The sequence below is a fragment of the Catharus ustulatus genome, chromosome 25 (assembly GCF_009819885.2).
Source record: "Catharus ustulatus isolate bCatUst1 chromosome 25, bCatUst1.pri.v2, whole genome shotgun sequence".
In the NCBI taxonomy this organism is placed as follows: Eukaryota; Metazoa; Chordata; class Aves; order Passeriformes; family Turdidae; genus Catharus; species Catharus ustulatus.
The window spans coordinates 1,672,658-1,811,580 of NC_046245.1; the positions used below are offsets into that span (position 1 = coordinate 1,672,658).

The window sequence follows — 138,923 nt, forward strand, 5'->3', positions numbered from 1 at the left end:
TGACAATGGATACATTTTGTTGCCCCAGTATGGATTTAACACTTCCAACACATCGACTCCTAATACTGTACAATACTGTACCAAAAGGGGGGGAAAAAAAACAAAAAAAAAAAGGCTGTACCTCCATATTGTACAGAGTTCTATGTACAAAGTACAACTTTACACAGTTTTATATATACACCATATATATATTGGTGTAGAAGACATGAAACAGTGGAAACTCATTTTAGCAAGAACATTCCATCCCACCATGAAACAACTGCTGCTGACAAGCCCAGGTTCAGACAGAAAAACTCAATTCCTGCACTTTGCAACCTGATTTTCCTGCCTGGGAAATCAGAGCTGGCTTTCAGCAATTGTCCTGTCTGAGCTACATCGAGCTGGGCTCTGGGAGAAGCTGCTCACAAGGATTGCTCCAGCAGTTTGGCACCCTCAGGTTTGGGTTGTTTTCACATCTCAAGAGTCCAATCCCTCAGGTTTGGGTTGTTCTTAATTTCTGATCAGTCCAAGCCCTGAAGTTTGGGTTGTTCTTCATCTCTGAGCAGTCCAGCCCTTGGCATTTGGTTTGTTTTCACATCTGATCAGTCCAATCCCTGAAGTCTGGGTCGTTCTTCACTTCTGATCAGTCCAAACCAAGAGTTTGGGTTGTTCTTCTCATCTGATCAGTCCAATCCCAGGATTTGGGTTGTTCTTCACATCTGAGCAGCCCAACCCTTGGGGTTTGGTTTGTTCTTCACTTCTGATCAGTCCAGCCCCAGGTTTTGGGTTGTTCTTCATTTCTGATCAGTGCAACACCTCAGATTTGGGTTGTTCTTCACATCTGAACAGTCCAATCCCTCAGGTCTGAGTTGTTTTCACATCTGAACAGTCCAATCCCTGAAGTTTGGGTTGTTCTTCACTTCTGATCAGTCCAATTCAAGGGTTTGGGTTGTTCTTCACTTCTGATCAGTCCAATCCAAGGGTTTGGGTTGTTCATTTATGATCAGTCCAGCCCCAGGGTTTGGGTTGTTCTTCACATCTGATCCGTCAAAACCATCAGATTTGGGTTGTTTTCACATCTGATCAATCCAATCCCTGAAGTTTGGGTTGTTCTTCACGTCTGCTCAGCCCAACCCCTCAGGTTTGGGTTGTTCTTCACTTCTAATCAGTTCAACCCTTGGGGTCTGGGTTGTTTTCACATCTGATCAGTCCAGCCCCTGGGTTTAGTTTGTTCTTCACTTCTGATCAGCCCAACACCTCAGATTTGGGTTGTTCTTCACATCTGAGCAGTCCAATCCCTGAAGTTTGAGTTTTCTTCACATCTCACAAGTCCAATCCCTCAGGTTTGGGTTGTTCTTCACTCCTGATCAGTCCAGCTCCTGGGTTTGGGTTGTTTTCATCTGATCAGTCCAATCCCTGAAGTTTGGGTTGTTTTCACATCTGATCAGCCCAACCCCTCAGGTTTGGGTCGTTCTTACATCTCACAAGTCCAACCCCAGGGTTTGGGCTGTTCTTCCATCTCAGGCTGGTGAAGTCCAGGAGCGAGGTTATTGCAGTGCCTCAGAAAGGACAAACCCACCTACAATTCCCACTGCAAACTGCTGAGTTCCACCCTGTGTGAAGCTTGGCAGATCAAGTATCAGCAGGGCAGGAGGCTGCCTGCCCTCTCCACCTTCACCTCCTTTTGGCCCATGGTTGAAAAACTTTCACCCCAAACGACGTTATAGAGGAAGCACAAAATTTAACAGGGAAAAAAAAATCCCAAAAAACCAACCAAACCCTTACATTTCCCAGGCCTTGAACTGCTGTTTTGGCATCTCTAGAGCCACCCAAATGGATGTTTGCTGCTAGAACCGAGCCTGGAACAGAATTCTGGTGGGCAGAGCTGCTTGTGCGCGACACAGCCGGGGCCACCCCAGCCCCGCAGGCACCAGGCACAGGGTCAAGTATTTCTGCTTTTATTTCTTATTTTCAAGTACCAGGTTGTCCCACGGACACAGAGACATCAGGGAGCCGATGTGGGAAGAGCTCCAAGCCCAAAGTTCAGTCCATGAGGTGCTTGGTGCTCCCCAGGGCTGGCCCTGGGGGAAGGATTCCCTCCTTTTGCATTCGTGGGGCGTCAGCCAAGGCCAGAAAAGCCCAAAAAAAAAGGGCTGGTTATTTTTGTGAAAGCTAAAAAATCTCAAAATAAATAAATCCCTGGCTTGTTAAACTCAGTTTTCTGTTCTGGACAGGCCACAAGTGATGGAAGTGCCCCAATGCTCCTGTTTTCCTGTGGTTTTAAAGCAGTTTTGAAGCAGTTTTTGAAGCAGTTTTTGAATCAGTTTTTGAACCAGTTTTTGAAGCAGTTCCTGCCCTGTGGCTCACAGGTGAGTGTTGTACTTTGGGCACATCCCTCTCCATCCAGGGCTTGGTCCTGCCAAGCACAGGTGCTCACCTGGCCACACCTGGGGGCACAGGGGCACCTCCATCCCTCCCCTCCCACCTCAAGTTTGAGCTCAGCCTCTCCTGGAACCCACCCAGCTGTGCCCAGGGGGATTTTTGGGGCCTGTTTCCATCCTTCCTGATCCCTCATCACCTCCTCAAGTGTCCCCTCCCCACCCAGGGAGGGTTCCAGTCTCCCCATCCACGTCCCCAGGGAGGATCTGAAGCACTGAGAACCAGACATGATGATTTTTCCACAAGAAAATCCCCAAACCTGCACCATGCTCCGCTGAATTTGAGGTTTTTGACACAGAGAAGAAGAGAAATAAGGCAGCAAACTCCACCTGCAGTGAACTTCTCCTGTCCCAGTATTGCTGGAGCTCTTCCAAGTGTCCCTTAACAAGTGCAAGGTGGGGAATTACAACAGATGGGATTTCTTGCCAAGCTGAAGTGTTTTTGATTCAGTAAATAAATTTATGAGAACTCGGTTATCTTAACCTACTTTTGTGCAAGAACAATCTTGCCTTAAAAAAGAGAAAAAAAAATTAAAAAGGAAAAAAAAAAATCAACAAAAACTCCCAAAACCCAACACATGAGGTATTCAGCACAGGAAACCCAAAGACTCCTTTTGAACAGGTATCAAAATACAGACATATACAACAACTTTTTTTTCTTTTTTTTTTTGTTCTGCTGTCACAGTGCACTCTAATTATTTACTCATTTTCATTGCAATAAAATACCCAGTAGAGATAAAGTGAGAGGGTTTGATCGTGTCCCACTGCTCGGACGTGAAGGACAAATTTACAATTCATAAACTTTGGAGGACCTCAGAGAGGCAGAAATTAAGCAATGGTTAAAGCAAACTGCTCCATTCCCAACTAGGGAAATAACCCAGCTTCAGAAACCATTCAGATTGATCACCTAAAACCGTGTTTCATTTTAAAAGTTTTTTTGTTTTTTTTTTTTTTTTGCTTTGGATTATTTCAATCCAACACCTGATGAACAAGGTTCATACAAAGCACTATGGAACAGACAGACATAATTCCAGTTATCAAACACTTCTTTTCTCCTTACATTTGACACAGACGTTACAGGAAAAGTCATGGAAAGAGGATTTCCGTGGAAGAGCTAAAATTCCTTCAGGATATGAAGTTGTGACATTGGTACCTCCCCAAGCCAACCACTGTGTCCACTCTGCTCCTGCAGGGAGGGAACATTTCCAGCTCCTCCTTCCTCCAGCAGAACACTCCTGCAAATCCTCGTGTGCTCAGGGTGAGGTGGACAAGCTGAAAATCTCCTTTTTTTCCCCATTATTTTGTGATTTCCTCGTTCCATCCCCCCAGTGAGAGGAAGAGGAAGGACGAGCTTCATCCTGTGCTATTGCTTGTGTCAATCACAGTGCACACCAGAATTCCAGTTGGGTTGCTCCATATCCTTGGCAGCAGGATTGTCCCAGAGCTGTGGATGCTAGAGAAGCACAGGAATAATTCAGATACAGACAGTTGCTGTTACAGTAACCTGAAGTCTTTTTTTTTTTTTTTTTTAATTTTTTTTTGTTTTGTTTCCATCTCATTCCACACTTCAGACCTTGAAGCTGGAAAAGAGCAGCTCCTCCAATGTGCTGTGCGTGGCTGAACACTTATTCTTAGGAATATTGAATGCTAGGCATTAAAAAATATAGAAAGAAAATAAGGCATTAAAATGAGGCAAAGTCAATTTACAGAGATCCTGCTCTTGACACAGATTAACTTCGGTCATTTGAGACCAACAACAACAACAAAAAAAAAACCCATAAAGAAAATAAATCAAAAAAACCCAAAATTTCTTACTAAAAAGGAACTGCCAGAAAGTTCTGCCTGAGCAAAAAAATCACAAGTTTAATGATTTTATTCATTTCTTTTTCTCCCCAAAAGAACAAGTGATTCCTTGGTGGTGGAAGTCCATCAGAACCTGAGAGCAGAGGTGGCTGGTGGCATCTCCTGGAGGGGCAGGGACAGTCACACTCGTACCTGGGGAGGAGTTCTCACCAAAACCTGCCCAGTGCTCCCCAGCTCCTGCATGGCCTTCCTTCAGGGCCCAGAGGAAGCTTTTTGGAAAGTCATTAATGGTGGAAAGTCATTAATTGTGGAAAGTCATTAATGGTGGAAAGTCATTAATTGTGGATTGATTGCTTCTGTAGAGGGGGGTTGTGCGTGTGGGAATGGACAGGGCTGCAGGGAGACCCTGCTCCGTTTTTCCAACATCCAAAAGGACATTTCAACATCCAAAAGGACATTCCAACATCCAAAAGGACATTCCAACATCCAAAAGGACATTTCAACATCCAAAAGGACATTTCAGCAACTCTTCTGTGTTTCTTCTTTTCTAAGTGCCAATTAAACTGATTTTGCAGTCACCAGGAACCCAAAGAATGAAAGGAAACTCATCTTGAACGGGTGAGAAAAATGATTTTTCTTCTCCTGTCCTGAATTCCTGATTGAATGGAAGCCTAAGAGGTGCAGCTTGTTTGAAATCCTGGAGAAGCTGAGCAACGAGGCGAGCTGAGGGTCAGCCAGTCTCCACTCCTAAGTGGCACAAGCCTTTTAATTATGGAATTAAATAAATGTGGGCACTGCAGAGAATTCCCAGGGGAGTACAAAAGAGTCCGTGGAGGCTGCTGGCTAGGGATAAATACAAATAATAGCAAAGAATTCATTCATTCACAGGTCAGGCCTGCAGGGAAGCCACTCAGAGGCCACTGTGCTGTCACACCCTGTCCCCAGCAGCGCTCCCTGCACTGCTCTATAAGAGCAGAGATCCCCAGGGCAGCTCCCAGAGGAGCACAGAGGGACAAGGCAGGGAGCTTGAGAACTCCTGAGAGAAGTTTTGGAGAAGTTTTTACAGTGCTTGGCGCTGGGATGGGGGTCAGGATCTGTCCTGAGCAATGGGCAAACCAGCAGAGTGTGTGTTGGGGATGGGCTCCCAGCAGAGGATGCTTGTTTTCAAAATTATTTCTTTTTTTTTTGTTTGTTTTTTTACATTCAGTCTCCCGAGAGCAAACACCACATCAGAGCCCAGGGGCTGAAAATGACACTGGAAACAAAAAAGCTGCTTTTAAATATGGGAGAGCCAAGGGGGAAAGCAGTGAGGATTGTCCATAAGCAACAACTGGGCTCTTTCTTGTGCTCCCAGAGCTCAGGAACGCGTTTGTTTACATTTGCACAGACACATCTTACGTAGAACTCCACAAAACCTACCAGTGTTCCAGGGTAAACTATTTTTTTCCATGACAACAAAAGCATGAGGCTGGATGGCCAAAGGCCCTGAGAGGGAGGAGTGGGGAGCAAACAAACAGAACCAGAGGATGTGATGGAAGTCGAGACAGACCCTAAACCACCGTGGCACCAGCGGGCGACGGAATAATAATAATTATAATAATAATAATGCACAAGAAATAGGCATGTCCAAGCTCCACGTAACCAGTGGCACCAAAACATGCAACAGACTAAAATCTATCCTATCGTTTCCCTGTGATAAATGAAACACAGAATACAGAAGTCACTACACCAGCATCCCAGAACAGGACACCACCAAATGTTCCTTCCAGCGGCCAAACACTCGAACGAGGCGTGGAAAGCAAAGTCCAGCTCATCCCTTGGTGCTTTCCTTCTCATCCCTTGGTGCTTTCCTGCTCATCCCTTGGTGTTTTCCTGCTCAGCTTCACAGTGGATCGTGGATTGTGGATGTGCCAAGCGTGGCAGGAGCTGTCCTGGGGACGTGGGACGAGGCTGCGGCCGCTCAGGAGCTCCCAGCAGCTCCCACCTTAAATAAAAAAAACCCCAAGGTCCTTAACAGAGTCCTCACGTGGAACAGCCGTGCCTGGAGAGCAGCATCACACAGTACAGGACTTGTCAGGGGGCTGCTGGGCTGCAGAGGAGGTGACCCCGGGGCTGGTGGCGCTGCTCTTGGGGAACACGGCCGGCTTGGGCCGCGTGGCCGGCGGCTTCACCTGCGGCGCCACCTTGACCGCCTTGACCGGCCTGAAGGTGCAGGGGATGTCCCCAGCAGTGCTGGCACTGCGCTGGAAGGGCGGCTCCGAGTCCTTGAGGAGCTGGGTGTGCAGGGGGCTGGAGGGCTCCGAGGTGGGGGCCACCACCGGGGATGTTTTGAGGGGCTCCAGCGTGTCCAGCACCACGTCGGGCGCATGCTTGACGCTGCTCTGCCGCTCCAGCTCCCGCAGCTCGTTCAGGGCTGAGTTCATGGTGGCTTCAATGTCCTGCAAGCACAGCAGAGGAGCCCGGTGAAGGAACAATCCAGACAAAAAACAGATTTTTTCAGCGTGTTTTTGGTTTTTAAACACACCAAGCTCAGGTCAAGGATCAAACCGTGCAGCATCCTGCAGCCAATAATCACTAAAATTTTCCAGCAATTGCTGGCGCTGCCTTGATGCTAATCTCACTGCTCCTGATGCTGCCCAGACTTCAAAGTAAACCCCCAAATTACAGCACTGAACAGAAACCAAAGCACTGGTGCCCATTGGTGCATTTATTTGGCACTGAGATTCAGGAGAGTAAATTCCTGAAGGGAGCACTGCTGGCTGATTCTGCCTGATGGGCCACACACTGAATGCTGAAATCCTCGTGGGCTCTTGCTGCCTCATTGGTTTTCCTGCTGAGCTGTTCCCAGAAATGTATTTCACAGGACTCAGAATTTTAGAAAACACAGAAGATGTCAGAAGCACGTGCAGAAACCTAAACTGGCACTTCTCCTTCCTCTTAAAAAGTATTACAGTTACTAAGAAATCAATCTAAAGAGAATTTCTGAGCTGAAAGCACAGGGTTTTTGTCTCAGGACCTGCTGGAGAGCCCGTGGTGCACAGAACTCCCTGGGGAGCAGGAGAGCTCAGCCTGGCTGTGACTCACACTTTTGGCTGCAGCTTTCCAGCTTCCTCAGAGCCTTTTCAGGGGGTGGGGAAGGTAAATCACTCAAGGAATGGTGGAAGAAAGCACAGGCAGAAATCTGACACCTCCCACTCTATCTTGAGGCCAGGCAGATTTTTGTTAAGAAGTTGGGGAAATATGTAAGATGGTTATTGGATGGTGTTTGAGCAGATACTACAGAGAAAAACACTGATTTAACACAGCTTGGGTTTTCCTCCCTCCTCTTTTTTATTTATTTTCCCCTCCTCTTTCCTTTTGTCCCCAGACTCTTCTCCAGTGAAACAATGGAGTGAAGGTTCTGGCAGGGAGAGGAGACAGAACAATTTCAGACAGAGCCTAATTGAAAAAACAAAGAATCTGATTTATATCAACCAAAGCCTGGGCAGGACAGGGAACCACGGAGACAACAGGAGCTGCACATTTCCACTGTGACAAATGGGCTCAAGGTGCTCAAAAATGGCAAAATACAAATTCCAGTAAAATCAGCCTGCTTTTATTTGGGCTGTGCTGTTCCATGTGCTTCCCATGCCACACCAAGACTGTGTTAAATCCACAATAAATACTTCATTTTTCTCATGTCTTGAGATTCTGATTGTTTAATTCTGTGCTGACAGCTTTGGAATCTGTGGCACTTTCTGAAATGGGGCTTTTTAGTGCTGAGATTAAATTCTGGGTAACAAAAGGGCCAAGTTTTTTCTGGAGGAAGGACCTGAGTGTTTATCTTCCCTCAGGAAAGCAGAGGATGAAAGGCCAGAGTGGGGCTGTGTCCTTAATTAAAATTAATTTTGCACTGAGACAACCACAGAATGCTTGGGGTTGGAAGGGACCTCTGGAGTCCAACCCACTGCCCAGGCAGGGTCACCTGGAGGTGACACAGGGACACATCCAGGCGAGTCTGGGGTGTTAAAAACCAGGTGGGGCAGTGATTATCTCTGTGGGTATCTCCTGTTAATGGGCCAGATGTTAAAAACCAGGTGGGGCAATGCTCTTTTCCTTTTCCACAACCCATCCTTAATGGGCCATTGAGTTCCAGTGCATGACTGATAAAATTCCATCATCCCACTGGGAGATGCTCCACCCAGGGGAGGAGCCAAGCCTTTCCTACCTAAATAAAAACTGAGATTTGGAACACCAAAGCTGCCTTTTCCCACCGGTTTCCAGAGGACAAGAGCTACCAGGATCACTCCCAGGATTTCTACAGGATCACTGCTTAAGAAAATCACTTTATCTGGGCTGATACCACCCCCCTAACCAGCAGGGTGTCAGGTTCTATTCTCATTCTGCCAGCGCTTTTTCTTTTGAACTGTTGCATGTACAGTAATTTCACCATTATACGCTGCACCATTTTGACTAAAATTTTGGTCCGAACCCAAAGTGCAGCTTATAATCAGGTGTGGTTTATATATGGACAGAGAATGAAAAGTTGCTGCTTTAGTTTGGAGGACAGGTGTCTGCTGAGAAAGGCAGGAGCTTCTCTTTGAAATGGAGAATGTAACCCCCCTCCCTCCAAATTATTATAATTTGGAAATCAAGGGGTTTTCAGGCAAAGATATGGGAATTAGGAATAACAGTTCTTTACTAGGGAAATTAAAATAGAAATACAGCACTACAAAGAACAAACCCCAAACCCTGACACAGTCAGAGTACAACCTGACACCCGTCAGGCAGGGTGTTGGCAGCAGTCCCATCCCGTGGTGGCTGCATCCTCCTGCAGTGACAGATGTGGCTCAGTTGGAGCAGTGCTCCTGTACAAGGTGCAGTTTCCCTCTGGAGCTCCAGTGGGGATGTGGAGAAATCCGGTTTTCCTCTGGAGTCCAGTGGAGAAAGGGGCTCCCTTAGTGCCCCAAAACCTCTGTTTTTATCTTGGTAAGAAATGTTGGGCTCTTCCCCCTGGCTGGAGCAACTCCCAATGGGATGCAGTAATTTTATCAGTGCCACAGTGGGACTCAATGGCCATGAGCAGAAAATGACTGGCTGGAGGAAGGATGGGTTGTGAAAAGATAAAGAACACTGCCCCAGCTGGTTTATAAACCATGGCCATGAACAGGAGATATCCCATGAGATAAAGAACACTGCCCCAGCTGGTTTATAAACCATGGCCATGAACAGGAGATATCCCATGAGATAAAGAACACTGCCCCAGCTGGTTTATAAACCATGGCCATGAACAGGAGATATCCCATGGAGATAAAGAACACTGCCCCAGCTGGTTTATAAACCATGGCCATGAACAGGAGATATCCCATGGAGATAAAGAACACTGCCCCAGCTGGTTTATAAACCATGGCCATGAACAGGAGATATCCCATGGGATAAAGAACAATGCCCCAGCTGGTTTCAATGGATGCCCATTAGCAGAATATCTCCCACAGAGATCAGGATCACTGCCCCACCCTCAACAGATGGTGATAGAACAGATACCTTTTATCACACTCTGTATTGTAACATGCAGCTTATAATCAGGTGCGGCTTATGTATGGACAAAAAAACAAAAAGTTGCTGAAACCCAGAAGTGCGGCTTATACTCAGTGCGGCTTATAATCGTGAAATTACTGTATTTTATTTTCCTCTTTCTTTTTTTTCCCTATTAAATTGTATTTCTGACTTCTCTCGCTGGTTTTAATTTCACACCCACCAGAGCCCCCCACACCCTGTGAGCCTCCTGAGGCTCCCCAGGAGCTGCTGCCCACCTGAGCAATGACCTCGGGGTCCACGGGCCGGTGGTTGTTGAAGCTCTTGGAGCGGCCGGCCGTGACAGCCTTGCGGATCTGCGGGCTGTCCATCCTGCTCTTGAGCGACGAGTGCCGGCTGATGGAATTGAGGCTGCCGTGGCCACTGATGGAGCATTTGTCTGGAACCTCCTTGGCAAGGCTTTGGCTCATAATGGGCTGAGATGAGGGCCTGGAACCGGCTATGGCTCCGGGGGAGGCTGGTTCTGCCAGGGAACTACCTAGGCCGTGGCTGTCACTTTGACGGAACGCTCTTCTGATGCTGCCTGACTCTGGTTTCTTTCTTTGCCTTCAGTCACAAAAGCAAAACAAGTCAATACAAGCAGGAACAGGGCTGGCATTTGAAGATATTCCCCCCAAAAAAACAACACACAGGACAATGGGAAGAGACACAGAGGTACCCAGATTACAAACAGACCCAGGGGGTTGAGGAGTGATTGCGGTACGGTGAAATAATTATAAATTATAAATCATTCCAGTTTCACGCTTCTAACAAGAAGGCTGAGTCCTGGCAGCTGTGCACATTCATAGCAAAACCAGAAAACTTGGGTGGAACGTGATTAACTTGGTCAAGAGGAGAAGAATTTATACTGGAACAAAAAAAAAACAAAAAAAAAAAGAAAAACCCTCCGTGCCATCGACAGGTTTTGATGATGTGTTTTTATTACATTCCAAGAGCAGAGCTACAATCTTTGACTGGAGGACACAGTATAAGTCTACTAAGCTCCTGGCCCAAGGCATCAAGTTATTATTTTCAGAGATCAGCAAGCAAAGACCCCCAGTTTGGGGTCAATGATCATTTCCAATGTTTGCTGGTGGTAAGAGATGGTTCTTTTTCATGGCTTTGGCAGGACCACAAGGCTTTATCTATGCAGGGCTACAGATAAACCAAAGGGATGATGTCAAATGGATGAACTGGTCCAAAGAATTTAGTTTCTACCCCAGCACCATGAGGTCTGACAGCACGATTCCACTCAAATCATGGCAAGGCCAATGCAGCAGAATACTTTATGCCATAGGTCTGAAGCTTGGCATCCATTATACAGGGAAGGATCCATTTATATATAGCACCAGCCCCATGAATAACTGCAAGAAAGTGTTAACTCCAGTAGGATTTTGGCATCCAAATAATAATTCAGTGGGTGGCACAACTGTCATTGCGAAACCATCTGATTTAATTTTGCTCAAGTCTGTTCACACATAGGTCAGAAGATTCATTCCTAAAGAAAAAACAACAAAATGAGTCTTATGCTACTTATTGCTAAATATCAGGTTCCCTAGTAAAGGGGGAAAAAACCCCAAAAACTGGAGTGGACATTCCCCAGGCTTCTGAAAACCACAAGACACAACTCTAGCAAGGCCAGCAGGAGGGGAAGCTCCAGCCCAGGGCTGTCACTACACAAATCTCTCCACAACTGGCAGAATGGCCACTCCAGAGGCTCAGACAGCAAATATCACAAAAGAAAGCCCAGAGCCCAAGCTGATGCAGATTAACTCAGCTTCCCAGATATCAGTGGAGCTCTGCTGAATCCCATCAGGAAGGCCATGAGCAGGGTCCAAACCTTTTAAAAGGATGCTTTTGTGCTAATGCCTTTATAGACTAGATTGTGTTAAATTAACTGAAGGTTTAGAACATCCCCTCCCATCAAACTGTCATTATCACATAATACCCTGCACACTGCAGAGGGGTGGGGGTTTTAACATGAAGGAAATAATCAGAAATACACGGGGGATAAGCCTGTCTAGAAAAATTATTTAACAGATCATGGAATTTAGTCTGCTACTAGCTTGATTTTCCAGCTTTTTATTATGTTGAGTGTTGGCTAAAGCAACAATTTCTGGTGGAGGAGGCAAGGTTAGAGCAACAGGGGGTTGTGCTGTTCCACTGCAAGCATATGGTTAGTAACCCGAGGTGAGCAGGGCTGCAGAAACAAAGGCAGTGCCAGATGGTGGGACTGCAGGTATGGCATTTATCACAAACTGGGACACAGCTTCCTGCAGGAACTGTCCCCCCACCCCAGCAAACAGGACGTGGTCGATGTGGGGGAGACGTGACAGATCACAGAACACGAGGAGGGATGGGGACAACGACACGAGAGCTCATCCCACACTGCCCTCCCTTCCTCTGCCTGCTCAGCACATCAAACAGGGCTGGGGGGAAAAAAAAAATAAAATATTTGGGATAACAGGACCAGATGGCACCTTGGAGACAGGGAAGAGAAGCCAGTGGGGTTTCAATGAGTGACAGAGAGGGGACAGCAAAATGTGAGTGAGTTAAAAGAGGGGCAAGCAGAGAGGAATGGGCAGTGCTGTTAATGAACCTTTCTCAGGGAAGGAAGCATTTCACTGCACTCATCACCAAGCTCTGGACAGGCAGGGAAAACAATGCAAGGCTGCTCTTACTTGTTGATGTTTGCAAGGTAAATATCTGCGACGTGGCCCCCGCTCGGGCAGCTGGCACCAGCTCTGGCTGTCACTTTTTCCTCCGGTGGCTCAGAATTTATTTCTATTTCTGACTTCGGGCTGGACCTTTCCGACATCCCATCCTCACTAGGAAGGAGGAGGGGAGGGTGTCACAAGCACAGCAGGAACAGCAGGATTTCCAGCACAGCACTGGGCAAATCTACACGGGGTGAGGGTCTGGGGAATCACCACAGCTCCTTCCATCACTGAATGGTTTGATGGAAGTGACTGAAATCACCTTGTTCCACCCCTCTGCCAGGGCAGGGACATCCCTGCTGTCCCAGGCTGCTCCAAGCCCCGTCCAGCCTGGCCTTGGACACTTCCAAGGACCCACAGGACACTCCCAGGGATCCACAGGACACTTCCAGAGATCCACTGGACAATTCCAGGGACCCACAGGATAATTCCAAGGACCCACAGGACACTCCCAGGGACCCACAGGACACTCCCAGGGATCTATAGGACACTTCCAGGGACCCACAGGACACTCCCAGGGATCTACAGGACATTTCCAAGGACCCACAGGACATTTGCAGGGATCTACAGGACACTTCCAGGGATCCCCAGGACATTTCTAGGGATCTACAGGACACTTCCAGGGACCCCCAGGACACTTCCAGGGAGCCACAGGACACTTCCAAGGACCCACAGGACATTTGCAGGGATCTACAGGACACTCCCAGGGACGCACAGGACACTTCCAAGGACCCCCAGGACACTCCCAGGGACCCACAGGACATTTCCAGGGACCCACAGCTTCTCAGTGCATTCTGTGCCATGGCTCCCCCACCCTCCCAGGGCACAATTCCTCCCCACACTAACATCACCCAGTCCAATCCTTCCCTCCTGCATCCCAATTCCCCCTTATGGAAAACCCCCCTCCTCCATCAACCACCACAACACCTCCTCCACCCCTCAGAGCTGTGTGCACAGCTGAACTCCCCCCTGTGTGAGGCCCCCCAGGTGCCCTGGGGGTGCAGGGGTGACCTACGTGTCCTGCACCACGATGTACTGGTGGGGGATGAGCCCGTCGATGCCGTTGTGCCGTCCCTCCCACCAGTCGTCCGAGGCTCGCTGGTACAGCAGCAGGGAGGCTCCTTTCTTGAAGGACAGCTCCCGTGCAGTCCTGCCCAGGTAGTCAAACTTGGCTATGGCCTCGATGGGCTCACACTCTAGGGGATGGAAAGGGACAAACAACAATTCACTGAACACCTGGTAACATGAGCAGAGCATGGAGAGGGCAAAGTGCTCCTTCTGCACACAGGGTGGGAAGCAGAACATTCACAGGGGATCCCTAAACTTAAGGATGTTGCACTTTCATCCTTTACCTCATGTGGGAACTCAAGACATCCCTCAGGCTTCCCTGAACAGCTCAAGACCCAGGGAGGGGGCTCAGGAACCTCACCAGCCCCTGTGCCTTGGATTTCTCTCCCTGGGAAAAATTACCACCTTTACATGAAGAATTACACTCTACTTATTTTTTGTGACTTGTAAGTTAGATTATTATAAGGTGAAAAAGTAAGTTTTCAGGATTATTTATAATAAGGGTCTGGGGTCAATATGGAGCAATCTGGACATGTTCTGTCCTTTCTCCTTCTTCCTGCACCCATCTTTTGGGTGATGTTGGCACTTTTAGATTGGTTTAGAGCAGAACCAGACTGTACAATGTAAGTGATAGGTATTGGAAGATAATTGTAAATAATGTTTATGTAGTTTATAGTATAAAAAGATAATCCCACCCAGGGTGGGCAGTGCCTGGGGCTGAGCTGGGAACGGACCTGGGCTGGGCAGGGAAAGAACTTTGAGATGAGATAAAATAAACAACTCTGGGAACAACAGGAGAGTCTCCTGACTCTTTCTGGTGCTGGGGCTGGGACACAGAGACTCTAAAACAACCCAGAGATTCTAAAACAACACAGAGACTCTAAAACAGCACAGGTGGGCTCAGGTTCAACAGAGAGTCCAGACCACAACCTCATCCCTACATGGAGGCACATTTGTATTTTTCAAGCCTTGAATCCCCTCACAGTAATTCAAGCCAACAATGATGGAAGTGGCAAGGGCAGAATTAGGGGTTGCATTAAAATCAAAAGGGTTTCATCAAAATCAAAAGGCTCACACTCCAGGAGACAGAAGGAAATAAGTCACAGTGCACTGAACACCTGGGCTCAGGTGAGCAGTCAGTTTACATGTGCCACAAACCAGAGAATGGGAGGACAAAGTGTTCTTAAGGCAGCAGAATTCAGAGGGGAACCCCAAAATTGAAGGATGTTGCATTTTCATCCTTTACCTCATCCCTACATGGAGGCACATTTGTATTTTCCAAGCCCTAACCCCCCTCAGAGCAATCCAAGCCAACGATGATGGAAGTGGCAAGGGCAGAATTAGGGGTTCATTAAAAATTAAGGGTTCCTTCCCTCTTAAGGCAGCAGAATTCTGAGGGGAACCCCAAAATTGAAGGATGTTGCCGTTTCATCCTTTACCTCACAGAGGGCACATTTGTATTTTCCAAGCCCTAACCCCCCTCAGAGCAATCCAAGCCAACAATGATGGAAGTGGCAAGGGCAGAATTAGGGGCTCATTAAAAGCAGAAGGGTTTCAGAGGTGGGAAGCAATCAGGAACATTCCAGACAAAAATCTGCCCGTGGTTCTGTTCCTTAAATCAGCTGAAGTGAAAGCCCTGGGCAGGCAGGGGAGGGAAACATCCTCTCATTCCCAGCTGCTCCAGAAATAAAGCAGCTATTCAGAAGGAAATTTCTGCTGCCTGTGAGGCTCACCTGACCCAGGGGAGCAGAACTGTGGCACGGTGGGAGGCCCTGCTATTCCTCCATGGAAGCAAAGGAAAACATCCTGCAGAGCTGGGCTTGCTGAGGACACAGAGCTGCTCCCTGGGCTGCTCTGTGCCCACCCCTGCAAAGCTCACAAGGAGCTCCAGCCATGCCCTGCCACTAATCCAGGCCCCTGCAGGGCTCTGGGATTATACACAGGCACAATAAGGGCATTTAAGACACTCAGGAAAATCAATGTGGAATTCCTGTGGATTATTTTTTAAGGCTCTGAAAAGAATCTGGAGTGTGAATGTGTATTAAGGCAGCTCCTGGTTGTGGGCAGGGATCAGGGGGATGGAGATGAGCTCAACCACACAGCCCCAGTGGGCTCCCTCTAATTACTTTAAAGGAGCTTTAATGCAGCCAAGCAATCCATGGAAATTGAGTTCTTTCCTGCAGAAAGAGATTTGTGGTTCCTCTCCCCTGATCAAAGAGAGATCTGCTTCTCCACACAGAGATCTCTGCACCACAGGAAGCTTCCACACAGCAAGAGAAAAATAAAATGGGCTGGAAAGCCAAAGGTGAGGCACAGATTTTGCAGTTTTTCCTTGGGACAGGGTGTGCTCTGAACTGGAGCTGCCTGCAGGCTGCAAGGTGGCACCAGGGCTTGAGAAAATGATGCTGTAAATGCATCTGGAGCTGCTCAGCCAGGCTGAGGGGGCACAGCAGAAAAATCTCCCCCAAAATTACCCAGTACTGAGTGACCAAGGGCAGTCAGCAACAGGATCTGAGATCCACCCCACCAACCCCCCCATCACAAACCTGAGAGCTCAGAGCTCTCTCAGAGCCCCCATTCCAGACTCACACAAATCCCATTTATCACTCTGGGGTTTAGAAAGGAGGGAAAAGCCTGGCCTGTGCTGGCAGCTTGTGGCTCTCTGGGTTTGGCTCCTGCCAGCCTGTCCCAACAGCACCAAACCCCAACAATTCTGGTTTTGGTGTCCCCCTGCAGTGGGGCAGGGGATGGAGTGTGGCTTGGTGAATTCCATCTGCTTCATTAACAAGTGTTTATTGTTCCAGATGAGCCTGGCACTCAGGTTTCTTATGTTTCCAATTTGCTTCTTAGGACTCTGGCTTTTCTCCAGAGGACTGATTTTAGACTTTAATTTCCAGTAGCTTTTTTCCTACTTACACTTATGCTCAGAGAAGAAAACTGTGTGAATGAAGAGCAGAAAGGCTAAGCCAAACAATTCCCCCTGCCAGTCTGACAGCTTGGGCAGACAAGCAGCAGATTAAAACATTTCCACTGGTATTTATAATTTAACCAACACACAATCTGCTTGTCTTTCAGCACTTGTGACCTCTCCTACCTGTGTCAGATCAGCTCAGGGAGGCTGATGAGCTGCACAGATGCTCTGCCAAACACGACCTCTCCCCTCACCCCAAAATTCCTTCCTGCAGTGGGGGTGGCAGTGGGGACAGCTTTACTTTGGGAACATTAACCCCAGCCTCCCCAAAGAGCTGCAGGAGTTTGGTCCCATCTGAAGGAGGGAAAAGCCCCAGGAAGCTCCAGGGTGGAGCTGAAGCTGGGGTGTGACCAGGGTGTGACACTGCACAGCCCAATTAGCAGGAGACTCCTTAATTAACCACACAAGAGACAGCCCCAGCTGCCTCCTCTGCCTCAGGGCCAAGTGCTGCCTCCCAAAAGCTTCCTATGGAATATTCCACCGAGGTGCAGGACTCCATCCAAATCCCCTCCCAGCTTCACCTTGCTCAGGGCCCCACACAGCCCAGCTCCAGAGGCTGCAGAGCAGTGTCCTTCTCTCATCTCTGCCCTCCAAAAAATCTAAAAACCCCAGCCACAAGCAGCCCAAGTTCACAGCAGGCTGCAGCTCTGTCCCAGGACTCACAGCTGGGGGATGAGGGGGCCTGTCCTTCCTCACAGCTCTTAAATTGCTCCTTCTCACAGATCCAAGCTCTCAGACACATTTCCATGCATTTTTCAGAGCTCCCACTTGTCAAACAGAGCAGTCTGTTCAAGGCAGGGAAGTGATGCTGTGTTTCATTCCCCAAGGCTCTGTGCTTTCCTCAATTCTGCAGAGGAGTGCCAGTGCCAGCCCTTGCTGAGGAAAAAGTGATTTCTTTCCTTTTCTCCTTCCTCCCTTTTCCTCTCCTTTTTCCTTTTTCCTTTCTCCTCTCCTTTTTCCCTTTCTCCTTTCTCCTCTCCTTTTTCCCTTTCTCCTTTCTCCTCTCCTTTTTCCCTTTCTCCTTTCTCCTCTCCTTTTTCCCTTTCTCCTTTCTCCTCTCCTTTTTCCTTTCTCCTCTCCTTTTTCCTTTCTCCTCTCCTTTTTCCTTTCTCCTCTCCTTTTTCCTTTCCTTTTTCCTCTCCTTTTTCCTTTCTCCTCTCCTTTTTCCTTTCCTTTCCCTGGTGTGGGAACACCAGAGGGTCACAGAGAATGGCTCAGGCTGGGACAGACCTGCAGGATCAGTGAGCTGTGAGCCCAGTGGGAGCCAGGGATGCCAGGGATGGGTTTGTGGAGCAGCTGCTGCAGCACAGGAGCACCTGGCAGGGCCACTGAGCAAATTCCTGAAGGCCAGCTCAGAAAGGAGGATGCCAAATTTGAAGGGAATTCTGCTTCCCACCTCTGCAATGAGCCCAGAAGTTCCACAGCTGCCAAGGCTCTGAACTCAGGAACAAACCCAGGTCCTGCCCTGGTGCTCAGCCTGCTCAGGGTGCCAGGGATCATCATCATCCATCCTTGCTCTGCTCTGGATGCTCCCCATCCCAGCAGGAGGCTCTGGATGTGTCAGGGACACTCACAACTGCAGGGTCACCCTTTCCTTTGGGAAATATCCTGGAATTCTCAGCCTTGGTGCCTCTTTTCACTGATCAGACATGAAATGGAACTGAGCTTCCTTAAGGAAATCCAGAAATGGTCTCTGAGAGAGGCCCTGAGGATTCTCTGCTCTCAGTGGAGGACAAGCAGGTTTGGGGTTTGTTTTGCTTGAAGGGCTGAGGCTTTGAGCATGGAAATGCCTGGCACAGGCAGAGGGGACTGGGAGGGGACACAAACACATCCAGCCTCCTGCTGACACTCCAGGAAAAGATGGGACACTGCAAAACTCTGAGTTAACTCCAGAGAGTCCCACTGATCCCACACCTTTATCCTTCCTGTGACAATGCTCTGATTTAAACTTTATTTTAAGCAGGCCCAGCCAGCCCTGCCTCCCCCAGGCAGGCTGCCCCAGTTCCCCCAGTACAGCCCCTACCATCGTCACTGGTGTGGTGCTCAGCTGTGACATCCTGCACCGAATCCTCTGCCAGGGCTCTCTCTCCGTGGGGGCTCTCACTGCAACACAAGGAAACAGCTTCAGCTGCTGGGAACTCACATCCCTGGTGGCCAACGAGCAGGCAGGACTGGGAGCAGCCTGGAAAGGCAATCAGAACTGGGAACATGCTGGAAAGCAATCAGATGTAACTGGGAATCCCCACCAGGAGTCAGGGCTTGGGTTCTGCTGCTGCAGACAATTTGTGGATTCCTCTGCACGTGCTGAAATTGCTGTGGGTAAAAAAAATCAAATCCTTGTTTGATCAGCCAAAGCAAACATCTTGGTGACCCCTTCTGAGTGCTGTCAGCAAAGTCCAGCCTCACATCTCCCAGCCTGGAGCTCTGGAGATGCTGAGCACTCAGGCAGCAGTGCCAGGCTGGGTCCAGCTCCTCCCTGCCCTGCCAGGATGATTCCCTTGGCTGCATTCTCCATTGCTCTAATTAGCTCATTAGATGGCTGATGACAAAGCTGCAACTTCCTGGGGGAAATCCTTCCTGGATTTATGATGATATTTCCAGGTCTGTGTTTGTCATCTCCCTCCATCCCTTTTATCACCATCTTAAATGTCCCATTCATTCCTCTCAACAACTCCCACAGCCCAATTAGCTGCCTGTAAATAAAGATTCCAGAGCACCTGAACTACCAAGAGGGCTCATTTATGTCTGGCATGAGGGAAAGCTTTGGAAGGATCAACAGACAACAAGTGGCAACCCAAGGTTATGTTTTTGTAAGAAGCTCCACGAGCAGCTCCCTCTGGACAGGAGCAGAAAGGAAACTGGAAGAGGATCCACTGCCTCTCCCAAGCAGCTCCACAGAGGTGCTGCCAGCTGGCAGCCCTGCCTGCTCCTCCCAGGAGGAAAAACAGGGCTAAAAACCAGTGCTTGCTCTTCATCTTCCACCACAGAACTCCTCTGCTGCCTTCTCACACTGCTGCTCCTTAAAGGGGATTTTTAGTAATTTCATCCCTCATTTCGGCCCTGCAATGGTTAAAAGAAGTGATGACGGTTGGACAGTGCTCTCCCCCTGGCAATCCACCTCCTGTGCTCTTGGAAACACGAGGAAAACAGAAAAAGGAGCAGGGGTGAAATGTCTGAGCAGCTCCGGCGTCTCCTTCTGCTTAATCCGCAGGACACCGGGCTGCCCAGCATCCCCCTCAGCACTGAACCTTCCCCATCCTCTGCAAGGCCTTTGTGCTCCTTAATAAACTTTACAGAAGCCTCTGAAGCCAGCTGGAGGCCCCAGGAGGAAGCAGCACCGAGGGCTAAAGTTTCACCCAGACTGTGAAGTCATGTCGAGCTCAGCCAAGCCCCGCGCAGAGCCCACGTGCCTGTCCCCTGCCAGGCCTCCTGAAAAGCAGCATTTTCCACCAAAATCCTCTCCCTGCTGCTGCCTGAGCCCTGCCTGGTGCTGCTGGTGTCACCCTGAAGGTGGGGAGGAATTGGCAGCAGCTCTGATCTCTGGGGCAGGAGATGAGGAAGGGTTTGGGTTGTGCCAGGATGGATTTTTGGGAAAGGTTCTTCTCCCACAGGGGGTGGGCACTGGAAAAGGTTCCAGGAGCAATCCCAGGGGGGGATTTTGGGGTGTCTGTGCAGGGCCAGGGGCTGGAGCCATCATCCTTGTGGGTTCTTGCAGCTCCTGACTCATCCATCCCTTATCTCCCTCCCTGACATCACCCCCAGCACATTCTGTGCATTGACACCCCCACTTTTATTCCCTTCACCTCATGGGACAAAACCTCTTCACGTCCAAATTATGTGTTTCCTGAAGGCCATAAGTATTATTTTTTTTTTCCTGCAATTCCTTCATATCTAACATCAGCTAAAAACATCAGAGAGAGGGGTGAAATTAAGAGAATTTCCAAAAGGTTTTGGCAAGTCCTGTGCACACAGCAGTGAGTTTGGAGGAGCCTCTGAAGGAGGAGTGATCCCACAGCTCTGAGACAAGCCAGGGAAACAAGGCTTGCTCTGTCACCACAGTGACTTCATGTAAAAAAACCCATTTATTTCAGAGCACGACAGGAATCCTGGCCATTGCTGTGAGGCTGGAGGAGAGCAGGAGCCATGGGGGGAGAAGTGGGACACAAATGAACATTGCTGATCCTCAGAGGGAGCACAGCAGAGCCCTCCTTTCCTTCCCCCCCAGATGACAGGAGCTGCTCTGCCTGAATTGCTTCCAGATGTGCTCTCAGCCTGAGCACGTGGCCGGGGCTCTGCAGCTCCAGGCTGATGGAAATGGGGATTCTGCATTCCTGCCTCTTCCCTCCCCCTCCACAATTCAACTGTGCCACAGCCTTGGAGGTTCAGCTGCAAGTGACCCCTGTGTCTGAAGCAAAGGCACTCCAGACAGGCAGGGAGAAAGGGAAAAAGCAGGGAAAAAAAAATAAAAAAAGGACACAAAACAACGGAAAGAGATTGATTTTGGCAGCTACCAAAGCAGAACATCCAAGAAAATCCCTCCACAACCTTGCCCTTCAAGATAAGTGAGTGAGGTTTGACAACTGAACAGCTACTTTATACCAGCTTATTTCTTTTAAGCTGATGGCTCTCCAGAGAAACCAGAGCCATCTTTGCTGCTAAAAAACAGATTTTTGAGAGGCTGGGCCAGATGCTGCAATCCCAAATTAGCCAACACAACTGCAGCATCCTAATCCATGGATAAACACCCAGCCATGGCTCTGCTCTGAGCATCTCACCAGTAATCCTCTGTGTTTCCACCTCTGCTGTAGACAGGGCCCTCCAGCTCCCTGGCCCCTGGGAAGATGTTCTCGTGCTGGATGATGATGGTTTTGATCAGCTCATTGACATGGGCCTGGCAGGACACCTGGTCATGGCCCTCGGGCACTGACATCAGCGTGGGCCCAAAGCAGATGGCCAGGTTGTAGGGATCCATCATGTTCTCTTCACTGAACTGAGATAAACTGCAAAAAAAAAACAGAGGTGGGGAGGAGGGTGAGAAGCAGAAATCACCATCATCATCCTCATCATCACCATTATCCTCATCCTCACCATCATCCTCATCCTCATTATCACTGTTATCCTCCTCATCATCATCATCCTCATCATCACCATTATCCTCATCATCACCATTATCCTCATCATCACCATTATCCTCCTCATCATCATCCTCATCCTCACCATCCCCTGCTCAGCACACACAGCTGAGCTCAGCTTTGCTTTGGCCTTTCTGGGACACAAATGTTCTGGATCCAGGTGAAAAGTGAGACACTGATGGAATTCACTGAGGGAATTTACTCCTGCAAAGGGAGTTTGAAAGCTCTGGGTGCTGACTTTAATATTAGATTTTATTTCTTCCTGCAAAGGGAGTTTGAAAGCTCTGGGTGCTGACTTTAATATTAGATTTTATTTCTTCTCTGTTTTTGCTGCTCAGACCCCACCTGCAGCCCAGCTCAAGACCAGGGTTACAGCAGGACCTCCCTGCTATGGATTTAAACTAAAGAGAGGAGGTTAAATGAGATATTAGGAATAAATTCCCCCTGTGAGGGTGTGCAGGGCTGCTGGGGCTGCCCCTGGATCCCTGGCCAGGCTGGACAGGAGCAGCCTGGGATGGAGGAAGATCCCTGCCCTGCCCATCCTCAGCAATTCCACCTTCATCCCAGGCCCTGCAGCTGCTCCCAGGGGTACTCACTGATTGAGGAAGGCAAAGAGGTATCTCATGACAATCAGGGTGCTCTTGGGCAGGTTCAGCAGCACCTTCCGCACGTGCAGCGCTCGCTCCTGCAGATTGTCCATGGCTGCAGGGACAGAGAGCAGCAGGGTCAGCCCAGCCCAGTGCCACCAGTGCCACCACTGCCCCCTGCTCTGCAGAGCACCAGCAGGATGGGATCTGGCTGCAGAAAAAATCCCTGGACAAGTGGGAGGCTCCCTGGGAGCTCTGGATGTCACCTGGCTCCTCCAGGGGTGTGTGAGGAGTGTGGAACCCTCAAACTGAGAGGGTTAAAGGTGACAGAGGGCTCTGTGTGCAGAGTTAAAGGTGACAGAGGGCTCTGTGTGCAGAGTTAAAGGTGACAGAGGGCTCTGTGTGCAGCCCCTCTGAGGAAGATGGGGGCAGCACAAACCAGCTCAGGAGGGAGAGCTCACTTGGGGGGAAAAGAGGATTTTGTTTCTGCACATAACACAAATCTGGAAATGCATTTATCAGCAGCAGGAAAGCACAGGCCACCTCTCCTCAGTGATCTCCTCTCTTCAGAGGCTGCCCCTCAAAGGCCATTTCTCTTTGGCCATTTCTCTGCTTGGACAATGCAATCATTCTTCAGTTCTGGGCGATGCAGCAACAGCCAGGCCACTTAAAAACGATGTTGTTCACATAGAGAAACCACAAACAACCCTCAGCCTGGCAGAAGCACCTTTAGGAAGCATGAAAAATGCTCCCAGCTCGCTGTGAGTGATTGATATGCTGGAGCAGGAGGGTCCCTTGGGGGTGTGAAGCTAAAAGGAGTATGAATAAAAACCACCTTGTCACTGGGGCCAGCACACAGAGCAGGGCAGCAGATATCCAGGGCAAGGACAGGGCAGGAGCCCTGCTGCTGATCCCTGCCTCACACAGGGCACTTCTAAAATGCTCTGATGACAGCTCTTCAAGATTATCTCACACAAGTGAGGCTTTTTTTGCTTTATTCTCTTTTAAAAGGATCCTGTCACCAAGCCCTGTCTCACAAAAACCCATCACTCAGCCTTTCAAACTCTGAATTTCTCTCTCCTTGTTCATTCATGTCAGAGCAAGGATGGCTGTGAAAAGGTGACTGCCCAGACTGGATCACACAGAGCCAAAAAAAAACCCCAAAAACTCACCCTGGAGCCAGGAAAAATGGGGGAAAGGAGAAGGGAGAGGTGGGAGATGAGAAAAATGAATCCTATTTGTTTCCAGCTCTTCCTGTACTTACTGACACAGGCAATGAGGTCATGGAAGATGTCCTTGGGGAACAGGGGGTGCTCCAGGCCTCGGAAATAGAGCTTGAGGACCCCTGCTATGGAATCCATGTCGTGGTCATTCTGGTCCCCAGCCAAGGGATCCTCCCCTTCAGAGCAAGGAGAGAAAAATCAGAGCAGGGCAGGAAATAAAAAAGGATTTGTGTCAATCCCACCCAGCCCAGCTGCACTGCAAGAGGCACAGAGAGCCTGGCTGGGAAAACCCCAGGGACACAGGGACAGCCAAAAGTCACAGGTGAGAACATCACAGCTCCACACCTGACAGGAGCTTCAGGCAGGCCCCAAACTGCAGCTCAGGTGATGCAGGGACACAAAAGCATCACACAGGTGACATAAAATCATCACACACCTGGCCCAGGGGACACAGGGGACATCCAGGGGACACACAAGCATCACACACCTGGCCCAGGTGACACAGGGGACACAGAAGCATCACACACCTGGCCCAGGTGGATCAAGGGACACACAAGAATCACACACCTGTCACCCCCAGGGGACACACAAGCATCACACACCCAGCCCAGGTGACACAGGGGACACACAGAGGAGCACTGAGCATCACACACCTGGCCCAGGTGGATCAAGGGACACAAAATCATCACACACCTGGCCCAGGTGACACAAAAGCATCACACCTGGCCCAGGTGATGCAGGCACATCCAGGGGGACACAAAATCATCACACACCTGGCCCAGGTGGACCAAGGGACACACGAGCATCACACACCTGGCCCAGGTGATGCAGGGACATCCAGGGGGCCACTGAGCATCACACACCTGGCCCAGGTGGCACAAAATCATCACACACCTGGCCCAGGTGGTGAAGGGACACAAAATTATCACACACCTGGCCCAGGTGACACAGGGGACACCCAGGGGGCCATTGAGCATCACACACCTGGTCCAGGTGACACAGGGGACCCAAAAGCATCACACACCTGGCCCAGGTGATGCAGGGACATCCAGGGGGACACAAAATCATCACACACCTGGCCCAGGTGACACAGGGGACACAAAATCATCACACACCTGGCCCAGGGGACACAGGGGACACACAAGCATCACACACCTGGCCCAGGTGATGCAGGGGACACCCAGAGGGGCACAGACCATCACACACCTGGCCCAGGGGACACAAAAGCATCACACACCTGGCCCAGGTGGTGAAGGGACACAAAAGCATCACACACCTGGCCCAGGGGACACAGGGGACACACAAACATCACACCTGGCCCAGGTGATGCAGGGACATCCAGGGGGACACAAAATCATCACACACCTGACCCAGGTGACACAGGGGACACCCAGAGGAGCACTGAGCATCACACATCTGGCCCAGGTGGACCAAGGGACACAAAATCATCACACACCTGGCCCAGGTGACACAGAAGCATCTCACACCTGACCCAGGTGGATCAAGGGACACCCAAAGGGACACTGACCATCTCACACCTGGCCCAGGGGACACAGGGGACACCCAAAGGGACACTGACCATCTCACACCTGGCCCAGGTGGTGCAGACACCCCACACTGGGGTGGGAAATGTTTCTGGGACAGTTTGCTGAGCAGATCCAGCACGGTTTGTCTGCATCACCAAAGGGAAGATGCTCACTCAAGGAGCTGTTCCCTGGGGAAACTCCCTATCAGCCATAATTAGATTTAATGATGGGGCAATCCTCAAATTGAAGCTATATATATCCATTATGTGACTGAAATTACCAAAGCTTGCCTATTATCTTAATAACACACGGGATAATAAATGGGCCACTCCAAACCTGAGCATTATCCCTGGCATTAACTGCCACCAAGGGCTCTGGATGAAGTAATAAACTGCAGGGACCTCATTGGTAACTTTGGCATCCTCTACATCACAGAGACAAGTGAGATGAAGGGAGAAAAAAATCCTTTTTTATTTCTGTATAGGGTCTTTCTTTCCCCAGGCTGGTATTTTTTATACAAAAAGCTGATCCTGATGCTTTTCCTGACTCTGACACACATTCCTGATTCCTCTGCTCCTGAGGGTTTCTCTCTCAGGCAGGTGGAGCTGAGGACAGGTGACACCACCCATCACATATTGCTCATTAAACATATCCCCCAAAAAACAAAATAAACTGTGCCTAATTGATGAGTGCCCATCTCCTGCAGCAGCAAGCAGAGAAAAACACTGAAAAACACTGAAAAAACACAGAAAAACCACTGAAAAACACAGAAAAATACTGAAAAAACACTGAAAACCACGGATCCTGCTCTTGGGGAAGGAGGGATTGCAGGGATGAACAGAGCCCTGCTGTTCCCAGTGACCCAGGGAGTGCCTGAGCAGCTCCTCTGAACCAGGGAGAACAGCCCAGCAAGGAGCTGATGAGGCTCCAACTGCTCCTGTCTTTGTGTGGAATGGCTCTTCCCAGAGAAAAATCCAATCTATTCAAAGCTACTTCAAATTAAAACTCTCCTGAAATGTTCCTCTCTGCCTCGCTGGTATTTGGAATAAATGTAGCCAAGCTGTGTCTTAACAACACAAAAACAAAAAAAATAAATAAACATGGAAATTCATCCTGCAGCACACAAAGAGCTGGGGGAGAGGGGAGGAAAGTGCAGTTCCACCTCATCATCAAATCCTCGACGTCCTTTAGTGTTGCAAACAATCAATAAGCTATCAGACATGAGAGGAGATTGAACTCAGAATATTTATTATCCAGACACTCCACAGGGTACAAAGCACAACACAAACAACTGAGAATTCAAGGTTAATGAGCACCAGGGAGGTGTTTGGGAGAGCCACAAAAATCAAAGCAACACAAAGGGCTGGGCTGCACCCAGGGCAGTTCTGAGGATTCACACAAATCCACACACTTGTAATAATTCCTGGGGTATTGCAAGGGCTCCTCCTTACCTCTCTCAAATGCATTTTTGATGTCATTCACCTCCACCTGTGACCCAGACACTCTGAATATTCCTTCATGCTGCAGACCTGGAGGGAAACAAGAGATGCTGGTAGCAAGGGAAGATGGATTATTCAGGGATTGATTGTTATTTAAAATAAGATGGCACCTCCAGCAGCTACAGCTCCTGCAATAAAGGAAAAATAAGAACACAGGCAGGAGGATGCTGGTTTAAAAGCCACCTTTCCTGAGATGTCCAGAGTGTGAAAAAACACAACTCAGCACAGGCAGAAGAATTATTAACCCTTCTAAACTGCTGGAGCAACAGGGCTCTGACAGCCAGCCATGTTATCTCTCACCCTGGAGGATCCCCAGAGGATTTTACAACCCAGAGGAAGTCATAAACCAGCAGTGGAGCAGCCAGGAGTGAAACATCAGCAATGCCAGGAGGAAAACCTTTAAAACCTTTCCAAAGGGCTCAGTTGAGTCTGCTGGAAAATCGAAGCCAATTCTGGAAGCTGAGTGGAATCAGCATCTCCTGATGGCCTGGATTTATCCCCCAGCAGTGCCCATTTCTATGTGGTCTCAGGATTTTTCCAGCAAATATCCAAGTGTGGCCTTAAAGAAGGGTTACAGAACTTTGGATGTTGCAAGTGATGATGAGAATGGGAGTCCAGATCTAAAACAGTGCTGGAACAAGGGACACAAACAGTCCTGCACCCTGGTTAATGAAGATAAATTCCACCTCTTTCCACGTGGTAATTAACAGCTGTTTCCCACTCTACTAACAAATGATATCAATTAAAAATGAAAACAAATCGCAATAAATGTGCAGCATTCAAGGCTGGCAGAGGTCAGCCTTCCAAGCAGGCATAAATCATCTCTGTGTGGCAGCAAGTGAACAATTAATTCACTGCTTGACCTCCTACATTCAAGCTCTGTGAGTGCTCCTCCTCCTCCCCATGAAGAGGATGATTGTTCTGGTGAAGGCCACATTTCAGGGCTCAAAGGAAGGTGAGTGGAGGGGAGGCACGAGTGCTGTGCATGGATGGGAAGCTGATTTTGCAAGGAATCAAAAGGGATATTGTTGGCAAAACAACGTTTGCAAGGTCAGCTGTTGGGAGCAGCCACTGCACACACAGCACCAGAGTGAAGGGAAAAAAAAATCAGAGCCACTCTCTGGGGAAGGTTCTGCACACCCTGAGATACTCTGAACATCCTGAACATCCTGAGCCACTGTGACCATCCTGAGCCACCCTGACCATCCTGATCTGAGCCTCTCTGAATACCCTGAGTCACTCTGAACATCCTGAGCCACTGTGACCATCCTGAGCCACTCTGACCATGGCTCCTGAGCCACTCTGCACACCTTGAACCACTGTGCACACCTTGAGCCACTCTGACCATCCTGATCTGAGCCACCCTGACCATCCTGAGCCACTGTGACCATCCTGATCTGAGCCACTCTCAACATCCTGAGCTACTCTGACCATCCTGAGCCACCCTGACCATCCTGATCTGAGCCTTTCTGCACATCCTGAGATACTCTGAACACCCTGAACACCCTGAACCACTCTGGACATGCTGATCTGAGCCTCTCTGCACACCCTGAGTCCCTCTGACCATCCTAAACTACTCTGAACACCTTGAGCCACTCTGACCATCCTGATCTGAGCCACTCTGAACATCCTGAACATCTTGAGTCACTGTGACCATTCCTGAGCCACTCTGTACATCCTGATCTGAGCCACTCTGCACATCCTGATCTGAGCCTTTCTGCACACCCTGAGATACTCTGAACACCCTGAACATCCTAAGTCACTGTGACCATCCTGAGCCACCCTGAACACCCTAAGCCACTGTGAACATCCTGATATGAGCCATTTTGAACACCCTGAGCCACCCTGAACATCCTGAGCCACTCTGACCATCCTGAGCTACTCTGAACATCCTGATCTGAGCCACTCTCACCATCCTGAGCCACTCTGACCATCCTAGTCTGAGCCACTGTGACCATCCTGAGCCACCCTGGACATCCTGAGCCACTCTGAACATCCTGATCTGAGCCACTCTCAACATCCTGAGCCACCTGAACATTGTGATCTGAGCCACTGTGACCATCCTGAGCCACTGTGACCATCTTGCTCTGAGTCACCCTGAACATCCTGATCTGAGCCACTCTGAACATCCTGATCTGAGCCACTCTGAACATCCTGATCTGAGCCACTCTGAACATCCTGAGCCACTCTGACCATCCTGATCTGAGCCTCTCTGAATACCCTGAGTCACTCTGAACATCCTGAGTCACTGAGACCACCCTGAGCCACTCTGACCATCCTGATCTGAGCCACTCTGCACACCCTGACCCACTCTGACCATCCTAGGCCACTGTGATAACCCTGAGCCACCCTGACCACCCTGAGCCACTGTGATAATCCTGAGCCATCCTGAGCCACCCTGCCCACCCTGAGCCACCCTGCTCACCCTGCCCACCCTCTCTGATTTGTTTCCCAGGGCACCCTCAGCCCAACTCACCGTGCCTGCTGATGAATCGGATGCAGCTCTCCACCACCAGGGGAATGGCTTGGGAGGAATCCTGCCCAGACAGGAATTACAGAGGAGCAGGGAGGATGTGAAGAGAAAAAAAAATAGAATAAAAATGAGAAAGGTTTGGTTCTGCACACCAAGATCACAACTTGTTCTCTTTACTCCAAATCCCCAAAAGCAGCAGCCCAAGACTGTGTGAACTGGAATTCCCAAATTTTAACCTTACAGGATCAACAGAAATACTCTGGGTCCCTCCTGTCTCAAACAAACACCTTTTAGCTCACCTGGGTACCAAAAGCAACAGATTATCCCCAAGGCCAGGACACAAAGCCTGGCTTTGTAAGTCTTTATTACAGGAAGGCAGACCAGGTTTAACAGGGGGATTCCAGGGAAAACAAAGAACAACAGCATGGACCCCATAAACCAAGACTGCCCAACAGCTCAAGGATGGTTGGGATTTTTGATTCCAGGTCTGAAGCAATCTTAAATTCTGCCGTGGAAAATGAACGAGGTTTGGGACCCAGGTTTGAAGGATTTCTCAGACAAGACTGGAAAGGTCCATGGAAGACAGGGAGGGACAGATAAAAATTTATTTTCCACCACTGCTCCCCTTTCCACATCACATCCCAGCCTGGTTAGGGAGGGAAATGTGAATTTAATGAATTACCTGCTTCCTCACGGTGGAGCTGCGCCTGCCACTGGTCCAGGATGGGGAAAAGCAGAAGAGAAGAGTCAGGATCATCCTCCACTACCAGCAGCTCATCCCTCCAGTGCTCCCCAGCAGATTTTGGGCAGGGAAGGAGCCAGGCATGGAGTCAGTGACAGAGCCAGAGCCTTGCTCCATTCATGGGACTCCAGGAAGATTTGAAGTGATTTTAAATCACTCAAAACCTGCACCAAACATCACCCTGACATCTGAATTCCCACAGATGCAATTCTGTGCTCAGGGCTGCAGATGCAGTTTGGTACCAATTGCTCAGGGAAGAGCAGGTGGGAGCAGGCTGCTCCCCTGTGCTGTTAACAGCTGCCACTCACGAGTGATTATTCCACTTTTGATAAGATTTCAAATAAATAAATAACACCAAACACCAGCCAGGCTAAGCCTTGTCTGTCTGCTCTCATGTGCTGATGGTTGGTTGACATTAATGGCAGAAAAAGAAGAAAAAAGCCCTGCTCTGACAGGGTTTTCCCCTCAAAATTTATTGCTGGGGTTTAAAATTCCTTTAGTTTCTTGTAAAAATGAAGGGAGGAGAGAAGAGCAGAGAGGCCCTGATGTATCACTGCAGCCAATTCCCTGCCAGGGCAGATGGCTGCTGAATTATAAATAAGAGGATTAGGAGTGTGATTTTTAAAAAGCCTGTACAATGTGTTAATTTGGGGGAAATTCCTTTTGTAAAAAAATCAAAAACACTGAATGAAAAATTAAAAAAAAATTTAAAAATCCGATTCCACGGGCTGTCACAGACAATGAGGGGGGTTTTAAACTGTTAGCAGGCATGATTCTTTGATACTGAAAATTGTTTCATGAGGAATAATATTTTATTATTACAGATGTCAGGCTCTAATTAGGCCCTGTCAGTTTTGCTTTGCTGTGAGCAATGGGAACAGCAGTAATGAGTCCAGGCTGGTGCTAATCACCTTCCTTTTGTTAATGAGGCAGGAGGATGCACAGCCCTGGCCCAGCAGAGCCCCCTGAATCATCACTTTGGGGATGGGGATTGGTTCTGTTTTACTAAAGCCCCACCACAAGCTTAGTGCTGGTTCTAATTAAATTAAAAAGGTTTTTTCTCCATGCTGTCCATCCTGCTGGAATCCAGGCACAGCAGAGCAGCACTGGCATCAGGAGTTTCCCAATTTTTGGGGCTCAGCCTTGGGCCACCTCCCTCCCAGGGATTTTGGTTATAAAAACCTAAATCTGGAGAATATTCTCTGGGTGACAGAGCCAAATCAAGGAATTCCTCTCCCTCTCCCATCCTGCTCCTGATCTGCACTGAACACAGCAGGGCAAGAAAAGGAATTTGTTTCTATTAATTAAATTGATCATAAATTTAATTATTATTTAATTATGATAAATTATTTATAATAAATTTAATCACCTGTTTTATCATACATTTAATTAGCTTTATTAAATCCCTGCCCCACCTCATCCAGGCCAGGTTGGGTGGGGTTTGGCACAGTGAGGGAGTTTCAGTGTCCCTGCCCACCCAAATCACTCCATGATCCCATCACTCTGAATCAGTTTATTTTTCAATCAGACACACACCCTGGGCTGGTAACTGCTCTGGAATGACCAATTTGCATCAGATTCTCCTTGAAAACACAATTCCCTGAGCCACAAATTCCCTGAGCCCAATATTCCCTGAGCCCAAATTCCCTGAGTCACAGATTCCCTGAGCCCCAAATTCCCTGAGCCCCAAATTTTCTGAGCCCAAAATTCCCTGGGCCACAAATTCCTTGAGCCCCAAATTCCCTGGGTCACAGATTCCCTGAACCACAAATTCCCTGAGCCCCAAATTCCCTGAGCACAAATTTTCTGAGCCCAAAATTCCCTGATCCACAAATTCCCTGAACCACAAATTTTCTGAGCCCAAAATTCCCTGAGCCCAAAATTTTCTGAGCCCCAAATTCCCTGAGTCACAAATTATCTGAGCCCCAAATTCCCTGAGCCCCAAATTCCCTGAGCCCCAAATTTCCTGAGCCCCAAATTCCCTGGGTCACAGATTCCCTGAGTCACAAATTCCCTGAGCCCCAAATTTTCTAAGCCCAAAATTCCCTGAGCCCCAAACTCCCTGAGCCCCAAACTCCCTGAGTCCCAAATTCCCTGAGCCCAAATTCCCTGGGTCACACTTACCTGGCCAGGGCACAGTCCGTCCTCTGACCTGTGCAGGAGACAAAGAAATCCAGCATGAGGAGGAGGCAAGGATGGGAAAATACTTTTAATATTTCTGTACTGAGAGTTCTGGATGGAGATGGAGGTGAGAGAGGAGGGGAAGCTCCAAGGACAGCACCAAAGCCATCCCTGCCAGCTCAGCTCCACCAAAATCCAGCCAGGACCCAGCTCAGGCTGTCCCATCTCTTGGTTTTAAATAGAAATTATCTCCCTGAGCCTTCAAATTGTTGATTTCTGCCAAAAAAAAAAAAACTTGTCCTTCCCTCCCTGCTCCCAGGGGAAGTGTGGGGTGAGGGATTCTCCTTCCCTCAGGAAGAGTGTAAACATTCCCAGATTTGTCATTCCACAGCCTGAACGTGCTGGCACTGAGGTTGTTTGGAGAGCCAGACGTTCAGGGGTGTTTTTCCACAAACATATTGATAAAAACACTCCATTCATTGTGCTGGAGCAGCCAGGACTTGCTAATGCAGCATCACCTAAAACATCACAACATGAGAGGCAGGGAAAAAAAAAAAACAAGGAGGGTGTGCTGCTGGGAGTGGGACAGACCCATTTTTTGGTGAAAAAAAAAATAAAAATCAGTGAAACCACACTGATCCTGTTGTGGGGAGATGGAAGGAGTGAGGGAAGCAGCTAATTGCTGATGGCTGACAATTAGTGGAGCACATCTTGAGAGCCACTTTTGCTCTTCCCCACCTAAAGCCCAAACAGAGCATAATTGACATGAAAATGTTATTCTGCAGCAGAATTTGCAGCCATCTGTCCCCCTTTCATCATGGAATATTCATACAGAGGAATTACACGGCTGTGGCAGCATCAAGGGGCTCCTGCATTAGGGTGACAAATGGGGACAGGAGGCAGGGACAGAATTACTGGCAGAGAGGAGGACTTGCTGCTCCTTTTATTGCTGGGACTTGTCATCTTCAGATTAAGGCAATTTGCACCACGACTAAAAAATGTCACCTGAGGATGGGGCAGGGAGGAGAATAAAAAATAACAACCCCCTGAACTTGCCAGGCACTGAAGACACACAGCTGGAGGCACATTTTCCTCTAAAGCTCCTAACTGTGCTCTGGGGACGTGTGGAGGGAATTTTATTTGCCCATTTCCCAATTAAGTGACATTTTATGGATAAATCCAGGCATGGTCCCCAGTCTGTCCCATTAACCTGCTCCTGTGGGGTGGGCAAGGGAATGCTCCTCCTTTCCCAGCTCCTTTTGATGTCACAGATGACAGGAGGAGTTTTTTGGGGGCTCACCCTGACACTGAGTGGCCACTAAAAGTTTTGGTGTGAGAAGAGAAGAGAAGAGAGGAGAAGAGAAGAGAAGAGAAGAGAAGAGAAGAGAAGAGAAGAGAAGAGAAGAGAAGAGAAGAGAAGAGAAGAGAAGAGAAGAGAAGAGAAGAGAAGAGAAGAGAAGAGAAGAGAAGAGAAGAGAAGAGAAGAGAAGAGAAGAGAAGAGAAGAGAAGAGAAGAGAAGAGAAGAGAAGAGAAGAGAAGGAGAAGAGAAGGAGAAGAGAAGGAGAAGAGAAGGAGAAGAGAAGGAGAAGAGAAGGAGAAGAGAAGGAGAAGAGAAGGAGAAGAGAAGGAGAAGAGAAGGAGAAGAGAAGGAGAAGAGAAGGAGAAGAGAAGGAGAAGAGAAGGAGAAGAGAAGGAGAAGAGAAGGAGAAGAGAAGGAGAAGAGAAGGAGAAGAGAAGGAGAAGAGAAGGAGAAGAGAGAAGAGAAGGAGAAGAGAAGAGAGAAGAGAGAAGAGAACCAGCCTTTAAATCCATAGTAATACAGAAATCACATTTAATTTCCTCTCCTTTCCCCCTAGCACAGCTTGGGGTCAGGGACAGGCAGGTTAAGAGGAAGCAGGGCTGGGAATGCAGAGGTCAGTCTGAGCCAGGAGTGGCACCAGCCACAGCACTGCTGTCACTCCCAGATTTTCAGAGGCACAAGAAAAATGCCCTGAGGACACAAAACTTCCTCCAGCCAGGCAGAGCTGAGGAGATGAGCAACTCCAACCACTCCAACCCAACCTGAGGCACATCCTCCCCTCCCCTCCTCTCCCAGCAGTCAGGCTCTGATAAAACACAAAACTCAAAACACAAAAACACCAAACTCTTAATTACTGAGTAAGAAGTGCTTTAGTTTGACAGAGCATTTCCAAACTGAGAGCAGAGCATTTCCAAGCCCTCATGCTGGCTGAGTTTCCCTGCAGCAGATTTGCACTCCAGGAGCTGTGGGGAGTCCAGCCTGAGCTGAGCCACTCTGTGACCTGACATTTGCACTGCCCAAACTGCAAACACAAGGTTTCTATGGAAACTTGGATGCATAGTTGGAGTGGTTTTGGCCAACAGGATTTGCCCATACCATGAAGGGAAAGAAATCTGCCTTTGTTCTGACTGGAACAGCAAATGAATATTCAGTTCTGGCTGCTGCCCCCTGACTGATGCCCTCTAGACAGGCAACATATTTCACATGCTCTGAAATCTGTTTGTGCTTCCAATAAAAGCCTGGGCTCCCATACATTGGTTTGGTGGAACCCACAGAGGTGAGGAGCAGCTGAACTGCCCCACAAATGAAGGCCCAGCCCATCAATAATTCTGAATTGATCAGTAAATCAGGGTTGGGGCAGCAGAGAACAATCAGGAGAAAAGCAGGGTGGGTGTGAGGGAAGAGGAAGGAGAGGCAGCACAGAATCAGGGATGTTCATTAATGCCTCATTAAATATTTTGGGAGGATGAAGGAGGGGCAGCACAGAATCAGGGATGCTCATTAATGCCTCATTAAATATTTTGGGAGGATGAAGGAGGGGCAGCACAAAATCAGGGATGCTCATTAATGCCTCATTAAATATTTTGGGAGGATGAAGGAGGGGCAGCACAGAATCAGGGATGCTCATTAATGCCTCATTAAATATTTTGGGAGGATGAAGGAGGGGCAGCACAGAATCAGGGATGCTCATTAATGCCTCATTAAATATTTTGGGAGGATGAAGGAGGGGCAGCACAAAATCAGGGATGCTCATTAATGCCTCATTAAATATTTTGGGAGGATGAAGGAGGGGCAGCACAGAATCAGGGATGCTCATTAATGCCTCATTAAATATTTTGGGAGGATGAAGGAGGGGGCAGCACAGAATCAGGGATGTTCATTAATGCCTCATTAAATATTTTGGGAGGATGAAGGAGGGGCAGCACAGAATCAGGGATGTTCATTAATGCCTCATTTAATATTTTGGGAGGATGAAGGAGGGGCAGCACAAAATCAGGGATGTTCATTAATGCCTCATTAAATATTTTGGGAGGATGAAAGAGGGGGCAGCACAGAATCAGGGATGCTCATTAATGCCTCACTAAATATTTTGGGAGGATGAAAGAGGGGCAGCACAGAATCAGGGATGCTCATTAATGCCTCATTAAATATTTTGGGAGGATGAAGGAGGGGCAGCACAGAATCAGGGATGTTCATCAATGCCTCATTAAATATTTTGGGAGGATGAAGGAGGGGCAGCACAGAATCAGGGATGCTCATTAAATATTTTGGGAGGATGAAGGAGGGGCAGCACAGAATCAGGGATGTTCATCAATGCCTCATTAAATATTTTGGGAGGATGAAGGAGGGGCAGCACAGAATCAGGGATGCTCATCAGTGCCTCATTAAACATTTTGGTGTTCACCACTCATCAGGCAGCTCCTCTGGCCTCTCCCCATGCAGATCAGAGAATGGATTAATAAAACATGAGCACTGCACCCTAATGCAGGGCTGGGAATTCAGGGGGTGCAGCTGAGGGCTGGACACACACTCACTTTCTCCCAGGGTCTTCTGCAGGAGGTCGTGCTTGGCCTGCAGCTTGGTGATCAGGTTCCTGCCTTCCAGGTATTCCTTCATTTTCTGTGGAAAAAACACAGTGCTGAGTGGACAAGTGATTTATCTGGGCTGCTGGGCTGTGAACATGAGGGCAGAGTGATGCTGAATTTACAGAGTGACATTGAATTTACATTTATAGAATGACACTGAATTTACAGTGATACTGAATTTGCAGAGAGACATTGAATTTACATTTATAGAATGGTATTGAACTTACAGTGACACTGAATTTGCAGAGTGACACTGAATTTACAGTTATAGAATGACACTGAATTTACAGTAACACTGAATTTCCAGTGATACTGAATTTACAATGACACTGATTTTACATTTACAGAGTGACACTGAATTTTCAGTGACACTGAATTTATAGTGACACTGAATTTACAGGGACACTGAATTTACAGTTATAGAGTGACACTAAATTTACAGTGACGTTGAATTTACATTTATAGACTGACACTGAATTTCCAGTGACACTGAATTTGCAGTGACACTGAATTTACAGTTATAGAGTGACACTGAATTTGCAGTGACACTGAATTTACAGAGTGACACTGAATTTATAATTGCACTGAATTTACATTTATAGAATGACATTGATTTTACAATGACACTGAACTTCCAGTGACACTGAATTCTCAGAGTGACACTGAATTTACAGAGTGACACTGAATTTACAATGACACTGAATTTACAGAGTGACATTGAATTTACATTTATAGAATGGTATTGAATTTAGAGTGACACTGAATTTGCAGTGACACTGAATTTACAGTTACAGAGTGATGCTGAATTTTCAGTGTGACACTGAATTTACAGAGTGACACTGAATTTACAATGACACTGAATTTGCAGCGACACTGAATTTACAGTGACACTGAATTTACAGTTCTAGAATAACACTGAATGCACAGTGACAATAACTCTGAAATTCATGGTTAAAACATCAGCTAAGTCCTGGCTTATGCATCTGGGCAAGTCTGAACCTCAGGCCACTCCTGTTCTGAGCCCAATCAAGCTTGGATTAATGATCTCAGAAGCCTTTTCCAGCCTGAACAATTCTGAAATTCTGGGAATTCTCCACTGCAGGGCCATTTCCACTGGTGCCCTGTGGGATCAGCTGGGTGTTTGGCACCTCTGGAGCCATCAGAGCTGTCACCCACCCTGGGCAGGAGGAATGAGAAATCTGTCTGAAAAAACTCTGCCACTGTGCTCATTCCCTCACTTAACCTCCCTCACCCCACTTTTCTTGTCAAATCCTCCACGCTGGATGATGCACAGGGGACAAAACAAATAGAGATATTATTGAAGTGCAGATTTATTCTGGCACTGGAATATTGTACAGCCCTTTTTCCCTCTGCTCCCTGATTTTCCACAGCTCTGCAAATGCTGGAGTTTTCTTTTTTTTCATCTCTTATCTTGCAGCTCAGAGCAGTTTTATTTATCTTCACTGCGAAATATTCTGCCCACATTACAAATGGGACATTTGTAAAACACAAACTCTGCAAATATCACAGAGAACTCTCTGGGACCATGAGAGATCTTCAGAATTCAGCCAGCAGAGTGAGCACAGAGAGAGGATTCTCACCCAACAATGGAATCTTTTTGTTACAATCCAATCCCTGAGTGGTTTAGGTGGGAAGGGACCCCAGAGCTCCTCCAGCTCCATGGGCAGGGACATTTTTCACCACCCCAGGCTGCTCCAAGCCCTGGCCTTGGACACTCCCAGTTTGCCCCAGTCCAATCCACCTCCTCCCAGTTATGATCTGCACCATAAGACTGAAAAAAATATTTTTTAAATGGTAAAAAAATATTAAAAAATGGTAAAAAATTATATTTTTAACAACAGAAGAGCCTGGACCCTGCTTGGCCTCTGCAGGATGGAAAGAGTCAAATAGAAACACACAGAGAAATAAATAAAGAAATAAAAAAATAAATAAATATCCACACACTGAGGCTGCAGTGAGGGTGAGGGAAAACCTTCCAGGAACTGAGGGAGCTTCCCCTGAGGGCTCCCCAGCCCTGGTGTGCAGTGACACAACAAACAGAAATGGCTTTAATTAACTGCCAAAAGCCCGTGTTTTATGTCCCCTTGCTTGACAACATTGAAAGAAACACTTCACAGGAATTCAGTCCCTTTGGAAAGTCTCAGCATTTCCTGCTTCCTTTATTAATATTTCAAATTTTTTTTGTTGTTTTGGAAGAAAACAGGAAGCGCCCTCACCACTAGAAAAATTAATTGCTTTTTTTTTTTTTGGGAATTTCCCTGTAGAATCTGTTTGCCAAGCCCTAACTGCATTTTGCTCAATAGATTAAATTTTTGCAGAAGAAAACATGCTGAGTATAAACTGCAAAAATAACCAGTCTGAAGAGGAATTTGAGGATAAATCTGGTTCTGGGGGGTCTCAGAGCCCCAGGTGAAAGGACAGGAGGGTTGGGAGGCTCAGCTGCAAACAGAAGCTCAAGGATCAGATCAACCCCTCTTGGCAGAGTTAAGCTCCCCTTTGAAGCAGATCTAAACATTTAAGCCCAGCCTAAGGTGGGTCAGGCAGGGCAGGGCAGAGGCACTGCTGGGACTTGCAGGGCTCTGGCTTTGAGGTCATTCAAAACATCAACAGGTACCAGGGGCTGCTTTAAAGGAGAAAAAGATGTTCCCATCCACTGCAGAATCTTTTTATTTTTTACTATTTCCTCATGCCTAACATTCTGTTCCCTGCCTGTTGCAAGGATGCCGATATAAAAAAAAAAATAATGTCAAAATAAAGCTTCAGGCTTTTCTCAGTGAATTACAAAATCCATTAGCCCTGGGTTTTTGGTGGAATAAAAACAATCAGGGGAAAAATAAAGGAGAAGTCCTGAGGATTTCAGCTGGGGCAGAGCAGAGCTGGGCTAAGGGCACCCAGCACAGCCCAGAAATGTCTCTGAGTCACCTCAATTGTGCACAGGGACAATTCAGAGGAGAGGACTCAGAGCAGGAGAATTTTGCACCCACAGATCCCAGCAGGGTGGGCTCTGAGCTCCCAGCCTGAACCAGGGCAGTGGGGTGAGGCTGAACCCACCAGACCCTGCTCAGGACAGAAGGAAAATCCAATTTCTGTCCCTGCTGCACATCCTGATCCACGTCCAGCCTGGGGTTTTCCTCTCCCTCACCCCTGCAAGAATAATTCCAGAGCAGGCTGAAGGAAGGGGGAGCTGGATCCCCTTCCCACAGGAGGATTTTATCCCACATTTCCCCACCCAAAAGGCAAAACTAAACCTCCACTAATCGTGAAGCTCTCCAAACCAGCATTGCTCTGCCTCCTCCTCCTTCCAGAGGGAAAACCCAACATTCTACCTTAGACCTCAAATGATGCTTTGGAGGGGAAAAAATGGAATCATTGCCCCCTTGGCCACTGCCCAGCTGTGCCAGCTGTGCCAGATGTGCCAGATGTGCCAGCAGCAGCAGCACATCCCTGGATTTTGGAGCACATCCCTGGATTTTGGAGCACATCCCTGCATTTTGGCTCCCTGAAGTCCCTTCCCTGCCTCAGCCACCTGTAGCAGCTCAGGGCTGAGTCCACCCTGAATTCAGAAATTTTTGAGATTTCCCTGAATGCAAATCTCCCTTCAAAGCCCAGCAAGAAATCCATCGTGCCAGGATGTGTTTCCAGTGGAAATACAGATTATTCCAGCCTGGAGATCCTCCTTCCACTGAATTCCCATCACTGCAGGAATGAATGCTGCACATGGAATTTCCTCCTTGAGTCACATTAATAAGGAAAACTCTTTTAAATCAGCGTTTTTCTGACAGCTCCTGTCCCCCATCACTCAGCACACCACGAGGTAAAAGGGAATTAAATCCCAATTCTGCACTGCACTTTGGTTTTTATCCCCTACAAAAGCTCTGCCCTCAAGCCTCATTAACACCCATCAGGGTCATGAGACACTGAAAAAGCTGCTCAGAGATTCAGAGCTGGAAATCCTGATCAGGGCATTGATAAACCTGCTCAATAGCAGATCAATGCTGCTTAGAGAGGGTCTAACACCACACCAACAGCATGAAAATGAGAAATATCCCATCCAAACTGAGCCCTGCACTCCTCCTCCTCCTCCCTGAACTCAAACCAGCTCCCTCCAGAGAGGAAATGCTCAGAGTTCAATCAAAAATCACTTTTCCAGGTCCATAACCCTGGGCAGGGTGGTCAGTCCTTAACTGAAGCAGCTTCTGCAGTCACTTCTCCCAACAGAACCTTCAGTGAAGGATTTTGGATTTTTGTAAGTCAAGGCTTAATGATCCATCCTGCCAAATTAGTGAAAATTCAGATTTTTAACAAGCAACACCACTCTGGGAGGAAGAAGGTGAAGGAAAGACAAATTAACCAGGGTAAGATCCATGATTTTCATCTGCTGCTCTGAAATATTTTGAAACTGGAAACAAAAAACGTAAATCTGATATAGGAAAAGGACACACAGTCTGGCATGAAATTCAATATGAAAAAGCTCTTAACATCTTGTAAAAAACACTGACTCAATGAAAAGCTGATGCAGGCTGAAATTGTAAGATGGTAACAAAAAATGAAAGAGCTAAACACTCTTTAAGTTTGCACTGGTTTTGAAATTTCATGTTTACAGCCATTAGGTTCTTCCTCAGAAAATTCCTTTTCAGATGCAGAAGAAATCAAATTTGACACAATTTACCCACAGACTACATCTGAATCAACAGAGATATCCCAAAATACTTCCAGAGAATTGAGAGCACGCATTTTGAAACCCCAGCAGGCCTCCTCTGCTCGCCCAGAATCACTGAGAGAAGTTTTGATTGTTGTTGGACAAGAGCATCACTTTGCACTGTGTTGTGAGGATAATTCTGAACAGATCTTATAGAAAATTACAGAATCATGGAATGGGTTGGGAAGGATCCTGAAGATCACCCAGGGGATGGGCAGGGACATTTTCCACCATCCCAGGCTGCTCCAAACCTCTGCTGGACCAGAATCTCCTCATCCTCACAGGGGAGAATTTCCCAAAAAAAAAAAAACCTCCTAAATCCCAACAAATCATGCCCTTACTGTGAAGTAGAACTGCTCAGTCTCCTGCTGGTTTGCCCTTCTCTTGGCAATGCTGGGTTTGCTCATGAACGTCTCGGACACCGTGGATTTCACCGACTCCATGGAGTTGCTGTACTGGAAGCAGTCAGAGACATCAAAGTCCTCTATGGTGACAATGTCCTGGATTGTCTGCAGCGTGGCCTCCATGGTCTTCTTCACCTGCCCACCAGGAGGGGAGAGCTCAGAACCTCAAGGTTTGATGTTGTGAGTAAACAAGAGAGGTAGTGAGGAGCCCTGGAGCGCTTTGCTAATAAACAGATATTACTGGTTTCACACCCTGTGTGCTGTAATTAATTCTGGCTCATTAACAGCACAGTCCATGCAAGCACAGAGCTGGCAGCACCCTGAACCTGCCAGGACTCTGTGCCAGGATCACAGCTGTGATCTCAGGGGCTGGGATCAGGAGGAGATGGAAAGAAATTCAACCTCAAAGCAAAGAAAGCTGGAACAAAGATTCTCTAATTCTGCAACTGCATTACTGGGCACCAAATGTTAATTACCAACAGGACTCTGCTGCACTGGGCATTTTTACTGAAGGCCAGAATCAACTTTCTAGACATAAAAGGGGTTGCAAATTTTGCCCCAAAGTTCCTGACCACAGAGGTGCAGAGATCAGATCCCCACTCCTGTCATCTTCTCATCCTGGGCAGCCAATTAAACACAAATCACTTGAACTCAGGTCATGCAAACTCACTCCAGAACATTAAATTCCTCCTTTTCCCTTTGCTATCCAAATTAAACTCTGGCAACACAGCCAGGTAAGGATGGTAGAGAGATAAGGGGAGGTGTTTTACAGATTCTCTCCACACACCTGTGAGATCACACAGCAATTAATACACAAGGTGCTTTGGCCTTGAATTTTATCACCAATTGAATTTTACCACCAATTAAATGTTACCAAGTGCTAATAAAAAAGGATAACAACCACCAGATTCTCCCCCAGTCAGTGCCCAATAACCACTGGCAGTGCCTAAGAGGGGCTGCTGAATTTTGGTTCTTAACTGACCTCTTCATTTTCGATCTTCAGCGTGGACAGGCGGGACTGCAGCTGCTGGCACCTCTGCACCAGCTCACTCTGCACTGGCTGCTGGGCACAGAGCTGGGACTCCTGCAAGAGAGACAGCCCAGCAGAGCACTGCAATTACTCATTTCTCAGGCACAAACACTCTCTGAAGTGCTGCACTTTAAAACTTGGTGAAGCTGGGTTTCAGCCAGAAGAGGAGGTTGTGCCAAACTGCAGCTCTGATTCTGCAACATCAAAGAGGAGCTGGAGCACATCAGTGCTTTCTGTGATGGGCAAAGTCTGGAGGTGCTTTGTCCCATGTGTTCAGAGAAATCACATCAAAAATGAGAATTTGGGTCAGTGCTTCAGCTGAACACCTGCACAGCAACAGGGACAGTCACTCCTGAGTGAATCCAGGGCAGCTGAAATAAAAATCCTCAGGCTGGGGACCTGTCACACACACCACAACACCGAGCTGCTCAGAAAGAATCATTCCACAGCATGAGCCAGCTTGTCCCTTCAGTTTTGTTCTGGGTTTTGTGGGGTTTTTTTAAAAGAAAACACTGACCTCACTGCCTGAGGCTGTTTGTTCAGAGACAGAAATTGAGACTGGGAGTTTTATCCCAGCCCTGCACACACAGGATCACACGTTCTGATTTCATCTGCTGTGTGCAGCACCGCTGGAACAAGACCATGAGCTGCATTTCTAAACACTCCCCTGGCCTTGAGAAGCAGCAAGATAAATGGTTCAGTGAATGGGAGCTGCTCCTGAATGAGACTCTGCAGGTAATTCCTTTTCTTCCCGTGATCTTACAGCATCAGAAGCACAGAAAAAGCCAGGAAAGGTCATTTGCAGTCTGAAGGTTGCACTTAAAATGGGAGAGACAAAGAAGAGCCTGGAGCAGTGGCTGTGATTCCCAGCCCCAAAGAAGAGGCTGCCTGCAAGAGACCATTCTGTGCTCAGGGATAATCTGGAAATCCAATCTGACCTAGATTGTCACATTGTGCATGTGCTGCCATCCTCTGTGTGTGACTTTCCACAGCTCCCAGCTGAGCAACCACACCTTGATAAACCCATAAAAGAGAGGGGCTTGTCCTGCCAAAAATGCAGAGTCCTCTGACAGCCCCTGCTCACGAGGAGGATGCAAAAAGCATCACTGCAAATCATCTGTGCTCTCAGGCTGCACACTGAGATGCTGTAAAAACAGCATTTAGGTTTTTATATTGGCCCTTCCCATCTCAGAATTCACAGGCTGTTAATCCTGGGGATTAAGTTGAAGGCTTAAGGAAAGTGTTCCCTACTCACATTTAACACTAAACCTAATTAAGCATTTTCACCTCCAGTGAAGGGCCAAGGATCAGGATCAGGATCAGCTGAGATTTAACAGCAGCACTTTCTCCTTTCCACAGACTCTTTAGGGCTGCAAGGCACCCCTGGAGATCATCCAGCTCTGACAGCCAAGCAGTAAAACTCAGTTATCTCAGCCACAAACCTCTGCTGAACGTCCACATCACCCCCCACCTCTCCCAAAAAATCCAAAGGAGCAACCCTGGAGGGGATCAACCCCTCAACAACCAGGAGGGAGCCACACTGACCATGTCTCCCATGTGTGGCTGGAACTCAAACTTCATGGGGGGGCAGAAGACGTTGTTGTACATCTCCATCAGCCTCTGCTTGTCGCTGTTGGCGTCCAGGTTCTCCACGGCGTTCTCGATGGCGTCCAGCCCCTCGTGCTTGGACTGCTCCAGGTTCAGCTCGGCCGACAGGAACGTCCTCAGGGCTCTGTTCAGGCTGGCGTGGTAGCCCAGGTCACAGCACTGCTGGAAAAACACACACAGCTCCAGATGAGCACGGGGATGGAGGCTGAGAGCACACAGAGGCAGGGGGTGGTAAATGGGGAGGGGAGTTTTATATCTGAATATTCCCCAAAGGCAGGAGTTGGGTAAATGGGGAATGGGGGTTTTGTATCTGAACATTCCTCAAAGTCAGGGGTTGGGTAAATGGGGAGTGGGGTTTTGTGTCTGAACATCCACCAAAACAGGAGTTGGGAAAATGGGGAGTGGGGGTTTTATGTCTGAACATTCCCCAAAAGCAGGGGTTGGGTAAATGAGGAATGGGGTTTTGTGTCTGAACATTCCCCAAAAGTAGGAGTTGGATAAATGGGGAGTGGGGGTTTTGTAGCTGAACATTCCTCAAAGTCAGGAGTTGGGTAAATGGGGTATGGAGTTTTTGTTTCGGAATATTTTCAAAGGCAGGAGTTGGGGAAATGGGCAATGGGGTTTTGTATCTGAATATTCCCAACAGTAAGAGTTGGATAAATGGATTGTGGGGTTTTTGTATCTGAATGTTTTCCAAGTTAGGAGTTGGATAAATGAGGAATGGATTGTAGGATTTTGGTATATGAATGATTTCAAAAGCAGGAGTTGGATAAATGGGGAATGGGGTTTTTGTGTCTGAACATTCCCCGAAACAGGAGTTGAGTAAGTGGGGAATGGGGTTTTGTATCTGAACATTCCTCAAAACAGGAATTGGGTAAATGGGGAGTGGGGGTTTTGTATCTGAATATTCCCAAAAGTAGGAGTTGGATAAATGGGAAGTGGGGTTTTGTATCTGAACATTCCTCAAAACAGGAATTGGGTAAATGGGTTGTGGGGTTTTTGTTTCTGAATGTTTTCAAAGTCAGGGGTTGGGTAAATGAGGAATGGATTGTGGGGGTTTTGTATATGAATATTTTTCAAAGCAGGAGTTGGATAAATGGGGAATAGGGGTTTTGTGTCTGAACATTCCCCAAAGTCAGGAGTTGGATAAATGAGGAATGGGGTGTGGGATTTTTGTATCTGAACATTCCCCAAGGCAGGAGTTGGATAAATGGGGAAAGGATTGTGGGTTTTTCGTGTCTGAACATTCCCCAAAACAGGAGTCAGGTAAGTGGGGAATGAGGTTCTTGTATCTGAACACTTCTAAAGGCAGGAGTTGGATAAATGGGGAATGGGGGTTTTGTTTCTGAATGTTTCCAAAGTCAGGAGTTGGGTAAATGAGGAATGGATTGTGGGATTTTGTATCTGAACATTCCTCAAAACAGGAGCTGGATAAATGGGGAATGGGGTGTGGGGTTTTTGTGTCTGTATGTATTTAAAGGCAGGAGTTGGGTAAATGAGGAATGGGGTGTGGGATTTTTATATCTGAACATTCCCCAAAACAGGTGCTGGATAAATAGAGAATGGATTGTGGGGTTTTTGTCTCTGAATGCATTTAAAGGTAGGAGTTGGATAAATGGGGAATGGGGTTTTGTATCCAACATTCCCAAAGGCAAGAGCTGGACAAATGGGGAATGGGGTGTGGGGTTTTTGTCATCTTCTGGGTGGCAGGGAGGTCCCACATCTCTCACTGACAGCACAGAGCACCTCAGCCTGTAACCTCATGCCAACTTTATGAACATGTTATAATTATATAGCTTAAATTCTAAGCTATAATATAAGCTTGAATTGTTATGAGTTTGTGGAGTTTTCTTGGAGTTTTAGAGACTCATTTTTCATGGAGATCTAGAGACTCATTCCATCCAAAAATGAAGTGGGGAAGTTCAACAGCAGGGCAGTGGATTTCCCTCAATTCTAACCTGAATTTAGGGGTCTTGCTCCTATGAATACACTACAAAATCCTTAAATACCATCATTCAAAGGAAGAGGAAAGCAAGGCACTGAAGTGAGAAAAAGACACAGGATTTGGATCATCTATAAAAGCCAATCTGCACCCAAAAAATGCCAGGATTTGGATCATCTATAAAAGCCAATCTGCACCCAAATAATGCCAGAATTTGGATCATCTATAAAAGCCAATCTGCACCCAAATAATGCCAGAATTCCAGCAAACTGCTTCACTCTGTACTTCAGGGAGGAGAAGCACGACCTGGACATGCAAACAGAGTCATCCAAAACCCAGCAGCCACCACTTGGGATGATTTCATTGCTGGGGTGAAACAGAAGAGCAAAAAACTTTGAAGCAAGAAGTGGTTATGGTCAAGAATTTCCTGGCCATGGCTGACACTGGGGTGATGTCACTGGGAGACAATCAAGCTTCATTTCCACCACGCTGCAGAGCCAAGTTTTCATGTTTCAGAAGGGGAAAAAAAAAGGAGCTTTTCATGAGCATGAGATCAGAACCAGGCTGGATTTTTCAACCATGAGCAAGAAGGAGCCCACCTTCTTGGAATTAGAAGCAAGATTACATCCACTAGGAGAATATCCAAAAAGGAAAGAAAGAGACCATCTGCTTGATTGCTGTGCTGCTCTGTAAGCAGAATTCACATGAAAACTCCTCCTCACCCATCATTTGGGTCTCATCACTGTCATTGTTTGCAAAGGCAGAGGGAAAAAAGGGGGGGAAAAAAGGAGAAGAGGGTGGGGGGAGAGGGAAGAGAAGCTGCTGGACCATTCCCTGCTCCCACAGAATTCCTGCCATCAGTGCTGGAAGCCTGGCTCTGCTGCCAAACAAGCTGTGGCAGGTGTGAAGCCTTGGAAAAAAAAGCTGCAGTTGCTGCTTGGGCTGCAGGCAGAGAATTAAGGGACTTTACATTCAATCAGAAAAGAACAAAACCAGCCAAGGGAAAAAAAATAAAAAAGAAACAAAACAAAAGAGGCTTGATTGAGAATGTGCACGTGTGGAGGCAGCCTTGGATCAAGAGGCACTCACAGCTACTGCTGGGCTGGTGCTGCAGCCTGGGGGAAAGATGGGACTGGGCCTAGGACCAGCAGCAGGATCAGCTCAGGTTTAGCAGCAGATCAGCTCAGGTTTAACAGCAGGATCAGCTCGGGTTTAGCAGATCAGCTCAGGTTTAACAGCAGATCAGCTCAGGTTTAGCAGCAGGATCAGCTCAGGTTTAACATCAGATCAGCTCAGGTTTAGCAGCAGGATCAGCCCAGGTTTAATATCAGATCAGCTGAGGTTTAGCAGCAGGATCAGCTCAGGTTTAACAGATCAGCTCAGGTTTAACAGCAGGATCAGCTCAGGTTTAGCAGCAGCACTCACTCCTCTGCACAGGATTTTTGGGGCTGCAGGGGGATGACCCAGGCCAAGGCAGGGTGAGCTGGAAGTGACACAGGGACACATCCAGGAGCTCCCTGGGCAGCAGCTCCTCCTTGTGTGGAGGTGGAAATCTCTTGTGCTGTGGTTTATTAATCCTTGAGCCTGGCACCACCCTGAGTGGTTTGTATGGATCAATGGGATATCTGTATGGAATATCAATGGGATATCTGTATGGATCAATGGGATATCTGCATGGCTGAATGGGATATTGATTGATAGGATATCTGTAGGGATCAATGGGATATTTGTATGGATCAATGGGATATCTGTATGGAACATCAATGGGATATCTGTAAGGATATATGGGATATCTGTATGGATCTATGGGATATTGATTGATGAGATATCTGTATGGATCTATGGGATGTCTGTATGGGATATCAATGGGATAGCTGTATGGATTAGTGGGATATTGATTGATGGGATATCTTCATGGATCAATAGGATATCTGTATGGATCAATGGGATATTTGTATGGATCCATGTGACATCTGTATGGTTCTATGGGATATCTGTATGGATCAATAAGATATCTGTATGGATCTATGGGATATCTGTATGGAATATCAATGGGATATCTGCATGGCTGAATTGGATATTGATTGATGGGATATCTGCATGGATCTATGGGATATCTGTATGGATCAACGGGATATCTGCATGATCTATGGGATATCTATCTGTATGGATCTATGGGATATTGATTGATGGGATATTTGTATGGATCTATGGGATATCTATCTGTATGGATCAATGGGATATTGATTGATGATATGGATATCTGCATGGAATATCAATGGGATATCTGCGTGGATCTATGGGATATTGATTGATGGGATATCTGCATGGATCAGTGGGATATCTGTAGGGATTAGTGGGATATTGATTGATGGGATATCTGTATGGATCTATAGGACAGCTGTATGGGATATCAATGGGATATTGATTGATGGGACCCCCCCCAGCAGCTCCTGGTCACTCCTCAGCTGCAGAGCCCAGAACTGAACACAGCTCCTGCTGTGGGACAGGCACTGTGCACCCTCCCAGTGGGACCAGTTTGTCCTCCCAGTGTCCCCAGGAATGCACTGGGAGGACTGGGAATCCACAGGGCAGTCACCCCACCACGACAGAAAACATTTCCCAGCCCACTCCTCCACTTGAAAGGGATTTTTTTGAAGTCCAGTGTTCCATGTTTATAAATGCACCAGTCCTGCCATCCCTTTTCTGGGTTACATAAATGTTTGATGGAATCTGTCTCCAAGGAAATCAATTTTTTATAAGAATTTAATGATAACTCATTCAAATTCACTTCCCAACATGACAGCTGATTAACCCTTTGCCAGTTAGCTTTCAAACAGCCCTCAAAATGGAAGATTGAAGGGGGGAAATCCCTTTGTTTTCAAAGGGGAAGGATGAGATCCTGGGCTGAGCAGCCAGGGAACATCAATTCCTAGAAGAGCAAAGCAAGCTCTGGGACTCTCACACACATTTATTTTTTCCTCCAATCCTGTCCTAGTGACCCTTTTATAAATAAGACTTAATGCAAACTTCCCCATTACTGTAATATTTCATTAGCATCAAAGAGCTGCCTGAGTCCCCAAAGTCAGGAAATTCAAAACTACTGGGTTGTGGCAGAAACAATTTATTGCTCTTAACTCTCAACAAAGAATTAACTCCCTGTTATCCTTCCCTGCACAGGGAACAATGTGCTGGATAAACATGACATTAAACATCAAGTTTAATGCTGTCTGGCCAGCACAATCTCCTTGTAAGTAACTTTGAAGATTATTTTTATATTATATTTCAAAATTCAATATCACCAAACGATTAGATGGAGGGAAGGCATTACAGCCTGGCTTAAAAATCACATTTTTATTCAAGTCAGATGGCTCAGATAACCATCACTTGGTTATAACTGTTAATTTTCAATCCTTCAGGATCAAAGGCATTAATAAATCCATTTTCCCTGTGTCTTAACAATGAGATAACTGAACTCCCTCTCCTGTGCTCCCAGACAAGTCCCACATTTTTCCATGCCTGAACACAGAGCAGATTTTATTTTTTACTTTTATTTTTTACTTTATTTTTTCTTTTATTTTTAAGATTATGGGAACTTGTGGAGTTAAATTGGATGCTCCAGGGGCAGGGACTCACCCAGAGCCACGAGGGCTCCTCTACAGGAACAGAAATTCCTGGAATTCAGAAGTTTGGATTCTTGTTGTGCCATGGCCAGGGGGAGCAGCCCTTCCTTCCAAGCTGGGCAGCCCAGCTTTGTCCTGTCCTGCTGGAAACACCTCAGCTCTGTGCTGAGAAATCATTCTGGCCTTGTGAAACCCCAAGGGATTCTTTGCTACCTGAGATTCATGAAAATACATCAGGACCAGACAGCATTTGGGGGAAGACTTGAGAGAAAAGGATTTAAATTTTAAAAAATTAGAAAATTAAATCAGGCTGATGCTGGTGAAATTAATCCCAACCTTGTAGCTTTGATATAAATATATGCAGAGAGCTGCAATCTGTTAAAAACCCAGGGCTGAGCAAATATTAACCAAAACAGGGTTTTACCCAAAACAGGGCTCCTGAAAAGGCAGCAGGAATAAACCAAGCAGGGCTGTGAGTGCAGCAACCCTGCAAAGCACATCTGGAAACAGCAGCCTCTCTCAAACTCCCTGAGTGACAGCCCTGACCTCCAAAGGACAGGCTTAAATCAACACCTGGCACAAGAGCACTCCAGGCAGGTTTAAATGCAGCTGAATGAATGGATCCTACAGGCTGCTGGTTATTCTAATAGCTGGGTAATTAATAGAGATCTGAGTGCTCTTTATTGCCTGTGTCTAGAGACTCTTGTGCTCATCACTGCTGCTCCTGCAGCTCCCAGCAGGGGTGGCTTTGGAAGTGGCCACCAAGAGCCACACTCAGCAAGTCCAGGCTCCATCCTTGGAATAACCTCAGGGTCCTGAGGCTCTGCTGAGGTTTCAAAAATCAGAATTTTGGGTTTTTTTTTTCCTGTGGTGTGTTTTACCAAAAGCAGAATTGCTGTCCCCTGAGTGGTGGGGATAATGAAACAGATTCTGGTGGGGAGGAAGGGCTGGAGCTGTGTCAGGGAGGTTTGGGATGGAGATCAGGGAAAGGTTCATCCCCAGGGATGGGCACTGCTCCAAACCTCCCAGAGCTCCAGCAGTGCTTGGACAGGGTGGGATTTTGGGGTGTCTGTGCTGGACTGGATGATCCCAACTCAGAATATTCCATAATTCAATGATTTTTCCAAAAGCAGCTTTAGGAAACACTTCTGAACTCCCTCTCTTTGACCAAATTTCTTCTACTGTTTCTACAGTTAAAAATCGTTTTTTTTAAACATGTTTCTGAGTTAAAATCTTGGGGGTTTGATTAAAATGGAAATGCCAGGCAGCAGTGTGACACTGAAGCTGGGTCCCACTTCCAGCAGCTCCTCATTTCTCTCCTGTCACACCTCAGTGACCAACTGCCAGAGCACTGCCACCCCAGCTGTGCAGGGGTTTCCAGCTGTGCAGAGGTTTCCAGCTGTGCAGAGGGAGGACAGGGATGGGGGAGGCTCCTGGCCCCAGCAGCAGCACTTACATCAATGAGGTCTGACAGGTCATGGATGTAGTACTTGAACACCGAGGCGTTGGTGGCTTCCAGGGCCAGCAGATATTCATTCCTTGCCTTGATGGCCTTCAGTCTGTTCTCTGTGTACTTTGCTTGGCGCTGAAAGACAACAAAAAAATCAGAATATGGCATGGGAAGAGGTGAGCAGCACACAGATCCTTGATGCCAATGGAAGTGCAGCTTTGTCTGGGGTTACAGGATGTGATAAAAGGTGTCTGTTCTATCAGTGGAGCAGTGATCCTGATCTCCTTGGGAGATATTCTGCTAATGGGCATCCATGGAAACCAGGCAGGGCAGTGTTCTTTATCTCATGGGATATCTCCTGTTCATGGCCATGGTTTATAAACCAGCTGGGGCAGTGTTCTTTATCTTTTCACAACCCATCCTTTCTCCAGCCAGTCATTTTCTGCTCATGGCCATTGAGTCCCACTGTGGCACTGATAAAATTACTGCATCCCATTGGGAGCTGCTCCAGCCAGGGGAAGAGCCCAACATTTCTTACCAAGATAAAAACTGAAATTCTGAGACACTGAGTTGCCCTTTTTTTCCCTGGACTCCAGAGGAAAACTGCACCTTGTACAGGAGCACTGCTCCAACTGAGCCACATCTGTCACTGCAGGAGGATGCAGCCACCATGGAATGGGACTGCTGCCAACACCCTGCCTGACGGGTGTCAGGCTGTACTCTGACTGTGTCAGGGTTTGGGGTTTGTTCTTTGTAGTGCTGTATTTCTATTTTAATTTCCCTAGTACAGAACTGTTATTCCTATTCCCATATCTTTGCCTGAAAACCCCTTGATTTCCAAATTATAATAATTTGGAGAGAGGGGGTTTACATTCTTCATTTCAAAGAGAAGCTCCTGCATTTCTCAGCACACACCTGCCCTCCAAACCAGGACAGGTTTATAATCAGGTGCAGCTTATAATCATGAAATTAATTAAATTTCTGTACCTTCTCCTTCATCTTCTCAATTTTTTTCACCGAGCTCCTCCGGACGTGTTTCTCCTCGAACCTGACGTTGGAGGTGGAGTCGGGGGAGCGCGGGGTCTGCTTGTCCTCCTGCTTCACTGCCTTCCCAATCTGCTTCTCCTCCTGCTTCTCTGCCTCCTTCAGCTTGCTCTGGGCGCTGATGCTGTCAGCATTGTACATGTGGTAGGTTTTCATCACCTGCAGGATGATTAAATTCAATATTCAGGGTTTGGTGAGGTGGGGCTGGGCTGGAATAACTGAGGCAGAAAAAGGAAATCACTCAGGGAAACTTCCCAGGGCAGGATTTTGGTGTCTGAGATCCAAAATTGGTCTGAAATCCAAGTGGGTGATGGTGCAGCTGCTGCTTTGTTTGAGTTTGGGGTGTGCCTTCTTGCACAAGCCAATAAAGGAGGCATAAAAACAAAAAAAAATGAACAAGCAAACAAAAAAACCAACTAAAACCCAAAACCAAACAAAAAACAAAAACAAAAAAAAAAACAAAACCACAAAAAACCCCTAAAAACACAACTGAAAATCAAAACACTCCAAACAAAAATCCCCAAAAAATAAAAAAAACCCAAAAACAGAAACAAAAAAAACCCCAAAAAAGAACCCACAACCAAAAAAACCAACCAAAAAAACAACAAAAAAAGGGTTCCAGACTAAACCCAGGAAATGAAATGGCAGGAAAATGAGAGCTTTTCATCAGCAGGTGAGGTTTCTGAAGGAAGGTTTCTCTCAGCCTCTCATCTGGGTGAGTCAGAGCTTTGAACATCACAGGATGCAAATCTCAGAGCCAGAGCCACTCAGGGGCATTTGTTCACATCCAGTTTGGGACACACAGGTATTTCTGGGTACATTATGTCATTAAAAAATTAATAAACAAGTGTGGTTCTTGCACTCAGGGAGGCCTGGACCCTGTGCTGCATGGACAACTTCTGTTATAGCACATTTTTATAAGTAAATATTGATAAATATCCCCCCCACAGTCACAAAAATCTCTTTTGTTTCATGTGATATTAATGTCTAGATTTGTGCTACATAAACAGAATTATAAACCATTTTTTTATGAGATATAAACCAGCTTTTTCTCCATAAATGCAGAGCAATTTGAACCCCACACCAAAACAAACATGACAACACTCACAGGGGGCAAAAAAAAAATTCACAATTGCATAAAGTCACCCATTCCAGCAGCAATAAAGGCTCCACTGGTGAATAATTTGATTTATCTCAGCTGAAAACTTGTTTACAGGTATTTTGCACCAGAACATAACACAATTTTACCTTGTGCTCCCCCTCTGCAGTGATCAGCAGAGGTTCCACATCCAGAGAGATTCTGGATTTCAACATGAAAGGGAAGTGAGTGCTGAGGAACATCCTGAATAATTCACACTGCCAGCCCCTGCAGATGCTCAGACTATAAAGCAGTTTATAATTATAATAATAGATGCCAAGGAGTTGCTTTTCCTCTCCTGCTCAGAGTGGAGCTGGCAGAGAGCAAAAGCAGAGGGAGAAATCCCAGTTTAAATGGGTTTATAATGGTTTTGTGTGGGGGGAATGGTGACTCACTGGGGACTGAAAAATTACAGAAAAAACCCTCTGTGAATGGAGAAAATAAAGATTTCACCCAGATCCATTATTTCTAAAAGCAGGGGTTGTGCCAATCCTTTGGATGTGGAATTAGGGAATCACTGAGGGTGGGAAAAATCTCCAGCATCATCCATCCACTTTGTCACCCAGCAGAAAAAGAGGTGGAATTATTTCTAAAAATTGCTAAAAAAATTAATCACTGCTGGGGTGGCTTTAATTCCAGCAAAAAGCAGCTTTTGGCATGATCAGAAGTGGCTTTTTGCAAAGGAAAAGGTTTTCTGGTGAAAGGACAACTTAGAGTCCTGCAGCAGGAGGGATTGATAAATAAGATTTCAAATTCCCAGCAGTGCCATTATAAATATCAACACCTTGCATCACTTGGTTCAGCAAAGGCTGAATTCTGCAAGTTCTCCCTTCCAGGGGTAGAGGAATCAGCAGAATTGGCTCAAAAAATGACCTGTCAGAGCCTGGCACCCAGAAATGATCCCCTGCCCATCCAGCTGCACTGAAAATCCAGCAGAAAATTGATCCCAGTTCCTAAATTCTGTTTTAGAGGCAGATCCACCTCCTTCCTTAGGATCCCATCCATGGCAGCACTCAAAAGTTGAGCCAGTTGTGCCCTCAAATATAAAACAATTTCTGATTTGCCTGAATATTTGGCTTTGAGGCTCCAATTGTGATGAAACAATTCCCTCTGTACATTTTGCTGATGCAGGAAATTTCAGGGAACCCCCTGCAAGTCTGGAACATTGATTTTTTAACCCAAATTTCACCACAGTTCAAGATGCCACAGCCAGAGAAACAACCCTGGGTCACCCTTGGGAAGGAGGAAGAACAAAAATCTCAGTGGCATGACCCAACAAATCACTGAGGAAGGACACAATAAAAATAAAAATAAAAAATTTTGAGCCTCTGAACAGTGAGTTCTGCTTTTAAAGGAGAGAATTTGCTCAGTAACAGCTGCAGAAAGCAAAATTTTCATTGAGCAAGAGGCTTTTTTCCATTTATCTGTGTGAGGAGAGGAAAAATCCCCAAGCAGCACATGAGCCCTGGGGGACACATCCTTCCTCTTCCTCCTCCTCCTCCTCCTGTGGATTTATTGAGGAGCAAAAAGCACAGATGGGAAATCTCCCTCTGAAAGGAGCTGAGGGACAAATCAGCTCAGTGGGTGCCTCACACCACACAAACCCCAAAATTCTGGGAGTATTTGGGAATAATTCTCCCATTTCTGGCTCTTTTTCAAACCATTTCTGCAGCAAAATAACGAAGGTGTGAAGGTGAGATCTTCACTTAGAGAGCTGAAACAACACAAGGACAGAGGGGGAAAAATGAAATTTATGGAGATTTATAACAGGGACTTCCACTTTTCTCAGCCTGGGGGGGAGAAGTCAAACATTTCTGCCAAGAAATTGGATTTACCGTGTAGAGCTCATTCAAAACCTTCATCAAGTCCTCCTGGAGCTGCAGCCCCACCTCCTTGCTCTGCAAGAGAACAGAGAAATGAAAGTGAATTGAGGAAGAGGCTGCAGAGGAAGCGAGCACAGGGCATCCACAAAGAATTCAACACCAAATTCAACAAATTCAAATCCCAGCCCAGACCCAGGGTCACCAGGAGAATTCAGAAACTGAAATCTCTGATGGGCACAGGCAGTAAAGAGAGGGGAATTTCCAATTTTCCAAGCCAGAATTTTCCCATTTTCACAGGATCAAACAAGATTTGGACACAGGACAGCTTGGAAAAGCAGGATAAGGAAAGCACCATGTAACAAGAATAATTTAATTCAGTTTCTGGATTTTATTCCTTCACTGCCCACTGAGGCAGCATTTGCACGCTCCAACCCCCCTGTTACAAGTGTTTAATATCTACTGAGGCAAGCAAATTTGATAAATTCAAGATTATTTATGCCTGCAACATTCAGGAAAAGAAACAGATAAAGAGGTAATGCAGCCAAACCCGTGCTTAAACCAACATTTCTGCCCCCAAAGTCAAGACAGTGCTAAGCCATGAGGAAAAAATCCAACAGCACACTGATAAATTGAAAAGCCAGAAGAGAAAGATTATCTGATTTAAATTTAAATGATTATTTTCCCCATACTGTCCAGTCCAGCAGTGCCCAGAGTGTGTTTCTGAGATGAAAAATAAAAATATTTCTGGAATTGCCCTCTCATCTGCCTCTTACCCTGCTCCTTCCAGCCCATTCTGATCATTTCTTGCACTAAAAAATTGCTGCACAAACTGCTGAAGCATCACTGATGCAGCAGAGGTTAAAATATTTTAATGCAGATTTGGGTTGAGGGGGTAAAGAAGATGCCAAATTGTCAAAACATGAAACTCTCTGTGCTTCCAAATGAGCTCTCAAGAAAGGAGCTGCTGGATTGCTGGACTGGAAAAATCCCTTCCATTAAAATGAAGGTGAGACAGAACACAAGGGACATCAGAACAAGAGCAGTGCAATGAGCACTGTTAATGTAAAACTGTTCCCTGCACTGATTCCACAAAAAAAAAAATGTCTAGGAGAAAAAAAAAAAAAAAGCTGAGCTGGCTGCCCCTGATAAATGAAAATAGAGTGGAGGAAGCAGAAGGGTTTGCTTGGGAAAGTCAGAGGAAAATGGGTTGGGTGGGAGGGAAAAGTTGTTGTTTGAGTGCAGTGGAGGGAGGTGGGGGTGATGCACCACGAGAATTCCCTGAATTCCCAGGGAATTCCAAGTGCAGATTAAAGGCTGCTGATCCCACTGCCACACAGGCAGCAGAGATTCCAGCACTGTGCCAGAATCAGGGATAAAATCCATGCCAAGGGAAGACAACAACAGCCCTGGCAGCTGTGAATGTCTCAATACCAACTGCTGCTGCAGCAGCAAATTCTGGATTTTCTCTATTATTCTGTGTGTTTTGCAAAGGCAGAACAACTCAGTTTGTAAAGAAGGCAATAAATAAACTAAATAAATGAAATATATTCTGTACCTGCAACCCAGCCTATCTGTGCTTCCCTTAATGTGAGGAAGGGCTTGTGCAACAAAATCTTAATTAATTGGTTTCTGTACAAACCAGAGGTGATGAACACACCTTCCCTTCTCTAAAACCAGAGGTGATGAGCATCCCTTCTCTGAAACCAAATAAATTATGAATACACCTTCTCTTCCTGTACAAACCAGAGGTGATGAGCACACCTTCCCTTCTGTGCAACCCAGAGAGGTGATGAGCACTCCTTCTCTACAAACCACAGAAATAATGAACAAACCTTCCCTTCTTTAAAACCAGAGAAATGATGAGCGCACTGTCCCTATTCTACAAACCATGGAGGTGATGAACACACCTTCTCTTCCTGTACAAACAAGAGAAATTATGAATACACCTTCCCTTCTGTACAACCCAGAGAGGTGATGAGCAACCCTTCTCTACAAACCAGAGAAATGATGAACACACCTTCCCTTCCTGTAGAAACCATGGAGGTGATGAGCACCCCTTCTCTACAAAGAAATTATGAGCACACTGTCCTTATTCTACAAACCATGGAGGTGATGAACACACCTTCCCTTCTTTAAAACCAGAGAAATTATGAACACACCTTCCCTTCCTGTACAAACAAGAGAAATTATGAACACACCTTCCCTTCTGTACAACCTAGAGAGATGATGAGCAACCCTTCTCTAAACCCAGAGAAATTATGAACACACCTTGCCTTCTTTAAAACCAGAGAAATTATGAGCACACTGTGCCTATCCTACAAACCATGGAGGTGATGAACACACCTTGCCTTCTTTAAAACCAGAGAAATTATGAACACACCTTCTCTTCCTGTACAAATCATGGAGGTGATGAGCACACCTTCCCTTCCTGTGCAAATCAGAGAAATTATGAACACACCTTCCCTTCTTTAAAACCAAAGAAATTATTAATACACCTTCCTTTCCTGTGCAACCCAGAGAGGTGATAAGCACCCCTCCTCTAAACCCAGAGAAATTATGAACACATCTTCTCTTCCTGTACAAACCAAAGAAATTATGAACACACCTTCCCTTCTCCAAAACCAGAGAAATTATGAACACACCTTCCCTATTCTACAAACTATGGAGGTGATGAACACACCTTCTCTTCCTGTACAAACCAGAGAAATTATGAGCACACCTTCCCTTCCTGTGCAACCCAGAGAGGTGATCAGCACCCCTTCTCTAAACCCAGAGAAATTAAGAACACACCTTCTCTTCCTGTACAAATCATGGAGGTGATGAACACACCTTCCCTTCCCTAAAACCAGGGAAATTATGAACACACCTTCCCTTCTGTACAAACCTGAGAAATTATGAACACCCCTTCCCTCCCCTACAAACCAAAGAAATTCTGAGCACACCCTCCCTTCCCCACATCCCCAGGAGGCAGCAGCAGCCCCCTGGCAGCCCCAGCAGGATGTGGCAGGAATGCCAGGCTGGGGATGCAGGTTCTGCCCAGCCCAGGGCTCTGTGAGCACACACACACTCCTTTGTTACTCCAGGGTGGATCTGCACCATGTGCAGGGCTGGAGGTTCTGCCACCCCTGGCTGGAACATAAATTCCCAGCACTGTGCCAGCTCCTCAACAGCCTCTTTGTTCCAGCCCTCCTCCCCTCCACCTCCCCTCTAATTTAATCAAGATGTTTTTGGGATCTACTGCGGGGCTGTTCCGCATTCCACCCGACATTAACGACTTCAGCTTCCAAATATTTGGGGGGATAATAAAGAGGAGAGCTCAGGAATGCTGTCAACATTTTCTGCCCTGGATCTCCAGCCCCAGCAAGGCTTGACAGAAAGATGGGATGGTTCAAATCCAGCCTTGCCTGGAATTCCTGAGGTGCTTTCCCCATAAACCCAGCACACCAAAATAAAGAGATTTTAATCTAATTTGCTGCCTTAAATTGTGTCAGAGGGTGACAGCTGGAGCTGGAGCCCAAATCTGCTGATTCTGGAACAGCATCAGGTCTCTGCATTTTTAAAAAAGTAATAATTAAATCTGTCTAGGTGGAGAATAAACATGGAATATTCCCAGGGTGCCAGAGGGGAGCAGGGATGCAGCACAGGGGTCCCAACTCTGCACCTCAGTCAGTTTTACTCAAGGCATTTGTACATTTACAAATTTACACAGAAATTTTTTTCTACAAATTCCCAGCATTTTAACCATTCCACTTCTGCCATGTGTGGGGTGCTTTAAGATTTGTCATGTTCTGGTGCCAGAGCAGCAGGAGCTGTAAAGTAGGTCATGACAGACCCCTTCAGAGAATTCATAATTCCTCTTCCTTGATTACTGCAAGGCTTTTAACCAACTCATTGTGGATTTTTACATCTCACATCAAACAGCCTGCAGTGCACCAGGAGATAAACTGGGGCTAAACAGGAGGAGAATTTCAAATCCTCAGGTTGGTTTTCTTGATTCCAAATGGGGTTTTCTACCCATAAATATCCTCAATTAAATGGAGAAAGCAGGGAAAGGTCCCTGCTCCAGCCCAGGGAACCTCCCAGCTAAAAGCAGAGCAGGAAATGTGTTTTAAACCCAGATGCTGAGCTGGTACCTGGCTCAGCTCAGAGGCCCCTCTGCCCACAGAATAAATCTGCTTTTCCACCCAAAAACATTCACCATTCACAATATCCATATGTAAAAATCTAACTGAAAATAATAATTTTGGTCAGACACAGCTCAAAGTGAGGCTGTTCTTTTTAAAAAGGAAATTTCATTTTTTCCCCTTCAATTTGAACAAGATTATCAGGCTGCTCCTCGACAAATTTCAAAGAGACAACACAGAAAAAGTGATTAAAGAGAGCAAATTAAAGAGGCTGCTGCTCAAAGGACTGTGCATGTATAAATAATCCCATGGGATCCCTCTCCAAAGATAGGTCTGGAGGCAAGAAAAGCTGATAACCATGCAAGAAACAGGAGGGTTGTTCCAGGCACAGAAATGAAGGGTCACATTAAACAGAGAGGTGACAGGGGACAGAGGGGAAAGGGGAATCAAACAGGAATCAGCTCAAATAAAAGAATATTTGGGGGGGGGAAATATATATATATTTAAAACCAGAGAGGGTGATGGCATAGAGGGAAAAAGGGAATCAAAGCAGGAATAAGCTCAAATAGAAGAATTTTTTTGGGAGAAAAATATATATATAAATATAAAAACAGAGGGTGATGGGATAGAGGGAAAAGGGGAATCAAAGCAGGAATCAACTCAAATAGAATATTTTGGGGGGAAATACATATATAAATATAAAAACAGGGTGATGGGGGACAGAGGGAAAAGGGGAATCAAAGCAAGAGTCAGTTCAAATAGAAGCATATTTTTGGGGGGGAAATATATATATAAATTTAAAAACAGAGAGGGTGATGGAATAGAGCGAGAAGGGGAATCCAAGCAGGAATCAGTTCAAATAGAAGAATATTTTTTGGAGGAAAATATATATATAAATTTAAAAACAGAGAGGGTGATGGTATGGGGGAAAAAATCAAAGCAGGAATCAGCTCAAATAGAATATTTTGGGGTGGAAATACATATATAAATATAAAAACAGAGGGTGATGGGATAGAGGGAGAAGGGGAATCCAAGCAGAAATCAGCTCAAATAGAAGAATATTTTGGGGGGGAAATACATATATAAATATAAAAACATACCTAGATACAGAAATGTAGAAATAAATAAATAAAGGGGCTGTGCTGGAGGAGGACAAGCAGGGGAAATCAAAGAGAAAGGAGCAGAGATCAAAGCAGGATAGGAAGAGAGGACCAGAACAGGGCTGGGAACTCCAACCCTGCAGCCCCAAATCATTAACTCTGCCCAAAAAGAAATCATCACCTCCTCCCCAAGGTGGAACAATCTGTTACCAGGACAGCTCCCCCCTCACTCACTGTTTATTCGCTGGAAATGTGGTTATTTCACCATTTATCTCCCAGAGAATTGCACTGACACCATCCCTGGGGGCAGACAAATCCCACACTGCCACTGCCAGCTCCAGGATTCATCTTCATCCAGCTCCTGAAGTGATTCCTCAGGAGAAACCAGGACAAGGGTATGGAAAAGGGAGGCCCAAGGAAAAGATTTCCACATTTCAGGGTGTTATTTGTAAGCTAAATGTTTCCCAAATTTAACCTGGCAGATTCCTCATCAACACCTACAGAAATCAGCCTGGCTCTGCCAGCAATTCCTCCCTGTTTTGAACCCAGGAAAAGTAAAAAAGGTGGAAAAGATCCCATTTGCCAAAAGTTCAGAAATCCCCTGACATCTCCTGTGCTGCTTTGGGGATGTTTTATAAAAGTGCCACTCAGGGGGATTTATAAATGGGAGAAATTTTTAAAATCCAGGGACTGCAAAGCTGATTTTCAATATTTTAATCACACACCCCCTGTGTTTTCCAGGACCTTTTGTACCAACCCCAGCTGCTTCTTGCAGCTCTGCAGGGGAAGAGGCTCAAGAGAAAAAAGCACAAGGAGCTCCACAGCAGCCAAACTTCTCTGTTTATCAGCTGCCACCAGATAACAGAGGATGCAATTTTTGGTTTTGAGCAGGCAGCACAAGTGGAGCTGTAATCAAACACCTGATTTGGCTTCCAGCCCAACAAGGAGCTGGGATTTAACAACAATTGCCTTTTGTTTGCACAAATTAATGTGGAGTTTGCCCTTGGCCTGGGAGAAACAACCCAGGGATGGCATTTTGCTGTTGATTGGTCATTTATTTGTTTTTATTAAAGCACAAAGATGGGTTTGCCCTGTTTTAGAAGGGGCTGAAGATAAAGTTGCCCTTTCCAGCCAAACTGGGATAATATCAATTTCCAAGCAATGCTTTGCCAAGGCTTTTTCCAGGGCTCCAGCACAGCCCTTGTTGAAATTCAGCAGGGAGATTACTCCTCCTTTGGAGGGATTAGAGGAATTGAAGAGTAACTGCCATTCAATAATCCCATGTAAGTATCTAATCAACCATAATGTAATTACCAGAAAGTTTTAAAAGGTCAAAAAGGCCTCAGTGTGATGTTATTTGGAAAGGAGAAGATTCCTCCTCTGCTCAGGCAATGACTTTAAAAATAAAAAAGAAGTGTAAGAGAAACAGAATGTGAAAGTGGAATACATTTTTTGTCATCTGTTAAAAACTCAAGAAATAGGCAGGAGAGAGGGAACAGCACAGATTTTGTTCTCCCAGAGAAATCACAGTCAGAAAACCCTGCTAGAGCAGGGCACAGGTACCACACATCCAGGTGCATCTTGAAATAAAACTTCACAATATCAAGCACTGCTCATTTTCTAAACAAACTGCTTTTTGTAGATTGGTTTTTTTTTTACACTTAAAGTAACAGAAAATAAGAAATATCTGAACAATCCCTCCTTTCTCCAGGCCTTGCAAGAGCAGGAATAACTCAGGACAGGTTGTAGGGGGTGGGAGAAATAAATGGCTTTTCAAAGTGAAGATTTGCAGCAATTCCAGCAGCAGATGTTGCAGCCATTGGCAAATCCCTGCAGGGACCAGGCATCACCCTGAGCACTTCCAAAGCCTCCAGATCACGTTTCTTTAACTGCAAGAACAGATTCCTAATAGGAAAACCCTCCCACACTGTCCCACCTTCCTTCCCAGGTGGAAATCAAGGGGACAAGGCAAACAAAAGAGACCTCAGCTGTGTTTTCTCCCTTTCCCACATAAGGACAATATGTCCTTTTATTATCTAGCATAGCAGGAATTCTCCCTAATTTTTCTTTGAACAGCAATTTCTCCATGGCAGATAAAATTCTGTCTTTAAAGGGTTGTTCTTGACTAATATTCAGAGTTAAAATGGAAGGTTGCTGCTCATTTAATTAAATTTTCAACATCCATCCAAAACTGGCTAAAAGGAGAAAAATACAGATCAACAAATCTCAACCAGCCACACTGGGGAAAACGCCTGCAAAAAATCAAAGGCAAGCCAAGCCCAAAGAGGAAAAAAATCCCCCAATAAATGGATCCAGCAGAAATACAGCAATTTCATAATTATAAGCAGCACATTACAATGCAGGGTGTGATCAAAGGTGTCTGTTCTACCAGCATCTGCTGAGGGTGGGGCAGTGATCCTGATCTCTGTGGGAGATATTCTGCTAATGGGCATCCATGGAAACCAGCTGGGGCAGTGTTCTTTATCTCCATGGGATATCTCCTGTTCATGGCCATGGTTTATAAACCAGCTGGGGCAGTGTTCTTTATCTCCATGGGATATCTCCTGTTCATGGCCATGGTTTATAAACCAGCTGGGGCAGTGTTCTTTATCTCATGGGATATCTCCTGTTCATGGCCATGGTTTATAAACCAGCTGGGGCAGTGTTCTTTATCTCATGGGATATCTCCTGTTCATGGCCATGGTTTATAAACCAGCTGGGGCAGTGTTCTTTATCTTTTCACAGCCCATCCTTCCTCCAGCCAGTCATTTTCTGCTCATGGCCATTGAGTCCCACTGTGGGACTGATAAAATTACTGCATCCCATTGGGAGTTGCTCCAGCCAGGGGGAAGAGCCCAGCATTTCTTACCAAGATAAAAACTGAAATTCTGAGACACTGAGTTGCCCTTTTTTCCCCTGGACTCCAGAGGGAAACCACATTTCTTCACATCACCACTGGACCCCTGGAGGGAAACTGCACCTTGTACAGGAGCACTGCTCCAGCTGAGCCACATCTGTCACTGCAGGAGGATGCAGCCACCATGGGATGGGACTGCTGCCAACACCCTGCCTGACGGGTGTCAGGCTGTACTCTGACTGTGTCAGGGTTTGGGGTTTGTTCTTTGTAGTGCTGTATTTCTATTTTAATTTCCCTAGTAAAGAACTGTTATTCCTAATTCCCATATCTTTGCCTGAGAGCCCCTTGATTTCAAAATTATAATAATTTGGAGGGAGGGGGTTTACATTCTCCATTTCAAAGAGAGGCTCCTGCCTTTCTCAGCACACACCTGTCCTCCAAACTAAAACAGCAACTTTTCATTCTCTGTCCATATATAAGCGGCACTTTGGGTTCAGACCAAAATTTTATCAAAATGGTGCAGCTTATAATGGTGAAATTACTGCAAACTGTGTTTTAGGAGAAGTGAAGCTCTGTGCTCTCAGTTACCTTCTTGAACAGGCGTCCTGAGTCCTCGCTGACCTGGACAAAGCGTGGGATGATGTTGTTGAGATAAATGTCACTGAGGGTGGTGTGGTCCCTGCTCTCCCTCTTCACCTGGTTCAGCAGCAGATTCCAGCAGTTCACAGGTGACAGCACATTCTGATCCTTCCTGCAGGGACACAAAACAGGAACAGCTGGGCAGGATTGTCCCACCGTGCTGGATTTGTGGTTGGGATGCTGAGAACACAGAAAATAAACCCTCAGTTCCATTTCCCTCTGTTCCCCAACAAACAGATCCTGCAAATGCAAGCTGCAGCGTGCCAAGTGCAGGATTTCATTTTTCCCTTTGAATCCAGGATTTTGTGCCTAAATCTGAGCCTGAGGGAGGGAGGGTGATGGCTCCAGTGTCTGACAGAAGCTTTCACAGTCCTGTCTCAAGCATTTGGGTTTGAACCACAAAAAAAAAAAAGATTTCAAGCAGCCAGTGAGCCAAAAATCACCTGCATAGGAAACAAAATGTTGTGACTCCTGTGCAAAGCCCATTATGGGAAGGATTCTCTGTCTGTCCCCAGCCACAGACAGCAGCACTCCCAAAAGCAGCTTTATTTTCTCATCTCTGAACTTTCCCCACCTTCCTGCAGCTGAAGCACCCAGCCAAGGGCAGCAGGGGAGAGGAACCTTGGTTTATTTGGGTCAGCATTTCATGTGCTGGAAGGAAGAAGTTTCTCAGGGCAGCATTTCACCCCAGATGGAAGCTGGGCTCTCCCAGGTGGAGCTTTAAGGACAGCATTTATTCCTCTGCAGCTCTGTTTGCCATCCATTTACAGCACAATAATATTTATCTAGAAAAGATAAATCTTTCTGATAGCTGAAAAAGAAATTTGGCTCTGGTGCAAAGCCTGAGCTCTCCCTGATTACTGCACAAGGCTCTATCAGATTTCTTTCCTCCTAAAAGAAATGCAGTTTAATTTCCAGTGAAAAGGGAATATTCTGAAGTTGAAAGGACAGCAATCTCTGCTGCAAGAAACACTGAGAAAATGGGAAAACTGAGCCAGGGCAAGTTTCATTACCCTCCTCATGACACCAGCAGTTGGATTTGTGCTGCAATGTGGATAATTTTAGATAAAGAATTTCAGAACAGCTGACCTTGATTTTTTTTCTTTTCTTAAAAAAAAAAATAAAATAAAATGGGAAGCTCAGGCCTGGCTGCAGCTTGTGATCAGGACTGTTTCACCCACTGACTGCCCTCTAAAACTGGCAGAGCTACAAGTGAAAACTACCCAGCTACAATGACGAGTTTGGGAATGAAACACAGCAACAAAAATCAAAATCCTCTGACCAAAAATCCTGCCTCAAATCCCCTGAGAGCTCCATTCCTGCTCCATCACCACCAGGAGCAGCCTGGAGGAGAGCTGGGAGAGGAAAAAAGGGAGAGGAAAAAAGGGAGAGGAAAAAAGGGAGAGGAAAAAAGGGAGAGGAAAAAAGGGAGAGGAAAAAAGGGAGAGGAAAAAAGGGAGAGGAAAAAAGGGAGAGGAAAAAAGGGAGAGGAAAAAAGGGAGAGGAAAAAAGGGAGAGGAAAAAAGGGAGAGGAAAAAAGGGAGAGGAAAAAAGGGAGAGGAAAAAAGGGAGAGGAAAAAAGGGAGAGGAAAAAAGGGAGAGGAAAAAAGGGAGAGGAAAAAAGGGAGAGGAAAAAAGGGAGAGGAAAAAAGGGAGAGGAAAAAAGGGAGAGGAAAAAAGGGAGAGGAAAAAAGGGAGAGGAAAAAAGGGAGAGGAAAAAAGGGAGAGGAAAAAAGGGAGAGGAAAAAAGGGAGAGGAAAAAAGGGAGAGGAAAAAAGGGAGAGGAAAAAAGGGAGAGGAAAAAAGGGAGAGGAAAAAAGGGAGAGGAAAAAAGGGAGAGGAAAAAAGGGAGAGGAAAAAAGGGAGAGGAAAAAAGGGAGAGGAAAAAAGGGAGAGGAAAAAAGGGAGAGGAAAAAAGGGAGAGGAAAAAAGGGAGAGGAAAAAAGGGAGAGGAAAAAAGGGAGAGGAAAAAAGGGAGAGGAAAAAAGGGAGAGGAAAAAAGGGAGAGGAAAAAAGGGAGAGGAAAAAAGGGAGAGGAAAAAAGGGAGAGGAAAAAAGGGAGAGGAAAAAAAGGGAGAGGAAAAAAAGGGAGAGGAAAAAAAGGGAGAGGAAAAAAAGGGAGAGGAAAAAAAGGGAGAGGAAAAAAGGGAGAGGAGAAAAGGGAAGAGAAAGGGAAATCTCAGCAGGGATTGGTACAACCACCCCAATCTCCATCCCCACACTGCTCCCCTTCACCCTGCAGAGAAAAAAACTGAAGAGATCAACCCAAAAACTTCAGGATGTGGACATGACCTGTCCCAGAGTGCTGGTGCCTTCACACTGACAAGAACTTTTTGGCTCAAACTTCCCCTGTGAGCAGCAGGAGGAGGAGGAAGATGCCAAGATCAGATTTATTTCCAGCACTGCTTCTCCTGGTGTAAAGATGGTGTGGTGATAGTGAGTGGGGAGGTTTATTTAGGTTAGCCTGGATTCCAGCAGATCACAGCAAGGCCTGGCAGCAGGAAGAGGAAGCTGTGCACAGATTTTTTTAGGGAACCACAAAATGAAGCCCTGTGGTTGCTCGGGTGTTATCTCGATCGGGTCCTGCACAGCTTCCACTTCAAAGGGTCTCAAAAAGATCAGAAGGGAAGATTGAGTCTTGAGTATCTTAATTAAATTACTCATTCATACAAGGGACTTGCAGACAATCCAAGATTGATCTGCTCCAAGGCAAGCAGGGGAGAGCGACACTGAGTTGGGCATTGCAAGGAAAGAGGAGAAAAGTCACCTTACAAAATAGAGTCAAATTAAAAAATAATAACAAAATAAATAATAATCCATTTAAAAATGAAAGCCATATCCACAAACCAGGAATAGGAGCCCTGTGTTTCCATAAGGAGCACAAGATGAAGGAATGAATCAGATGAGAATGAAAATATTACTGATGAGAATGAAAATATTACTGATGAGAAAGTCCCAATGTCCAGCCTGGCCTTGGGCACTGCCAGGGCAGCCCCAGCTCCTCTGGGCACCTGTGCCAGCCCTGCCCATCCTCATAGGGAGAATTCCTTCCCAGAATCTCCCCTAAACCCCCCTCTCAGTGTGAACCCATCACTCCTGTCCTGTCCTGATGAAGGGTCCTTTTCCAAGGGACATCCCACAGAAAACTTCCCTGGCCATCCCTGCTGAGAATCAGGTGTTTAAAACAACACCTCAACTCTCCTGTTCCACCTCCTGATCCCCCCAAAATATTCAGGTTTTCCCTAGAGCCAAGAGGCTTTTCCAAAGCTGGTGCATCCAGGACAGCCAACTCTGAAACTCTGTGAGATTTAATTGTTCCTCTGAATGTTCCTGCAACACCCTCTGAATTTTGTGCTGTGGCAAGAGAGGCCACAATCACAGCAATGTGTGAGACATCCCTGAGATGATGGGAAAGACACAAAAACCCTCCCTGAGGTTCTACATCCATTTCTGCTGGTCAAGCATCCCTGGCTCTCAGCAGTCACAGAGGTCACTGAATCAATGAATGTTTCATGCTTACAAAAACCTTCCAAAAGGGGTTACTTGACAGGCTCAGAATAAAATGTGCAGGACTCTGTTGCAGCAAAAAGAACCACAAAAATAGCCTATGACAATGTTTATTATTATTATTATTAATAATAATAAGTGAAGCCCAAGTGACCCAAATGCTTTTGTCAATTCCTCCCTCACAACCTGCACCATCCCTGCTTTACAGAAATCACTTTAATTTTAGGAAAATTAAAGCTGAACTTCTCTGCAGGCTGCTCATTCACACCCACGCTGGATTTTCCCTGACACAGCTCAGTGTTAACTGTAAATTTTGGGAATTACAAGCATGGACATCCACGCTGCTCCCTGCCCTTCTCTTCCAAAAGATTCCAGTTATGAACATCTGTTGTTTACAAGTGCTCAGCCTGAAGGTTGCCAGACTTATTCTGCATCTTCTACTTCAAGGCAAAGGCTGCCAAAAAGCCATCTGAATTTCATGCTGGGATATCCTGGACATTCAGCTCTCCAGCTGACAATTGCTACTCAGGATCCTGCTTCCAAAGATTATCTTGATTTAAAATACGGCCTTAAAATAGCGTTGTCTTTTCTTTTTTTTTTTTCCCTTTTTTCTTTTTCCATTTTCTCCCTCAAAAGCAATCAGTCAAGATTTGCCATGGTTTTCATATTGGTGATTGATGATTTGAATAGGCAAATGCCTCCAGGACAAAAATTGCATTAAAGAGGAGAACTGAAGGCTGGGGTTGGAGGTCCCAGGGTCTGATGCAGGGGAACAGAGCATTTTTTGGGGGCTGGAAGTCACCCCCAGCCCTGCAGCCTGCAGGAATCCCCAGACCCAAGAGCCACCTGAGAGATGGATGCTCTGATTTACACCTCAGGTACCAAACCTGGGACTAACAACCTCCTGCACCAACCACAAGACCTGGGCTTTGGAAGGGTATTTACCAACAGATGCTGAGGAATATATAGAATATATACACCAAATATTGTGTGTGACTATTCCCTTTAATAGCCTTGTTGGAAAAAAAAAACATTTTTAGAAGAGAAGAGGCACAGTGAGGTCTAACAGCCATGGTAGAGCAGTTAGAAGCAAGTAAAACCTGGGCTGTATCCAACTGCCATCAACTCCTGTGTCACCCTGGCTAAATCAATCTGTTCCCCTTCCTCAGAGGCATCAGATGAGGTAACACACACCTACCCCTGTAAATCATTCTAAGATGCTCCAGTGAAGCTTCAAACTGAGCAGTGCAGGGACCCTTTGAGCCCAGACCCACCTCCGGCTCAAAACACATGAGGAAAATTGTCCTGCAAGGAAAAGGTGAGAGAACTGGGCTTGGAAAAGGTGAGAGAAATGGGTTTGGAAAAGGTGAGAGAACTGGGTTTGGAACAGGTGAGAGAAATGGGTTTGGAAAAGGTGAGAGAAATGGGTTTGGAAAAGGTGAGAGAAATGGGTTTGGAACAGGGGAAAGAACTGGGTTTGGAAAAGGTGAGAGAACTGGGTTTGGAAAAGGTGAGAGAACTGGGTTTGGAAAAGGTGAGAGAAATGGGTTTGGAACAGGGGAAAGAACTGGGATTGGACAGGATCAGAGAACTGGATTTGTACAGGATCAGAGAATTGGGTTTAGACAGGATCACAGAACTGAATTTGGTACAGAAACACAGAACTGGGTTTGAACAGGATCACAGAACTGAATTTGGTACAGGAGCACAGAACTGGATTTGTACAGGAGCACAGAACTGAATTTGGTACAGGATCACAGAACTGGATTTGTACAGGAGCACAGAACTGGGTTGGTACAGAATCACAGAACTGGGTTTGGTACAGAATCACAGAACTGGGTTGGTACAGGATCACAGAACTGGGTTTGGTACAGGATCACAGAACTGGGTTTGAACAGAATCACAGAACTGGGTTTGGTACAGGATCACAGAACTGGATTTGTACAGGATGGAGCAGAGAAGCTTTGCTGTGACCTGTCTGTGCCCTTGCAGTGCCTGAAGGAGCTGGTGAAAGATGGAGAGAGATGATTCACAAGGGGCTGGAGGGACAGGACCAGAGGAATCACTTCAAACTGACAGAGGGCAGGTTTAGAAGGGATATTGGGAATAAATTCCTTCCTATAAGGAACTGGCACAGGTTTCCCAGAGAAGCTGTGGCTGCCCCATCCCTGGAAGTGTTTGGGTGGGTTTGCAGCAAGCTGGGACAGTGGAAGGTGTCCCAGATGAGCTTTAAGGTCCCTTCCCACTCAAACCACCCTGTGATTCAGTGCAAACCTGATCAACTCTGAGACAGCCACATCTAAGGAAAACAAACCTCACCAGGCTTGGGGAAGCCTGCACCTCCCACACTGCCCTTCCCAGCGTGGAGGAACCCACAGACTCCAATTCCAGGGGTCAGCCTGAAGCCTCCTGGCCTGGAGAGCATTCCCTTGGACAGCCAGAGTGGGAGCAAACCCCAATTGCACAGGAGCTGCAGAGCAGGAAAGCAGATGCAAATTACAGGGTGGCTGCTGAGAGATTTCCTCCCAGCCCCTGTGTCAGGAGATCTGAACACGGGATGTGCCACGGGGAGCAGGCAATAACACGGTGCCTTCTGCCATAATTACCAGCTTCTGGGGAGAGCAGCCCATTATGGGGTATTTATAGGGTCAGAGGCAGGCAATTAGAGAGCAGGCTCCTCTGCCAGACGTGTAATCCCCAGGAGCAGGGAGCTGATGGCTGCCTTTGATCAAACAGGGGGCTCCCAATGGGATCCCAGCTCCAGCATCTCCACCAGAGATGCCAGCCACGATAGTCCCTGTGATTCACACTCAGCAGCACTGGGGACAGCTGGTTCCAATGGGAATTGCTGGATGCCTGTGGAATTCTGGCACACAAATGACCAAACAAGTGCTGCTGCATGGCCAGCCTGACCTGTGCCACTGCTGAAACACTGCCCACACGCCCAGCAGCTCAGACTTTGTGTTGTTTTTCTCTTATTCCAACTCTTGACCAAATTAATTTGTGGATTTAGACCTTGCAGGGATGCCACATTCCAAGAGCAAGGCGTTTTTCTGGCAGGAGCAATCTGCTGCTAAAGAAAGAGAAATCAGGAGCCTGAGCAGCACCAGTCCTCTCCCTGCAAATCCAGCAGGATTCTGCTCAAACCTCCACATTAAAAATTCATTCTAACTCCCCAAGCAGAAGGTAAGTTCTGTGCAACTTCCTCAAGCTGTTTCTGATGGCTTGTTTCATATCATGGAATGTGAAGAAAAATCACCTCAATTTTCACCAGAAATAACAAAACCAGTTGAAAACACCGCAGAGGAAAATTGTCATTCAAGACAACATCTCTTTAGTGCCATCTTAAAGGCACCTGCAGGATGTGCACAGTTTGTAGCTGCAACACTCTAAAGGAAAAAAAAAAAACCCTTCAGACTGTGACAAGCCCATGGATATTCAGAGTAACTCTTCCAACAGCTCTGGAGCCAGGCTTTCCTGAGAGCACAGCACAACGTGTGCTCTGAGCGAGAACTGAAGGCAATGACATCAAAGCTGTGCAGGCAGGAAACTCCAATGGTGCCTCCTTAATGGCTCCCACAAAGAGAGCTGCTGGAAACGGGAAGCACAGTGTCCCCACATCCCTGCAAACACAGCAACAGCACGGCACAAACACAGGGAGAACGCCCCGAGCCACCAGAAGTGACGCCGCGCTCGGGGCGGGGGCAGCCCCAGATGGATCCTCTCAGCCCAAAACGGCCAAAACACAAATGATTCAGGTCCCCAGGCTGCTGCTGCTCTGTGTTTTCCCCAGCTGCTGCCCTGACAACACAGCCCAACAAGGCTGAGCTCTGCCCAGATGGGAATCAGTGCTGGGCTCTGCCCTGCAGCCCCTTCCTCACCCCCAAACCCCTCCTGCAGCCCCTTCTGCTGGGAAAAGCACCCCGGGAGCATCAGGAGGATGGGAATCCATGAAATCAAGCTCCATCTGCATCAGCCAGCCCAACTCAGAGAGCTGGGCAAGAACCAACATCCAGCACAAGCCCAGCAGCACGGCCAGACCCACCTGGAAATGATGTTTGAAGCAGCAGAGTAAAGAGATTGTCAGTAAGGACATTTCAGATTGTGAGTAAGGACATTTCAGATTGTCTGTAAGGACAGGCTCAGATTGTGGCTCAGATTGTCAGTAAGGACAGGCTCAGATTATCTGTAAGGACATTTCAGATTGTCTGTAAGGACAGGCTCAGATTGTGAGTAAGGACAGGCTCAGATTGTGAGTAAGGACAGGCTCAGATTGTCTGTAAGGACAGGCTCAGATTGTCTGTAAGGACAGGCTCAGATTGTCTGTAAGGACAGGCTCAGATTGCCTGTAAGGACAGGCTCAGATTGTCAGCGAGGACAGGCTCAGATTGTCAGCGAGGACAGGCTCAGATTGTCAGCGAGGACAGGCTCAGATTGTAAGGACAGGCTCAGATTGTCTGTAAGGACAGGCTCAGATTGTCTGTAAGGACAGGCTCAAATTGTGGCTCAGATTGCCTGTAAGGACAGGCTCAGATTGTCTGTAAGGACAGGCTCAGACTGTCTGTAAGGACAGGCTCAGATTGTCTGTAAGGACAGGCTCAGATTGTGGCTCAGATTGTCTGTAAGGACAGGCTCAGATTGTCTGTAAGGACAGGCTCAGATTGTCTGTAAGGACAGGCTCAGATTGTCTGTAAGGACAGGCTCAGACTGTCAGTAAGGACAGGCTCAGACTGTCAGTAAGGACAGGCTCAGACTGTCAGTAAGGACAGGCTCAGACTGCCTGTAAGGACAGGCTCAGATTGTCTGTAAGGACAGGCTCAGATTGTCTGTAAGGACAGGCTCAGATTGTCTGTAAGGACAGGCTCAGATTGTCTGTAAGGACAGGCTCAAACTGTCTGTAAGGACAGGCTCAGATTGTCTGTAAGGACAGGCTCAGATTGTCAGTAAGGACAGGCTCAGACTGTCTGTAAGGACAGGCTCAGATTGTCAGTTAAGGACAGGCTCAGATTGTCAGTTAAGGACAGGCTCAGATTGTCAGTAAGGACAGGCTCAGATTGTCTGTAAGGACATTTCAGACTGTCTGTAAGGACAGGCTCAGATTGTCTGTAAGGACATTTCAGACTGTCTGTAAGGACATGCTCAGATTGTCTGTAAGGACATGCTCAGATTGCCTGTAAGGACATTTCAGACTTTAATTGAGTCCCAGCAGCTCGGTGCCCAGGGATTCCCCCACCCACAGAGGCACAGCTCTCTCTGGAAGTGCTGCTGGCCTCATTTCCCTGCTGTTTGAAGTGATAGTAGCAGAGCTGCAACACAACTCCCACTCAGAGCGTGTGTGGGATCCCAAAAACGCAGAACTGACAGCAGGGAACAGATTGGGAACAGCTTCCCTTCAGAAAAGCAAAGCCACTGACACTGAAGGAAATCCTGGCTTTGTCCACACAGCTTTGCCCACCTCTCCCAACAAAATTATTTCTTCTGCACATTGCAGTTCTTACATCCCATTCCCTCTCAGCCTACCAGGAATTCCTGAGATGAATGAGCACCCAGAATCAGGGAATGGCTTCTGTGGCCAACACAAACCTGGGGAAGGTTTGGCTCTGCAGTTCAGAGCAGTCCTGGTGCCTACATTCACTCTAACAACGCTCTTTTCCATTCCTGTCCTTGCAATCAAATCTACAGCAGGGGGCGGAAAAAAAAGGGCAGAAACAAAAGGCAAATACTCTACTTGAATTGCTGGTCTTTGGTGCTCCTAGTTTTAGCCAGGAATCTCTCAGCCAACTTCTCCAAATTCCTGGAGTAATCCATCTCAATCTCTGCCTTCTTGCGGAAGAAATCCTGCAAGTCCTGCAGCAACTGGACCCGAAGCTCACACTGCTGGTCAAGGCATTTCAGCTGCTCTACCAACTGGGCACGGATCTCTGCAACAAATAAAAGCACTGCAGATTAAACACAATCACACAGAACACCAAAACATGGTTCAAAAATATGTCGGTGCCACCCTGGTGGTGATTAACTCTATCTGCAGGCACAAAAGGAGTGGGGTTGCATCTTGGACGCTCCAGCTGCAGGAAATCCATCCCAAACCCTGCAGCAAAGCTTTGCTGCTGAAAAGTGCATCAGTTACAAGTGTCAAGTGCACTTTTGGCACGGGGGAATGAGTGGTCACTGCCTAAAAATGTACTGAATCTCAGTCTGGAAAAAGGACTGAGTGCTGCAATCCCCCACGTCAGCTCAGCAAATCACTCCAGGGAATTTCTATCAAATTCCTCTGCACACTACTCCTGATGCAGAAACAAGACATTGCACATTCTGGGGCACTCCCCAAAGGCACCAAGTTCAGATTATTCAGTTTGTTCCTGAGTCTCCAGCTGTGCAGCTCATTATAAACCAAGCCATGAAAGAGATGAAGAGACCCCTCTGGAGAGCCAACACCAGAGCACTTCCCATTAGGGAATCATCTCCAGGAAGGTTCCTTTTCCTCTTAAAATATCTGCAAGTAACACATCTCCACCTAAGGACCCCATAAAGCACACAGATATAGGTGTTAATATTATAATTAATTATTTATATATATTATAATTATTATTATTATGAATGTCTCTATGTTAACACAACATTTTACAGTTTTCAAGCATTTTACAAACATGAAAGCTTCTCCCATCAGCTCCTTGCTCTCCTTACCCCACTGATCCTGGATTTGAGGGACAGAACAGTAAAATTACTCACAGTCAAACAGGGCAAGAAAACACAGCAGAAGTGTGTCAGTCCCAGCCTAAAAATGCAGAAATATTCAGTGATGCAGCCAGCAAAGGCTATTTGGCTTTTACACAGGCAATAAACTCAACATGAAATCAATAAAATTTGCCCTTTCATCTAAAGGTCTTGGAGCAGTGAAACTGCAGAGATTTGCCACGGCCTGACTGCGGGTGCTGCTCCCTCCAAAGGTTTGTTCCAGGCTGAACCCAAATTTACAAATTTCAGGTTTCACAGCTTTCCTCACACCTCCACACTGTGACTGCAGGCACCCACAGCTCCAGCACCACGAGGGAAGGAGGGGAGGGAGCAATTCCCAAATCCAGGTTTTTTACAACTCAACGATTTCACCGCCGATTCCTGAAATACGGAAAATCACGGAGAGCAGCTCGGCTTGTCCCTCTGCCCAGGGGGAAAAAAAAAAAACCACACAAAAAACATCTGGAGCTTCATGGTTTCACTGCTGCCATGCACTCCCAGGATCAGTTGCCTCGGATCGTGCTCACATCTGCGGGAACAGTTTTAGGGAATCCAGGATTCCCTGTGAACAAAACCCCGCATCTTTATTTCAGGGACTCCAAAACCCAAACCACATGTAGGAAAACACGGCTCCCAGGCAGGCTTGCCAAAAAGAAAAAAAATAAAAAATAAAAATAAAAAAAAGCTGCACCAATGTGGGGTTTTCAAGCTTGAAGATGACCTTGATTAGAACTGAATTTGGTTGTTTCAAACTTCTCAGCCTGTGGTACCCAGGGGCTTTTGCTGCCAGCAAGGTTGTTGAAAAGGAGGAATCAACACTGTGATGTGGGAGCAAAGCTGGTCAGGTTTATTTTTTTCCCCAGGAGAGAATCTTAAAAACCAAAAAACCTGTATTTCTTCATCAGCTAAGGGAAATACACCAACCTGAGCAGTCTGTGCTCTTCTTTAACCTGAACCACTCCAGCTCTGCTGCTTCCCCAGGCTCAGGGACGCCCCAGCTCAGGTGGGAAGAGCGTGGGGTCACCCCAGGAAGGGCTCAGCACCCTAAAAGAGTGCTGAGGAGACAAACCCAGGAGGAATTCAACTCTGGATGTGCAGGGAATCAGGAGCCACAGCTGAAACCTGCACGCTGCATTTACTGCAACGCTGCATTTACTGCAATACTGCAGATCCCTTTGCATTTGAGCTGCCTTTGCCCCATCCCAGCTGCTGTTTCAGGACTGGCAGGAGCACGGGGAGACTGGGATGCTCACACACATCAGAGCTGCCAGCACTTCTGTAAAGCTGTGCTGCTGATGCTCAACACATGCAGCACACACCCAGCCACAAAGATTTGCAAGGCTCTGCACCGGTGCCAGGCTGAACCAGGGAAATGCAAACCAGACACCCCCATCCCACCTGAGGCTTTGCCACTCAGACTTTGAGGTGATAACAGCACCAAAATTGCCAGGGATCTGGTGTTTCCTTGCTGCCATCACTCAGCTCTCCTGACCCCTCACCTGACACTCACCTGCAGGTCTGACATCCAAAAAGGAACATCCTTCAACACAAAAACATTGGAAAGCTCTTCCTCCCTTTGTGTTTTCTCCTCCACCCTTTCCTCACCAACACAGAAACAACTCAGTGACCTTTTCAGAAGCTCCTGGACAAAGGACACTAATTTTAGTAAGCTCAGGATTCATTGAAAGGGATCCCACAAAGAAAATCCCTGAGCAGGTTTTCTGCTAAGAGCCAATATTCAAATGCAGCAAATTTTGCCCATGATGTTTTTATTTCTGCCATTTTTCAGAAGTCAGCAACCCTCCTAGCACGGATGAGCAGCAGACACCTTGTTAGAGAAGGGGATTGGGGTAAGGATGGCAAATATCAGATTCAGGCAGATGATGGGGTGACCTCAGTGCCTCAATTGATGGATTTTTAAATGAGGGCAACAATCCAGCAAAACTGCACATTCTCAATTGGAAAACCACCTTCTAGAGCCAAAGTAGAGCTCCAAAGCACCACTTCCAAAAAAGCAGCAGCTCTCAAAGACAAGATCAGCAGGGAGAGTGTTTCAATCAGAAAATCCCAGCACAGCTCGAGCTCTTGGCTCTCGAGGTGGGACATTCACACACAGCTCTCACTGAGCAGCACCAAGAACCAGCAACTTCTCCTCCAGTGTGAAATGCGATATCAGCACTTCAGTGCATAAATAAAGCAGTGTTTGGAGGGGAGCAGGGACAGCTGATCGGGCTCCTGCAGAGAACAATGAACCATTCAGCCCCGGCTTATCGAGGCAACCTTGCTCATCTTTCAAACACAGTCCTCTGCCACAAAATAAAATCAAGAATGCAGGAATTTCCTGAGGCTTACTGGGCTTTCCAGAGTATAAAGTGTCTGCTTGTTTTCCCAGTGCTTACACAAGCTGAAGGTATTTTTTTTTTTGAGCACATCCCCTGGTGGAGCTGGGGCTGTGCGTGCTCTAACCCAAGGGTCACCGAATTACACGGGACCTTTTCATGTCCCCAGCCACAACAAGCACTCCAGCCTGAACCCACTGCTCCTGCATCTTTTCATTTGCACAGGTTATTAGGTTAACAGTCACTCTAAACACCCAAAAAGCCTTTCCCCCTCCTTTGCTTAAAGCTTGGGATGCCACCCACTGTGATGCTGAAGGAACAACCTCCCCAAGACTCTGTTCCAGTGCTTCAAGGTGAATAAACACATGGTGAATTCAAGGTTAAGGTGCTGGTGGAAAAATCAGGATTAAAGACCAGGTATTCTCATTGTAAGGTTTGCCCTGTTTTGCTGAATTCTGTCTGAATTTCAAGTTCATGTGGCTGACAACTACACAATGCAAACAACCTCAGTGGCCACAGAAAGTTTTCCATCCACTTCAAACACTCCATTTAATCATTTCCATCACCAGATTATAAAGTCACCTGGTTCACCATCATGTAATCCTGGACAGTTGCATGACTTGACTTTTATCCATCCTGCAACCACCTTTTCAACATTCCATGGAGGAAGCAGGAGGCAGGTCCAGTTTGTGATGAATTCAGAGGGTAAGGAAGGATCTTCTGCCTTCTGTATTTTTTTAGTCTCATTTTCCACCCAGAGCAGCTGGGTCTGCCCCATCCCTGGAAGTGTTCAAGGATGGAACCCTTGAAGATGCCCTTGCACATAGCAGGGCATGGAATGAGATGAGTTTTAAGGTCCCTTCCATCCCAGAGCATTCCATGATCCTCAGCATCCTCAAACTCCACCAAACACAGCAGAGCTCTGCAGGAATTTGTGTTTTCATCAAACAATTCCCCCAGGAGCAGGGGGATATCCACAGTGCCTGGGACTGCACCTTGCTCTGGGTACAGCACCCAGCATTCACCTTCTGGAAAAATAACTCCCAAACTCCACTTTTTAAGGGTTAAGCATCCTATAAAATTCTGTAGCAATGTGTTCACCCCTCCTACAGTCAGTGCAGTGAGATCAGAGCTCAGAGCCCTCCTCCCTGAGCTCTAAGCAACATTCCTGCTCTGAGCAGGACCATGCAGGGTTCAGCTGTGCCCAGGGCTGGGCTGGAGCTGGATGGCAGCAGGGTGAAGCCCAGGGCTGGGTTGGAGCTGGATGGCAGCAGGGTGAAGCCCAGGGCTGGGCTGGAGCTGGGTGGCAGCAGGGTGAAGCCCAGGGCTGGGCTGGAGCTGGATGGCAGCAGGGTGAAGCCCAGGCTGCCAGCACAGAGCACCTGGAGCAGCCCCAGCTCAGTATCTCCCCATCTCCTGCATCCCCAGCGCGGCTTTCCCAGGGATTCCCCGCCCCAGCCCGAGTGCCACGCTGGATGAAAAGATGACAGGCTTGGGAAAGGAGTGGGATGGCAGCAGAACAGAGCCACCAAAGCCCAGCTCCCGCCCAGATGGAACAGCCAGGCTCTCACCCACACGGATCTGCCGCACCAGGCAGAGCCCAGCTGCAAATCCAGCTGTGCCTGGGGGTCCTGCACCATCCCCATCCCATGGCACTGCCACAGGGGGAACTGGGTGATGGAAACACAAATTCCTGCCAGGGGTCTGCAGTGTTTGGTGGAGTTGGAGGATGGTGGAATGCTCTGGGATGGAAGGGACCTTCAAGTTCCTCTCATTGCACACCCTGCCATGGGCAAGGGAACCTTCCAGGTGCTCCAGGCTCCCTCCAGCCCAGCCCTGAACACTCCCAGGGATGGGGCAGGGGCCAGGGAGGCACAGCAGGACCCAGCCAGGAATGGGAAGGTGGCAGCCAGCACAGGGTGTGTGGCTCAGTTAGCCCAGACTAAGAAGGAACCACATTAAACTGCACACCCAGCCTAGCACAAGATCATCCTCCAGGCTCCCTGTAGCATAGGAAAGGCAAGAAAATCCAAAATGAATTACATCTCCACTTCAGACAAAGCTGGAGCAGAGATTTTAGATCTTGTGCCTCATCATTTTTCAACCCCCATCTCCTGGAAGCTGCCAGCACTTGGGTGCTGAACATCAGAATGAAATGTCTGGGCATCCACCTTTGGACACTGCAGGGAAGTCAAATTAAAGCTAACAGCTGAGTTTAAAGCCAACAGTCCATTCAGCTCCCAAAAGTTAAAACCATCCAACACTACAACTTGTGAGTAAAAGCAGTAACTGTTTAAATATACAAGTAACTTGCAGAGAATGTGCTGAATCACATATTTTGACATGTTCTTACCACATCACTAAATTATTCACATTTCTCCTGCCATCACATACGAGAGGCTGTACTCCAAGAGTGAAGGACTTGGTACTTCTGACTATTTTTATTGGTACATGACTACAAACAGAGCTGTGACTAATGACAGGCCCAGCCCAGCAACCCCAACGTGGCTTTATGAGGTTTAATGATTTAGAAAAGCCTTTATATATTAACAGCCAGAATTCCAGCAAACGAGGCTGTGTCACCAGCCAAAAGCTGTTGATCATCACAGCCTTAAAAATCTCCCTGGTAATCTAAAAGCTCAGCTTTGAAGTGAAAATGATATAAGAGGAGGAAATGCAGCCTTTTGTTTAAGACTAGTGCCAGGAGGGAGATTCAGGTTCACAACCACTGCAAGCCCTGCAAAAGGTAAATATTCTTTCTACAGCCAGATATTCCATTTGAGAAATAACAGCAGCGGGTAACACAAACTGACAAGAATCCCTTTGTAGTTATAAATATATAAACAGAGCTGGAGGTGTTGGGAGCTGAAATTCTTTCCTACAGAGATTGATGAAATTGTTTTGAGGTGCAAGACGAGTGCTGGAGATTTGCATTAATGAAGTGAAAGGAGAGGACGCCAGACGTGCTTAAAAGCAAAAATTAAGGCTGGTCTCAGTCTCGGGGAAGAACTGAGGACATTCAGCTTTTATTTCCTCACCTACACCCTAATTTATGTGCATCACTAATTACCTGGGCTCCCAGCTTTTGCAGGCACCACAAAAGTGCCACTGCAGGAGCTGCTGCATCTGCTCTGGGTGATGCCTCCAGCACAGCCAAAGCCTGGAAAATTCCTAATTTTAAAGAATCCCACTGACCACAGCCAGCCTGGACATTGCTTTTCCATATCCACACACACAAAAAAAAAAATAAATCTGATATTCCCAGACTGCAAACTGATGGGAGGCTTCAGCCCTGCAAAGCTTTCAAGTAGATGCTCAAAATTCTGCATTTAACCATGCTGTCAAAGCTGCCAAGGCATTTAATCCATCCAATATTCAAATTCAATATTTAATTTATTTTTTTTTTCTGTCTAATGAAGGTCCCCTTTGCTATCACCAAAACACAGCCCATGCTGTTGACTTTTGGGGAGGATGTTTAAAAGCAGAACCCAGATTAAATTCCCCTGGGCAGGGATTCATGGCCCAAATTCCAGCAGCAGAACGCGAGCAACTCCTCAAAACAAACCTGATAAGGGCACCATGTTTGAGTACAGCAGGTAATAACCATCTATTTTTAGCTTCTACAACTGTTTATTCAAAAGAAATAAAAGTTTATCAATACATTTCAAATACCCACGTGCAGCTCCTCCTCTCCAGGAAGTTTCACAGCTATTTTAGGATTGTCTGTACTCAGTTAAAGGTTTTCCCCCAACTGACACCGAGCCAAAATTAAAAAAACCTCAGGCAAAGCTTTGCTTATGATTTCCCAATTTCTGAATGCTGGAAAAAACACCACGGGCAAGCAGTAAAACTTCATTTTATCACTGTTTTGCAGCATGGAATTACAGAATGAACAATTTTAAAGTCATTTTGACACATGGGCTATTATTGCAATCAAAGACAACACACACACACATCCCCCAGTTCATATTTGCAAGATTCAGAGAATAATTTGAACTAAAAAAACTCTTTGTAACCTCCTGTAATGAGCACCCTGAGTGCTGTGTGGCCCTGGGAGGCAGGAATTGCTCTGGGCCCACTAAATAACTTGGAATAATATGTTCTCCAAACAACTTTTTCATAGTTATTTCAATGGTTTCCTCTCCTGCAGGGTGACAAAGGCAACACTGCATAGATGGCTAAAAATTTGGTGAATATTTTTAATATAAAAGGGTTTTTTTTCCCCTGCTTTAGTGCCTTTCTGCTTCCAGCCCAGGGCAAACCAATTCCCTCTGAGGCACCAAACTCAGATATTTTCCATCACATTCTCCTACTGCTCAGAAAGAAAAGATTCTTCCCTCAAACCCTGCTGTGTTAATCACAACAAAAAAAAAAAAGAAAATAAAAGAAAGGTGTTATCAGTGCAAGGAGCTGGAGATTTGCTCCCAGTTATTCCCAACAGAGAGTAAACACAGCAAGGAGTGATGCTGAGCATGTGCTGGACACATTTAAATCAAATTCCTCCTGATTTCTCATCAAACCAAGGCTGGTTATGACTAAAAAGTAAAGCTGTAAAATGTTCCTGGGTCCTGTCTGGGAGGGAGGGCAGGAATGGGGATTTCCAGTGGGTGTTGCACAAGGCTCACACTCAGGGAAGAAAATTCAATTCCTGCTCCTCCAGCAGCCCCTGGACCACCCCAACCCCACTTCCAACACCACCCTTTAACACCTTAAACACCACAAAATAATAATTTTTTAAAAAGTTATGAAGGAATAATATAAAGTTCTCCAGTTTGAAGAAGGTTCCTGAGCAGTGATCAATCCTGAGCCTCCCCACGGAGCACGAGAGAGCAAGAATGAATCCAAGTGCCCCAAAAGTGTGGGAAATGCACAGGAACACCCTGCAGGAACCAGGGTAATCATAAATAATTCATCTGCAAGCCTGGGTGTGGGGAGGGAGGGCAGGAGGGAGCCAGGCTCTTCCCTTCAGAGCAGGAGGAGATTTGAATGAAGAATGAGGAGCTCACAAAGCACCTCAGCTCCTTTGGACAGGGAGAGGCTGCACTTGCTCTCAGAAATATCTGTTTGTTTATTCTAGAATAAATCCAGCAGGAAGAGGCAGCAGAACAGGTCCAGGAGACAAAAGCTGGGTTCAGGTGCTGCTGAGCTCAGGAACATCCCAGGGCACAGCTCAGTGCAGTTCTGGATCCAGCTGTGCCAGGGGTTTGGATGGGCAGCAGCACAAGATTCTCCTCCCAGGCTGGGCAGGAATTTCCCTCTCCCCAAAACAGCCCTGGAGCCACAGGTGCCAAAACCCTCTGCAAAACAGCCCAGAAATATTTGGGTGTGGTTTTCTTTCACCCCAAATCTCTGATGTAGGATTTTAGGGTTAATAGAAAGGAAAAGAACCAATCCTCTCTTATTTTAAACACAACTCTGGCACATTTCTCCCAACTCCTGTTGGGAGTTTCTCTGCTTTCCTGGCTTATTTCTGAGAGAGTTTCTGCAGCCATTCACCTCATGGTCCTTCCCCCCTGCTCCACAGTGTAGTAGATGTTTAGTAGCCACAATTTCATCCCAAAACCTTGCACACACCTCCCTCCTAAAATCATACACATCTCTTCCTCCCAAAATCATACACACACCTCCCTCCTAAAATCATACACACAACTCCCTCCTAAAATCATACACACAACTCCCTCCTAAAATCATACACACAACTCCCTCCTAAAATCATACACACAACTCCCTCCTAAAACCTTTCACACACAACTCCATCCTAAAACCTTTCACATACCTCCCTCCTAAAATAATACACATCTCTTCCTCCTAAAACCTTACACAAATCTTCCTCCCAAAATCTTACACACATCTTCCTCCTAAACCCTTACACACAACTCTATCCTAAAACCTTACACAAATCTTCCTCCCAAAATCCTACACACACCTTCCTCCCAAAATCATACACATCTCTTCCTCCTAAACCCTTACACACAACTCCCTCCCAAAACCTTGCACATCTTCCTCCCAAGCATTCAGATTTCCTCTGCTGCAGATTAAAACAATTTAAACAAGGGTTCCTTTCACCTTCCAAAATTTCTCCTCTGAGTGTTCCAGCTGTGCTGTGACAAATATTGTGAGGGGTTTGTCTGAAGGGTGAAAGGAGCCCTAAACTGCAGTGAATTATTCATCAGAAATGTGTGATGTGATCATTATTTCTGGCAGTTCCCACATGCTCTCAGTGCTCAGTTCACCTCAGGAATCCCAATTCCAGCTCCCTGCACTCCCCCAGCGCCCATTCCAGAGCAGCATCCACACACACAGGCACATGGAATCCTCCAGTCCTCATTATTTCTTCATGGATCAAACTCCCCAGACCCAATTCCCAGCTGCCTCTGCAAAAACTTAGTTAATTTAATATAATTTTTTTATTTATCTGTCAAGGGCGCTCAAAGTTTGGGAGTGCTAAAGAATTTGGGACACAAGAACCCAAAACCAGCATTAATAAGAAAAAAAATCACTGCATCTTCCCAATTCACAAGACCTCAGAGTTACTCTCTTACACACAATTATTTCATGTAAAGTAACATCAAGTATATTTTGTCAAATGAATAAAATTGCTAGAACAAAAGTGGCAATTTACAACTTACATGCCTTAATCTCTCCAATTAAAGGAAGCTCCTTTGGTGAATTATGTCAGATATTTAGAGATACAAACAGAATGATTAATGCCAGTGTCTAATTGAATTTCACCTCAGGATTTCTTTGCCTCCCCCTCCTCTCTGGTACCCAACACGTTAACATGAATAAATGATTGAGAAAGAAATGAAGAGAGGAACAAAAGGGGACATGTAAACACTCCTCAAGCACAGCACAGCAAACTCAATTTCAACATCACTTCCAGCAGGCTGCCAAATTCCAGGCAGCGAGGGGAAAAGTCAGACACACGTGGGGCTGGTTTTTTAATCAACATGGACAATTTCCAGCCCTGCTTTGGGTTAAAAAGAACCAACACAAATTTACCTAAAAATTAAAAGAAAAAAAGAAGAAAAGGAAGACAGGATGAGGCTTAATTTTAAAATCTAGTATTTATATAAGAGTGAAAGATAAGCTTGGTTAGTCCCACCATTCCAGAGGCATCCTGCAGTGAAATCCTGGCAATGAAAACCCTTCCCTGGTCCCTGGATCCCATCCAGGTGAACCCACCTGGTCTGTCCCGAGCAGCCCAGCCTGGGGCAGGCCAGCAGCCCCTGGACCTGGCCAGCTGCACCATGAAGGATCTCCTCCTTCCTTCCCTGGGAGCAGCAGGAAAAGCTCTCAGTCCATGGGCAGCAGGACAGTGACTGTCCCCAGCAGTCAACAAGGTGAGTCAAATATAGAGGAGCTGGCAGTGCCTCCCTGCCAGGCCCTGTGTGTGCATTTCTGGGAGGTTTTCAGGGCTATTAATTAACCCTGAGCATTCCAGGGGAGGTGAATAATGAGCATCATTACAGACACTTGACAGCTGACTTGAACAACATCAAAAAGGGCCAGGTTATTTGCCCAGGGTCCCAGTGGACAGTGATGACAGAGCTCCTTTGCTCCAGAGCAGCCTCTCATTTTCCCCACCAACACTTGCCATTAAAATGCCCCATAAAATCAAAGTAACGCCTTCAGCAGGCAGGAGGGCTCAAGATAAATCAGCCTTAACTGTTTGCATAAGAAATCAAATTGGAGCATTGTTTTAATTCAGATATAACACAGCTAAAAGCCAGACAGGAGCCTAACTGAAAACCACAAAACACATTTATGTTAAGAAATAAATAAATAAAGAGTGCTCCAGTCTCCCTGTTGCTCCCTGGCTCAGTCTGTTACATTCAAAAGGAATTTACAGCAGGAACTCAATGAAAGCAAAGCCATCCCAAGTAGGATTTTCCTATCTAATCCACAGCACTAATTCCTTCAGGTATAAATATTCAGCTGCTGTCTCAAAAGGAACTCACATTTTCCTCCACAGCACCTCTTGTAAAGGAAGAAATGAATATTTGACAGAGCCTGCAAAGCTCGAATTATGTGAATCATCATTTTTCTATCAGTTCATTGTCAGCTACAGAAACACCCATTAATCAGCACAGCTTAGACCAGAGCAAGAACAAGGAGATGCTTATTTTTCATAAGCCTTTGTCAAAGAATTGACATTAAAATTCAGGTCCTCCTTTTTACACACACACACACACACGTATGCTTTATCATTTAGAAACCATTTATATTGCTCCAGCACTCACAATAAATGACTCAAGGTTCAATAAAAGACTTTACTGCATACACTCTTTGGAAGGTACACAGGGCTCTGCCCAGTCTTTGTACAGTAGTAACTTTTACAATAAAATTTAGGTCTTCATCTGAATTTTTTTCTTTTATTCTCTGATCCCATCCTAGTTCCCCTGGGGAAAAACCACCTGGTTTCCAAAAAAAAAAACTTTTTCCAAAGAAATTCAGGTGGCAAACCACCATGCACTAGGTATCAAAGGGGAAAAATATCCCTATATTTTACACACATTTGTATAAATAAAACTTAAAGTAATTTGAAGCCAGAGTATGAGACACAGACCCAGGCATTAATCTGGATTCCCAGCATCAGCTGGACAACAGAGTCAACACAGCATTCCCTGAAATTAAACACCATGTCCTGCATTTTCCATGCAGGCTGAGACCTGAGGTTTGAGTCTGCTCTGCACAGCTCAAGCTTGACCTGAGCCCTGATTAACTCACTTCATTTTTCACTTGCTTGGTGCCACTACACCAGCACAGTTCAGTCCCTAGAAAACACCACTAAAAAAAATTTAAAATCCAAATTTCATGGAGCCACAGACCCCCAAGGCTGGTTTGGGTTGGAAGGTTTGGGTTGGACCTTGATGGGCAGTGACACCTTCCAGTGGCTGCTCAGGTTTAAACTGAGATTTCTCAGAGCCACTGGGGCAGGAGGAAATGCAAGCACAGGTAACTGCAGTGGGTGTGACTGATTCACCCAGAATATCTGCAGAGGAGCCCCTGGGGACAACCCCAGCCAAAACCAACAGGGAACAGCAGCAAAGGCTCCTCTGCAGGCACCAGGAATGTTTGTGTGGGTTCACTGAGCAGGGACTGAAAACAACACACCCAAACCAAGCAACCAGCCCAGCAACCCAGCAGAGAAAAAACCAAAATTCACCAGGAGGCTTCAGAGAGCCCAGAGGTTCCTGCATAACCAGCATAGCTCTGGTGCAAAGTCAGGGCTGGAAGTTTCTCCATCCCCCTTGAGAAAAAAAGGTAAAGAAGTTTTCTCTGCTGATGTGGAAAAAGGAAACTTCCCCCAGAGCCAGCAAGCCTGGAATATCTGTATTTCTCAATCTCATTAATGCACCAAAAATAATGCAGCATTTTGTTTGGGTTTAGGGGTTTTGGTAATATCTATGCTTAGCAAAAGCCTGTGTCAGAAAGGTCTACAAATATTATCTTAACAATACTGAACACACAAATAAATAGTGTAGTAAAACCTCCACTGATAAAGTTACACGTGTAACTTTCAATAAAACTTGGTTAAATTTGATTTATATGCCGACAACATCTCAGATAACTTGGGAAATCCACTTATTGGCACTGCTGAATTATGGATTATCAATACAGGACATTTCATTAGCTCTTATTGCTCGTTATGTGTATCAATCATTGATGCCATTAAGCTGTGACTGACATTTGTAAATTCTCATGGTGCTGGACTTTTCCTGTGGAGAGACATTCCTGGGAAGAGCCAGGACAGATGGATTTGTTATCACCATTTAAAATCCAACACTTTCACAGGAACATCAGAATAACTTAGAGAGGGAAATGAGCAGTGAAAGCTTCAGCTGCTCTGGTCCTATTTTTGTTTTTTAAAAGCCTGAGTGGTAATTTCCCATTAACATGAGAGATCTGTTTTTTCACTCCCATAAAGGCATCAACTCTCCAAACAGAGCGAGCAACCTTATCAAAGCAAGCCACTGCACCTTCCAGTCTGACTCACACTGAGACCATCTGGACAAAACATTCAGACAAGAGCTTTAAAAAAAAAAAAAAAAATAAAATCTTGAAAGAAATTGCCAGACAGGATTACACAAAATGATCTGTCGAACGTGTTAGAGACGGCCAGAAAAATCTTTAAAAGCAGACAGAGGGGAGGAAATGAGGATCCTTCTGGGATCCACTTATGGCTTATCTTTTCACCTTCCAGCTTTTCCAGCTATAAAAGCCAAGAGCAGAGCACGCACTGGGAGCTGCAGGCAGCCTCAAGTTCCTGCAGTGTCTCCAGAGATATCAGAGGACACTGCTGGCTCTGAGAGCTGGTCCTGATCCCTTCAGCCAGTCCAACTCCCCAGCTGCTATTCCCAGTTACACCAGCAATCCCCAGCACCAACACTGTACCAACCAGAAACAAAAAAAAATATTCAGATCTGGGTATTCTTGCTCCTTTCTACCTCAATTTGCCCCAATAGCAATCAGCAATGGCTCCAGCTATTAAAAAAGCCCCAAATCTTGGATTTGATTATCCAGGGTGGTTTTTATCCTTTATCTGCCAAAGCAGACACGCTGATCCAGCCAAGGCACTGCATCCAGCTCATTGCACATTTGCCTTTCCCATTAACCAGCCCAGAGGTCATTTGCCAAAGGACACACAGATAAAGCAGACGAACTTTCCACTACTCCCCGACAGCTTAATTACTACCCAGAATCTGGAGCAAGCCATGACAACTTTGCATTCATTTCCACATTTCATTTTTATGACACTCCAACATCTGCAGAGGATGCTGTAATTAAAAAGGAATAAAATTATGGTTAAAAAAAAAACACACCAACAAACTCTGGACACAGTCATTTGCTTGAAGAACTTGGATTACACAGCAAGCACAGGATGCTCTGCAGCAAGAGAACTTTAAAGTCCTGAATTACACATGCAGCAGCAGCCAGGGGAGGATAAAATGAATTTTAAGTCCCACAGCGTGGCTGGAAGTTTGCTCTGTGCTGGACTGGGAATGAACCAGATAAGCAAAAGACATCCATCCTTGCAGCATTCCTGCATCCAAGTAACCCAGACAGCAAAGCCAGAGGGGTAAAACCTCCCTAGAACAGGATGTCCAGTTTTAATCTCCTGAAGGGTAGCTAAGAAACCACAGCATGGGAAGGAAGCCGAGCCAATCAATCTGAAGACAGCCTGATCCTCTCCAGCTCCCCACCTCAGCCCAACTTGAAAATCTTCATTTTTAGGGGCAGTGACACTGAGCAGCCTTGCAGATGACGGTCAGAAGGACTGGGCTCACACAAACAGCTCCACACTTGCAGCTTGCATCAGCAATGCAAATTTATCTTCCTCAAACTCGAGAGGCTGCAGGGGAAGGAGTCGAGGTGCCTGGTGACAGCAGCTGCTTCCCCTGTGGCACTTCCCTGCAGAAAGCTCTGCCCTTAAAAATAAAGCTGGAAGAGAAACTACTTCTCCCACCTGTCCTTTTTGGAGAGGATTTTAGAACTCATCCTCCAAGAGGGTTCCAGCTCAAACCATGGGGACAGCCACACTGCCCACCCCACACAGGCTTTAAAAATTGATTCCTGCACATCCATCCACAGCCACCCCAACCCACGTGTACTATCAGCTTGTGCTTTCCTTGATTTCACAACATGCTCGAAATAGAACGAACAGAAAATTCTTTCCTCAAGAGGTTTCAGTTCCCCCTTTTCAAAAACCGAGTCGGCCACAGAGGACAAGGCCGCGGCTGGTGGGGCACGCTGGGGTCTCCTCTCAGGAGCCATTTCCCTCCAAAATCTCCAAACTCCCCAGCAAATAAAAACAGTGAGAGGCCTCCAACACGAGGAGAAGATCCTGAAGGAGCTGTGGCTCTCAGAATTAAAAACATCGCAGCACACAATGGCCCCAACGCGCTGCGGCGGCCGCGGCTTTTCATTCCGGCCATTGTCCGCTAAGAATAGCCCAGAGCCCCACGGCCACATTGTGTGCTCCTGTCCACCTCCCTGCCAGGGCTATTTAAAGCCTCAAACAGCTTCTCCTTGGATGTCAGCTCTGGCTGGGAAGTCAGAACCAGGGCAGTCTTGAGATTGTGGATTTTAAAGCGCTGCCCACTCAGTGCACGGTGGAGTTTGTGATTAAAAACAACAGGAGAGAGAAAACAGCAGGGCAGGTGTGGAGAGCAGCACATCCATGAGCCAACTTCACAGGATCACACAACATTCAGCTTGGAAAAGACCTCCAGGATCACCGAGCCCAGGCTGTGATCGATCCCCAGACCATGAAGTGTCACCTTCCCAACAGGGGCTGGCTGATGTTACCTCCATTTCCAGCCTGGGACAGGTTTTAAAGACAATTCCTGATAGATAAAGGCACAGAGATGAACAGTGAGCTTATCCTCTGACAATAAATATACCCCAGTTATGCTGCTCCAAGTGTGCCTGCACTGAGTCACAACCCAGTGACTTCCACTGAATTACCTGAATTTTCCATTGAATTACCTGGCCAGGGGCTGTACAGAGCTCCTTCAGGTGCTCCTCTGGCACACTGTTGGGGTTTGAAATACAGAGGGTCAATTTTCCATTGAATTTCCTGAATTACCTTGAATTATTCAAATCCCACTGATCCAGCATCATTCCTGCACTGATACAAACAGGTACTGTGTGAATCACAAAACCCCAGGGCAAGGCAGCCACAGAAGCTGAACTCAGCAGCCTCTCTGCTTTCCAAGAACAAAACAACACCAGCTACCCTCTATCACCTGCAAGGAAATCCAAATATATCAAAACCAGTAGGCATAGGCTGGGAATAAATGCCAATGCCCAGGGATGCTGCTCATCCCAGCACAACTTCTCAATTCTTTGTGAATGATACCCCATTGGCAAAAATAAAGCCATGGATTCAGGCAATGTCTACAAACATTAATTGCTGTGATTTGTAATTGTCACAGAAATATCAGCCTTTAAAAAAAAACATGTTACTCAAACCCCAGGAGCCCCATCAGCACCTCTGTGCTTGTGAGACATCTGCCAACCCAAGGCAGGATTTCTCCTTCCATCCCCAGCTGTGCAGAGCCAAAAGCTCCTCCTGGCTCCAGTTTGGGTCCAAAAAGGATCAGAAAAGTGATTCATCCTCCCACTCTGCATCCAGGCTCCCATTTCTCTGCCAGAGCTGCCAGGAGGATCTGGAGCCCACCACCACCTTTGGCAGCCTGGAGCACTCCAGCACCCAGGCAGGAGCCACTCCCAGCACTGGGAACATTTGGTGACATTTCCACTGCTGCAAACAGGGATGGATTTGAATCAGGACCTATAAAAGATGAAGGTTGAGTCATCCACGCCGACTTCTCGTGCACCAAACTGGGTTTTGCTTCTTCCCCCTTTGCTGCATGTGAAGGGTTTATTAAAGAAAATATAGTCAAGGAACCTCTCAGCAAGCAAAGGGAAAAAACAACCTCAAAAATGAACTCACTGATGAATTCTCTTCTACTTGCTGCATGTGCTGGACTTCTGACTTCATCTACAACAACCCTGCCAACAGGAGAAAACTGAAAATAACCTCTACCCAAATCAAAATGACAGCAATTAAGCCATTAACAAGAGACTTGGTGAGTTCAAGCCATGAGCCTGGAGCATTAAATGGCATTTTAAGCCTTTCTAGGGAAGAACCCTGCTAGCTGTTACAACTCTCTGAGGGCTTGAATGGATGGTTACAGATCTGATGCTCAAAAAAGCTGCACTGGGCTGAGCAAGAGAACTAAAACCAACCCAAAAATAAAATCCCCACACCAGCAAGTCAATAGTAGGTGTAAAAAAAATACTAAGACACCCAGACTGCAGTATTAGTTTATTTAGAGTAACCACATTATTAACCAATTTGCCATCAGTAATAGAAGCCATCCCCAGTGTCAGCACCACACAGAACTCCCAGTCTGCAGAAAATGCTGGGATGAACATCCTGACCTCAAACCAAGCCCTGGCATGTAGGAAATGAAATCACCACAGAACCAGGCACTGGCTGACATTCCAAGTCCAGCCTAATTACAGCCAGGATTTCTCTTTGCTCCTGACACACTTTTCCCCTGTTTTCCTTGTGTGCTCCACACCTCAGCTGGGCTAACAGCTGAGAAAGGACCAGAGCAGCCTCCTGCCCCTCCTCCTGCTGGGCTCAACAGCTCAGAAAGCAGCAGGGAATTCCCAGCACCAGGCACTAAAAATAAGGAGAAGGTCCCTGCAGCACAAGGAATTTTCTGTTCCCTCTGGCACCAACCCCTCTTCCCTACACACACCCCAAAAATCCATCCCCCAGCAATGAGGGAGCCCTCCAAGGACACACAGTTTGTTCTGCACAAGGAAAGGACAAGGAAGCCCCACAAATAGTTTGCTGTGCCTGCTCTACTCCCCAAAAAAATACATTTAACATTCACAAACTTCCTCCTGTTTAGATTTAAACTCTTCCCCAGGCTCAGCCTCAGTGGGAACAGCAAAGGTTGGCTTCAACACTAAGGGTTCCTCACAGATGTAGGGAAGTAGCAAAAAAAAATCCCAGTACAGGAGGTGGGAAAATGAGCATCCTTCACATTCTCACCTGGCCTCTCTTCTTGGCAGCTTGAGAGATTTCAAGATTTTAAAATATAAATTCGACATCCAGGACTGGCAAGCCAGTATCTCTGCCAGCACTGAAGTTCACACAAGCCTTCCACTCCTAAAAATAAAACTTAAAGAAAACAGCCATTCAAACTCAATCCCAGTGGAGCAAAAAGAACTTTGGGAGAATCACAAAAAACTGGTTGGTAAAAATAGCAAACCTGATTGTTTGTGTTGGGAGATTTCAGGGGAGTGTTTATTTCCATCTTAATCCCCAAAACAGCAGGAATCAGAGAGGAAAAAAGTGAAAGAAATCAAAGCAAGGGATAACTGCAGACACATTTCAGCTTCCTGACAATCTGATTCCAGACTGCTCAAAGTTCTGACTCATTCCTGGAGTTGTTTTTGATTGTTCTTTGCAGTTAGGTTTTATTTGAGGGATGAGCAGCATCCCCCTCTCCCCTTGGATTCAACATCACCCTGGGATTTGTCCTCCTGTCCCCTCCAAAAAACCCAAGAGGAATAATTTAAAATAAATAAATAAATAAAATAAATCACAAAGTAAAAGCCCTGTGCAGTTATCTCCTCTGTCCAAGTAATTTTCTTGAAAAGAAGAGGCACATCCTGTCCAGCCACGCAGGCTGCACTGCCAGACAAAAAAAACAAGATACAAAAAAAGTTCAGTGTTCTCTCAGCATGTTTCAAGATGTGTAACTGAATCCCACAAAGCTCAGCAGAGACCTTGATTTAGGTCATTTCGAGTCATTCACTACCAGTGAATCTCCTCACCTACTCTGGGGCTGCCTGGAACACAAAGGCTGAGCAGGATGTGCTGAAAACCCAACTGAGGGACCCAGGGAACACAGACTCCCAAAAAAAAATCTGGATCAAGAGCAGGAGGATCCCTGTCCCCAGCCAAGGAAAAAAAAACAGCTCCCACAAAGCTCTGACACATCACACCAGGCTGCTTCCAACTGGATGCTCTTGCAGTGATCACAAATAATCTTTCCAAAAATGAAAATGGATTTAATTTTAAAGAAAGCAAATTTTTATTGCATGCATGCTATAATACACATGCAGTTATACCCATGAATAATTTGATTATTTAGCTTTAAGGCAGCTGAGAAATAATGTTTATAATGTACAAAATGTGCTGCAGGAAGTTTCAGAATCAGAATTCTCAAAAATACAACCCTGGCTTTTGGGATTGAGTTCTCAGTTATAATTATTATACACAATGTATAAACTCCCTCATTTACACTAGGAGGGCAAAAGAGACCAAAATCTAAGCAGAGATAAGATGCTAAGTGAAATTTAGAAGGTGATACAGTAATAAAAATAAAATATAAACTTCAAGAAATCTGATACAGCTGCAGAGCTCTTCAGTGCATTGAAAATAACATTGTGTTTGGGTTACTTCAAACAAACCCAATAAATAAATACTTCATACACTGATGGAGAAAAACAAAACCAAAAGTGCTTTCCTACCATCCCTTTTCTGTAGAGAAATGAGGACTAGTGCTCTAAAAAAAGTGAAAAAAAGGTTTTGCTGTTATTGCCACAAGCAGGAGCAGGGAGATTTCAGGGGGAGCTTTGCTTCATTAACAAAATCAGATTTAGAGAGGCACACAACAAGGAATGAAAAAAAAGGAGGTGGGAAGGAAAAGGAACCTGTTTTCCTTGTACTTCTCAGAGCTGGATTTGTTCTTCCTATCGCTGTTATTCTGCAAACACAGCACAAGACAGCCCACAAGACAGCCCAGGCAGGGCTGGCTGGATGCTGATGGCTTTCATTAAAAAAAAAAAAAAATTAAAAAATAAAGAAGAAAAAAATTAAAATTTAAAAAATAAAAATTTAAAATAAAAACTAAAAATAAAAAATAAAAAATTTTAAAATAAAAAATATTAAAAAATAAAAATATAAAAATTTTAAAATAAAAAATATAAAATGTAAAAATTAAAAAATAAAATATAAAAATAAAAATAAAAATATAAAATATAAAAATTTAAAAATAAAAAATATAAAAATTTTAAAATAAAAAATAAATTAAAAAATAAAAATCTACTTACTCCTCCCATCCCCTGCACACACCTTTCCATGCAGGATCTCTCAAGCTCCTCCTTGCAAGGAGAGGCATGGATCTTTTGCTGCTGAAAAATGTGTTTAAACAGCCAAGACAGAAATAACTCCTCACAGTGATCCTTCCCCAAGATGCAGAATCCTTAAATTAAAGGTAACAGCAAATTAGCAGCACTTTCATCCCAACCACAGCAGCTGGTGGAGCTGCTCTGGGTTTGGGAGAGGGTGGGGTGCAATGGGAAAAATTTGCATGGAGCCTCATCCCAAAACCACTGCAATGATGGGAGGGAGCTGGAAAAGGCAACAGAGCTGGGAGAAAATTATAGCTGCTCCTGCAGCTCCCAGCCAGTGTTTATTGTGGAATTCAAAGCAATGCTGAGCTCTGGAGGAACCTCCAGCAGCACAAAATCAACAGCAGCTCTCGTCCCTCCAGATGGGATATTGGATATTGGGGAATTTCCCAAACCCCCACGTGGGTTTGTCTTGTTCCTCCCCAAAATGTTGAATGTTGGGTTCAGTTCTGAGCCTCTCACTTCAGGAAGGACAAGAAAAGTCAAGGAGTCAGTAAAGGGATAAATCACAGCGAGAATGCCCAAGTGTTCCAGGGTGTTTAGCAGAAAGTAGCTCGGGGTTCCAGAACAAAATAAAACAAAAAAGCCCCAACAAAACCAAAACATTTCCTCTGCTGCCAAAACCTGTCACTGCTTTCAAGACATAAAAGAAAATTCCACCTGTGGGGATTTTCCAGAGGGGCCAGTGCCAGAATTTCTTTCAAATTTAAATCAGAAACCAGACCACTACCTGAATTTCCACAGACAGGTTGGGTGGGGAGCATTTTTAGCAAAGATTTTCAGGGAGAAAGTGTGAAAAGTGGAAATTAATGGATGCAAGGAGCCCTTCTCAGCTATATTCTATAAAGTTCACTGTGTTGGAGGAACTAATTTGACATAAAGCCTAAATTAAGATTAATTCCTTAAGTATGAACACAATGGTTATAAATGTGTTTGGCATTAGGCAACTGGTCTAAATAAAAGGACTTCTCTTACACTTTAATGTAAATTAATTTATCATTGCAGTCAGAAATTAATCACATAATGGAAGGTAACACCAGCATATGGATTGATAAAAGTTCAAACCAACCTCAGAGCAAACACAGGCAATCTGGATGGCATAAGGAGGGAGAAAAGGCAATTTAGCAACCAGCAACAGGAAATAAAATCAACACTCAAGGAGTCCAAAAGTTGGCTCCAAGGGGTGCTCAGCCCAAGTTCTGAGTTTATCCAACAACCCTGGGCAGCACAGCAGAAATCTTTGCCAGCACAAGCTCCCTGCTAAGGAACCTCACACATCTAGCACAGACAGAATTTTGCCTTGCAAATAACCAGAAACCAATAATGTCACAGCCCTGGTGAACCTGGCAGAGCTCAGCCTCTCCCAGCCTGTCTGGGGGTGCTGTCCATCCTCCTTTTTTTTATTTCTACAGCAGAACTCACAAGCACTGAAAAAAGGAAAAAAAAATAGAAAATTTGAAAAAAAAAAAGCAGAACAAGGAGTATCCAGAGCTTTTAGACATTCAGCTCCAGGGGGAAAGTACCAGAGCACAATTTCATTTCATTCACAGCAAGCTGAGTTTCCATCCAAACATGATCAGTGGATCCTGTGACCTTTGCAGCATCTCTCCCTCCTTGCCCCCTCCCTTTTCCAGCTGCACACTTTAAACTCCTTTACTGGCAAAGCCTTTTGTTCCCATTTCAGCATCTTCCTGCACTTTTGGGGCTGGGACACACAGGCACGAGCAGCCCAAATCCTGGTGGGTTACTGGGATTTTTTAATCCTCTTCCTCCTTCACCAGATGGGGAGAGGACAGAAAAGTTTGAAGGGTTCCATTCATTAAAGACACCAAAGCAAAGGCAGGCTCCTTTCCAAAACCACTTCACAGGGATCTTCATTTATTAAATTTCTCAGTGACTGCTTATCAAACACAGGGAAAAACCTCCCTGGGCCTCCACTCTGCATTGTCACTGTCATTCATTCATCCCCTGCACAAATTAAGGAAAATTGAGATTTTTTCCACTCCCAAAAACAATGGTTGTTTATTGATGAGCTTTTCTGTCCTCAAATTTTGATGCATTTCAGGTTCATCACCAAAACACACCGATGACAATTTGCTTTGTGGGTCACAGGTCCGAATTTACATTTGCCAATAACCAAAATAATATTGAAATAAATTAACAGATAAATAAATTAATGGGTAAATTACAGACGAAAAATAGACGAAAAATAGACGAAAAATAGACGAAAAATAGACGAAAAATAGACGAAAAATAGACGAAAAATAGACGAAAAATAGACGAAAAATAGACGAAAAATAGACGAAAAATAGACGAAAAATAGACGAAAAATAGACGAAAAATAGACGAAAAATAGACGAAAAATAGACGAAAAATAGACGAAAAATAGACGAAAAATAGACGAAAAATAGACGAAAAATAGACGAATGACTAAATAGGCAAATAAATTAATAGGCAAATAGGCAGCTAAGTAGAACTTTGACCCTGGATTTGCCCAATGCTGCAGGCAGGAAAGCAGCCCTGCCAGAGGGAAGGGATGTCAGCATCTTGGCACACCCAAACATCCCATCCCAAGAAATTCCCCGTAATTTAACACAAACACTGCTGATGAAACAGTGAATAACTATTTTTTTATTTCTCCTACAAGCAGCAGAATCACACAAAATGAGTTTTGGTGCCACATACTCAGAGCAGCAGAACAGCAAGAGCCCTGCTCCAGGGTGAACTTGCATAAAGAAAAGGATGTTGTGGAATTTCCCAATTTTCTGCCTAAATTCACAAACTTTGAGCATGCCTGCAGTGGGCCTGGACTGCTGGCCCAAGACACACTCAGGGATTCATTCCCAGGCAAGGACTGTTGTTATTTTAAGTAGCTTCAATTTGCAAGCACTCCCCATCTATAAATTGCATCGTTCCATCGTTTCCTCCCTGCACGAAATCCATCCAATGACAGCATACAAAAACAAACCAAAAATCCTTCCCTACTTGTAAGAGGCCAAGAAGCTCTTCCTGGAAAGTCCTATGATTTAAGAAAAAAAAATTTTAAAAAACCAACATCAGATGTAGCAGGACCAACCAACTCACCCAGCTCAGGGCTGGAGATTGAGATCCATGCAGGGTTTGGAGTTAATCTGGTTATTTGGTTCCTTCTCAAAAATCAAAAAGCCAGGAGTTGCTCATGTGCCACAGGATAAGGCAGCTCCCCTGGCCTAATTCAGCCCATTTCACACAAATCAAGCACTTACAGACCTAAGAATTTCTGCACCTCCAGAGAAGCTGTGATTAAACTCAAAGCAAAACAACTGGGTCAGAAGATTTCCAGTTTAACAACAGCAAATGGTTAGTTTGCTGGCAAAAAATTACCATGTTTTTTAAATGGTTCCAATTCATTTACAGCATCTTGTTGGAAAAATATCAGTTGAGCTTCCTCACTTTACATCCACAGGGTTTCTGACCTCAGACACATGGAGATTTTCAGTGACCATTACCCAGGGATTTCACAGAAAAAAGGCCCTGTTTTGTCTCCTGGACAACTACAATTTGGGAAGAAAAGGGGAGAGATAAAGTAGAAATGGAGTTACTGCCAGGTCAAGACCCTTTCTCCCATTTTCTTCCCCACTTTTATCCCACAATAAATCCCATAACTGCATTTGCTTCCATCGCCTACAGAGCACTGACAGCATTCCAAGAGCAGGACACCCGTGATGCTGCAGGAATTCTCAGACAGAAACCATGAAATCTGTGAAAGTCATACCAAAAAATGAACTAAATAAAGTTGTGAGTAATGAATATCAACTGTGCATGGCACAGAGAAAGCCATTCAAGGGAACATGTGTTTGAACATACTTTCCATCTCAACAAAAGTTCAGATTTTTCACTCTTCCTAACGACAGCTGAAAAAAAAGTTGACCAGGCAAAGAGATTCTTCCAAGTAAATCCCCAAAATGGCCAAAAAAAAATTAGTAAGGATTTAAAAAAAGAATAAAAGAGGAGTTGAGCTTTTTAACTGACAGGAAAAGGGAAAGATGCTAATTTGTAACCTCACCACGAAAGGAAATCATTTAGAGCTAAGGAAAAATGTGCTGTCCCTTAGCTGGGAGGCAGGGAAAACTGGCTATTACCAGTAAACTTTTTATAGAACCCTACTGGAGTTACACTGGCAATTCCTCCTGCTTTTGGAGGTAACTGCAGCACTGAAGAGGATGGAGTGCTTTGGTCAGCTTTGGTCTCCAGCCTTCCCACACCTGATGGAACTGCAAAAAAAAGCAAAAAAAAAAGGGATTTTGGAGCTGCAGAGGAAAGGAGGCAGACTCTGAATTCCTCCACCTCCTTCCATGCTCATTAATAATCCATCAGCAGGAGTTGGACACAAAAACACAAACTATTGCTGGAACATCAAGGCAGCCTCTCCTTCCCCCTTTTTCTGGCACCAAGGCTGCTCCAAAACTCCAGGGATTAGCACTATCAGGAACTGCAGAAAACCAGATGATTCCACAGCAATTCCAGAGTTTGGAGCAAGTCATTGTTGCAAACAAATGGAATCACTTACAGGCACAGAGCTGTGATTAACTGCAAAAACCCCTTAAAAGGTAGTTTTACATTTTAAATGGGAACGTTAATCCAGCACATGCGGAGTCCAAATATCAGAATTCAGGATTTTTTTCACTCAACCACACCGGGGTGAGTGGCTGGAAAGTCTCTTTACAGGGTGTATTAAAAACTCTGGGAATCCCCACCCAGGTGGAGCAAGGATCAGTCACAGTGTGCAGTGACCAAGCTGGTGACCTGAACACAACAGAGAAATCAACATTTATGTGTCACATCAACACCACTGAAAAATCCCAAAGTGCAGTAAAAAATAAATGGCAGTGATTTCAGCTCATTGATTCAAAATTTTGAAGAGTATTCTGTAAAAAAAATTTAAAAAAAAGAGAGAAATGCCAATTTTCCAATTTTTGCTTCAATTCAGCACCAAAAGCATCACATTTCTCTTCCAGCCCCCAAATTACAGCTGCTGACCCTGTCACTGCCACTTTTGCAATCTTTCACACCCAGAAGGGCTGGACCAGCCAGGAGAGCTCACCAGGATTAAAAACTGCTGAGCATCCCTCGGGAAGATGGACCATATAAATGAGATTTCCACACAGCATTTAAAGCAAAAAATCCCAATCAGATCAAACACACTCCCAGATGCTCCACGCAGAGAGGGAAAAGGGCTTTATCCAAAATTTCTCAGCCATTTTGGGGATGGTTAAGGGGAGGTTTTTGGACATTTCAGTAGCCTGAGTGTGATGGCAGCTGGGAGGTTGCCTGAAGTTGTTCTTATCAGGAATCTTCCCCTAGAAAAGACAAACTCAGCTCAGCAATCCTGCAGCCACCTCTGGGCTCTGCTTGCTCCTGCTGTAAATTACCTCATCCATTTGTCATATTTTTAGCACTTTTTGGGCTGGGCTGCAAGATCTGCAAGAGATGAATTTTAACCTTTGCTAGCGACCACTCAAGGACAGAAGCAGTTTATGTGTAAAAAAATGTCAGTATTAAATTTCTGCAGCTCAAACCATGGAGCTATTTACTGAAGCTTTATACAAACTAATTAAATATAAGGCTCTCGTGGGACACGAGGAGAAAGAAAAGGAGAATTAAGAGATAAATCACTGGCTTTTCTTTCCTCAGCAAGTGTACACTCCAATTTAATATATTAAACCAAAAAAAAACACCCTGACAGTGCTTGCTGGGGCACAGAGAGGCAGCATCCCAATCTCACACAGAACACACTGCACAGCATAAATTAATTATCTCTGCCTCACCACAACTTGCACAAAGGAATTGGGAGAGACAATCCAGACAAGGGGATGAGCTTGAGATATCAAAGGCTCCATCTGGAATGTCACTGTGCAGCTTCACAGGCTGCCAGGCTTGGTGAGCACATGGCACAGGGAGGCATCAAAGCCCACCCCAGGTCATCCTGGCAGGAGAATCCCGACTGCTTGACACGGATTCATGCTGGAGTTCCCTCAAAAAGAGGCAATGCAGGGAGTCCTGGGATGCTCTCCAAGAGCAGGGAGGACAAAACATCAGAGGTCAGCACAGGTGTGGGGAAAATCAAGGTGGGTTCATTCCCCTCTGCACATGGGGGAGTTTGGAGCTGAACCTCCAGATGTTGGAGACCATCCCTGGATAATCCAGATGTTGGAGGCCATCCCTGAACCTCCAGATGTTGGAGGCCATCCCTGAGCAATCCAGATGTTGGAGACCATCCCTGAACCATCCAGCACATCCTCTGTTGGTCAGAGGGGCTGACCAAGAGCTCAAGGTGTGTCCAGCCTGGCTCCAGCCACCTGCACAGCCTGGCCAGGTCACCAGGAAGGAGCCCCTGGTTCCCCCCACAACCCCTGATTGCTGAATGGTAACTTTGCTTTAAAAAAAAAATCTTCAAGTGCAGAAATTAATTTCATTCAAAGGTTTATCTCCCCACACACACAAACCAGGGGAAGAGCCAGCTCCAACTCAAAGGAGCAGAGAAACTGGGAGACAACAAATACCTAAAGCTCACAGAGAGAACAGAAAGTTTCACTCATCCACAGCCCATCCCTGGTAGTGCCCAAGGCCAGGTTGGACAGCCTGGGGTAGTGCAAGGTGTCCCTGCCCATGAGATGAACTTTAAGGTCCCTCCCAACCCAAACCACTCCATGATTCTTCCCCTTTTTCAATAAAAAACACCAAGCTCATTCAGCAACAAAAAAATCAAAAATTTTGCGTTACATGATCTATTAATCAAGCCATTCATTAAATGGTTTCTGATTAACCACTTAAGGCTATTAAATTTTTAAACAAAGCTCCATCATTCCATTAGCAATCATTTAAAGTGCTTAAGGAGGTGTTTGTGGATTAAGGGTTTTAAACAAGCCTCCAAACAAGGCTCCCAGCACAGAGCCATGCACAAAAAATCGCTCTAAGTTTCTAAATGCCAGCAAAAAATATCTGAGTTTTCTCATCAGAGGAGCAGATGCCACCTCACAGCTCGTGTAGCACGCCAACATGTGATTCATCTCACCCCCACAGCCACTGCTCCACTTCCCAATCAGGGGAAATTTCAAACAGAGTTCACATCATTTCCATGCTGCTCCCACAGCTGAGGGCTGAATTTGATCCAAAATCTTTCTGGAAATCCTTGGTGTGCTGGGTGATGAGGCAGCAGCACCTCACCTGTGGATTCCAGTGGATTTAACATCAACTCATGTGATGGAGAGACCTGCACATCCCTGGAGTCAGAGCTGAGAGATTCCCTGGGGAATCAGAGCAGAATCCAGCTCAGAACTGAGCTGCCTGTGGGATGCAAAGCAAGGTTTGTGATGTTTCCAAAGGAGCAAAGCCTCCCCCAAAGCTGGCACCCAAAGGCAGGGACTGAACAATCCCCACTGGCAAAGCAGCTCCTGAAAGGTCAGTGCTGGGTGGGAAAGGGAAGCTCCCTCTCTGGAATAACCAGGGGATGCTACAGGACTTTGCTTGGGTTTGGTTGCCTGCAAACAACAATAATAATAATAAATAATAATAAATAAAAATAAAATAAGAAATATTAAATAATAATAATAAGAAGAAATATATTTAATTCAAAAATGACAGCTCACAGCCCAAATTTATGATGGGAAGCAAAGCTGCCCCGACACCCTGACATTCCAAACCCTGCTTTGAGCATTCCTGAGCTGTCACCTCCCTCCCAGCAGGACCAGCACCTCCTCCCCATCCCTGAGCATCCCGAGGTGAACTCATCCTGCCCTCAGCACTAATTCAGGAAGGAAATCCCCTTCTCCCAGCTCCTCCTGACCCCTTCACAGCTTCCGCCCTCCTTAACCTCCTGCAGCCAACACAGCAACGCTTTGTAAGGCCAAAAAGTGGGAAAAAAAATAAAAATCCATGTGCAATCCACTTTTAATTTGCAGATGAATTGAGCTGAGGTCTGGCAGCAGCAGGGGAGGCTCCTTCCCATTTTCCTGGTCCCTTGTGTGGAAAGGAAGGGAAGGATTTCTAATTGATGCAGGAGCTGAGAGGTGAGAGGATGCGCTGTGCTAATTCTAAAGCCTCGTTTCCGTGCTACTCCCAAATATTGTGACTGCCAGCTCGGATCCATCACGCTCATTTTGATGGGGTAAATAATGAAAGAACCTACAAGCCTCTAATTTCACACTGACTGCAATTCCCAGTTCCAAAGGCAGCTCAAAAACAGGAATAGAAACTAAACCAGCAAAAGAGAAACACGCCCTTCTCCATTTCTAACTTTAAGAACCTCAAGATTGAAAAAAAAAAAATCAAAATAAACTCTTAACACAGCTTCAGATTTGCTCAAATAAGCATTTTTCAACATAAGTACCCAAAGTGCTTCTAGGTGCAGGGCACTGGGGTCAGGGTAGGATGTCTTGTAGGACAAGATGTTTTAATGATTTAAAACCCCCTCCCCAGCAGGAAAAATAAACGAGCACCTAATTGCAAAACAATATCTTAATTGCCAATTTAAATCTAGGTTTCCTACTCAGATTTAAATCTGGCTTTTTTTTTTTTTTTTTTTTCCAAATTGCATTGATTTAACTCAATCAGCCCTGCCCGAAGGCCATCTTTCCTGCATGCTCTGAGCATACCAAGCAAGTTTTAACCAATTAGATAAATCACTGAATCTCAGAACTTCCTAGCAGCAACGCATCAAGCCATGCACAAGCCCTAATTATTCTTTTAAATACGTCTTATGCTGAAAACTTTGCAAAAACAGCTCGGGGGGGCATTTCACCACCTTTTATTATTTTTTTTTTTTTAATTCAGGGCACATGATGATGGTCTGAAACCCATCCAGCCGAATTCTGCAGGAGCATTGCATGGTTACTGCAAACCCCACCGTTTAAAGGTGTTTATTATTCCCTGTGATGATGGGAACAAGGCTGCTTTAAACGAGTTTTATTCATTTCCAAGTGTGTGCATTGCTGTGTGTGTGTGTACACCCACACCCACACTGCAGCCTCGAGGTGTTACACTCCAGCACAGCAAGGAGAAGAAGAAGAAGGGAATTATTATGGACTCACAAGCAAAATCCTGAATAATGGAAGTTTCTAGCACAAACGGCTTCAGAGGGAGCCTGGAGCCCAGTCCCCCACCAGCAGCAGTGGAAATATGCTCCTGTGACACTGCACAGATTGTTCAAAGATTCCCATGACAGGCAGAGGATTAAAAAGCAATTCCCTGCCTCTCATATTTCACATGCAAAGCCTCCTCTCGCAACGGCAGGCAGGAAAAGATGGATCTCCCCGAACTCAAAAATGTGGCTATTCCATAAAAAAAAAAAAAAATTAAAAAACCTTTTAAAAAGGCAACACCAAAGCAGGAACTACCCCACGGGGACAGGCAGCGCTGCAAACCCGACCCAGCTTTGTATTCCGAAAAAAGCCCTGCGAATTCCAGGCAATCTGCAAATGATTTCCCCACCCAAACATGCACTGCAAACTCCTACAATCGCCAGGCAGGCTTGCAGTGAAGGGATGGAAATAAAACCATTCCTTACCTTTAACTTGAGTGTCATATTCAGCTATGATCTCCTTATCCTTTTTGAATTTTGCTGGCGACGTCATGTTTTCTTTTCCCAAAAAAAAAAAAAAAAGCTGAATAACCTCGAAAGAGATCCACCAGAACACGAGATATATAAAGGCAATTTTCGCTCCTCTCAGCACGATGCCTTGGCTTGCTGCTCGCCCTTCCCTCCCCCCCCCGCAAAAAGGGAAAAAAATAAAAAAATCAGTCCATGGAGAGAGGGTGTGAGAGGGAGCAGAGCAGCAGGAAAATGCAGATGTTGAGATCAGCGGATGGAAGAGGCAGCAGTTTTGTCTCCCTGCACCAAATCCTTGAGCAGCAGCATCAGCCTAGCGAGATCCTGCAGCCCCAAAGGCTCTTCCTGATCCTCAATAGCACAGCCAGGGAGTGCAAGTCCTTCCGCACATGTTTTGTGTGGGTTTGGTTTGCCCTTTTTCCTTTTTTTTTTTTTATTATTTATTTCTTTTAATGGGCTCAGAGATGATGCAAATCAAATCCCAAACGGGAGCAGCAGCGGAGGAGAAGCAGCTTTGGTTTGTTCGCCTGCAAATACAAATAATAACAACAACAATATATAGATATATTTAGAAAATTACTGCTCGCAGCCCAAATTGATGATGGGAAGCAGAAGTGCCCTGACACCCTGACATTGCAAATCGTCCTTTGGGCAGCAGCAGAGAGAGGTTCCAATGCAGGCAGGGCAGGTGACCGAGGGAACACGGGGACAGCGGGGACAGCTCGGGGACATCCCGGGATGCGGCTCCCGGGGACAATTCGGGGTGCAGGTCCCAGGGGATGATTCGGGGTGCGGCTCTCTCCGGGGAACGGGGCATGGTTTGGGGAGCAGGGGCTCCTTTGGGATGCGGCTCCGGTGGGAGCTGGGCTGGATTTGGGGTGCGGGTCCCGGGCTGGATTTGGGGTGCAGGTCCCGGGCTGGATTTGGGGTGCAGGTCCTGGGGTTTTTCGGGGTCTCCGTGCCCGCAGCATCCCCCGCTGACCGCGGGCTCGGCAGCCCCGGGCACACCGGGCGCGCCCCCGCCGGGCGGCTCCGCCCGCGGCTTCTCCCTTTTCGGCTTTTTTTTTTTTCTTTTTTTTTTTTTTCTTTTTTTTTTAGGGGGTGATTTAGGGTTTCTCGCAGCGCCCGCTGCGCAGGGCGGGACACAACTTTCCGTCTTTCCTTTCCGATCTGTTTCTTTCCGATCTGTTTCTGTTCAATTTCTTGCCCCTTTTTATTTATTTTTGGGAGGGCGCGCGGCCCCCCGCGGAAGATGCGCGTATGGGAGGAAGAAATAAATAAACACGGCACCCGCCGGATCCGCATCCCGCCCGGGAAGAACAATGCGGGCGGCGGGGAGAGGAAGCGTGGGGGGGTCCCGGGGGGGGGCCGGGGCTGGGGGATCGCGGCTCGGGGCGCCGGGGAGGCGGCGGGGCCGGCGGCGGAGGGTTGCCCGCGGCCGGCCGGGGGGTGGCACGGGAGAACCGGGGGTCGGGCGGCCGGGCGGGGCGATTACCTGGGCGCTGCGGAGCCGCCTCCCGCAGCCGGGCGTCCTCCGGCCGCTGGCGCCCGCTGCCCGGTTCTCCCGCACCGGCCCGCAGCCGCCCCGCCCCGCCCAGCGCCTCGGCCAATGGGCGCGGAGCGCTGGGTGTGAGCGACGGGCGTTACGACCAATCAAAAAGCGCCTTTCCCAAGATGAGCCCGCCCCCTCTTCCCGCCGCTTGGCGCTCGTGGCGCCGCCCCGCCGGTGGAGCGCGGCGTGGGGGCGGGACGGGAGCATGAGTGACAGCAGAGATAACCAATAGAAGCGAGGCAGGGCGCGCCTTTCCACCAATAGCCGCGCTGCAGGGGTGGTACCGCTGGTTTTTTTCAATGGGGTGGGCGTGGCTTGAGGCGCCCAATGGGAGGGCGCGGTCGGGAATTCAAACTGACAGGTGGGAGCGTGGCCGTTGGCACCGGGACCGGGACGGGATCGCGACAGGATCGCGACAGGATCGCGACAGGAGCCGGACCGGGCCATGTCCTCCAGCGGCTGCACGTTCGAGGAGCGCAGCGTGAGCGTGCTGTGCTGCCGGTTCTGCCGCCAGGTGCTGAGCTCGCGGGGCATGCGGGCCGTGCTGCTGGCTGACACCGACACCGACCTCTACTCCACCGACATCCCGCCCTCGGGGTAAGAACCGGGAGGGGGAATTGTGTCCCAAAAGGGGACAGGGTCCTGGAAGGTGCTCAGCATCCCCCCAACCCGGTATCACCGGAGAACAGCCCCAACACGCTGCACCCATCCCCACATCCCTAATCCCAGGATGGCAAATCCAAATTCTGCTTTAACCCATCCTTAGGGAAGCTCCTCCCGCTCCTTCCCGGAGCAGAAATTAAAGTTTGAGATCAAGCCCCGCAAACAGAACAAACCTGATCTGTCACTGCTCTGCCCCTGCTCGGCTCCTGCTGCTTTCCCAGAGCCAGATTTGAATAGTAAGGAAATCAGGTTGTGAAATGACATGGTAATCAGAAGGTATGGGATGCAGAGGAGATAAGGAATCAAAGGTTTGGGTTCAAACAGCCCAGCCTTGCTGTTTCTGAGCTGGGATGAGCTGGGGCCATGTCCCCAAGCAGGGCTCTGACAGTGCCACACTGAGCCCAAAAGTTCTGGGACCTCTGCTTTTCTGGGTTATTTTAAGAGGATTTTTGATGCTCATGCCATGTCACGTCTCCTGTTAAAGTTTCCATATGAGTAGGGCTGAGAGTCAAAAGGAAAGTAAAACCATGGGGAAGTTTAAATCACCCAGGACCAAAGGCAGCATCGCTTTGTGGTGACCTCAGCCGGGTGTCACTGGGGGCTGTGATCACCACAACCAAACTCCTGCACCTTCCCTTCCTCCAGCACCGTGGATTTCATCGGGAGCTGCTACTTCACTGACATCTGCAAGTGCAAACTGAAGAACATCGCCTGCCTGAAGTGGTGAGCACATCACTGGTGGCACCGGTGTCCCCTCCTGGCTGTCACAGCATGGACCAGCAGATTGCAAATTTAATTCTGCTGGGGGCAAACTCAGCCCACTGCTCCTTGGCAAGGCTGCCAGGGTGCTGCTGTGCGAGTCCCCAGTGGGGATGTGACAATTTTGTCACCCTCGAGTCTCCTGAAAGCTTCTGTGCCACCTGCCCCACGAAATGTGTGCCTGAACACTGAGCTGTCTCTGAGCAGGGCCCCAGCAAGAAGCAGTTACTCATATTTTAATTAACAGAACATCCTCTTGGCAGATGGGGTTGTGGGGAGCAGATGGAACGTGCTGGCGTTAAAGTTCTTGCAGTTCTTTCATCCTCCTTCTTAATGCCTGGTATTTAAGGGTGAGGACAACAACTCACAAATAGCTCACAGTTATCTGAGAGAATTCCAGCTCCCTAATTAGGATTTTTACCTTTCTCAGATTTGAACATTTGGGGGGGTTGTGACAGGGACACAATATTTTGGTTTTCAGACAGAGGTAGAGAAAGGGAAATATGTGATCAGAGCAGATGAAAATGGATAAATGGTTATTGTGGTTTCAATCTAGGAGATTGATAAGGGTCAATAATCTGGCCCGGAGGAGCTGCCCCATCCCTGAAGTGTCCCAGGAGCACCCTGGGGCAGTGGAAGATGTCCCTGCCCATGAATGAGATTTTGGTCCTTTCCAACCCAAACCACTCCAAAATCCATCACTCCTGCTCTGGTCCCCTCCTGAGCACAGAGTTTGTGTGCAGGTGCATTTTGGGTGTGAGGAATTTCTCTGCTGGCTGGAATCACTGGCCTTCCAAAGGAAAACAAATAAAGAAATCCACCAGCATTTGTTGGTATGTAAACTAATCTGAGTTACACAATTTAGGTTACTAAACACTTCCCTGTGTGCCAAAGATCTAAAACTCAGATATTCTGTAACTCCCAACAGATGTTCCCTAAATATTTAAGATACTTGTTTAACCCTGTTCCCTTCTATCAAAACACAAGCATTACATAATGGCACTGGGGCTGGAAAAACCCACCAAATTCACTTTTTCCCTGTTTCCAGTGGGAATGTTGTTGGCTACCATGTGATTTGTCCCTGCAAGCCCTGCCTGCTGTCCTGCAACAACGGCCACCTCTGGATGTTCCACAGCCAGGCAGTGTTTGGCATCAACAGGCTGGACCCTTCTGGTGAGGGACACCTTTGTTTCCTGCCCTTTCCCCAAAATCCTGGTCCCCCCATCCCAGGGAAACATCCCCAAATAGCCAGAGCACGTGGAGGGAATGCTGCTCTGGAAAAGCACTGGTGGGGAGGCAGTTGGGAATGAAAATTTTGGTGTAAATCACTTTTTAACCTCTCCCTCTGTGGACATAAGTCAGGATTTTCTGCAGCAAGGCCAGCACCAGTGTAAAGCCAGGTTTATTTATAGTGCTGGGCTTTATGGGCTGGCAGCCAGCTGTCCAGGGGCATCTCTTCTGTTTTGTTTTTTTTTTTTTTTTTTTTTTTTTTTTGGGTGAGTCACATTGTCACTTTGACCCTCCCTGAGTCCTCCTGAGCTGGAATTGCAGCTCCTGCATCCTGGTGGGAGGGATGCCAAGTGTCTGGCAGGGTTGGATCCTCAGGAATGCTCCCTGATAAATCACCAGGGAACCTCCCTGCCCAAAGCCTGCAGTGTCACCTGTGCCTGGGATCAATGCTGGTCACAAACAAATCATTCAGGATTCACAGCAATCTATTCATAGCAAGAGCTGCCTGAATTGGTTATAGAAATATTTCTGTGGGCAGGGATTTGTCCTCTGAATTGGGCTGGAAAAAAAAAATAAACAACACTCCCAAGATGACTTTGAGGGAAGACAGAAAATAGATTTATTCATCATGAACGTGACTTCCTGGGTTTTGCAGGGATTATTTTCCCTCCAAACAGACAGTTGTGCAACTTAAAAATAAGGTCACAATCCAAAAATATCTTTTATTTTTTTCCCCTTCCTTTGTCTCCTTCCCACCAGGTGTGAATGTTTTGCTCTGGGGCAACCTGCCAGACCTGGAGGAGAGCACAGAAGACACATCCTGCACCTCTGAGGAGGAGTACATCAGATAAACCCTACCTGCAGCATCTCCCCTCCACTTGTGGCCTGCTTGGGCTGCATTTCCACCTGGTGGCCCATCAGAGCTTTAAACAAACAGGAAATCTGGAAAGAAAAAATCAAAAAAAAAGGAATTCTTCTTGCTCTTTCCCTGTGACTTCTCCTGGACTGCCTGGTGTGCATCCCCTGAGCAGAGGCACCTTGGAAATGCCAACACAAAGTGCATTTCCTGAGCTCCACTTTGCTTTTTATTCTTAACCCTCTACAGCTGATAATCCTTCTTTTCTTCTTCCCTAAAGCACTTTTCACAGAGCAAAACCTTTCAGTTAAAAAAAAAACAAACAAAAAAACCTTCAGGAATAATCAGGGGGCTCTGGAAGAGCTCAGCTCTGTGCTCCAAGTTTTGCTGCTCTGGCTCTGGGATCTCCTGCTCTTTGCAGCTTCTCTGCACCTGAGGCACCCCAGGATGCTCCTGAATGCCCTGGGAAGCCTCTTGGAGCCTTCCCATCTTTATTTTTCAATAATTTCAGGATTCTGTCCCTGCAGAGATCGAGTTTATCCTTGATAAAACCTAAATTCTGCATTTTCTTAGGAGAATTTTGAGGCTACATTGGAGTTTTTCTTCAGGGCAGCAATAAAACCCATCCACTTTCATATATATATATATATTATATATATCTTTTCCCCTCTCCAAAACAAAACTCAGGTCATGAAATTGGGTCTTTTTAGAGAAAGGAAAAAAGAGAGATCAGGTTAAATATTTGGTGTTCATGTCTAATTTTTCCATCCTGGTTCCTGTAGGCAATTAATTCAAAGCTCATTTGCTGAGTTGTTAATAAATGATGTTTAATTTCTGAACTAAGTACTCACCTGAAGACCACCAATAAAAAAATTCCAGGTAAAATCATGTCAGAGGACAGAGGAAATTTGGATTAGTGCTGAACAAATCACTCTGTAGCCTCTTGTGATGTGCAGTGAAGACAGATCTGAATTGTCTCATTATTTTTACTGCTCATTATGTATTTCTTAATGAATGGTACTACCTCTTCTGCACTGTGTAGATGTATATTGGTGTATATTTGTATGTGTGTGTCTTGTTCTGAATTCCTGTCTTGTGTCTGCCCAGGAAATAAAAGCTTTGGACTCTGGAGTCATCTTAAATATGGATGTGTAATGATATCAGACAATCAAAACAATGAAACAGCATCTTGCATTAAAAGAGTAGAATAATTATGGTTCTAGTATTAAGAATTTGTTGCTACAGAAATAAAAAGGGTGGCACATGTCCCAATTCAAAAGGGAAATTCCATTCTCCAGGCATCTTGGTGAGAACAGTTATTCTTGGGAGCTTGGGGGAAAAAAATTGTATTCTTTATCCTGTGCTCAGTAGCTGAAATCATCTTCCTACCATGATTCATACCTTGTTTAATCAAATTAATACACTCAGTGGTGCTGCTATGCCCACATCTGGAAGAGTGAACAGTAAAGCATCCAAATTACTGAAATCGGGAGAAGGAAAAGTAAATATCAGTGCAGTAAAGGCACTGACAAAATTTTAAGAACAAATAGGAAAAAATAATCTCCCTTACATAAATTATCGAGAAGAGTCAATGAAGGGATGGAATAGCAGTGATAAATCTGAAGAAAATTTAAAAGGGAACACAAATTAATTTGGTTATATAGAAGAGGAGGCATTGTGATATATGTTGTTATAATTCGTGTTTATATATAAGAAAGTTGTATAAAATAAATAAAGTAAGAGAACTGCCACCCACACCCGAAGCCATAAAGGCCTTGATTAGCATCTCAACAAACCTGGCTCAACGATCCTGAGACAACCAGACGGGAAAAATCATCGATAAAGAACTGTCAAGTACCAAATATCAGAGCCCATCACCGGTTCCCGTAAGTGATAAAACAGAATTCCCAAGGAAATCACACATGAATGGGGAGCACACACAGCCCCCATCACACGCAAGAAGGACTTTTGTCCCGGGTACCACCAAAAAAAGGTTTATTTGAATATGAGAACCCTCAGCAGAAACAAAGGGAACTCTCCCCTCAGGCCAGGAAAATCTGTATAAAAACTCCCCGGGATTCAGTAAGAACACAGGGTGCTCTGATGCCAGAGAGGTCAGATCAGCGTAAGACAGAAAACGAACAAACCCCAGCAAAACCCTGGAAAAACCGAAAAAGATTTTAAAAAAAAGGTAAGTTGTCCGAAATACCAAGGGACAGCCCGCTGGGTTAAATGATAAAACACGGGGAGGGGAGTCCCGGTAAGAGAAATAAGTTTAAATAAAAATTAATCCATTATTGCATAGAGATTTGGAGAAGAGGGGGGGACAGCTGCGGGTCCCCTGTGTCCTCCAATTCCAGAGCGGGGTGGGGGGCAGTAAAGGAAATTTATTTAATTCGGCTTGATTTGGTTATTATCTATAACAGCTAATGAATGAGAAGTAAAAGCTAGATTTATTTTTTAAGGTTTTTTTTGTGTGTGTGTGTGTGTGTTAGCCTATATAGTTGAGAGAGAGTTTATTGGAGGATGATAGATGATATTATATTATAATATCCTTCTAGTACACTTTATTATTTTATATAATCAGGTATAAGTCGAAAGTAATGCATTTTAATTGTATATATACATTTAGTTTTAGTTGCAGTAAAGTATAGATGGCGACTGTTGTCTTTAATAAATAGTGGTATTTATATTTGGTTTTAATTCAGTGTTTTATTTTTTGGTGGTATATAGTGTGTTGGTTTTTTTTTCGGTGTTATTGACTGTGTGCAATTTTGGGTTTGAATGAAGGTTGATTTGTATTTGAGGTAGGATGAATTGAAGTAGGTTTTTAAAACAGACTTTTGATATGTGTGATGGGGATTTTGGGTAGGACCGGCTCTGCTGGTGGAGTTTTGGCTGTGAATTCATTAGACGGCTTTTGTTAGGTGCAGTTTTTAATATTTGAAAGGTTTTTTTTTAATGTAGTGCTTTTAAGATGGTTTTCCATAATATAATGTATAGTTTTGTTTTGTTTATACGTGGTGTATGATAAGGTCTTAGTTTTGGTATTGAAAAGGTTTTCTTTGAATTGTGTTTTACTGTTGGTTTTTTTTTGGTGGGGTGTTGTTTTTAAAGGATATGTTTCTAAGGTTTACGATGGTGTTATGGGCTGTAGCATAAGGCAGAGGATGGGTTTTTAATTATTTTGTGACGACTTTTATTATTGTGAGTATGTAGCGGTTGTTTTGGTGGGTTTGAGGTCATGTCATAGCTAATTTATTAGGCTTTTTTAATAATATAATTGGAACATTATATATGGGGTGTTATTGTATGTTTATGTTGGTTTATTATTATATCATAGGGGTTTTATTTATTAGGTTTGTTTGTAATACATGTTTTATAGTTATGGATAATTTGGGAGATACTCTTTATGGTTAAATTTATCTTGATTTTGTGTTTATTTATCAGTGGTATTTCTGTTTTGATGGTTTGAGGCTTAACGAGTTCATTGAGTTAGGAGTAATTTTAGTTTTGTGTTGTTAAGTTAGATTTATTTGTGCTATTTTTATTTTTGTAGTTTGATTGATTGATTAGCTGTTTTGGTATATTTTATTAGTTTTATTTTAGGGAACATGGATACTTATAGGGTGGATTTTTAAAGTAGGGTTTTGGTTTGTTTTTTGGTCTTGTTTTTTTCCCCGTGGTAGTGTTTTTTTTATTTTCTAGTACTTTAGATTCTTATTGATGTTAATTATTTCATTTATTATATGAGGGGCATGTGATTTATGACTTTTTCCATGGGGGACATGTGATATTTCACTTCTTACACAGGGGGGCATGTTTTATATCACCTATTATATATAGGATGAGTAGTAGATCACTTATTGTATTTATTCTGTCCATGTGTGTCTGTTTCTGAGTGTGCATGAGTGTGTCTGAGAGTTTCTGGGTGTGCATGTGTCCGGCTGTGTCTGTTTCAGTTCTCCTGAAGCTACACGGTGTTTGTGATAATGCTTAGCTACTGTGTTAGAAACTCTCATCTCTAAAGTGCCTGTAGGATAAAAGACGTTCCATCTTTGCTCGTTTACAGTTATGGATATAACTCAATTCTTTTGCTTAAAGCTGATTTTAATTGTCAGAAAATCTGATTTTCAGTTGATGAATCTGGGGATGCTTTTATAACTACTCTGCCTATAAGTCCATTGCAAGCCTAGGTGCAAGCTGTCCTTATTAAAGATCCACGTTGATGGATGTTTTGTCTAACTATTCTGAGGCCAGAATGTGTCCAAAGCTTTGTTAACCCCTTGTCTTCTGCTTGGTAGGGACAGCGTCTTAGCCCAGGTCTCGGGAGCTGTGTGCACATTCCTCCCTGGAGCACGAGGCAGAGATGGGGGCATCGAACCAGGTATGGATCTGTTTCTATTTAGCAATTGTTTTTGGTGGCTTTAATATCACAGCTGCAGCGTTCCTTCAGACACTGTGTCCTGCGAGAGCAGTTCAGCTCCTGAGCTGGGCAGGGAACAGTACAGAGCCTTTAGGAAATACATCCAAATAAAGGGACTCTGCTTTTGCTGTACTTTTCCTTCCTGTTTTCACCTGGGCTGGAAGGACGGGCATGGCCTGTATTTATCACATGAAAGTGATGCTCCTAAATTTCTCCAGAAGTTCTGATTAATATCATTACTCATTTTCTGGCAGAAAACACGCTCATTTTGCCTTTCCCACGTTGTTTTCTGGTGCTGCCCTGCTTTGGGGGGTTGGGGGGCTTTGTTCCCCCCTACTCTTTTTTGCTGTCGCGTTTCTTCCCATTATCATGGTAAAGAAAGCTCCTCGGGCCGCACCCAGCTCCTAATGGGCCATGGGCAAGGGGAATGGGCCAAGGACAAAGGGAATGGGCCATGGGCAAGGGGAATGGGCCATGGGCAAAGGTGATGGCCCATGGACAAAGGGAATGGCCCAGGGACAAAGGGAATGGGCCATGGGCAAAGGTAATGGGCCATAATAAAAGGGAATGGCCCAGGGACAAAGGGAATGGGCCATGGGTAAGGGGAATGGGCCAAGGACAAAGGGAATGGTCCAGGGACAAAGGTGATGGGCCATGGGCAAGGGGAATGGTCCATGGACGAGAGGAATGGCCCAGGGACAAGGGGAATTCCCCAGGGACAAAGGTGATGGTCCATGGGCAAGGGGAATGGCCCAGGGGCAAAGGGAATGGCCCATGGACAAAGGAGGTGGCCGGGTGGGGCTCGCTCTGTGTCCCCCGTGTCTGTGGGGGTCGGGGGGGAAGGGGATGATCCGGGAGTTTGGGAGAACAAGTGTAGATCCAGCCAAGTTTCAGCTGTGCCACATCACCTAGTCTCTCCTTAAGCCAGGCCTACCCTGCTAGGACAGAGTGCAGCTGATGTGACCTGAGGCTCCGGGCATTCTTGGGAGATGGTGAGCAGGGAAATTATCAGGGTTTGGCTTGTGTGCTACTGAGAGAATGCACTGATGCCTGGTTTTCTTTATTGTAGCTGACTGAGAGACAACAGCCCAGTGATGGCAGGAGTTTCCCAGAGAGTGGAACAGCTCTTCTCACCTGACCTGGATTCAATACCTTGATCTCTGACAGGTAAGTGCAGGGGTTCAACCCACAGTGGGGATGGGAATGAGTCTCTGGGTCTGGAATTGTCAGGGGGGATTTTGGGAGTGCCAGGGATTGGTCGGGATCTCTGTGTGGTGATTGCTGGGCAGGAGGGGTCTCTGTGAGTCCCCTCTGAGACCCCTCCTCAAATTCCCCATTGTCTCTCCCCAGGGACGCTGCACTCGGTGGATCAGGTGAGTGGGGGGTCCCGGGGGGGTCCCAGGGGGTTTTCAGACCCCTCTGACCCCTCCCTTGCTCTCTCCCCAGTACCTGAACATCAAACTGATGGACATCAGCGCCATGGACCCTGGGAATACCCGCACATGGAGCGGGGTGGGGGGCTCAGGGGGGTTTGGGGGGTCTCAGAGGGTTTCAGTGAGTTTTTGGGGGCCGTTCGGGGGTCTCAGGGGGGTTTTTGGAGGGCCTCACCGAATTTTGGGGGTCCCTTGGGGGTCTCAGTGGGATTTTGGGGGGAATTTGGGTGTTTTTTGGGGGTCCCACCTGGTTTTTTAGGGGTCTCACTGGGTTTTTTGGGGGCTGTTCAGGGGTCCCACCGGGATTTTGGGGATCCCAGTGGGTTTTGTGGGTCTCATTGAGTTTTTGGGGGCTGCTCGGGGGTCTCAGTGTGTTTTTGGGTATCCCAGTGGAGTTTTAGGGGTCTCAGCAGATTTTTGGGGGGGGTCTCACCTGGATTTTTGGGGTCTCACCAGGTTTTTTGGGGGCTGCTTCGGGTCTCAGTGAGTTTTTAGGGCCTTTCTGGGGTCTCAGAGGTTTTTGGGCTCTCACCGAATTTCAGGGCCTGCTTGGGGGTCTCATTAAGTTTTTGGGGGCCCTTTGGGGGTCTCAGTGGGATTTTGGGGGTCTCAGGGGGGTTTTTGGAGGGCCTCACCGAATTTTGGGGGCCCCCTGGGGGTCTCAGTGGGATTTTGGGGGGAATTCGGGGGTCTCAGTGTGTTTTCCCCAAAGCCCCCCCAAATTTCCCCACAAAGTGCCCCAAATTTTTCCCCCAACACCCTCCCAAAGTGCCCCCAAATTCCTCCCAAAGTGCCCCAAATTTTTCCCCCAAAGCCCCCCCCAAATTCCCCCAAACCCCCTAGGGCTCTGAACCCCAAAATTTCTTGGAGGTCTGAACCACCCAGAGCTCCCTCAAAGTCCTCTAAAACCCTCTTAAATTCCCCAAAATTCCCCCAAGATCCCCCCAAATTTCCCCCAAACCCCCCAGAGCTTTGAACCCCAAAATTAGGGGTCTGAATCACCCAGAGCCCCCCCAAACCGCCCCCGAAGCCCCCCCAAAATTCTCCAAAGCCCCCTGAATTTCCCCCAAGATCCCCCCAAACCCTCTGCAGGTCTGAACCCCCAAATTCCCTCCGAAATTCCCTCCAAACCCCACCCAGAGCCCCCCAACCCCCCTCAGGGGATCTGAGCCCCCCCAAACCCCCCGGGGGTCTCACCCTGAAGGCGTCAGCCCCTCGCAGGTTGGTCCAGGGCGAGATTCCCACAAAAAATTCCCAGCCTGGGGAGGGCAGGGGGGGTTTGGGACCCCCTGGAGGGTCAGGGGGGGTTCCTGGGGGTCCCAGAATCGCCGGTGAACAGAACGTCCGCTGGTCCAGCGCCGCCTTCTCGTCCGACACCGACAGCGCCCGGAGCTGGAGCTGCTCCAGCACCTCCCGGAGCCCCCCGAGCTCAGGGGGTGACAGGGGGGGTCGGGGGGGGACATGGGGGGGGTCACGGAGGGGGACAGCGGGCACGACCCCCCAGAACACACACAGAGACACCTGAACACACAGAGATCCTCCAGAGCCCCCCGAGCTGGGGGGAAAATGGGGAGGTCACGGGGGGAGGACATCGGGTCAGAGCCCCCCCAAACCCACAGAGCCCCCCCCGGATCCACAGAGACCCCACAAGCCCCCCAGTGCACCCCAACCACCCCTGAAATGTGGGGGGGGGGGGGCTCAGGGATGTCAGAACGCCCCCCCGCAGCACACGGGACCCGCAAAATAACGTCCCCCAAATTCCAACCCCCCTCCCCATCCTCGGGGTCCCAAAGCAGCTCCAGGACCCCGCTGATCCCACCCCCCAAGCCCCCTCCCGGTTCCCCCCCGGGGGGGCAGCGCCCGCACCAGGGGGTGCGTGAAGTGCCCGAGGGGCTCGGACATGGCCGGGACCCCTCCCCAAAAATGGGGACTTCTCCCCAAAAACCGGACCTTCCAAAAACGGGACCCCTGCCCACACGGAGCCCCTCTCGGCCGGGCGGGCAGTTTTGGGGTAAAACGCAGCGGTTTTGGGGCTGCCCTAGGAGGGTCTCACTGGGACCGGACAAGGAGGACGAGCGGGTGGGGGCGGGGGGGGGGAAGAAGAAGAAGAGGCGGAGCCTTTGACGTCGGCGCCGTGGGGGAAGGACTGAGGGGCGGGGCAGCGCCGCTGATTAACGTGGACTCATTAGCGATAATTACTGGCGTGCGGTGGCCCCTCGGAAACGTCCCTCCTGCACAAAACTGCACAGAATTTGGGTGGGGACGCCCCCAGAGCCCTCCGAAAATTCAACCACCTCCCCCCCAAAAACCATAATCCCAATCCCACAATGCATTGCGGCGGGCCCCTACCCATAATGCATTGCGGCCCCGCCTACCCATAATGCATTGCGGCGGGCCCCTACCCATAATGCATTGCGGCCCCGCCTACCCATAATGCATTGCGGCGGGCCCCTACCCATAATGCATTGCGGCCCCGCCTACCCATAATGCATTGCGGCGGGCCCCTACCCATAATGCATTGCGGCCCCGTCTACCCATAATGCATTGCGGCGGGCCCCTACCCATAATGCATTGCGGCCCCGCCTACCCATAATGCATTGCGGCGGGCCCCTACCCATAATGCATTGCGGCCCCGCCTACCCATAATGCATTGCGGCGGGCCCCTACCCATAATGCATTGCGGCCCCGCCTACCCATAATGCATTGCGGCCCCGCCCAATTCCATAATGCATTATATATAATAAATAATTATAATACGTAATTGTGCCTGTTGGCACTTCAGCGCTTTGTAACCTTCACCCTTCTGAGTCAGCAGGGCCAGAGCTCCTCTCCCCAGGGAAGCAGAGGATGAATTCCTTCCTCCCCATCAAGCCCATAATTCTGTTTTTGCTCCCCATCTGCACACACCGAACTGGAAGTTCTGCCATGAACCCTCTCAAGCAGGCCTGTGTAATTAAAGCAGCTCACCTCATCAGCTGAAAATTAAGAATGAGGCGGCTCTTGGAGGAGTTCAGTCCTTTCTTGTTGCCAATAAAGGAGCTGTAGGTATTACACACAAAGCACAAACACCCCCTATTGCCCCAGCTGTCATGAATGTCACCAAGGCAATCAATCATGCCCAGGGCTGCTCCTTTCTGTCTGAAATTAAAAATAAAATTTAAAAAAAAGAACTGAGTGAGCAGTTGGTGTTAAAGCCACAGCAGCTCCTTCACCCAGCCCCAAAGTTTGGGGTTGAGTTTCCAAGGATCACCATGGTTACAGACAGATGGAACCCCAAAGGGGCACAAAACCAGATCAGTATTTCTAGAAACACTCCCAGGTCCTTCCCCCCACCCAAAGCTGTGTTTGAAACAAGAGCTCAGGCTCTGCTTTGTTAAGTCTCTGGTTTTTGACCCATCAGAGGTGCTGGTGCTGTGGATCCTCTGGTGTAAAATCCACCAGGACAGACAAGGGAGATACCCAGGATGGATATTCCAGCAGGAATCCATGAGAGATCCCTGATCCAGGAGGAGCTGGGCAGGTGTTCCTTTGCCCATGAGGATTTCCCATGGAAATTGGATGTGATCAGCCTGAATCACAAGGCTGAAAAACAAGAACTGCATCCTAAGGCCTTTCCTTCTGCTCATCAAGGCACAGAGCAATTAAATCTCTAATCAGATGAGGGTTTAGGAGGGACTGAACACCAGGCAAAAGGTCCCAAATTTTAGACTCCAAGGCAGATTCTGCAGTGTCCTGGCACAGAGCTGTCCCTCCTGCCCAAGGGCTGCCTCTCCTGGGCCACCCCAGAGCTCAGCCCTGCAGTTTTTAACATCTTGTGCAACACAGACTTGTAGGTCCAGGGTCACAGACTTGTTTGGATGGAAACACTTTGGAATTCCAAAAGGCAGTGATGATCCCCAACTTGGATTTGATTTTTGACTCACAGAAGCTGTGTGATCCCTGTTATTGATAGCAACCACTTTCCTCCCTGCACCCCTCCATATTAAATAAGACTTACTGGGAGAAAAATCCCATTTAAATCTTCTTCCTTATCCCAGCACAGCCTAAAGCCTCATCACAAGCTCAGGTTTGTGTGGTACCTTCATCCCAGAGTGTTTTACAATGACAAACAGTGAGGAATTCTGCCCCTGAACTGCAGCCAAGTGCAGGATGCAGAGCAGCTGCCAGGGAGGCAGAGAGGGGCAGGACTGTGCAAGGCATCACCCTGGGATGGAGCTCAGAGTGTGATCATCTCCATCAGCACAAAATGACCCTTGATCACCCTGGGATGGAGCTCAGAGGGTGGGCACAAAATGATCCATGATCATCCTGGGATGGAATTCAGAGTGTGATCTCCATCAGCACAAAATGATCTATCTCACCCTGGGATGGAGCTCAGAGTGCGATCTCCAATAGTACAAAATGATCTGTGATCACCCTGGGATGGAATTTAGAGTGTGATCTCCATCAGCACAAACTGACCCTTGATCAACCTGGGATGGAGCTCAGAGTGTGGGCACAAAATGATCCATGATCATCCTGGGATGGAATTTAGAGTGTGATTTCCATCAGCACAAAATGATCTATGCTCACCCTGGGATGGAGCTCAGAGTGTGATCTCCAATAGCACAAACTGCTCTGTGCTCACCCTGGGATGGAATTTGGAGTGTAAACATCTCCATCAGCACAAAATGATCCATGTTCACCCTGGGATGGAGCTCAGAGTGTGATCTCCCCCAGGAAAACGATCCATGATCACCCTGGGATGGAATTTAGAGTGTGATCTCCAATAGCACAAACTGATCTGTGCTCACCCTGGGATGGAATTTGGAGTGTGAACATCTCCATCAGCACAAAATGACCCTTGATCAACCTGGGATAGAACTCAGAGGGTGGGCACAAAATGATCCATGATCAGCCTGGGATGGAGCTCAGAGGGTGGGCATAAAATGATCTGTGATCACCCTAGGATACAGCTCAGAGTGTGATCATCTCCATCAGCACAAAATGACCCTTGATCAACCTGGCATAGAGCTCAGAGGGTGGGCACAAAATGATCCATGATCAGCCTGGGATGGAATTTAGAGTGTGAACATCTCCATCAGCACAAACTGATCTGTGATCAGCCTGGGATGGAGCTCAGAATGTGAACATTTCCCTCAGCACAAACTGCTCTGTGCTTACCCTGGGATGGAGTTCAGAGCTTGCTCTCCCCCAGCACAAACTGATCCGTGATCACCCAGCCAGGCTCAGCTTTGGGCACCCTCCTGCCCCTCAGCCTGAGTGCAGCCACTGCCAGCAGGTGACAGAAGGGTCCCCACTGCTGGGACAGAACCTGCAGCCCCAGGCTTTAACTCTGAGAAAGGGCCCAACGATGAGAGACAGAAATCACTGAGCTATCTTTCATTTTCTGCTCCTCTCTCTGGCCTGCCAGCTTTGGAGAGAGAAGTGAAATAATCATTTATTCTAAAGCACCCAATTAATTCGTTATGAGAAGTCATTGCTGCACGTTTGTGTTTGCAGCCTGTGTGGTTCCTGAAGCAGCCCCCAAGAAGCAGCCTGAGTAAACAACCTTTGTGTGCTGTTATTTGGATTTGGGGAGTGTCCCCAGCCAGCACAGCACGGTGCTGTTGTGCAAGAGCTGTGAGCATGGGCACAGGGAGGAGAATAAGGCAGCCAAGGGGGCAAGGAGAGGCACCAGGCACTGCCAGAGACCAGAGGTGAAGCCTCAAGGGGAGAGTCCTGAGTTCCAACAGCACAAGAGACAATGGAACCATCCCTGCTCCTGCAGCTCTGGGTCCCTTGTCCCTGCTCCAACAGGAATTTCTGGGAGAACTCAGCTCCTCCAGCACAGAATCACACAAATGTTTGGAAGGGACCCTGAAGATCATCTCAAGCTCAAACCACAACACCTAAATCAGGGATCCTTCCATTTTCCAGCACTTCTGGATCCCCACTGCATTATTAGCTCTTCCTCTTGCTCTAAGATACACAAAGGATACATCCTCTAGCAAAATATCCATTTAAAACCCACAAAAAGCCCAGGTTATCCCAAACCTGTGCAGACACAGCACTCACAGAGCTGAGCTGTGATTTCAGTGCATGCAGGACATGGGAGCAGCCAGACAGCAAAGCTGCCCTGAGCATCTCTGCTGGAATTAACCCCAAGCTGCTGCTGCCCCCAAAATTCCATTTTCTGCACAGAGGAAACATCCACCACGCTGCTCTCCCAGGAGCAGCAGCATTTCCAGGCAGTTTTTTGGCCAGAGGGACATTCCAGCTGCTCTTGTCACCTCACCCTGTGACACCAGCTCAGCCCACAGAGCTGCACGATTGATTTCTCATTGGAAAGCAGGAATCACATCTTGGACAGCCACAAGAAGAGGGAAATAAAAAAAAAAAAAAAAAAAACCCAAAAAAACCCCAAAAAAACAAGGGGGAACAGAGCTGGTCAAACAGAATCCAACCCAAATCTCTGGTGCTTCACTTCTGGATGCTGCTCAAGGTGGAAAAGAGCCCCAGAGCAGTTCCCACCTGCATGGCAATGTGGGGACAGCTCTGTGCAGCCTCACACAAAGCCAGGCTGAGGGGAATAAAGTCCTGATCTCCTGCATTGCTCTGCCTGCACTTCTTTCCTTGCTCATTAACAGCAAGGCTGCTCCCCACGCTGGGATCCCTCCCTGCTGTGCCATGGCAGGAGCTGATGAGTTCATCCCTCCCCAGCATATGGCCTGCCTTGGAAGGGGAAATTTCCACTAAAACAGGAGCTGACACCACAAATGCAGCTGTTCTGGGGGCCTCAGCCCCATTTCCCCAAAGGACAGCAGGAGCTGGCTCTGTGTGCACCTCCTGACACAAAGGCAGGTTCAGAAAAGGTGAATTTTACAGATTCAGCTGGTTTTGCTTCATCATCTGTGCTGCTCTCAGAGCCAGGAGCAGGATCCAGTGACAGCCTGGCCAGGCTGCAGAGGGGTTTGGGGACCAAGCCACGAGGGGACAAAGCTCCCAGCCCTTTTGTCTGCACCTCTGGGGGGGTTTCAGCAGAGCTGCTCCTTCTCCATGGGTTTATTTCATTTCCAGAAGCACAGATTTGATTCAGGCACGAGCCTGCTCTGTGATTCCTGCTGTGCCTGCAGAATTCACCCAGGGCTGGCAAGGGCACAGCCAGGAGCTGGGGTGGGAGCAGTGCCAGCCCTCCTTGGGCACACTAAAAACAATAAACACAGCAGGAAAATCACCCAAAACCTCCTGGGGACAGCACAGATTCTGTTCCCAAAGCAGGGCTCAGGATGCACCTTCAAACCCCAAATATTCCATCAGAAGTGTGTGGCTCTGCTAAACACAACACCCTCCCAACCATGACATTTTTAATCTCTTCAGGGCTTTGAGCAATTCATTGATTCTCTTGCAGGTGGGCACGGAGCAGTGGATGTGTTTGGAGCCCCCACAACACCAAAGCTGCAATAAAAATAAATAAAAAATAAAATAATAAATAAATTAATAGTAATAGTAATAGTAATAGTAATAGTAATAGTAATAATAATAATAATAATAATAATAATAATAATAATAATAATAATAAAATATAACAGTAATAATAATAATAATAATAATAATAATAATAATAATAATAATAATAATAATAATAATAATACAGTAATAATAATAATAACAGTAATAATAATAATAATAACAGTAATAACAATAATAATAATAAATTTTTTCCAGGGTGCTGCCCAAAGCCAGCAGGATCAGAGAATGATTTGGTTAAAAATGCAGATGGAATGGCACAGTCACAGCTGAGGAGAGGTTGTGAAAGCTCCTGCAGATTCAGTCTCACATCCACTCATGTCTGATGAGAGCCCAAAATGTTGGGAAAAAAATGAAGCAATCTGCTCTTGTGCAAAGCCCACCACAAGACTTTCCACAATGTTGCTCCATTCTTTCTTGGAGCCCAGGTTGGATGTGAATTTTACTCTGTAAAGTGGATTTTACCCTGCTTCAAATTTTACCCAGACTCCAAATTGCTTTCTTTGTAGCTGAGAATTTAAAATTCAGATGAATACTTTTTTTTTTCCTCTCTCCTGCTACCAGAAGGCAGCACTCCTAAGTGGCAGGAAGCCTTTATTCAGCAGAATATGTCCAATTTTTTAATTCCAGTCCTTATGGGAAATCAAAATTTTAAAACTGCTTAAAAGCAGCTGGCACTGGCCTTGATAAGAACCTTTTTACTTGATGAGCTGGATCCAATTTTGCTTTGATACCAACACACCAGTGGTGCATGAGCCTGAATTGCTGCTTTCCTTTGCACCCCCTGGCAGCACAAAACCCTTCTCAGCAAACTGAGCTGCAGGCCAGCCCCAAACCCTCAGGATTTCATAACCTGCAGCTTCTGGGGAGCATCAGGTGCTCTGACAGCACCTCCTGCTGCACTGGAGCCTCCTCCTGCAGCACTGGAGCCTCCTCCTGCAGCACTGGAGCCTCCTCCTGCTGCACTGGAGCCTCCTCCTGCTGCTGCCAGGGCTCAGACTGGGCACTCATTTGGCTTTAATTGCAGTGGGCACTGATGGATTTGGCTTTAATTGCAGTGGGCACTGATGGATTTGGCACTGGAGGTGTCCAGGGGTGGGGTGAGATCATTTTTAAGCTCTTTTCCAACCCCAAACCCATCCTGGGATCCTCCAGCTCACAGTCTGGAGCAGGACCCCTGCACCTTTCCAAGGCAGGGGGAAGGTGAGGAACCCAAAAAAAAGGGAAAAAGGGGCTGGGGGTGCAGCAAAGCCACAGCTGTGCACATTCCATGGGGATCCTGGAGGATCCTGGAGGATCCTGGGCATTCCAGCTCTCACACAGGAGCTGCCACCAGGCCACAGAATCAGACACCAGCATTGTGCTCAACAATTCTGCATCAGGAATGACAACAGCAAACCTGGCTGGATTTTAAACTTCAGGCAGCTATGAGGACAGAAGGGTTCCCCAGCAGAGCACAGAGGGTTTAATTCCCTGCTAGCAGTGGAATAAAGAGAGCAGGGGAAGGCAGGAGATCACAGGATGGGGACAGAGAAAAGGACACTGATATTTCCAGGCATTCACCTTTGGGTTGTGAGCAGCTTATCTCAGGCTCCTACACTTGTGGTCTCCTTGGGAACGGAGTCAGACAATAAATCAGATGTGCCAGCGTTTATCAGAAGTTCCAAGCAGCCAAAACCATCAGCTCCCATCCCAGTGGGCTCTGCAGGGTGCAGGGCCAAGCCTGGAGTCCCCCCTGGGGCACACATGGGGTCAGACACTCCAGATTAAATCCACATCACCAACACCTCTGCAAAGCTCCAGACAATGCTCACGCTGCTGCTGCTGCTCTCTCTGCCCTCCTGCAGGCAGGGCTCTGTCAGAACCTTCAGGAAAAGGCAGAAAAGGAGCAGAATCAAGCTGGCATTTTGTGGGCACGGCTGCTGCACACATCAGGGCAGCATCTGCATATCGTGCCCAGTCAGCCACAAAAATAAGGCAAGGCACTGTGCTCGGGGTCTGGGGCATGGCAGGGATTGTTCCTGTCTTAGTCTGAGCAGGGAGAGAGGGGGAAAAGCAATGTATGGGTAGAGTGGTGGTGGGAATAAAAACAGCTTGAGGAAAGTCAGCAAGATCAGTGCATGAATATTCTCAAAGTGAGAAATCCTGCTAGACACAGGGGGAAAAAAATCCAGACATTTCACATGTCAGGAATAAAACCATCCCCACCAAACCTCGGTTTTAAACTGGTGAAAATTTCCCAACTGGCTCCAAAACGTTTCCCTGCTTTTGTGTGACCAGGAGATGTCATGGCAGGAACTGTGGGGACAAAGACCTTGGTCTCATCCACAGGGAAAAGCAACAGCAGAGACACCAGTGAGTCCCATTTATCCCAAAATCCCAGCCCTGGTGGCATCAGTGGGGTTGGGATTTGGGCTGGGAGCAGAGCCAAGGTCTGGGCACAGCAGAGGAAAATGTCACCTTGGCCCAGGAGGAGAAGTCACCCTTTCCCCTGAACGCTGTGAATGGCTCAGTCAATAAAAAACCCCAAAATAAAGCAGAGTGAGCCCCAAAGTTCAGAGAGACCTGGCTGTGCTGGCACCTGTGCCTGTCACAGTGACAGCAGTGACATCCCTGCCCCTGAGGTGACATCCCAGCCCTGGCTGGCACAGCCCCCTCGGGCAGAGAGTTTTGGGGCTCACCTGGGTGTGGGTGCCCCCTCCCCATCCCTGCTGGATCCCAAAACCACCCATGACCCCCTCCCCAAGCACTCCCAGACCCCAACACTGTCCAAGCCCCTTCCCCACTCCCTGATGGACCCCAACACTGCCTGTGCCCCCCATTCCTGTGTCTCCCATTCCCTCTGTCCCCCCATTCCCCCATTCCCCTGCATCCCCCATTCCTTGTCCCCCCATTCCCATTTCTGTCTCCCCATTCCCCTGTGTCCCTCTCATTCCTGTGTCGCCCCATTCCCTGTCCCCCCATTCCCATTCCTTTTGTCCCCCCATTCCGTGTCCCCCATTCCCATTTCTGTCCCCCCATTCCCTGTGTCCCCCCCATTCCCTATCCCTGTTCCCCATTCCCATTCCCTCTGTCCCCCCATTCCCTGTCTCTGTCCCCCCCATTCCTGTCCCACTCATTCCCTGTCCCTCCCCATCCCTGTCCCCCCCCATTCCCTTTGTCCCCCCCATTCCCTGTCCCTGTCCCCCCATTCCTGTCCCCCCCATTCCTGTCCCCCCCATTCCCTGTTCCCCATTCCCTCTGTCCCCCCCATTCCTGTCCCCCCCATTCCTGTCCCCCCCATTCCCTGTCCCCCCCATTCCCTTTGTCCCCCCATTCCCATTCCTGTCCCCCCCATTCCCAGCCCAGCGCAGCCGGACCCGCAGCGCCCCCTCCCGGCCACCTTTTATAATTTCCATTAGCGCCGCCTTTAATTCCATTTCTTTGCTTTGTTTCCTTTCGTTTCCGCCGGGTTTTGCTTGGTTTTGAGGGGGTTGCGTATTTTTTCCTACGAGGAAAAAATTCCTTAATTTTTTCCCTGTACAAACAGGGCCAGGTCCCACCTTTCAGGTGCGTTTCTGCACAAAGAACAACCCCGATCTCTGACGCTGCTCCATGCCAGGCAGTCAGGGCAGTTTGGGATTTCCATCTCCCCCTTTCTCTGCAGCTCAAGCCCTTCTGAGTTCGTTCCCCATTAACAAACTAGAAAATCAGCACCAAAAAATAATAGTTTAAAAGGCATTGCTGCAGTTTTCTGGTTGGTATTTCCATTGAGTTTACATTCTGGCAGCTCTGTTTGAACTCTGTGGCTGTGGAAAATCCTTCACCAAAACAGATTTAAAATAAAGTGTCATTATCTGTCCATCACTGCCGAATTGAGACCAACCCTGGAGAGCCCAGTCTCTGGAATTTGGCTCCCCTTGGCAAAGCTCTGCTCCTGGCACTCCTGCTGGAGCTCAGGGGATGCTCCCAGCCCTGTTCTCCTGCAGAAGTGGAGGAAAGGTGACGAAAGGCCATAGAAATGCAATTAAAGAACTCCTTCCCTACAGAAAAAAGGAAGGAGCAGCTGCTGAGAGGTCACCCAGGGCCTTCAGCATCATTTTTGAACACCCCAAAGCAGCGTCCAGGATTTAACAAGATTTAATCTGCACCCACTCTGAGACCCCAGGGGCTGCTCTGCCTCCCTCCAGCAGCAGAATTGAGCTGATTGCCTTTGATTCCCTCCCTTAACAACCTGAATTGAGGCAAAACCAAGCAAATGAGGGCAGGATGAGATCTGCAGAGGCAGCAGAGTCAGCTCCTGTTCATTAACACTCAGGGAGCTTTAAACATTTCCCAGCAGTGCCATTGCTGCTCTCTGCCTCTCTCTGCTGCTGCTCCACTCGTCTCCACGCTGAAGTCCAAGACAAAACAACAATAAAATCCTACATGGAAGCCAACACAGCCTCCCAGCAGTGCACACTTTGCTGGGACTTATTAACCAGCTCCCAGCTTGTTCCCTGCATAATCGGTTTGCACTTCAAAGCCTCCGGCAGCAGACAGAGCTAAACGATGGTGTTCGACTCAATCATGCATAAAATTAATTAGTTTGGGGGCAGGACAGTGGATATTGGTTGTCAAAAGTTGGGATATTAACACTGGATGGGGCTGCTCAGTGCTCCGGAGACCTTTAACTTCTGGTGCTCTGATATTGTGGATGTGGCTTTTGAAGTGGGGTGGAGGGGGAGAGAAGCGGTGGCTTCCTGCAGGGAAGGGTTCAGGAATGCCACAATTATCCCTGGAGGAGCAGAAGGCTGTGCTGGTTCCCAGTAAAGGCACAGGGATTGCTCTCACACTTGGATAAATGCACATTTGCAAAATTAGATACAGATTAGGTCAGATATCAACAGATGCTGCAGGAAAAAAAAAAAAAAAAAAAAAAAAAAACAAACCAGCATTATAAAATGACAATTCCAGAATGTTTTGGGTGGGAAGGGACCTTAAAGCCCCTCCTAGGGGCAGGGACACCTTCCCCTATCCCAGACTGTCCAACCTGGCCTTGGGCACTCTGGGCAATTATAATAATTCCTTTTAATTCCCCCCAAAGAGCTGCTCTGCACCTCCAGCTGTGGCTGGCACATCTGGCAAAGGTGTCTCGAGGCCAAGGCTCCCAGAGGAGCCCCTGGGCTGGATCCTGCTCCTCTCAGATCAGCATCTGGCTCATCCCCCAGCACAGGTCACTCCAGGGAATGTCCCCTTGTCCCCAGCATCTCTGGTTTCCTCCCGGGATAATCCTGTCCCAATTAGCTTTGGAGGATTTGAGAATTAATTTCATTATTTTTCAGTCTCTCCATCGCTGGGGACACCGGGGCTGTTTGAGCCTCACTTGGCTCCACAGGAGGTGTTCAGCAGCGATTCTCACATCTCCTCCTAATCCAACACTGAGCTGTAAATCTGCCCCTGGCGGGCAGGGCTGGCTCTCACCTGGGTGTGACAGACACGGGTTTGGTGCCCTGGGTCAGTGGGAATCGTCTGAGAGGAGGGGCAGAGCTCCCCAGATAGAGCCAGGCACAGAACATCCATAAAAACAGAAATCTGAGTGGGACAAGGAGAGTCACACAGAGAATATCCACTAAAAATCAGATATCTGAGTGGGACAAGGAGAGATACACAGAGAATATCCACTGAAAACAGAAATCTGAGTGGGACAAGGAGACACACACACAGAATATCCATAAAAACAGAAATCTGAGTGGGACAAGCAGAGCCAGGCACAGAATATCCACTAAAAACTGGGATCTGAATGGCAGAACCACACACAGAATATTCACTAAAAACAAATCTGAGTTTGACAAGGAGAGACACACACAGAATATTCACTAAAAACAGGGCAACCACACACAAAACCCCAGGGCTGATCCTACATGTTTCCAATCCCTTCCTTTTCCCCAGGGCTGATCCCAAATGTTCCTGCCCCTGATCCCACAGGTTCCTGCCCCTTCCCTTTCCCCAGAAATGGTCCCACATGTTCCCAATCCCTTCCCTTTCCCCAGAACTGGTCCCACAGGTTCCTGCCCTGATTCCAAATGTTCCTGTCCCTGATCCCACACTTTCCTGCCCCTTCCCTTTTCCTAGAACTGGTCCCACAGGTTCCTGCCCCTTCCCTTTCCCCAGAACTGATCCCAAATGTTCCTGCCCCGATCCCAAATGTTCCAGTCCCTGATCCCAAATGTTCCTGCCCCGATCCCAAATGTTCCAGCCCCTGATCCCAAATGTTCCTGCCCCTGATCCCACAGGTTCCTGCCCCTTCCCTTTCCCTAGAACTGGTCCCAAATGTTCCTGCCCCGATCCCAAATGTTCCTGTCCCTGATCCCACAGGTTCCTGCCCCTTCCCTTTCCCCAGAACTGGTTCCACATGTTCCCAATCCCTTCCCTTTCCCCAGAACTGATCCCAAATGTTCCTGCCCCTGATCCCAAATGTTCCAGTCCCTGATCCCAAATGTTCCTGCCCCTGATCCCAAATGTTCCTGTCCCTGATCCCAAATGTTCCAGCCCCTGATCCCAAATGTTCCTTCCCCTGATCCCACAGGTTCCAGTCCCTGATCCCAAATGTTCCAGTCCCTGATCCCAAATGTTCCAGCCCCTGATCCCACACTCTCCTGCCCCTTCCCTCTCCCCCGTGCCCCGCCCCAGCCCCGCAGGACTGGCTGTGCCCCCGCTGTCCTTTGTCACCTTCTCCTCATCCCCTGGCCTGGCAGGGATTAAGGAGCTTTGGCTGCCCTGCCCAGGGCTCCCAGCCCCGGTTCTGCTGCCAGGCACCCAGATGGGAGCAGAGTGAGGATTAACTGCTCCGGTTCCTCCCGAGGACAGGAGGGGGTGGCAGCAGGGAAGGATCCCCAGTGTCCTAAGTGCATGATATATTGCTGGCTTTTTGCAAATGCTGTATGTATAATGTTAAAATAGCTTTTCTGTATGAATATAAGTTCTTTTCTTTTAATAGCAAAAGTTAGGCATACATTTTTCTGAGATAATATGCTTAAACTACCCACCTAGTTAAGATAACAGCCCATAAATGTGTAATAAAAACCCTACAACTAACCCAACAATTATCAGCACTCACCAGCTACAAAAGGCCAAAACCACCACCCAAATTAAAAAATAATAAAAAGAGAATTAAAACCACAAACCAAAAAGCACACATGCTCTAAAAAGGCAAATCCAGAGTAGCCATGCTAAACAGTTCCCAAAAAATTTTTAAATATACATTAAAAGCTATGAATATACAACAAGTTAATGTATTGGAAAGTGTATTTAAAGGGGTGTTCCCAAAGCTTGCCAAGCACCCGGCTGTTTTAACCCTTTGCTTTATGTGTATCTCCTATTATCTTTTTATTAAACCTTTTAAATTTTACCAAAACAGTAAAAGGTGTTTTTCACACCTGGAACCTCCAGCCCAGAAATCCCCACAGCGGGAGCATCGTCTGAGCATGGGGATGAGCTGGGAGAGCCGGGAATGCTGAACCAAACCAGGAGAGCCGGGAATGCTGAACCAAACCAGGAGAGCTGGGAATGCTGAACAAAACCAGGAGAGCCGGGAATGCTGAACCGAACCAGGAGAGCCGGGAATGCTGAACCAACCCCGGGAGAGCTGGGAATGCTGAACCAGACCCGGGAGAGCCGGGAATGCTGAACCAAACCCAGGCACATGGAGCTGGTCTCCACCATGGGAGCATCATCCAAGCACAGGGATGAGCCCGGAGAGCCGGGAATGCTGAACTCACCCCGGGCACATGGAGCTGCTCCTGGCCATGAGAACATCATCTGAGCATGGGGATGAATCTGGAGAGTTGGGAATCCTGAACCACACCCCGAACTCCTCCTGATCATAGGATCATCATCCGAGCACAGGGATGAGCCTGGAGAGCCAGGAATGCTGAACCAAGCCCGGGCACATCGAGTTGCTCCCAACCATGGGAACATCATCAGAGCATGGGAATGAGCCCAGAGAGCCAGGAATGCTGAACCAAACCGTGGGCACATGGAGCTCCATCCCTGCTGCTGGAGCATCATCCGAGCACGGGGATGAGCCTGGAGAGCCGGGAATGATGAACCAACCCCGGGAGAATGGGGAATGCTGAACAAAACCAGGAGAGCTGGGAATCCTGACCCAACCCTGGGCACATGGAGCTGCTCCTGACCATGGGAGCATCATCTGAGCATGGGGATCCGCCCAGAGAGCCGGGAATGCTGAACCAACCCCAGGAGAGACGGGAATCCTGAACCAACCCTGGTACATGGAGCTGCTCCTGACCATGGGAACATCATCAGAGCACAGGGATGAACCCAGAAAGCTGGGAATCCTGAACCAAATCCCGAGCTCCTCCTGATCACAGGAGCATCATCCGAGCATGGAGATGAGCATGGAGAGCCGGGAATGCTGAACCAAACCTGGGCACATCGAGTTGCTCCCAACCATGGGAACATCATCAGAGCTCGGGAATGAGCCCAGAGAGCCGGGAATGCTGAACCAACCCCGGTACATGGAGTTGCTCCTGACCATGGGAGCATCATCCTAGGGTGGGGATCAGCCCAGAATGCTGAACCAAACCCAGGCACATGGAGCTCCATCCCTGCTGCTGGAGCATCATCTGAGCACAGGGATGAGCCCTGGAGAGCCAGGAATGCTGAACCAACCCCAGGAGAGTCGGGAATGCTGAACCAAACCCTGGGAGAGCCGGGAATGCTGAACCCACCCCGGAGAGCTGGGAATCCTGAACCAACCCCGGGCACGTGGAGCTGCTCCTGACCATGGGAGCATCATCTGAGCATGGGGATGAGCCCAGAGAGTCGGGAATGCTGAACCAAATCCGGGAAAGGCAGGAATGCTGAACCAACCCAGGCACATGGAGCTGCTCCCAACCATGGGAACATCATCCAAGCACAGGGATGAGCCCAGAAATCTGGGATTGCTGAACCAAACCCCAGGCACATCGAGCTCCCTCCCCACCGTGGAAGCATCATCTGAGCATGGGGATCAGCCTGGAATGCTGAACCAAACCTGGGCACTTGGAGCTGCTCCTGACCATGGGAGCATCATCCGAGGGTGGGGATCAGCCTGGAATGCTGAACCAAACCCAGGCACATGGAGCTCCATCCCTGCTGCTGGAGCATCATCTGAACACGGGGATGAGCCCTGGAGAGCCAGGAATGCTGAACCAACCCCAGGAGAGTCGGGAATGCTGAACCAAACCCTGGGAGAGCCGGGAATGCTGAACCAACCCCGGGCACATGGAGCTGCTCCTGACCATGGGAGCATCATCTGAGGATGGGGATGAGCCTGGAGAGTCGGGAATCCTGAACCAAACCCCGAGCTCCTCCTGATCACAGGAGCATCATCCAAGCATGGGGATGAGCTGGGAGAGCCAGGAATGCTGAATCAACTCCGGGAGAGCCAGGAATGCTGAACCAACCCCGGGCACATGGAGCTGGTCCCCACCATGAGAGCATCATCCAAGCATGGGGATGAGTCTGGGGAGCTGGGAATCCTGAGCCAAACCCCAGGAATACGGCACTGCTCTTGACCATGGGAGCACAGGGATGAGCCAGGAGAGCCGGGAATCCTGAACCAACCCCGGTTCATGGAGCTCCATCCCCGCTGCCGTCCCGCCCCTCCTGCCCGCGGGGAGCGCTCGGAGCTCCGCGTTCTGCTGCTCCTGCAGCAGCCAGACCATCAGGGCTCTGTTTCCAAGGAGATTTTCACACACTCTGATGGGAAAAAAAAATTTAAAAAATAAAAATACTCAACACATTTTGTGCGAGCTGAAGGTAGCGATTCTTATCTGCTGAGCTAAAATACGAGTGGAACTGCAATAACTACAATAACCAGCGTTAATTTGGTTTATTCTGAGCTGTTCTTTACAGGAAAAAGGTGGAGAGAAAAGCAAAGGAGTTGCTCAAAGGCCTGAAGGGAAGCAGCACTTCAGTGACCAAGCCTTGAATTTATCTCTCAGCACAGAAATCCCTTGGCTTGGCACTCCAAAGGTTTTTCAGGGCAAAACCATCAGGGCAGGTGTGGAATTCCTGGAGTTTTCATTATTTAACCCCCTCACCAGGGAGCTGGGCTGCCAAATTTCGCTGAGTTTTCTCTGGGCTCGGCCCTCAAACAGAACAAGCTCTCATCACCCAGCCTTGAACTTGGAGTTCAGATTCCTGCAGAGGTTTTCCCCACGATCCATCATTTCCTGATTTACTGCCCCAAGCAGCTGCTCCTCTGCTCTCCCAGCCCTGATTGATGCCTCTGCTACCTGCAGGGCGATGGAATCTGAATAACCACGGAATTTCCATCAGGGAAGGAGGGGAAGGGGAGCAGAGCAGAGCTGAGGTCATGGCGAGGTTGTAATTCGCTGCCCCTTGTACTGAGAGATTTATTAATTTGTGTTTTCAATCCTGGTTCCAGCATCCCAGTGGGGTCATTCCAGCCCCAATCCCTGGAGCATCCCCAGCTCCCTTGGGCTCAGCTTTGCCAAACTCATCCCCACACTCAGGACCAGTGAGTCCTCCCTGCCACCAGCCCCAAATTCCCAGCGAGGATTTATTAAAAACCTCACAATCCAACCCACCTCTCCAGGCTGCAGGGCCTGAAAAATCTCCTGCACAAATCAGATTTTTGCTGCATAAAGCAAGTTACAGGACCTAACCAGCTTTTCCTGTCCCTGGGTGGGAATCCTGTCCCAGGTGAATCCTCCTCTCCCCCCCCCACAGCAGAGGACAGGAAAAAGCCATTTATTTCCAGCCTTGAAATGTAATTTTGCTTGTTGCTCTGGTTTTTTTGGTTTTTTTTTTTTTTTCTTTCATTATTGATTTTCAGGTTGTAAAGCTCTGGCCGTGTCTGTTTTTTAAATGCTAATGACGGTAACAGCGAGAGGAGATGAGGGAGCAGGGGAGGAAATGGAAGCATTTCACAGCTCCCAAAGCCTTTAAACATCGTAAACCAACAGGGAGAGCTTAAGGATGATAAACAAGTCATTTGCTATCTTGAACGCCTGTAGCTTCAATTTTACCTCCGGCAGTTTTACCTCTCTTTGAGCAGATTTCCACACATGTGGGTCAGAATGAAAAGACAAAACAAGACGGGAGAAGTGAGCTCTGATGGAGTTATCAGCTGCAATAACAGCACTGGATTTGTTTTATTCCCTGGGAGTTTTTCTGGATCATCACCCCAACCCCACTGTGGGGTTGGTGACATTTGGGGGGTTTCACCTCTGATTCAGGGAATGATTTGGGGACATTTGGGGTGTCCCAAACCTCGGGAGCAGCAGGCAGGATGAGGGGAGGGATGTTTTAAATCCCCAGCTTGGACACAGCCCGATGTTCAAGGCAGAATTTGGGGCCCTGATTCTGTAAATGCAGCTCCTTGGCACAGCCCTTTCTTTGCTCTGCTCGCCAATTTTCACAGCTTCCCACGGATTTTCCATGAAAATTCTCCTTCTGCCCAGCCCAGTCCCCACTCTGGGGCACTCCCCACGTGCTCAGCAGATTTATTTATGCTCTTTAATATTAATAAGGAGCAAGGGTTTTAATTAAGTGGGAAAAAAACCAAATCTGAATGAGGGAAGGGGGGATGAAAAGGTGAGGCTGGAAAAAAGTTTCATTCTGGCTTTAAATTCTGGAAGCTCCTCCTCAGCCCCAGGTGAACATTTAGAGGCGGTTTAACATTTTTTTGGGGGCATTTCCCGAGGATTTAGAATGGTCCAGGGCTGGTTTGAATCCTTTCAGGCTCCCAAGCAGAGCTGGACCCTCATTCCCTCATCCACCCCCACCCTGCAGGGAATTTTATTTCCCCCCAGACAGACACCACAAAGTGAGAACACTTCACAAACACTGCAAGCCACAAGCAAAAATTAAAATTACAACAAGTTTTCAGCATCCAAATTTGAGAGGAAAAAAAGGACAAAAGGCAGGTCAGCAGCAAGAGCAAGCTGAAGTCTCAGTTATATATTTTTATATATTTTTATATAGCTGAGTTTATATTTTCAGGAGGTGGAGGGGGAGCCCATTCATGGCATTTAATAGAACAGGAGACACCAGGAATTCCCAGCCCTCATTACTGCCCAGGATGCTCCGGAGCAGTTGCAACATCATTAATTTTATGGCATCTGAACCAGCACAAAATGACCAAATCTGGCTTTTCCTGACCCCAACCACAGAAAACATCTCAGTGATTAAATGCTAAAGACAGCCCAAGCCTGCTCCGTGCTGTCAGCAATAAAATTTAACAGCATCACATACCACAAATGAAATATTTGTGTTGAGCAGCGCAGAAACCCGAGCCAGCACATTTTATTTATTTAACCAGCACACTACCCACAAAACAAAGTCCCCAGGTGCTGTGCCAAAGGATTGAGCAATCACAAAACCTCTGTGCTGCCCAGAGAGAGGAGGTGGAACAGGAACGGGATTTTCTGTGCTGTGCCAAAAACGAGCAGGGTGATGCAGGATGGTCCTGAAAAACCGAATTTGGGAGGTTGGGGATGCAGGGATGTGATCCTTGAGGGGAGGGGACAGATCCCAGCAGTTTATTTTCCGTTCCATCTGCTAAAAAAAAATTTTTTAAAAAAATTCTTTCCTATGGTGAGATCTCTCCCCTTAAAGCAAATTGAATTTCCAGGTTCCAAGGGTGGTTTAATTGTGAATTAGCTCCATTTTCCTCTAAGCACCCTTGGAATGGAATTCTCCTTGTAACTAAACTCAGGAAAATCTGGAGCAAAAGCTCTGACTGCAAAGAATTTGCACCCAAATAAAAAAAAAAATGCTGCCAGAAAAAAAGAACAATTTTGCCCTCAAAACTCTCTGTGTTTCTTTTCCATCTCCACCTTCATCTCAGCTTTTCATTGCTTTGTAAAGTTCTTTTTTTTGGTTTTTTTTTTTGCACTGCCCTCTATTAATCTTCCTGAAAATCAGCCAGCTGATCACAAACACAGAAAATCACATTATCCACCAAAAGCCTTCCCACACACAGCACCTCCAGCAGGCACTCTCTGATGGGTACTTTATATCCACAGGGCCTCATAAAGATGAATGTCTTTTAATTAGACACAAACTGAGCTCATTTAGGGTTATTAGAGGTGCTCTGCAAATTTATTCAGTGAATAACAGATTTTTTTTTTACAGGGAATTTCTGTGGAATATCAGCAGAGGCAGAGCTGTGTCCAGCCCACGCCAGGTGATTTTTGGATCATTGCTGGCATCTTTTCCCCACAGAAAAATAAAAAAAATAAGGCTGAAAATAGATGAATTTCACTTTTCTTGCCATAATTTAGAAGTCAGCAGGAAAACAAAGCCTGGGTGTTGCCAAACAAAAGTGGAATTTTACTCCAGGCCCAAAAAAAAAGGTGGGGAGGGAAGATGAGGAGGTGCCCAAACTCTGAGGAAGGTGAGGTAAAACCCAGCCTGGGATGTAAAACCCAGCCTAGGGATAGAGCTCACACACAGGGACACTGGACAGGGACCTGCAGGGATGTAAAACCGAGCCTGGGGTGTAAAACCTGGCTTAGGGATGTAAAACTCAGCCTGGGGTGTAAAACACAGCCTAGGGATAGAACTCACACACAGGGACACTGGACAGGGACCTGCAGGGACATAAAACCCAGCTTGGGGTGTAAAAGGGACCTGTGGGGGTGTAAAACCCAGCCTGGGGTGTAAAATCCAGCTTAGGGATGGAGCTCACAGAAGGGACACCTTGGAGGGACCTGCAGGGACATAAAACCCAGCCTGGGGTGTAAAATCCAGCTTAGGGATGGAGCTCACACACAGGGACACTGGACAGGGACCTGCAGGGATGTAAAACCCAGCCTGGGGTGTAAAAGGGTCCTGTGGAGACATAAAACCCAGCCTGGAGTGTAAAACTCAGCCTAGGGACGAGCTCACACATGGGGACACTGGACAGGGACCTGTGGGGGTGTAAAACCCAGCCTGGGGTGTAAAACCCAGCCCGGGGTGTAAAACGGACCTGTGGAAGCGTAAAACCTGGTCTAGGATGTAAAACTCAGCCTAGGGATGGAGCTCACACACAGGGACACTGGACAGGGACCTGCAGGGATGTAAAACCCAGTCTGGGGTGTAAAACCCAGCCTAGGGATGTAAAACCCAGCCTAGGGATGGAGCTCATACATAGGGACACCGGGGAGGGACCTGCTGGGTGTAAAACCCAGCCCAGGATATAAAACTCAGCCCAGGATATAAAACCCAGCCCAGGATATAAAACCCAGCCCCAGGGACTCCGAGAGCTGCCAGCGCTCCCCGTGGACACGGGGCTGGGCCACGCTCACCTGGCTGCTCTCCCTGGGATGGAAAAGCCAAAGGGATGCAGCCCCTGGAGCGTTTTCTGCTGCTTTTAAGGAGAATTTCCCTTTCCTCTCGGATTTACCGGCACAGGGGATGGACAAGGGGAGCAGTGCAGGGAGAAACAGGGGCTTGGGAAGGAGAAATATCAAGGGAATGGGGAATGTTCAGTGCAGAGAAGAGAAATATCAGGGACTGAAACAGAGATTTGGGAATGTTCAGAGCAGATGAGACAAACATCAAGGAGTGAAACAGGGATTTGGGAATGTTCAGAGCAGAGAAGCATTGAGGGCTGAACCAGGGGCTCTTGCACCTCTCTGCTCCACGGGGATATTTCCAGCCCAGGCAGAGAGGGAATTGCAGCTGCCTAAGGCAGGGATAGTGAGAAGGGACAGGTGACACCTGCTCTGGTCTTGGGGACAGCTGGAGGAGGCACGTCCAGCCACCCATCCAGAGGACACGGAGAAGGGGACAGAAGGACATCAGAGAGGAGCCTTGGAGCATCCCCAGAGGGATGGAACCGGGCTGGGGCTGGAACAGCTCCCAGCAGAGCCCACCTGGGCACGGGCAGAGCCTGGCAGGGGAGCCCAACCTGACAGCGCTGCACAGCCGGGACGAGGAGCTGGCCAAGGCCGAGATTGGGGTGCTGGGCACCATCCTGGCCGTGGCCACCGTGGGCAACCTGGGCGTGCTGCTGGCCATGTACCGGCTGAGGAGGAAGATGAGCCGCATGCACCTCTTCATCCTGCACCTGGGGCTGAGCGACCTGGGCGTGGCCCTGTTCCAGGTGCTGCCCCAGCTGCTCTGGAAGGTCACCTACCGCTTCCTGGGGCCGGACCCGCTCTGCAGGGCCGTAAAATACCTGCAGGTGCTCAGCATGTTCGCCTCCACCTACATGCTGATGGTGATGACGCTGGACCGCTACCTGGCCGTGTGCCACCCGCTGCAGTCGCTGCAGCAGCCCGGCCGCCAGGCCTACGCCATGATCGCGGCCACCTGGCTGCTCAGCTGCCTGCTCAGCCTGCCCCAGGTGTTCATTTTCTCCCTGCGGGAGGTGCGGCCGGGCTCGGGGGTGCTGGATTGCTGGGCGGATTTCGGGTACCCCTGGGGAGCGCGCGCCTACGTCACCTGGACCACGCTGTGCATCTTCGTGCTGCCCGTGGGCGTCCTCAGCGTCTGCTACAGCCTCATCTGCCACGAGATCTGCAAGAACCTCAAGGGCAAGACGCAGAGCGGTGGGCCTGGCCCGGGGGGAGCAGGCTCTGGTGGCCCTGGTGGCCCTGGAGGCGCGGGGAAGGGCGGGCAGCCCTCGCGGGTCAGCAGCGTGCGCACCATCTCCCGCGCCAAGATCCGCACGGTGAAGATGACCTTCGTCATCGTGGCCGCCTACGTCGGCTGCTGGGCGCCCTTCTTCAGCGTGCAGATGTGGTCAGTGTGGGATGAGGATGCTCCTGATGATGGTGAGTGATGGGGATCCTGGGCAGGAATGCAGCTGGGGTTTAACAAATAAGAGATGTCCTGTCATCTTGTCGTTTAAAATAAAAAATCGTAGGGAAGGTTACAGATTTCCTCTCTGGTAATGCTTATAAAATATAAATTTTAGAGTCAAATCATTCCTTTCACCAGAATACCACTGAGAAGTGATGATTTCTGGCCCTCATCCATAGGGATGTGCAAAGCTTTGCCATGTGTGTCTTTCCTCCGGGAATTTTCAGAGGTTTCAGAAGTGGATTTCTGAGTTCGTAGGTTGAATCTTCAGTAGTTTTCCCAACAGCAGAGGGGGCTCCACCCAAGAGTGAAAGTCCTCTGGGAGATGCTTTGGGCAGCAGGGAGGCTGAAGAGAAGCCCAGGAGCTGCAGGGTCTCACCTCTGAGACGTGCCCCAGCACAGAGCCTGAAGGGTGGAGCCTGGCTCTGGAACATTCCAGCCCCCAGGAACGTCAGTGGGGCGGGAATGTGAGGCAGGAGAGTGCCCAGGTCCTGCCCACTGTCCCCTGCCCACTGTCCCCTGCCCAATGCCCCCTGCCCAGCCCCCTGCCCGTTTCATCTCTCCCTGTTGCCTCGCCAGACTCCACCAACGTGGCTTTCAGCATCACCATGCTGCTGGCCAGCCTCAGCAGCTGCTGCAACCCCTGGATCTACCTGTTCTTCAGCGGGCACCTCCTGCACGGCTCCGGCCGCTGCCGGGGCTGCTGGGGCCGCCCCCGGGCCGGGCTGAACAGACCCAACTCCACCGGGAGCCTGTGCAGCAGGAAAACCACGATCCTGAGCCACAGCCACCAGCCTGGCATCCCTCTGCACGGGGACAGCGCCAGGGAGCTGTACCCGCCCTGCGACGAAGGAGTGACAGAGTCGGGCACGCTCTGAGGATGTGGCCCCGCCAGATGTGGCCCCGCCAGATGTGGCGCCGCCCGCTCTGTCGCTGCAGAGCACCGCTCTCCCCACCTGGTGGCACCGCGTTTTGCAGAAATCCGGTTCTTTAGTCCCCAAAGCGTGGCTGTCCGCCCTGTCCTCGCTGTCGCACACGCCGCGTGTGCTGTGACCGCCCGGGGATGGACAGAGCCCCTCCGGCCGCTGCCTGACCACAGCAGCCACCCACCTCGTGTTCAGGGGAACTTCTGGCTGCTCTCCTCCGGGAACTGGGACCCTGAGTCGTTTGAGGCATGGGATCCTGAATCATCCGGGAACAGGGGATGCTGAATCCTTCAGGAAGAGACCCTGAATCCTTCAGGAACAGGGGATGCTGCATCTTCTGGGAACAGGGGACCCTGAATCCTTCAGGAAGGGACCTTGAATCCTTCAGGAAGGGACCCTGAATCCTTCAGGAACAGGGGACGCTGAATCCTTCGGGAACGGGGGACCCTAAATCCTTTAGGATCAGGGGATGCTGAATCCTTCAGGAAGTGACCCTGCATACTTCAGGACCAGGGGACCCTGCATCCTTTGGGACCAGGGGATCCTGAATCCCTTGGGACCAGGGGACCCTGTTTCCTTTGGGAACAGGAGACCCTGAATTCTCCAGGAACAGGAGATCCTGCATCCTTCGGGAACAGGGGATCCTGAATCCTTTGGGACCAGGGGATCCTGCATCCTTTGTGAACAGGGGATGCTGCATCCACAAAACCCTCCTGCAGGGACTCGAGTTTTGTGTTCCCAGCTGCTGCCAGCAAAGCAGCCGGAGCGCAGCAGGCGGCAACGCGGCTCCATCTGCTCCAGAGCTCGCTGCTGCTCACTCCTCTCACTCCCTCCTCCCCTCGGGGCTCCTCTGGCCTGGAAGTGCCCCCCTGCCACCTCCCCCGGCCCCCCGTGCTGGGCACAGCTGTCCTGCACCGTGCTGTGCCCGCTGGAGCACCCCAAATTCGGCTCTGGCACCCCCAGGAGCTGCTGGAGCAGCCCTGGCCCTGCTCCAGCCCAGCTGGGCACCTCCGTGCCCTCATCAGCTTCTCCCCCAGCCCCACCCCGTGTTCAGCATCTGCTGCAGAGCTGCTCTCACCCTGCTGCTGCTGCTTTGGGCTGCTTTTGCAGGGATCAGGGCCCCAAAACCACCCAGGGCTCGGGGAGCAGGGAACTTGGGGAGCAGGGAACTCAGCTCCCCTGCATCCCAGCCTGGCCCCTGCCCTGCTGCCAGGACTGTTCTGTGCAGGAATAAATCCTGGATGAGGCTGGAAAGAGCATCCATGAGCTCTGGCAGTCGAGCTCAAGAGCAGCTGAGGGTGTCCCAGCGAAGGTTCCAAATTCCCTGCGAGCCACGGGCATTATTCCTTCCACTACCACAGGCTAAGGCTGTAAAAATAAGACATTAAGAGTAAAATATTTTGAAATCTTCAATATTTTCACTTTTTACTTGCCAGGCATTTGAATCAGATTTCTCAGAAGCTTCCACTCACTGGTTTTGGCCTCAGCTCCAGTTCCATAATCAGACCTCTCCTGGGTTTTCCAGCATTGCCCAGGAATTGTTGGGGTTTTAGGGATGTTTTCCTTTGAGTTGGGCCAGATCTGCACCACAAGGTCATGAAACCAGGAGTGCCTGACTCCCCCTGCCACTGATCGATCCCAAATCAATAATCTCCCAACCTTTCATTA

The 138,923-nt window shown here is 47.4% G+C and overlaps 3 protein-coding genes across 8 annotated transcripts; 2 read left to right on the plus strand and 1 right to left on the minus strand.

Moving 5' to 3' along the window:
* Window positions 1-4,700: 4,700 nt before the first annotated feature.
* On the minus strand, window positions 4,701-103,691 carry SRGAP2 (SLIT-ROBO Rho GTPase activating protein 2). 4 transcript variants are annotated; one of them, XM_033080036.2, is made up of 23 exons: window positions 103,611-103,691; window positions 102,074-102,642; window positions 72,456-72,648; window positions 63,170-63,332; window positions 54,513-54,575; window positions 51,483-51,698; window positions 50,502-50,630; window positions 43,418-43,639; window positions 41,825-41,926; window positions 40,780-40,977; window positions 35,668-35,752; window positions 31,836-31,863; window positions 29,652-29,682; window positions 28,973-29,033; window positions 26,449-26,526; window positions 23,513-23,647; window positions 22,258-22,363; window positions 21,305-21,529; window positions 18,553-18,632; window positions 13,506-13,686; window positions 12,455-12,601; window positions 10,013-10,340; window positions 4,701-6,658 (listed from the first exon to the last, which is right to left on the minus strand). In XM_033080036.2, the coding sequence occupies exons 2-23, from the start codon at window positions 102,138-102,140 to the stop codon at window positions 6,275-6,277; spliced, it is 3,222 nt and encodes a 1,073-aa protein (XP_032935927.1). In that variant the 5' UTR covers window positions 102,141-102,642; window positions 103,611-103,691; the 3' UTR covers window positions 4,701-6,274. The 4 variants fall into 4 exon arrangements, with proteins under 4 accessions (XP_032935927.1, XP_032935925.1, XP_032935926.1 ...); XM_033080034.2 differs by having other exon boundaries at window positions 43,418-43,642; XM_033080035.2 differs by having other exon boundaries at window positions 43,418-43,642; window positions 102,074-102,145; window positions 103,611-103,629.
* On the plus strand, window positions 102,654-107,793 carry FAM72A (family with sequence similarity 72 member A). Of its 3 annotated transcripts, none has more exons than XM_042779983.1 (5): window positions 102,654-102,904; window positions 104,182-104,264; window positions 104,976-105,053; window positions 106,138-106,262; window positions 107,079-107,793. In XM_042779983.1, exons 2-5 carry the CDS (start codon window positions 104,200-104,202, stop codon window positions 107,168-107,170), a joined length of 360 nt encoding a protein of 119 aa, XP_042635917.1. In that variant the 5' UTR covers window positions 102,654-102,904; window positions 104,182-104,199; the 3' UTR covers window positions 107,171-107,793. The 3 variants fall into 3 exon arrangements, with proteins under 3 accessions (XP_042635917.1, XP_042635916.1, XP_032935929.2); XM_042779982.1 differs by having other exon boundaries at window positions 102,654-102,803; XM_033080038.2 differs by lacking the exon at window positions 102,654-102,904 and having other exon boundaries at window positions 103,969-104,264.
* A 27,562-nt stretch (window positions 107,794-135,355) lies between these two features.
* AVPR1B (arginine vasopressin receptor 1B) lies at window positions 135,356-137,207 on the plus strand. The gene is made up of 2 exons (XM_033080279.1): window positions 135,356-136,301; window positions 136,909-137,207. Exons 1-2 carry the CDS (start codon window positions 135,356-135,358, stop codon window positions 137,205-137,207), a joined length of 1,245 nt encoding a protein of 414 aa, XP_032936170.1.
* Window positions 137,208-138,923: the final 1,716 nt, after the last annotated feature.

Bases quoted from the DNA above. Each gene is read 5' to 3' on its own strand.
- AVPR1B (XM_033080279.1), top strand. From the start codon at position 135,356: ATGGAACCGGGCTGGGGCTGGAACAGCTCCCAGCAGAGCCCACCTGGG. The intron at 136,302-136,908 runs GTGAGTGATGGG...TTGCCTCGCCAG, and splicing joins TGAGGATGCTCCTGATGATG to ACTCCACCAACGTGGCTTTC.
- SRGAP2 (XM_033080034.2), bottom strand. From the start codon at position 102,140: ATGACGTCGCCAGCAAAATTCAAAAAGGATAAGGAGATCATAGCTGAA. The intron at 31,864-35,667 runs GTGAGTGTGTGT...TCTCCTGCACAG, and splicing joins GCAGAAGACCCTGGGAGAAA to GTCAGAGGACGGACTGTGCC. The intron at 18,633-21,304 runs GTGAGATGCTCA...CTTGTGTTGCAG, and splicing joins GGAAACACAGAGGATTACTG to TGAGAGCCCCCACGGAGAGA.
- FAM72A (XM_033080038.2), top strand. From the start codon at position 104,113: ATGTCCTCCAGCGGCTGCACGTTCGAGGAGCGCAGCGTGAGCGTGCTG. The intron at 105,054-106,137 runs GTGAGCACATCA...CCCTGTTTCCAG, and splicing joins AACATCGCCTGCCTGAAGTG to TGGGAATGTTGTTGGCTACC. The intron at 106,263-107,078 runs GTGAGGGACACC...CCTTCCCACCAG, and splicing joins CAACAGGCTGGACCCTTCTG to GTGTGAATGTTTTGCTCTGG.